General features: G+C 40.7%; 4 protein-coding genes across 8 annotated transcripts in view; 1 reads left to right on the forward strand and 3 right to left on the reverse strand.

Annotated features, from left to right (window-relative positions):
• Positions 1-3,835, reverse strand: part of ADCYAP1 (adenylate cyclase activating polypeptide 1) — a 5,531-nt gene extending 1,696 nt beyond the window's left edge. The window contains exons 1-3 of one of the 4 annotated variants that reach the window (XM_065053273.1): positions 3,672-3,835; positions 2,258-2,365; positions 162-296 (exon numbers count right to left, since the gene is read on the reverse strand). In XM_065053273.1, coding sequence (XP_064909345.1) covers positions 162-296; positions 2,258-2,358 — 236 coding nt within the window. In that variant the 5' untranslated portion in view covers positions 2,359-2,365; positions 3,672-3,835. Of the gene's footprint in view, positions 1-161; positions 297-694; positions 1,740-2,257; positions 2,366-2,653; positions 3,466-3,671 lie in introns of those variants that run through there. The other 3 variants (XM_065053271.1, XM_065053272.1, XM_065053270.1) reach the window with 3 other exon arrangements.
• A 44,670-nt stretch (positions 3,836-48,505) lies between these two features.
• YES1 (YES proto-oncogene 1, Src family tyrosine kinase) lies at positions 48,506-99,572 on the forward strand. 2 transcript variants are annotated; one of them, XM_065053275.1, is made up of 13 exons: positions 48,591-48,777; positions 59,630-59,763; positions 82,816-83,088; positions 87,164-87,263; positions 88,627-88,725; positions 91,629-91,732; positions 91,906-92,055; positions 92,270-92,425; positions 92,692-92,871; positions 95,186-95,262; positions 95,606-95,759; positions 96,328-96,459; positions 97,239-99,572. In XM_065053275.1, exons 3-13 carry the CDS (start codon positions 82,824-82,826, stop codon positions 97,445-97,447), a joined length of 1,626 nt encoding a protein of 541 aa, XP_064909347.1. In that variant the 5' UTR covers positions 48,591-48,777; positions 59,630-59,763; positions 82,816-82,823; the 3' UTR covers positions 97,448-99,572. The 2 variants fall into 2 exon arrangements, with proteins under 2 accessions (XP_064909346.1, XP_064909347.1); XM_065053274.1 differs by lacking the exon at positions 59,630-59,763 and having other exon boundaries at positions 48,506-48,777.
• Positions 99,573-120,199: 20,627 nt separating this feature from the next.
• Positions 120,200-129,198, reverse strand: TYMS (thymidylate synthetase). Its single transcript, XM_065053276.1, has 7 exons — positions 128,881-129,198; positions 127,715-127,788; positions 126,316-126,490; positions 124,413-124,514; positions 123,066-123,241; positions 121,609-121,680; positions 120,200-120,737 (listed from the first exon to the last, which is right to left on the reverse strand). The coding sequence occupies exons 1-7, from the start codon at positions 129,050-129,052 to the stop codon at positions 120,600-120,602; spliced, it is 909 nt and encodes a 302-aa protein (XP_064909348.1). The 5' UTR covers positions 129,053-129,198; the 3' UTR covers positions 120,200-120,599.
• Positions 129,199-131,503: 2,305 nt separating this feature from the next.
• Positions 131,504-144,179, reverse strand: part of CLUL1 (clusterin like 1) — a 15,044-nt gene continuing 2,368 nt past the window's right edge. The window contains exons 3-9 of the mRNA XM_005512961.3: positions 143,863-144,011; positions 141,168-141,335; positions 138,860-139,304; positions 137,440-137,577; positions 135,164-135,378; positions 133,886-134,056; positions 131,504-132,049 (exon numbers count right to left, since the gene is read on the reverse strand). Of these exons, the coding sequence (XP_005513018.1) occupies positions 133,889-134,056; positions 135,164-135,378; positions 137,440-137,577; positions 138,860-139,304; positions 141,168-141,335; positions 143,863-144,011 (1,283 nt within the window). The 3' untranslated portion in view covers positions 131,504-132,049; positions 133,886-133,888. The remainder of the gene's footprint in view (positions 132,050-133,885; positions 134,057-135,163; positions 135,379-137,439; positions 137,578-138,859; positions 139,305-141,167; positions 141,336-143,862; positions 144,012-144,179) is intronic.

Raw genomic sequence — 144,179 nt, forward strand, 5'->3', positions numbered from 1 at the left:
TGTTTGGGTTCAGAACTTATGTATATATATGTACACTCTTTTTTTTTTTTTTTTGGTTGGTTTGTTTGGTACTATTATAATTTTTCTCCTAATCTGCTCCGCCAGACCCGTTTTGCTCCCGGCTCAGTATTCACGCGTGACACCCCGCGAGTTGCAGTCACCTCTTTTCCGGCGGGTAATACAAGGTGTACATCTCGCCGATCATGGAGGACGGATTCGCTATGCCGAGGGGTTCGTGGTCATAGGCGAAGTCCTGCAGAGTATTCCCGTCCTCGTCGTAGACTTCATCCTCTAGCCTGGCAACGACAGCAGCAAGGGGAAAGAGTCAGCCGGGCTCCGCGGAGCGCTCCGATCTTCGACGCCGGCTCCTGGCTGCCTTGGTGCTCACCCCCCTGCACAGCCGGCCCGGGTGCCCAGGAGCCCCGTCCCTCTGCCCCCATTCCCTCCCTGCGCCTGCCTGTTCCCCATCCCCGCCCTCCGCCTTCTCTGCGGGGCAGGACCACGGGGGAGGAAACACAACCGCCGTCAGACGTGCTCTAAGAAAAGCCCCAAACATCCCCGCCACCCCCGTCACCCCCGCCCCGGCCCGAGAAACAGCCTCTCTCTGCCACGGCCATGGCTGGCGCTTCGCGAGCGGAGCGCACGCAGGCACAGGCGTGCCGGCTGCCGCGCACACACACACACAGCCACACACACGCGTCTGTGTGCCAGGGGCTGGGCGGGAGCCAAGCAGCCTCCCCGGAGGAGATGGGGCGGGGAACGGCAGTCCCCGCCGCCGGGGCCGGGGACCGCGCCCCGCTCCTCCCCACAGAGCCCACGGGGCCGGAGGGGGCTTCTCCTGTTGTTATTTTTCGTTGAATGGTGCCTCTGCCCTTTGAGATCTCGCCAGTTTTGTCCTCCCCCCTCCCCCCCCCCCGCTCCCCCTCCCGCTCTCTGCCTCCCTCTCTGCAGTGTGATGTAGGTCATTGTACGTTACAGGCAGCTATTTTTGTCTGTGAGCTTTAGCGGAGGTATTAATAATAGATGCCGCTAAAGTGTTTCACTCCTGCTAATTCAGGCTCTCGAACGAAGAGAGCCGGGTTCCTGCCGGCTAATGGCCCAGCAGGCCACCGAGACCGCTGCCCCGCAGGCCCTCTGCCCGGGGAGGGGAAAGGGACTACTCTCAGCCAGCCCCGACGGACTCCCAGTTCGTGCAAGGACATCTTTGAGCTCCAAAAAGGACACCCTCCTCGGACAGCCTTGCGCGCCCCGCATTGCCCCTGGCTCACAGCTGAGCCGTAAGGTAGTGTCCCCCGTAGGGCACCCCGGAATAGAGATAAGTGCCGGTGAGGCAGGGCAACAACACCTAGCCCGAAACTCTCCCCAGGTAAAGCAACATCGGTCCCCCAAGCAGGCTACAAGCAGGATGGGACGAGGCTGCCAGAGGCTGTCCCGGCCCGGGTACCCTGCACCCCCAGCCACAGCACAGGATGGCAAACTCTCTTGTGCCGACGACTCTGGGAGTCCCACACTCCTGTCGCGAACACAGCGGGGTCCAAACGTCCCTGGGTCCCCAGTGGAAAGGGCCGGTACAGGCATCAGCCTGAGCTGGAGCCTAGCGAGACAACTCCTAACACCCACAGACAACCAAAAAGCCTGGTGCCAGCCGCTTTCCACCTTGAGAAGAGGGGTCGTATACAGACAGGTAAACAGAGGAATCCCCGTCAACTCCAGTGCTGCCACACGAACCATGACAGCTCCCGCAAGCTTGCAAACAACGACGCACCTGTGTCCCTCACCGCTGCCCCCGCTCCGGGCAGGCGATGCTCACCGTTCACCCTGGGCGAGCTGCGGGCAATCGAAAGCAGCCAAGGCTCGTGTAGGGTAGGTGGCAGGCGGAGGGGAGCTGCTGGGCCCCGCCGAGATGCGGCCGAGACTTCGGGCCGCTCCGCCGAGGTGCAGCAGATCAGGTCCCACTCTCCCCAGGGACAAGAAGCCGCAAGTTAACCGAGCAAGGACACCGGGCAGTGGCCCTGGGGGAAGCCAGTGCTGCAGCCGGGAGGGGACTCCCCTCCCTCTCTGACCCTCCCGGCGGCTCCTCTCCTGGGGCGGACAGGGTAGGCACACAGCCTAAGTGGAATGGGGTTTATTTGGTGACTCCCCATCCCTGTCCCCTTCTATTTTCCTCCCTGGTGAGATTTCCCTGCCCCCAGCAGATCCGGGCCAGCGGGGGCCTGAAGGGGTCCCGAAGGAGCCCTCGGGCGAGGGACGAACCTACCTGAGCGCCGGGTACTGAAGTCCGGCCGCAGGTGAGCAGTAGACGCTGCAGTGCATTATTATGCCATAGACCAGGAGTGCTAGGATCGCTTTGCTACACATTGCCACTCTGTGCGGAGGGGAAAGGAAAACCGCTGTCAAAAAAAAAAAAAAAAAAAAAAGAAAAAAAAAAAAAAAAAAAACACCGCACGTCCCACCAAGCCCCCGGTCGAGCCTGCGGGGGAGGAAGGCAGCGCGGTCTCTGGGGTAAGAGCTCTGAACAGCCGGGTGCCGGCGTGGAGAGGCGCGGAGCGGTGCCCGGCGCAGAGCGCTGCCGCCGCTACCCGCCCCGTCGGTGCCCGCCCGCCCTCCCCGGGAGCGCTGCAGGAAGGCCCGGAGAGCCGCCTCGTGTCCTTACCATTAAACTCTAAACACCTGGCACTAAGAGCGTTTGGCTGCGAAACTAAAAGGGCAGGTCTTAACAATAAAAAATATAAAAAAAAAAAAAAAAATCAAAAAATACCCCAAATGGGGTCAAAAATAGAGCTGTCTCCCAAGTTAAGGTCGAAAGGAGTTAAAACCCTCGTGGCATCGCCTCTCCGATGGGTGAAGTACCCGCGGGATGAAGAAGACGCAAAAGCAGCAGTTAGTTGTTTGCCGGTTTTAGGGGAATCCACTCCAAAAAGAAAAACAGAGAGAGAAGGAAAAAAAAAAATATATATATATATAAATGAAAAAAGTTTGTAGGTAGCAGCACAGATCTGGAGTGGAGCCTGTGCAAGAAAAGGGAGAAAGAAGGATGCAGCGAGATGTCGCCGGAGAAGGGAGCGCAGGGGAAGGGGGAAGAAAGCAAGCGAGCCCGGGAGGGAGCGGAGGCGGGGAGCCGCGGGCTGGCTGCGTGCGATGTTGTCTTCCCCAGATCTCTCCCCTCACTGAGCGCCTTCAGCCTTCTCCTCTTCTCTTCCTGCTCGGTGGCTCCAAACTTGACCAGCCTTCTGCAGCCTTCCGTCTGATACGCAATTAGCAACAAAATCTTTGCAAACACCCCGCTTCAGCAAGAGCCCTCTTCGTAAACATTTGCCTGCTTGTTACCTTTGAGGACGGGCAATATTGTTTGTTGCCCCCGTGGTGGTGTCCGGATTTTTATTCATGAATCAAATGCCTTTTTTTTTTTTTTTCCCCCAGTCACGTAATAATCGGGTATCAGAAAAGACGTCACCACCCCAATTCCTCAAGGAACACAGTTCTGTGTCGTCCTCAAAGATGAGCTTACGAGGAGTCATAAAGCTTCTCATAAACACCAACTCACACTTCCCCCCCCCACAAAAAAAAAAAAAAAAAAAGGAAAAAAATCAACAACCAAACAGCAGCACACAGAAAACCCCCACAACCCATCCCACAAACCTAAAAGGACGCTCATCACGGTCAAGTTTTACCTGCCGTGGGAAAGGACCAGGAGGTGGAGTAGGGCGGTTTGGGATGGGGGTCCGCGGACCTGGCAGACTTCCCCGTAGCTTTGTTCCGCGTCTCTCCGCGGGGCCAGCCCACCCACGCCGGATCCCGGGGCCACCGCTGGGCTCGAGCCCCCGCGGAGCTGCCCGGCGCTGAGCGCACAGGCGGAGCAGCAGCAGCGCGGAGCCCCCTGTTTAGGGATAGAGCCTTCTGCTTTTTTCCCTGGGTCCCTGTGTTTGGTGTTATTTTTTTTCTTTTTTTATTTTTTTTCTTTTTTTTTTTTTTCTTTTTTTTTTTTTTTTTCTTTAAGGATTGTTAACATTGTTTTCATTACGCGAGGCTCCCCCCGGCGAAACTCGCAGCTCCGTAACCGCTCCGCGTGCGCTGCAGCCGCGGGGCGCGGGGGACGGGCCCCACGGCCTCCTCGCGGGGAGGGTCCCATGCGCGGCCGCCGCGACTCGGGTGCGGCGGGGGTGGCTTCCTCTCCATTCCTTGGCCCGACCCTCTCCCCTTCTCCGCCTTGTGCAGAGACAGATGTGCCACTCTTAGCGCTGGCCAGAGCGGGGGGGGAGAGGATCGCCATGAGAGAAAGAAAATAAAAAAAGAAAAAAAAAGAAAAAAAAAAGTTGATTTGCCTGAGGGACTGAGAGGGAAATCCCTTCTCTGGGGAGTTCCCCGCCACCGGGATTGTTTTGCCCCAAGGGATGCGAGCGCCGGAAGCGGACCACCGGCCGTCTGCCGGCCGCTGCGATTGCGCTCGTCTCCGCGCTTTCCTCCCTCAGCTGCCGAAAACCAGCCCTTCATTTCCGAGAATTACCCAAAGAAATACAGGTTACAGGAGCCATTACTGCACATTTTAATTATTGGGATCATAAGCAGAGAGTTCAGGAAGCAGCAATAATTTAGTTCTCCTGTTTCCTATCTGAATGGGTTTGGTGTAACACGCTTAGATGAGTTATTTGAGCCCAAATCGATTTCTCAAAAACAACAACAAAAAACACGCCATACAATTACACTCCTATTATGGTAATTTAAGGCTTCAATATTTTCCGGAGATAAAGGAAATTTAACGTGAATGAATTACTCCCGTAGAAATGGTCACGGACGGTGATGCCGGGGCGGGCAGGAGTTGGGGACAGGACTCGGGACTCAGCAGGACCTTATGGGCTTTCCCGCCGGCGGAGGCTGGCGCAGCGCCCGCCGCTCCCCCGCTCCGCGACCGCGGAGCGCGGGGAGCGGCGGGCGCTGCGCCAGCGCGGATCGTCCGTGAGCGGAGGGCGCCACCGCGCGGTCAGCAGTGCGCCTGCGGCCGCCGCCGCGGAGCCGCCATCGGGCGGGGGAAGCGGAGGTGCCCCATTCCCCGGCTGGGGAAGGTTCGGGAGAACCCCCGCGGGGTCCCCGGCGGACTCCCGGCTGTGAAAGCGGCTGGCGGGGAACGGCTGCCCGCTGCCTTCCCTCGCTGCCAGCAGTGGGCTTTGGGGGCTGTGGCGTTTTGGGGTGTAAATACGGTGTGGTTTTGTTGGTTTGTTGTTGCTTTTCTTTTTTTTTCTAGAAACAAGCGTGTCAGGGATTATGTAGGTAATTTCGGTTTGTGGGCTTGAACGACATACTCAGCCTGAAGAACAGGAAAGAAATGTACCCTCTTGCCAAATAGACCAGAATCACGGGCAACATATTCTAAAGCTGTGTCTGTTTTCACTTTAGAAAAGCTATTTCAGCTACTTGTTATTTACACCGCCTTATTTCCTCCCCTTCCTCCCCACTCCCCGAGATCCTCACAGAAAGTACCAGGATGCCTGAAATATTGGGCATCAGCAGCACAGAGATACAGATTCCCGTAAAATAAACCTGGAGCTCCAGACCCTGCATAGCGACCTGGTGCCACCCCGGTGATACTGCACACGCAGGAGGGATGTCAGGATCGTTTGCAAAAAAATACAACTTCTAAGATCTCTTTTAGGGTGAGTAACTCACACATGATTCACGCCAATAAAAGTCTCATAGCATTTCAGTCTACTTCACGGGTGTGCGTGTGCAACGGGAATATGCATATGACATGGCTGCGGTTTAGGTTGAATAAGTAAAAGTTTAAATCTGGTCTCTGTGTACAAGTAAATTTCTAGGTAATTCTGTCATTTCAAGCCTGAGAGGGATTTAAGGTTTATAATACTTGCCTCTAAGGCAAACTCCTAAGGAAGCATATGAAGAAAAGTAGGTTTTTTTCACTGGCAGGATTTCCTTCATCTTTCTCCTGCCAGCTTAAATTAGACTTTTTAATTTACCTAACTATGCTATTTTAAATATCTATTTTATTAACTAAAGCATTATAACTTTATAGATATTTCTAGGGGAGCTTACATCCTCTGAGCCTTATTAAGCCTGACTGGGACTGACTGTTCTAAAATCTACTGCCATAGGTTTATTTCAAAGGAATATATTTTATCATGTGCTATGATGGGTATCTCTTCTAATCCTCAGAATGCTCCCCCTCCTTTTAATTTTTTTCTTTTTTTTTTCCATATTTATGCATATTTTCTAAAAATGCCACAAGTAATCTACCAAACAGTCAGGATCTGTATTGGTCCATAGAGCTGGATGATATCTCATGCACACTTGTTGCATGTCCAGCCACTATATCCATGTTTCCTCAGTATGTGCCACCTTAGCTGCATATTTTATAAGCAACCTGAAAGGCTGACAGACCTAGAATATGTAGTTTTATTGTGCAAGGGCGCACCTTTTTCTGCCAATATAGAAAAGGATGAATTCTTCTTTCTCAAAAGCAAACAATGCTGCCAACCTGCTGTTTCTTACACATGCACATACTACGGATATATCATCTACCTTGTTATTTTCTCTCCTCAGACCCCCTTTGTTAGTGGAATGGCATGGGGAAGCCATTGCAGACCAGTCTGCTCATGAGTACACGTCTGCATCAGCTTTATGAACATAACACCAGCCTTCATCTTTTCTCGGCTTTCCAGCCTCCTCCTCCCTGAGAGCTAGCTCCTAGGAGGGATGGACTTGTCAGAAAGGAGATAAGCTCATCCATGAAGTCACACAGGTGTAGCTGTGGTCATCTGATAATGGCTAATTAGGGGTTGCCTTGCAGAAGAACAGAAGTTATTAAAACTCAAGCAGGGGAAGCCAGGGCTTGGTGAACATCTCATCAATTCCAGCTGAGATATGGCACCCACGGCAGAGACGGGAAAGCCCTGCTTTCCTCATAGAGGCTAGGTTGCAATCAATTCAGGGACACAGAGAGCTGAAGTGTTTCATTCACAGGCCTGGTTTTCTTTTATTAAACCATTCCCTCTTGTGCTTTCTTTACGTAAAAGCTGCAAAATGTTTAGGCACACTGTGGAAAGCAGACACGTCTGAGTGCTGTCTCATGTGTGTTGAGACCGATGGAGCAAAGCTGTAATCCAGACAGCTTGCTCACCCAGGGACGTTCTGGGCAGGAGGTACAAACTATAGAAAAAATAGAGAGTAACACCCAGGGACAATCCTGGGACTTCAATTCCCTCAAGACATGAGAGAGGCAAACCTTGCCTGGTGGCCAGGACCCTTGCCAGCCTCTCCACAGGTGACCACCAAGCACTAGCAAACTCTCTGTGAGGAACTTCCAGGTAATTCCTTGCTGCCTTTTATCACCTTAATTATATTTCCAAGAAAACAGTTTAAAAAAATTATTAAGTATACGCACTCTGAGGAAACAGGCTGGATTTTTTTTCCTTTTCTGAAGTGAGGAGGCAGGACAATATTTCCCAGAGCAGCAGCATTGGGAGCACCAGCAGGGCAGTCATCCTGTTCCTGCCCCTGCTTACTGCTTACAATGAGAGACAAGACCAGTGGCTTGTCAGCATCTTGCGGGATTGCCCACACAGAAGCTTAGTGTTCGATCTGACTTGGTCGGTGTCCTCCTCCCCCTTTTCAGTAAACGAAGCCAGATGACTACAACACAAAGGCAAAGGCAGAGTCATTCCCATTCAAACACAAAGGCAAGAAAAGCACTTTCTAGATGAATGAAAGACCAAACAGTGGACTCAGTTCCACAAGAAGGTACCGCCACACTGTGAATGTGACAGATAATTTCCTTGGATGATCAATAGATACATTTATAATTTCCCATCTTTCACCCAAGTAAATTCATACTCTACAAGAGAAGAAACATTTTTTTCTTTATGCTTTCTGACAATTGTTCTTTAGTCAATAATTTATATATGAAAAGTAGAAAAATAAATTATGAAAGGCCAAACAACAACAACCAAAAAAATCACCTTTTGAAGATTTAATATTCCAAAGGCCTACTATGCACTAAAGCAAGCAACCTACAAAATGCCACTAAATATTGCATTTTGCTAGTCTGCCACACAGAATAAAAGCCTTCCGTGCTGGCAGCAGGTATAGGTCTATTCCCACTCTCATTTTCCTTTGGTCCAGTGTTCAAGGGAGGGTAAATCCTTAAGCAGATTGAATACACAAAGTTTCACAGAATGCTGCCAAGCTACAATAATCTATACTGGACAAATAATGGCCACAGTATCTTTGTGTTCCACATTGCTCTAGATGTAGCTGTAACCCAGTGTGAATGGCAAGTTTTGAACCCAAATGTGACAGAATTTTGGGTACAGCTTTAGAAACAGCGGGACTGCCATGTGCCTGTGTCCAGAACGTAAAATCCATCTGTAGTTCTGAGGTATTGCTAATGGCGTAGCTAAAGTTATTCATAGTTTAGATTTACCAGAAATAGTTGGAACAAATTAATAATGAATTAGAACATTTCTTATCATTGCAGGAGAGAGAGGGAATAAATAGAATCATCCATATTTTCTTATTACAAAACAGTGTGCAGCCTATTACCAAACACTAATTTGGTGTTGCTTGTGCTGGAAAACTGTTGAAGGGTCCCTGGCTCTTGACAGTGCAGCTTAATACAGTCTGACGGAAGAAAGGCTGCGCAGAAGCAGGTCAGGGCGGGCAGGTGAGGACCATCCCAACAGGGGTGAATCCCAGCCTGCCAGAGCCGGGCACTGCTCAATAATTCCAATTAACCATGATAAAAACAACAGACATGGGTCACGCAGAGCCCGGTAAATATCAATCAGAACAGCATATTGTGATGCGAGAATAATGAAGGCTGTCTCACTAAGGAAAGGAGAAAAGACGTTTGGTTAGGCGTGGAAGCCTGTCCTCGGTGGCTTGTGCACCCTGCAGTGCCTTTCCTGCTTTGTGGGGCTGCAGACCATGCTGGCCACAGCCAAAATTACCTTGAGTGTGGAGCTCTTCTTGTGGCTTAGTGTATTTTGTGTGTAGTGAGCAATGGGGAGAGTTCCTGCATCCATTTGCAGCTCAGGGGGGGGCCTGCTCGACCAGCTGCATAGCTCTAGAAAGACACAGGGTGTGGGGTGAGACCAGGGAGCTGGGTGTGCTGGCCTCTGTGCTGGGAGTTGACCGGACAGCAGACACGCAGACCATGAGCCAGACACTGGTACTGGGAGCCAGCACATGCTTTTTTGGCTGTTGTTGTAACTGGGCTTGCGGAAAGCATGGGGACATTTGCACAGTGGCTGTCCCCAGTGAGGCCGTGGGTTGGATTTCTCCATCAGCAGCCAACAGCGACAGCCGCTTCTCTGGCTGTGTAAGACCAGGGGATATTTTAGCACCCGATTGCCTTTCACTGCTGGCTTCTGGGCTTCCCATGCTCTGAAACATACTGTAATCAAAGAGCATGAAATAAATACCAAACTGCAGACATGACCCACTGAAGGATGTCTAAGGGCCAAAGCCATAATTACAAGGCAGCATCACTGCTTTTAGACATTTTTTAATCCATTTGACTTCAACAAAGTACTTGAGTCTACTCAGCCTAAATGGAAATGGGTGATTCTTAGTTTTTATGTATAAAGATAGCACAAAGAATTTCCTGTGTGTAGCCTTATGGCCTGCTCCATCAATGTCTTCTAATAAAATGTATTTCTGTAACACCTGAGGTAATTAATCACTTAAACAGAATTGGATTACAATCTCCATTACTTGAAAATCTTTGAAGTCAGGCTTGCTGTCTTTCTAAAAGATCCAAAGCTATTGAGCCATCCTTTGCCCTGCTTTATGCCAAGGTCAGACTGGATGTTCGTCACAGCCTCTTGTAATGTCAGAAATTGGTCTCTGACATTTGTAATGCCACAGGAAAGACTTTCACTGACTTCAGACAGAACTGCACTAGATTTATTGACCTTCCTCGTTAAGAATGAAGATTGTCTGCAGAAACTCCGATGTGATTTTGTAATCTCAGGTACATATCTGTTGAGCTTATTATGTAAATACTGCTGCTTTTGGTCCTTTTTGAATTTCATAGGAGTTTACAGAGCTCAACACAACCAGAAGTTGCCAGGACATTGCAAGACCAAACCTTCTCTTTTGACCACCATATTTGTCTTGAATCTCCAGAGGTAAATGGATTTGTCAACATTAAAATCACAATAATAAAATATGATACTCTGTAGCTATGTTTAAAATTCTGAAACTTCAATATCTTTTTCTCCGTAGTGAAATTCCCATTCCTGGGGCTTTCTTGCTACCAAGTGCAAGTATATTATTGATTTCACATATGAGTCTTCAGGAAAAAAAAAGTAGTTAACTGCATATAATTTAGTGATTCCCTGACGTATTTTACTCTACAGCAAAACCAGTTTTCTTCTACGTCTCAGCAACACTCGAGATTGTTCTAAAATGTATATATTGTTTTTGTTTTAACTATCTGAAATGAATATTTTACCATTGGATAAAGAACTTTAGTTAGCTTCTCTGATTTAAAATCTGACGGTGACAAGAATTTGCCCTGAAACACAGTAGATAAGAAGTATAAGCAAGAAATTACAGAAATAACTATCTTATTATCTAATGGTAAAAATTACAGGTTGTTTGTCTTTTGGGTTTTGATTTGACTGGGCAGGGGGAGGATGGTTTTTGTTGGTTTGGTTTGTTTTTTTAATAAGGATTCCACAGAGAGATATCTGTACATGTTTCACTTACCTCCCTGTGGGGGAAAACATGTTTTAATCATATTTAAAATAAAGCCATTGTCAAGAACATTATTTATTCAAATCTCTCTTCTATGGAAGGTAAATAACTCTGTTTTGAATGTACCTCCTGACCTTATCTCCTCAAATCAGTTCTACCAGTTCAGTCTGAGCCAGAGATCGCTTTTGATGTACTGTTCATTTCCACATATTCTCTGTTTCTTTACTCCCATTTCTAGTGCAGAATATTTTTATGTAATTACCTCAGAGTCTGAACTATAAGGTAAATATTAGAATATGGGTATAAAGTTCTATTTATGGAAGGGGCAAATATTTGTTCAGTAGTGAGTAAGTTATGCTAAACCCCCATATCATAACTGTAGGGAAAAAATCATGTTTTTTTCTAGATGAAGCACAAACTGCATGTAGACTTCTGATGCTATGCTCATACTTATTGTATGTTCTTCATATTTATAAAATATCCTTACAATTATGAATTATGTAATAACTTTCATCCAAAATCATTACTACTAATCTCACAATGCTCTTATAAGGCATATATTTATTAATATATTACTTTTTTTTTTACCCAGTATAGTATGAAATACAGCAAATTAGTGACTTCCACAGGAGCACACAGCTAAAAACCAGAATAGCAATAAAAGAAATACCTGACCCAACCAATGTCAAAGGCAAAGATTCTAATTACTCTAGTGGAGTCAGATGATCGCATTTGGTAATTCTGATTCCAAATTTTTGCCAGTGGTGGAGGTTTACTACTCAGGAGTAACACCTCCTATGCCTCTGAACACTCAATGTCATTAATGTGTGAAGCAGATGTCTGCTGATGAATTCTGACATGGATTCAGGGGAGCCTAGTATTTAGTCTCTATGACGAGTGATTTTAGTTGAAGAAATTCTGGACATCTGGACAAGGCAATCTGGACATCCATAAATCCATGGGTCCGGATGGGATGCACCCGCGGGTGCTGAGGGAGCTGGCTGAGGTCATTGTTGGACCACTCTCCATCATCTTTGCCAAGTCTTGGGAAACGGGAGAGGTGCCTAAGGACTGGAGGAAAGCAAATGTCACTCTGGTCTTCAAAAAGGGCAAGAAGGAGGACCAGGGTAACTACAGACTGGTCAGCCTCACCTCCATCCCTGGGAAAGTGATGGAACAGCTTATTCTTGTTGCCATCCCAAAGCATATAAAGGATAAGAGGGTCATTAGGGGCAGTCAACATGGCTTCACCAAGGGGAAGTTGTGCTTGACCAGCCTCATTGCCTTTTATGAGGACATAACGAGGTGGATAGATGATGGCGGAGTGGTGGATGTGGTCTAACCTGACTTCTGCAAGGCATTTGACACAGTCTCCCACAGCATTCTTACAGCTAAACTGAGGGCTTGTGGTCTGGATGAGTGACCTATTAGAGAGCAGCATAGGGGAAAGGGACCTGGGGGTCCTGGTGAACACCAGGATGACCATGAGCCAGCACTGTGCCCTTGTGGCCAGGAAGGTCAATGGCATCCTGGGTGTATTAGAAAGGGGGTGGTTAGTAGGTCAAGAGAGGTTCTTCTTCCTCTCTACTCTGGAATATTGTGTCCAGTTCTGGGCCCCTCAGTTCAGGAAGGACAGGGAACTACTGGAGGGAGTCCAGCGCAGGGCAACAAAGATGATTAAGGGAGTGGAACATCTCCCTTATGAGGAAAGGCTGAGGGAGCTGGAGTTCTTTAGCCTGGAGAAGCAGAGACTGAGGGGTGACCTTATTAATGTTAACAAATATATAAAGGGTGACTGTCACGAGGATGGAGCCAGGCTCTTCTCAGTGACTACCAACAGTAGGACAAGAGGTAAAGGGTTCAAACTGGAACACAAGAGGTTCCACTTAAATTCGAGAAGAAACTTGTTCTCAGTAAGGGTATCAGAGCACTGGAACAGGCTGCCCAGGGAGGTTGTAGAGTCTCTTACTCTGGAGACATCCAAAACCCGCCTGGAAACATTCCTGTGTAACCTCATCTAGGTGTTCCTGCTCTGGCAGGGGAATTGGACTAGATGATCTTTTGAGGTCCCTTCCAATCACTAACATTCTGTGATTTCCTGAATTCCCATGCCACCTCCCATAATAGTAGTCATTGGGTGATGGTCTCCACCAGTGCATGTAGTAATCAGCATCACTTAAATGATGAAATGCAAAAAAAAAAAAAAAAAAAGGAAAATGTACAGGGAATGAAATGAAACACTAGTGAATTCCTGTAGTTGTTGTTAGTTAGTTTGAGGATGATTAATAACCTTGAACGAAAGTAAAAATAATTAAAACCACATTACTCATCCTCGGAGAACAAGGTAATCAAAGGAGAATTTGCAACTGAGCAAAAGCTGTCCTTCAAAGCAAATCTTTCCCTCTCTTCTAGTTTTGATTAGTGAACAATACTGCTAGTCATTCCACTCGACATAGTTGATGTCCTTCCTTGATTTTCCTGGGGGAAGAAGAGGCAGTAGGGAGAGCTGAATCACAAGTTTTCCTCATATTTTTTTCTTAATGAACAATAGTGTGCACTGCTGTCCCAGAACACAGCACCAGGTAATGTCAGCACAGTAACTGGAGTGTGTTAGAAAGATGACAAAAGTTCTCAAGCGTTGATCCACAGACTAAAAGCATAAACTTACATTAGTATGTGAAGAGAAGTGTAATGTCCAATGATTCCTCCTGTTTTCAAAGTCTGCATTTGTTTTAAATAGCTAAACCTTTAGTAAATACTTTCTCAGGATCATCCTTACCCATTTCCATAGATGCCACAGGATAGGAGACAAACCACCCCAGAATGCAAGATGAATGGCTATCAAATTTAGGAACTGCGCTGCAAAACATCAAATCCTTGTGGTGTTCTGTGCTGTGCTGCATGAGTCCTAAGCCTAAATGAGACTGCAATGAAAGGAAAGCTCATCTTGAAGAAGAAAATAACTTCTCTGCACCAGTTAGGTGATATAAAACTGAAAGGTCAGAGAGATATTAAACTCAAATTTTTTGAACTAGTAAGAAACGGAGAAAAGGTGAGGGGGTTTGGCATTTCCCTTTTCAGATGTTTTTGTGGAAGGAGCAAAGTGGAGTGAAGTTGGGTATGGCTCTTTAATTCCACAGGGATCTGTGGGCAAAGCACTTACAGTTGCTTTAACTCACAGCTACTGCCTTTTGCTGAGCACTGCAAACCTGCAACTCCCTGGCAACTATTACATGTCAGTAACTTCTTTATAAGGCCTGGAGTTGTGTTTAGAAATGCAACAAGTTCTATATATGTAAATACAATGAATGGAAGAATTGAATGATTGCCTTATTCGGGACTGGGCTGTTAATGGCACCTGCACAGTACTGGCAGTAGAAAACATTTTGCGTTAGCTGACACCTTCAGATTGTCTTCTAAGTGAAATGGTAAGGCAAGGGTGAAAGGAAAACTTTTTGGGGCTAAGAGCTTTGCACTACACTCTTAAGGGTACCAGTAGAAGCCGTATCTCCAATGGCAATTCTTAAATGTCATTTGTACAATGCATCTGAAAGTATCTTATAAGGAAAACCATGGCTGTGAATGAAGCGGTATTGCACAGAGAACAGTAAAGCTCATATAAATGTATTTCAAAGAAGCTCTGCCATGCACTCTTTAGTAACCCAGCCCCAGATTCCCTCCCTTTCTATCACAACCTCATCACTCAGTTTTTGCTTTGGCAAAAGCTACAGCAGTACAAGATGCACATAGAAAGTGCACAGCAATACAAGGCACATGGAAAATAAGGAGGTGATTTGTGACAGCCAGTATGGCTTAACTAAGGGTAAATAGTGCCTGATAAATTTGGTGGCATTCTATGACAGGGTCACAGCATTGGTGGATAAGGAAAAGCAATTGACATCATCTACCTGGACTTGTGCAAAGCACTTGACACTGTCCTGCATGACATCTTTGTCTTTAAATTGGAGATACATGGACTGGAAGATGGACCACTTGGTAGATTATCAGTTGGCTGACTGGTTGCAGCTCAGAGAGTTGCAGTCAAAAACTCAATGTCCAAGTGATGAGTGGCATTCCTCCAGGATCAATATTAGGACCAACACTGTTTAACATCTTTGTCGGTGACAGGGACAGTGGTACTGAGTGTACCCTCAGCAAGTTTGCTGACGACACCAAGCTGTGTGGTGCAGTCAACACGCTGGAGGGAAGAGATGCCATCCAGAGGGACTTTGCCAGGCTTGAGAGGTGGGTCCATGCAAACCTCATGAAGTTCAACAAGGCCAAGCGCAAGGTCCTGCATGTGGGTTGGGGCAATGCCAAGCACAAATACAGGCTGGGCAGGGAAAGAATGGAGAGCAGCCCTGAGGAGAAGGACTTGGAAGTGTTGTTGGCTGATGAGAAGCAAAACATGACCCAGCAATGAGCGCTTATAGCCCAGAAAGTCAACCATATCCTGGGCTGCATCAAAAGAAGCAAGACCAGCAGAGAAGCTGTGGATGCCCCATTTCTGGATGTGTACAAGGCCAGGTTGGATGGGGCTTTGAGCAACCTGGTCTAGTGGAAGATGCCCCTGGCCGTGGCAGGGGGGTTGGAACTAGATGATGTTTAAGGTCCCTAAACAAAGAAATGTTTAAGCCAAACATTTCTATGATTCTATGCATCCATCCTGTCCAATTCCATCCTGTCCTGTCCACTCAGTCATAACCTGCTCAATGCTACAGGTGCATCATATGAAACAGAGGTATCATGAATATACCAAGGAGGGCTTTATCTGTGAGAGAAAAACCCCATTTTACTCCCACCATAGTGTCACTGAGGTGTCAGTGCAGAAGACTGTTGCAGCCTCCTTTGTCAGCAATTTTCTCATTTTACTGTCTCTTAGATCTGTTACAGCTTAGGTTGAGAGCAGCACTATGAGAAGAACTGAACTGGAATATTTGCTGCTCACTTGGGCTCTCACGCCCTTGCTGCCTAAGACCTGTTGCAGCTACGTGAGCACTGTGGGCACAGGGTACGCTTGCACTGGCAGTCCCTGGGGCTCTGGCTAACTTAGACAAGGGCTTGACATTTTGCTGTATTTGTGAGACACCTTCAGATGCCACTGATCCTGTAAGACAGAAAGTTGTGGTCATCCCAGAAGGCATCTGAGCGACAATAGGAAGGGAGGATTTGTGCATGAGTAGTCATATGTCCAGTCTTTATTTAACCAGACAGAAATAGCAGCCACAAGGACATAGCAGGCCTGGCTTTTGTGCACAACCATCCCTAGAGTCCCCATAACCAGTTCTGCAGACTGGGGGAGATGAGCACTCACTGGGAATATGGGGTGAAATGCTACTTTATGGCAGACATTTCTCAGAGGAAGCACAAAGCCGCCGTGCCACCTTGTGGCTACTACAGGGGGATGCCACCCCTCCTTCTGCTCCACAGGCATGCTCTTAGAATAAAAACTCTTTGCCCTCTGGAAGCCATGGGGACATCAATTTATCACTTTCAGATGGGTGTGAGCCCTCACTCCGAGTATCTCCTTCAGGTACATTAAAGGGCCTGAGTCATCCTGAGGAGCACTTGGAAGAAGCAAATGAGTCTCCAAGGTGAGCGGGGGCAGGCACGACTGCCGATCCTGCTGGCTCTGCCCACAAGATGCACAGAAAATCGCCTCCCGCTTTGGGTACGCGATGTTCTAAGTGAGCTCCATGGCTGGTCATGGTGAGAAAAACATTCTCTTGTTCTCCCCTGATGCATTATGAAAACCCACTAAAAGGAGCTTTTTGCACCACAAAATCTTTTAAAAGGATTCTGTCAACACAAAAGCAAACATTGACAGCAGTTGCCTTTAAAAATATTTGAGTCTTCAAACTCTGAAAGACACTTCTTACTTTTTTTATTTTATTCTTTTTAATTTCCAGACTTGATCTACTCTCAGGCTTCAGAGAAATGTTTTCTGTAACTGCATGAGTAAGAAAATGTATTGTGAGATTAATTTCCATAACAATTTTTAAAACAATTTGTAAACATATTCTTCACAAAATGGCTATTCAAATACATGGATCTTTGCCTCAGTAATAGTATAAAATTGCTGTAGGGAAAATTTACCAGAGATACTGAGAGGAGTACAAGTCCCATTAGCGTGTAGTGCCTGTGGCCCAGGTCACATCACCAGGTGGTCAATAAAATCTGCTGTATTTTCTTCCTCTTCTCCTTTACCTTTCATCCACCATGTATTGACACCCTGGCACTGGATAACAGAATGCACAAAGAGGTTTTTTCTAACACAAATTTTCCTCTGTTTTTGGAGAGATTATGAGGCAAATTGCCACACAGAGCACAACGTGCCCATCTCATGTACTTCAAGTATAGTACTACCATTGCTGTCTCTGGGAAAACATATGGATGGGCCACCTCTTTCACCCCTTTCATCTCTCAGTAATTAGAGAAGTCATTTTTCTTTAAAAGGGGTTGGCACTCAGAGTTCTGTTTCCTGAAACTTCTCCCTTGGCTCTCATTCTGATCCTTTCATTACCATAACACTTGTATAAATACTTTCTATAGAGAAATTTCAGCATAGTAATTTGCAAGTCAAAACAGCCAATTAGTTTACAAATTACAAGTCTTCCATATTTTGGAGATTACTTACAACTCTGGCCACTGCAGCATGCAGTTAAGAAAGAAAAAAACAGAAGATCTTAGTGCCGGTACTGCACTAGTCAGTTTTTGTATCGAGGGAAACTGGTATTATAGTAGGAAGAGCAAACTGTTTTGGAGTAGCATCAACGACCGGCTTATTTTGTGTTTAAAAATATTTTTACTTGTTCATTCAATAGGAAGCATCAAAGACATTCATAGTTAAAAAGTAATCACCCCGCACCCAAATATCCTGCTCCCAGAAATAATCATGAAGGTGACAAAAACATGGGTCAGCTGTTGCTTTGCAAAGAATTTTTAATCTCCAACAAGAGAGCAATCTACAGCTTGCACCAATACCTTGGCAATCACAGAGTAGCAAACCTGATTGGACAGCTAGTAAAAAAGGAATTTCAGATGTTCAGAACCAATTCAGTCTGTGAAGATTTTGGCGCTCCGGTCGGCAGCTGACCCTGACACCCGCAATAACAGTTACTTTGCAATGTTAGGCAGTAATGGATCCCAAAAGAGTTTTAATGTTTTGACTTTATGTCATGAACTTAGAGGCAATCACTGGAGAATATCCTATCTTAGGACACAGTTCTAAAAATGGAAATGTAGAATACAAAATTCAGTTCGGGTATTGCTTTTGCTTTTGGTTGGTTTGGTTTTTTTCATGTGTGTGGCTTGTTTGTTTTGTTGTTTGTTGTTCTGGGTTTGTTTTTTTTTTTTCAGGTATAAAATAATGTCTCCAAAGAATAAGCAAAACCACCTCATTTTGGTGCAATACGAACCCTGAAGAACTGTACAAGGACTGCAACATCCTAACCATTGAGGAATATAAAGGATCCATATGGAACATTCTGTTTCTGAAGAACATTATCTCTGGATCATGTGGAAGCATCTAAAATAAGGACATGACTAAGCTGGCCTCTATAATTACAAGAAAAAGAAACAAAATGGAAAATCCTCACCTTCCAGGCCTCACTCTGCACAGTGACCTGAAAAATAAAATCTATTGGCAGCAGCAATCAAGCTTTCCTGTATTATCTTCCTGGGGGGTTGATTACACAGTCCTAAATGTGGGTGACTGCTTGAGGTCCAAAACTCTTTACACTGTAGTTATTCCTCAGAAATCCAAATGCAAGTAGAAAAGTGGAAATATACAGTGGTAGCCAGTATAGAGTATGGCATGTGGTAACAACAGTTCAGAATTGCCAAACAGGAAGGGTAACAAAACAAGGCTACCATCACACCAGCTGTGAAGTTTATGATTTTCAAGGCACCTTTTACAAAAGAAGTAGGAAGGTAGTCCAGAAATTAGAAACGAACTGCAGTATCACTTCTGTTTCTCCCAAATGGGCAATTTTTGTAGTTATTTCCAATGCAAAGAAAAAAAAAATCAATAACAAATAAACATACAAAAAGAGGACATATTCTCAAAGTACCATTCTCTTATAATCTATTTTTAAGAAGTTCTAGTTTTATCTTGCACACATGATTTGATCAAAGCATGCTTGTAAAGTAAACTTCTGAAACCAGAAAAAGCCTTTAAACATTCGAATAGGTGATGGGTTTGTTTCATTCACATTTCTAACACTACTCTAAAACAAAGAAAGAACAGGAAATGTTCTTCCAATATTAGCTTATTACACTGACAGAGAGTTTCTCAATGTTCCCTCACATTTTTTATTCTTATTATGATCAAATCACAATGTACCGGCTAGTCCAGGCAGTGCATTATGCCAGGCACTGTATGCACCTGTTTGAAGCGGCTCTCATCCAAAGGCTTCACAGTCTGAACAGAGAGGACAGGCATGAATGAGAAACTGTTGGCACAACAGAGATTCCTTTCCTTGTGATTATACAGGGAAATTGGTCTCAAAGTGGGAGAGCAGCTCCACATGTCTGGGTCTGCTGTTCTGCCTCTTTTACCAGGCTACTTTGCAGTACACAACTGATTTTTTTTCCTCTCTCTTCTGTTTTTTTATGGTTTGGGGTTTAATAAGGCTTGGTCTCACTGGCAAATTCCAGATAGAGACCACGGGGAATGTTTTCTCTTAAATGCATGTCCAACATCTCTGGCCAAATTTGTGCCTGCTAGCTAACCCACACTATTACTGTGGTGTTAACTACTTCACTTGTGGTGTTCACACTTAAAACAGAGGTCAAATTGTATGGACATTTTTTTCCCTTTCACTTTGATAAACAAGCATTCCTGCTGCTTGCACTCCTGCAGGGAATTCACATTCAGCACTATCATTTCCAATTCCTCAGCCTATCGAATACTGTTGACGTTTTATTTCATAGCAGACAGAAAAGCATGAAGTGACTTTTTTACCTATGAGCTTGTAAATCCTCTCAGTGGCCATAAGGATGAAACAATATCAAGTTACATAATAAAAGAACAGTAAAATTCACATGAAAATTGTGTATTTCCTTATTTTTATAACTGCAGTGGAGGTCAGCTGGTATTAAAGGTGACATGTACTTATCCATATTTCACTTTATATGCTAATTACACACACTTTATTATAGGGTCTGGAAAAAAATACCTTTCTGTAACAATATGTTGAAGCTTCATCTTAATCACATAACTTTAGTTGGAAACTGTTCTCAGGGACTATTATTTAATATTTATATAGTGCTTTAAAGATGAAAGAACTGCATACTTACACATTTTATTGCATTCATGGCATCATTATAATCTTAAACCTGAAGTGTTTCTTCTGTTGAACTAGGATCTGAATTGAGAAATTTTTTAGCAGTAGATATTTTTCTTCACTTCTACTGAAAGCTTCAGCCCTGAGGTGATGAAATCACCCTGAATACCACATACAGAGAATGCCATTCAGTAAGCACTGATTTTCTAGTTGGAAAGACCAAGAAAGTAATTTGTGGCCTTTTACATCTTTAATGCAGGACAGAGTTTAGTCATGTTGGACAGAGATAGATTAGAGGTGTCTGGGTTAGTAACCCGAGGGCAATTCATTAATTAGAGAGAACATGCAGCTGGGTATGAGTAAAATTAGGAAGAAAACACATTTGTAGATGCACGAATGACAGCATCAACAATTCCTTCTCAACAGTCATGTTTATGCTGTCATAAAATCTCGATATTATTCCACAAATTGGTAATTTATTTTTGGAGATTCTAGAGGTGCCTGTGCAAGTACAGGTGGATGAACTCCACACAACTGAAATCCTATTCCAAATTGCTTTTATCCAGCTCCTCGTGATTCATTTTGGAACTGCAGTGTATGGTGTTCTGGCGAAGACAAAGTGTGGTAATTGACATATGAAACTAGGTTTGGAAGCTGAATGGCCTTTTTCATGGGTAGCTGTACCCAGAGCACAGGTGGTAGGTGATAAACAAAATAAAAGATCAAACTCAGCAGTGAGAAAGATTATGAAACCAGATAGCTTTAATGAATCTGTAAATATCTGGTGCTCTCAGTTCACAAATTTCTGATGAATAAGAATGCTTACAGAAAACCTATTTAACCAATACCATCAAAACAATGAATGTCATTATACCAGTTGCTATTTCCCTGTACTCTTGAGAAAATGATTGTTTAGAGACTACAGATTGGGGGAGTTTGAAATCAGCTGTCCTTAAACATGATGGAAGAAGAGGAAGTGTTGACAGTGCAGTACATTCTCATTTAAAAGAAGATTTTTCTCTATACACTGTGCTTCAAAGATCAGACATATCATTTCCATTTGCACTTAATTTCATTACTGACAGAAGATACTGAGAGAGGGGATGAGAAAACAGCTAAGTAAGCAGAATTGCAAAGTTCCGTGCTTAATATGACAATTGAGTTTATCAATATTTTCCTCCACATGCTTTACAAATGAAGAGGTTCCGGTTCTCATAATCCGAACACTTTGAGTCTGCTTTTAAGTTCTAAAATATTAGAAATAAAAAAATTAATATGCTGAATTTTCTACGCATATTTCATGCATTGAAAGTTTAGGCAAGGTGCATGAATTAAAAATAACGCAGCTAAGTACTTAGACACCAGATGCAGCAAGTGAAGTAGTTTTCTTTGTAGGCAAAGAAAGGAATGTGCCTTGTGCTACGGGGTTATTCTTCCATAAAGCGATCAGGAGTATCTCTGGTTGAGATATTTCTTCACTCCCCCAACAGCTCAATTTCCAATTCCCATTCCTCCCCAGCCAAAAACATTTGCAATGAAGATGGACAATGAAAGTTAGAAAGGTAACTAGTGAGATTGATGGTAACACTGAGAAGGAGCCACACCTGAAAAGAGAGGTGTTTTAAAGATCAAGAGTGTTGCGACTGTTGGAGTTTACACATTTGCTATGGCTAAGGAAAGGTTAACGTTATCAGTTTCTGTGTCAGGCATCAGTCAGATGTAATACAGGCTTAGACTGTCAGAGCTTCAGGTGATCCTTGTGTATGGGAACAGAGGACTTATTTTGACCATGTTTAACATTGTAAGTTATCTTTCATTCAGGACTATACATTGTATTTTAGGAACCGGAAGTCAAAGAAAAGCATATATGAATAGACTCTCAGAAATACCCATTGCCTACTTGGGCATCAGAAGAGGTACCCAGATTTCCATGGACTTGGAACTGGGTGCCAGGCTTATCTGAAAATCTGTACCAAAGTACTGCAAAGGTGAGGTTTTAAGGTCTTCAAAATCACTACGTTTTTGCACCTGGGTGCCAGATCCCTTTGATAATCTGTCTCTTAGTAAGTACTTGAAAACTGATGTGTTCAATTACATGCAAAAAAAACCAGTATATCAGAAAAGATAAATCATAACATATTATTAGAGAAATAATTTGACATGGGCATGTGCTGAAAGCCTCCACAGCTCTCTTAGGCATCTGAACTGTCAGCAGTTAGCATTCTTCTTTTTTTTTTCTGCTTTATCTTAATTGCACAATGAAAGCCTACAGTAGTATCAGTTAATATTGGAATGGAAGCAACAGATAAAAAAAGATGTAAAGAATCATAAACCAGAAATTTCTAAAAGGAAATCAGACACTATTAACAAATGAATTCTGTATGTGTCAGACAAGAAAGGGCACAAGAGAATTACTTATGTAAGTTGTGCACATACTTACGGGAAAACAGATGCTTACAAACTTTGAGATAGAAAACAAAGTATAAAATCCTACAGCTACTGTAGTTACTTTGGTAGAGTTTGGATGGACCTCAGGTTAGCAATTTTGAACGTGTCAGAGTGACAAATAAAATCCTTGGCAGAACGTAAAACTGTGATAGCTTAAAAGAGGAATTCCTTGAGGAAATCTGAGAGGCAGAACAGATGTTCCATTTTTTCAGATAAAATATGTTCAGCAAACCTGTTTATCCACTGTTTTTTAGTTAAAGAACCATCCATCCTCCATTTTCACAAGGTGAAGGAGACATTTGTTTACTGCTGAAAGGGAGTTAGCAGTTACTCCTTCTTTTCCAATAAATATTTTATTGTATAACTACAAAGAGCAACCAATGAAACCTCCAAACACAAGCTAATAGGTTCAAAGCTTAATGGTTCTTTACAAAGTGAAGGACACATGACAGTTCTTTCCCACATTTGCCTAAAATTATTAAGCACCACCATTCCAGGAAAAAAAATTATCTTATTCTGGTAAATTACTTTTGTGAAATCAGGAAAAGATAGACTTTGCAGGCATGTAATAGTCTCTAAAGGCAAGATATTTATTTTGAAGTAAATGTAAACAACAAGCTCAGAGTTTAGACAATTCCCAGTTCAATTCAACTAACAAAGCCAGAGATAAGAGCAAAAAATAGCAATTGTCAGCTGACAGTGTACTGTATCTCACCTTCATTTGCAACTTTGGAAATTTTAGAATCAAGTTTTGAGAGAAGCTCTGCTTTTACCCAGGGGTCTGTATTCCTGTAGTCATGAGTGACTTTCTTTAGCCCCCAATTTATAAGAGAATGAAGGACTGTGAATCATACCCACACCAGTGCACATAAGAAACCACAGCTCTGCTCTTGGCAGTTCTGATCCATGTTTTTTAGCTTTTTTCATTTCATGACATTTTCAGTCTCATTTAGTCAAATCTTGAACCAAGTAAGTTAAGAGTTGACCAGCTTCGCTTCGGTGAAAGAAACAAATAAGCACCTGGGTTTAGTCTGAAGATGTTCAGGAACATAAAACTTGTTGTCTCTTTGTCGTGGCTTGTCCCAAAGATCCTGGCAAAATCTTGAAAGAAATCTGACACAATCTGAAAATCACCCAGGCAACAGAGAGAGATGTGATGGGATTAATTCCTCACTACCTGAAGAACTCCTCATTTCACCCTAGTTTCAACAGTTTTGCATGCAGAGATATGGGGCGAGATAACATCTGAGTAGTGCACTGGCAATGTTGATACAAAGACAAGGGTCGTGCCTTCAGGTGTGCTTGGGGCATATGCTGCAAACTGCTGTCCAGCATTTTGCATGCTCCTGAAATGTGACCCACCTCAGATAAAATATGGCTATAAAGGTATTTACCAAGATTTTTCAGCTTTCCATATCTTGTGACCTGTAGAAAGAGCTTTTGAACAAGGGGCCCCTGGTAAAAAGTCTCCCTCCATCTTTCTTATATATGAAAGGCTGCAATACAGTCTCCCCAGAGCCTTTTCTTCTCCAGGCTGAAGAATCCCAACTCTCTCAGCCTGTCCTCACAGCAGAGGTGTCCCAGCCCTCTGATCATTTTCATGGCCTCCTCTGGCCCCTCTCCAACAGGTCCATGTCTTTCTTGTGCTGAGGGCTCCAGAGCTGGATGCAGAACTCCAGGTGGGGTCTCACCAGAGCAGAGCAGAGGGGCAGAATCTCCTCCCTCGACCTGCTGGTTATGGTGCTTTTGATGCTGCCCAGAATAGGGGTGGCTTTCTGGGCTGCAAGCGCACATTGTCAGCTCATGTATAATCTTTCATCTGTCAGTACCCCCAAATTCTTTTCTGCAGTGCTGCTCTCTTCTTCATTCAAGGCATTCAGGAATAATTTGACAAACATGTTTGCTAGTGGCCTAGATATACTTGATGCCTTTCACCAAAGAATTAGATTAAATCAGATTAGATTAGATTAGGTTAGATTAGATGATTTATTGAGGTCCTTAACACATTAGATTTCTAGGATTTCTATTTCTACTACTGCTAAGGTATAAACAAAACCATATTTTGCTTTTCCCACTCCTAAAAGAAGGATTGTCTTGGATACCTTTGTATTAAAAAAAAATTGTGAAAAGCAGAAAATTTTGCTGATGCTTAACTGCAAAAAAAATAAAAACAAAATAAAATACAGTCAGAAGTTGACGTACTCTTCCATTAAAGGGAAACAAAACAAAACAAAAACAAAATAAACTAAACCAAACAAACAAAAAAAAAAACAAAACAAACAAAGGGAAGAAGAAATCATCTCTTCTCACAGTGTTAATCCCACCGGCACTGTAATCGCTGAAAAATATCTTCTTCCAGTTTTCTATGCAAATAATCTTTATCCACTTTTAGATAATGACATTTGGGTAGAGATGAATAGATTTCCTATGGGAATGCTTTTATGTCTCATGTGGTATGCAGTTCCTGAAAACAGCAATTGATCTGTGGGGGTCAAGTCTGCTTAAACCATGTTTAATATTACCAGAAATTAGTCCCTCAATAGTCTCTTTTTCAGGCAAATCAATAATCAGCTGGGTTATTTTCTGTACACACATAATACATGTAATAATACTGTTACTTTGCAGAGTTTGTATTTAGCATTTTTCTCATTTTCACATTTACGGTTTCGTTAATGTTAATGGAGATTATCTCATAAAATTAATTTTCACCAAGATTAGTACAATCTTTGTGGTCCCAGGCCTTCAGTTTTAGCAGTATTTATACCACACTAGCAATTGGTCTCTTGTGAGAAAATTGCTGTGCAGAATTTCACCGTGCTCATCTGATAGCTATTGAATATGTATTTGAAAGGAGCTATCATCATCTGCATTTGTAATTAAAGTGTTTGAGGAATCATCAACAGAAAATGGCAGCTGTCAAAAATCTGGGCTCTCTCTTCCTCTAAGACAAAGTGCTGGTGATAGGAATTTGTTGCAGAAACACTAATAGCAAACACTAATAGCAGTCTGCTGAAATATAAGTTAGACATTCTGCTCTGATTTTCTAGGACCACTCTGGTATTTGCTTGTACAGACATTGAAGGAGTCATACAAGACCTTATAGGTGCTAAAACTTTCTGCGTTTTTTTATGAAAACTGTCTGCTTAGAACACGTGTATGAAAGTGCATCCAGCCCCACATTTGAGGTGTCTGTGATGCAGGACGTTTGGATTGAAGTTCCTGGGACTATAGGACCTAAGAGCTATAGTGAGCAGAGCTGAGGATGTAAGAGGATAAATAAAAACTGCTGCATTGTCTCAGAGCAGTGGTCTGTCAAACCTGCTTGCCTACCCCCAACATCAGCTTCTAGCAGATGCTTGGGAAGGAATATAAGAACAGGGCATGTTGATATATATATAGATACAATCTCCTCATGCACTTACAGATTCTGGCTGGCTGTGACTTAAGGAACTATAGAGCTGTTAAGTGTATCCTCATTCTGATGTTCTGTCCTTGTTTCACTTTTCACTATGTATGTGTCTAATTGCATTTCGAACTGTTTTATACCTTTGACTTCTATCAGATATGTGAAACGAGTTTCACAACTTAATATAGGAGTTGTGCCTAATCAAGTGTCTATTCTGGATTGGAGTTTAAGATTTCCGCCTTCTCCCTCCCCCCCATCATCTTATTTCAAAGGCATTTTTAGTGTGACTAGAATCTCAAAGTTCAACACTTATTATCAACCAGAATTTCTGCCCATTTCATCCCTTTGCTGTGATGCCATGGTATACAGGGCAATACAAAATTGCCCTCTGTGGATGACAACTAAATTGTTCATCTGCATATCATTAGCATTATTGACTCGTCCCTCAAATATCACCAGAGTCTATGGTGCAGCCTGGAGACTGAGTACTGCAAAAGCTGTTGCCGAGCTCCCTGCAGGGGCCTGAAGACAGGCATGCCCAGAACTGATTGTCAAGCAGGTTTAACTTAAATTACAGTTTTGCTACTGAGGCGGATGGGAAATAACACAGCAGATAGTGCCCAAGCTCTCCACGCTGATCTTGGCTACAATCCCCTTATCAGGCAAGGCAAGAGATAAGCTAATTTTTTTATCAGGCTTGTCATTCTCAGTTAACACTGCATCAGCAATGCCTGTTTATAAGCAAAATCCAGTCAATATTGTTGCTTTTAGTATTCACACGTGAATATTTACAAAATATTAATTTTCACATTAATTACTGTTATGCAACTTAAATACTATACAATATTTACCTTTGACATTTATCTTACATCTATATAACTGTGTAGCATAGAAACCAAGTGACTTGATGTAGATAAGTAGAGACTATAGCAGTGTAGAAAATTTAACTAAAATATCCCCAATCTAAGAACACATCTGTATTTTGTATTTTTTGAACTAAAGTAGCAACATAGCTGCAAACTTATTTTCTTGCCTAGAATGAAGCTGAGCTTGCACTGAGGTGATCAACTGCAATACGAATACCTAAATTGCATTGGTTGGACCCATTTTACACAGAGGACTGTGTAGCTCCAGTCCCTTTGCTGATCTGACGACCAAAGTACAAAATGCCACCTTGACAAGCAGGCACAGCTTTTTCATTTGACAGGTAACATTTTCTAGTGGAGCCAAAAGTAAACACTTTTTATATTATTTGTTTTGAGGAGTTTTTTAATGTAAACATCATTTTTTTGTCTATCCTTAGAGCTTGATGGAGAAGACTGTGAAAGGGACAATTCACTGTTAAGGGGACTATTCCAGTTCACAAAGAAAATTGCATACTGAAAAATCATACCAGTTCTACACAAACAGAGCCAGGAAAAAGGAAAAAAAGTAGTTTGGATTACCAGTGCTTGCCATTTTTATTTTCCTCCTCTGTTCCCCGTGAGGAAAGACTGAAGGAATTAAGTATTATCTCCCTGGGGAAGAGAAGGCTCAGGGGGACCTCATCACAGTATTCCAAGACTTAAAGGGCAGCTACAAAGAATACAGAGGCTCCGTCTTCACAAGGAGCCACATGGTAAAAACAAGGGGCAATGGGTACAAGTTGCACTGGAAGAGGTTTCATCTTGATATAAGAAATATATATTTTTTTTACAGTGAGAAAAATCAGTCACTGTAATAACCTCCCCGAGGACATGGTAGAGTCCTCATAACTGGGCATGTTCAAGATGTGAACAGACAGGGTGCTAGGTAATCTCATCAAGGCTCCCTTTCCCACTTAAGTTTGGGCCAGATGACCTTTCAAAGTCCCTTCCAACCTGGGCTGTTCTATGCTTCTGTAATTCTATTATTTAAATTAGAGCAGGCTTACCCTGCACTTACAGGCACAGCAAGCTCCAAGGACATTAGAAAGACCAGCCCATATTTGTGCCATTTCCCAGTCTTGCTCCAAGAGGAGATCTTGTTGGGGCTCCCACATGTGTACTTTGCATTCTGTTGCAGAAGGGCTGTTCTTGTGTAAGGTGCATGTGCCAGATGTTTACTGTTCCAGATGTTTACTGCTGGGCCACGTATTACTTCTTTTGGTCTTCAAGGAAGGGGACAAAATTTAGCTCTGAAAGACAAATGAGAGCTGGTTAATCGAGCTTGTTGGGAAAACAATGTTGGAATAGAGAATTCACTTTCATTATCATTGACACATTTGCAAAATTTTCTCTGTAATTTCATTCAACAAAGGGGAAAGAAAAGGGAGAGAAGTTGTCAAAATTTGTTACTTGTGGAAACATTCTGAGGTGGTTTTTGTTTGTTTGTTTTGTTTTGTTTTCTTTTTTTAAAAAAATACTGTTTATTTAATTTTATATTTTACTATAAAATACAAAAAGGCCACATGTCAAAATGAAATACACAGGTTGACCTAACACTAATCCTTTATGAAATACTCTTCTGCATAGAATTCGTGAAGCTACTGGTGCTGTAGCTAATGAGGACGAGTGGCCAGTCCTTTGACAAATTGAATTTCCATTTTCTGCAAGGCTCTTTCAATAAACTGTGACTTCATGCAGTCTGGAAGGTCATGATTTCTTTCATTACACTCCTGCAAGAGTCAGATTTGCTCACCATGGCTAATAGCAGCTTGAGACAAGCTACATGGTCTCACTGCCCTTGCCTGGCCTGAGACAGCTTCTAATTGAATCTGTGTCTGTAGTCAGCTTCTGCTACCCATCTTCTAGGATTTACCTTTTGCCGCTGCTATCGTTCCCAACTCACCTAGCATAGGCACTCACTATTTCTCTGTTCTCCCACAAGGTTTTTAATAGCACAGCATGGTATGGTGGTAAGTTTACAAGCGCACCCATCCTTTCAGTGCTGTTACCACGTCTCCCATTGCCACATCTCAATCCACTTTTTTTTTCTCATTCATCTGCTCTATCTTGTCTCATACTCTCTTTGAGACAAGTACTATCACTTTCCATCTGTATCTGAATGTCACCTACCACAGTGAAAGGCCAGGCCAGCTGAGAAATGCTGTTACATAACTGTGAAATAATTGTAATTATCACCAGAGACACATAGCTATTCGTAATCATAGAACAGTGAGAATGGCCTTGTCTTTCTGCTTCCCTGTGGTGTTCTTATTTTCCTTCTTCTTGCTTTTCTCTAAGTTTTTTAGGTTTGTTTGTTTGTTTGTTTTTCCCAGATACCTTTAAACAACAGGGCCCCTCAGTGAAACTCTCCCCTCTGTATCCATCCACTCCAAGTGCTGGGTAGCACCCTAATTGCACAGATAGTCACAAGTGAGATTTAGGAGACTGGCTGAATGCTGTCCATCTTCATAGTGTCGTGAAAAAAATACTGTGCTGAAATTAAATAAGAATGCACTGTCATTTGTTGTTCTTCACCTCCTTTCCTACGCTCTGCATCATCCTGGGTCAGTGCTTCGTGCCAGAGAGACATGGCTGCAAGCAAACACACTGTTAGCAGGGCCATCACCTCATCTAAGCAACATCTGACTCCAAGCAACCTGCAGCAGGTGTCATAGGTCCTTGCTAGACAGAAAGCTGACAACGTCCCATAAGCTGCATCCTAGCCTCAAAGCTCCCTCCTGCCCCAGCTCATCTAGTCTTCCCTAAATCAAAAAGTCCCTTCAGACAGATGGATAACTTTCCCCTCCTTTATTCCCTGGCAGTGAAAAGAAAACCAAAAGCTTGGGAGGCAGTGGAAGGAAATCTGATTTCTCAGCCTTTCGCAGAAGGATGACACTCTGCACGCTCTGTGATTTTGCTTTTTGACCACAAGATGTCTCCTGCAAACCACAGAAATAGTAAAAGGCCATCAGACAGATTGGGGAGGTGGACACCTGCACAGTACCCAGGCCTAGCACTTAGGCTCAGTTTGTTTTACTTGAACTTGCCTAGTATCGAAATCGACTCAGATTCATCTCACTCGTTTCAGCAATTCCAACAAGAGGTCTGGAGCATGTGAATAATTTCTTAATTTTATTTTAACCCTCATACTAGTTAGTTACAGAAGTTTACAAATGTTATTAAAATTTCAGTCCCTGTGAAGTAGTGGTAAAAAAAGACCTTATCACAACAAGCAACCTCCAGGAAACCACCTGAGAGGAGCTTCCCAATGAATGTCCCATCTCCCACCTGAGAGAATAGTCTCCCAATGAGCCACAGTCAGCTTTGAAAAAAGAGGGAAAACCTGCTTAATCTTACCCTTGGAGGGACAGACTAACTAAAACAATCTGTAAATGTTCACAGAGAGAATTTATAAATCCCCTGTGTGCAATAAGAGACCAAAAGACTGACAGACACAAGGCGCTGAGAAATGACTGTGAAACACGAAGATGTGCACAGAAACAAAAACTTACTTGAACTGCAACATTTACAGCACACAAGCTTCAAAAACAAGAATGAATTGGTTTGTGCAAACATAGCAAGTATTTAGCTTTTCTTTTAGCTGTTTTAAGCTTGTCCAATACTGGTTGATGTTTTAGTCCACATTGGAGTGGCCATGTATGTAGCCTGCATTCGTCCTTTCCTTTCATGTCCGATGAGGTTCTCAGCATGTAGCCAATGTTTTAGTTAATGCATTTCTTCATCCGTACTTTAATGCCACATTGAAGAGCAGACTTGCCCTTGGACTGCTCTATTTCTAGTGCAGGTTCTCCTTTTAGGAATGTAATTGGCCGTAACTTGTAATGTAACTGGATTGTTCACTTTGAAGTTAAGAGCTCATCAGGATGCTTGAGAATATTTGTTTATAAAACTTTACATTAAAAAAAAAATGGGGGAAACCCCCCATGTTTAGAAATTCAGCATATTTTAGTTAAAAAGTTAATATGTTTTATTTATTGGTAGTTTTTCAGCTTGAGGTTTCAGGGATTTTTCAAAGAAACTGGGAAAACTTTAGAGACCTTCTGAAAAAGCACATACTTTTGTCCTCATCAATTATCCTTTGCTGGAAGAAACTCTTATTGAAATGAGTTCTTAAAATTGAAAGTGTTGGTTATATTAAATGACACACTCTTTTAAGTGTGTCATTCAATTTATATTGATAATTGCAGCTTGTAATACACAAAGGCATGAAAAAAGATTAATATTAATTGCATTATTTAGATTGACAGGAGAACTCCCATGACTTAAGCAAATCACAGAGAGCGAGGCAAGGAGGAAACCCCGCTCTAGGATTTACCAATGCTGTTGCCAGACCAACAGGCTTGCACAGATTTCTGAATCACACTTCCCACCTGAAATCAGTGTCAGAGATGTTGCTGCAGTTCTTCCTCCAGGTCTGTGGGGTAGAAGACTTAAAGAACGTACTGGGCATGGTGACCTGCAGTGTTAACTCCCCAAAGCTGTGCTTAAAAACTAGAGCCACCACAGACAGAGAGGAGGCTGGATTGCTCCCCGCCTTGACAAGATCCATACTCTACAATGAGAGCACCTAGACCAGCAATAGGCTGCTTCTTACTCCAAATCTGAACAAGTCAAAAGGCCCTCTCTCTTTCATGCATCTGTCTGCTACTTCACTCTACAGGACCAGTACATGTGATATATGTAATTGTGTATTTGAAGGCAAAAGAGCCTGTTGCAGTAAGGAGGAGAAGGGTGTAACATCACCTTGGTGCTTTCCAAGTTACACTCTTGTTTATAAAAGGTTATGCTCTCCTTAACTGCGTTTCCTCTCCTGAGCAGCTCCACTGAGGCTGGCATGATTGCTTTATGGCTGTAGGGTTCAACTCTTGTTTAATATAAGGAGTTACCCAAAAAAGGGCAAGTGAAAAAGCCTAGTGGCTTTTTAATAAAGGTTTTATAGGAAATCTAAATTATACCAGAGGCAGTTCTGAGGTATAATACATAAACTGATTTGTGGTCTTCATGTGAAATTGAATATATACCTCTTAAGTGTACTATTAGATATTATAACATTAAAGAATTGCTCTAAGCACTTCTGCAAATTTCTATCCTTGAAATACTGACTTAACAAATTTGAAGGGCCACTAGGATTTTCTATAAATACCAAACCAAATTAGTTGCACTATGCAATATGCATTATGCAATTTATTATTTATTTATTATACTTCTTATCCATCATGAATCATCAGTAAAAGCAAATGTAACTCAGAATACTTAGAAAAATAGGTGAAGGTGTTTTAATTTCAAATTAACTGTGGAAAATGTATAAATAAATTGGTAATTACTATTGCCTGAGTTCTGTGATGGTAACTACAGAACTTAATGATATTTAATTAAGTAGCAGCCACTTTATTTGCTAAAATTGGTAGTTAGGCCTTGAGCTGAAGTACTCTGATTTTCTGAAACCTTCCCACAGTGATGCCTCAATTCCTCAATTTTCTAGAGCACATACAATTAACCACATGTGTATATATATGTGTGTGTGTGAGTTTCCTTATGTGTGTGTCTATGTTTGTATGTGTGTGTATATGAGATCTTGAGAATGCTGGTTAATGTTTGATTTGCATTAACACTTTTATACAGGCTTAAGTGTGTTTTTCCTACTGGTCTTAGTCAGTATACCTGGAATCTGACTAAAACATCAGAACACTTAAGTATTATTCATTGGTGGAGTCACAGACTATGATCACTCAAAACCAATTCTAGCTTTAAACTCATGAGAATTGGCTTTGCCCAATCTAATATCTTCTCTCCTTCCCCAAAAATCCAATATTCAGCCAACGCAAGAAGAAGGAAACACTACCCAAAGTAATCTTAAACCAGCCTAACATCTCTCATCTTAGCATCTACACTTAACAGGTTCAGCAAGAAACTAAACTCTTCTGTACCAACATAGAAAGAAATGAAGCCCTGCTGTACTTAACCTTAAATGTAACTGTAGAACTCGGTGTAAATCATTCCTTTGCTTCAAATCAGCTGCTGCACTTAACCTGAACCGAACTGAGTGCCTTAGCCCTCAGTGTCCTCATCCTTACACTTAAACATCATCTAGAAACTCCTAATTGCCTTTGAATAAGCCATAAATTATTTGCCAGCATGGATTGTGTTTCCCCTGTACATCTTGCAAAACTCAGCAGTAAACTGAACCCTTCGGTTCCTGTTGTCCTGAACCCAAAGCTAATCTCAAATCCTTGCTATAAAATTAATTGTATTCTGTCCCAGAACAGATCAAGCTATCCACTTTTTTTTGCCCTGAACTTAAATTCAGCCTACCCTTGATTCATTCCTTATCAAAGTCCTATAGGTCTTGGAAGATCCTGAATTTTCCTGAATGCTTCACATCCCTGTGAACCAAACCATAACATTAACTCTAACCCAACCACAGGGTTTACATATATCCCAGCAATCCCCTCCAACAACAGCCCAAACATTGAGCTATGTTCCCCTATCAGGGTCAGTTCGTTGCTTAACTCTGTGTGCCTCTTAGATTCAGCAATCATCTGACTTTTCAGCCCTCTTAAACCCTGGGTTAGGGACAAACTGCAGCCTTAGCTTTAATCAGAGCTCAGAGTTTAATATGCAGCTGTGGCTACCATCTCCATCCTCTCCTCCCTTTCTGGATCAGCCCTTTCCCTCTGAACCTCTAGCTGCACCTACAGCCTTTACTGCACCTACAGCCTTATTGTCCTGTTACCCCAAAATGCCACCTACTAGCAGCAGTCCCTATTTCAATGTTCCTGTAGAAATACACAGTAAACACAGATTTTTCACGCTTTCTTTTTCAAAACCCAAATCTTTACCCCAATTCTAACACTAGGCTCAGAACTGACCCTTCTGTGTTCACCTCCACCACCCCAGTCACCACCCCATTTCTGTGACAGCAAGGGATGACAAAATTCATCAAGATCCTGCAGCATCCATGAGGAAAAGGGCTGGGGTTAATGTAGGAAACGATAACATTTAGATGTAAAGAGTTGGTGATTTGGGGCCTATGATGCAGTCAGGATTATGGTTAGAGCTAAAATGCGCCATCAATGCCCAGACCAATGAGTCACATTCATTCATGTGCCTGGAAGGTCCATGGTGCTAGGTAAGGGATTCTGTTGGGAGGGATGAGTGATGTATGCAAGATTTGGGAAGGCTGCTGCATCTAGCAGAGGATGGTTAATAGTTTGTGTTTTCAGAAGAAATTACCTCAGAAGGAGTTTTGCTGGTTGTTGAGTTTTGCAGAGCCTAATGCCAGAAGCACTCAATTATCTTAAGCAAAGCACAAATGGAGATCCATGGTTAATGTTTAAGCTAGAATGAATGGTAGGATATTTGGTAGGATTTAGGTGATCCGTAAATGAAATTTTGTTTCTTTGTGGATTTTCCAAGGCCAGAAGGCTTGTGAAGAAGAGTGGGGTGGGCACAGTGTGTTTGTTTAAGATGAGTTGTGGTGTTCCCCAGGGGTCAGTGTTGGGTCCAGTCCTGTTTAACATCTTTATTAACGATTTAGATGAGGGGATTGAGGCCATCATCAGCAAATTTGCTGATGACACCAAGTTGGGAGGGAGTGTCGACCTGCTGGAAGGCAGGAGGGCTCTGCAGAGGGATCTGGATAGACTGGAAAAATGGGCTGATTCCAATGGGATAAAGTTCAATAAGGCCAAGTGCCGGGTGCTGCACTTGGGTCACAACAACCCCCTGCAGCGCTACAGGCTGGGCGCAGAGTGGCTGGAGAGCAGTCAGACAGAAAGGGACCTGGGGGTACTAATTGACAGGAAGCTCAACATGAGCCAACAGTGTGCCCAGGTGGCCAAGAAGGCCAACGGTATCCTGTCCTGTATCAAAAATAGCGTGGTCAGCAGGACAAGGGAAGTGATCCTTCCCCTGTACTCTGCATTGGTGAGGCCACACCTGGAGTATTGTGTTCAGTTCTGGGCCCCTCAGTTCAGGAAAGACATTGAAGCGCTGGAGCGGGTCCAGAGAAGAGCAACACGACTGGTGAAGGGACTTGAACATAAGACCTATGGGGAGAGGCTGAGGGAGCTGGGGTTGTTTAGTCTAGAGAAGAGGAGGCTTAGAGGTGACCTCATCACTCTCTATGACTACCTGAAGGGAAGTTATAGCCAGGTGGGGATTGGTCTCTTCTCCCAGGCAATTAGCAATAGGACAAGGGGGCATGGGCTTAAACTCTGCCAGGGGAAATTTAGGCTGGATATTAGAAAGAAATTCTTTACAGAGAGAGTGGTCAGGCATTGGAATGGCCTGCCCAGGGAGGTGGTGGACTCGCCGTCCCTGGAGGTTTTTAAACTGAGATTGGACATGGCACTTAGTGCCATGATCTAGTAAACAGACTAGAGTTGGACCAAGGGTTGGACTCAATGATCTCTGAGGTCTTTTCCAACCCAGTCGATTCTGTGATTCTGTGAGTTGGGAGAAATAGAGGCCACTGCTTTGTTGCCATTCTAGGACTGGGTTCATGGGTTCTAAGTGGAAAGGACAGAAAATTTTTGCTTCCTGCATTTCTCAAGAACAGTACATCCTAAAGATAACCTTTGATTAAAGCTAGGGTTGGAAATGGCATTAAATTTGGAGCATGGCATGAGTAGCTGAGGGCAAGGTTGTGGGGTTGTATCTGATAGAGATGCTTAGGATTATAAACTGGGAGATCAATTTTAGGAGTTGAAATGGCTTTCATTATTTATTAGCCATATGGGAACTGTTTTAGGTAGTTGAACCTGCTTGTAGATCCTTGGCTTTCAGCAATGTTTTTTTTTTAATGAGACTGGACATGCTCTTTTCCCCAGGGGAGACTGGCAAATCAGCTGAAATCATGCAGAGACATGAGGCATGGCTACAGTGATGTATCCTGGGCATGAGAGCTTGAAAGAAACTGGGATTACAAAAGACTAGGTAATGTGCCAGGACTTCAGCAGGGAGGTAACCTCTGTGGCAGGCGCACAGGGAAGCAGGCAGGCTGGTTTTAGTGCAAGGCACTGCAGTGTGGGATCACAGCCGAAGAGCTCACAGTGACATAACTAACTTGAAAGAGGGATGCAGCTGCATAAACTTTACATCCATATTCACTCTAGAGAAGGAGCAAGCTCCCATGATTGAAGCATGATGAAAGGAGCCTTTCTGTGTTTGGCAGCATGAAGCAATGCACATTGAGGTCCAAGAAGCAGCTTTCCCGTCTACGAGGGTGCTTTTAACTCTTTTTGCCCATCCACCTGTGCGTACTTGCATGCCCTGCGGAAAGACATAACAAAACTATAATGTCAACAGTCATGAGAGTACATGACCTATTTCACAGAATCACAGAATGTTAGGGATCAGAATGGACCTCAAAAGATCATCTAGTCCAATCTCCCCGCTGGAGCAGGAACCTGGATGAGGTTACACAGGAATGTGTCCAGGTGGGTTTTGAATGTCTCCAGAGGAGACTCCACAACCTCCCTGAGCAGCCTGTTCCAGTTCTCTGCCACCCTCACTGAGAAGAAGTTTCTTCTTATATTTAAGTGGAACAGTTTGTACCCATTGCCCCTTGTCCTATCATTGGCTGTCACCAAGAAAAGCCTAGCTCCATTGTCACTCACCCTCTACATATTTATAAACATTAATGAGGTCACCCCTCAGTCTCCTCCAAACTAAAGAGACCCAACTGCCTCAGCCTTTCCTCATAAGGGAGATGGTCCACTCCATCATCTTTGTTGCCCTGTGCTGGACTCTCTCCAGCAGTTCCCTGTCCTTCTTGAACTGAGGGGCCCAGAACTGGACACAATATTCCAGATGTGGTCTCACCAGGGCAGAGTAGAGGGGAAGGAGAACCTCTCTCAACCTACTAACCACCCCCCTTTTAATACACCCCAGGATGCCACTGGCCTTCCTGGCCACAAGGACACAGTGCTGGCTCATGGTTGGTTATCCTTGCTCTCCACCAGGACCCCCAGGTCCCTTTCCCCTACGCTGCTCTCTAATAGGTCACTCCCCAACTTCTACTGGAACCTGGGGTTGTTCCTGCCCAGATGCAAGACTATACACTTGCCTTTCTTTCCCTTTGTGACAGCCCACGGAGCCCAAAGCCAGCCGGGCCATGTGAGCCACCCCCTCCAGTGACCAGCAACCGTGACTGCTGCTTCTGGGTCAGCCAGCGCAGTGCCAGGCTCACCGCTGTTCTGCCAGAAGTACACAAACTACAGCATGCAGAACGAGCACAAATATCCAACAGAGATATTAAAATGAAGCTCATATCCTCATCTGGGGTAAAGCGCCAGCGTTCTGACTGCAGAACATACACCATCTGAGAACAGCAGAGGGCCATTCAATGCACAGAGCAAAAGCACAACAGAGAAGCAAGTAGAAACGAATTTTAAACATCGTGATGATTGCTGTGGAATTTCAGAAAGCATAGAAGCACTTTCACAGGTAAAGCAATGTTAGTATCTGACCAGGAGTCCTTAAATACAACTTTCAGACCAGCATCTTGAATTCTCTTACCCCACTCAGAGGTGTCAATAGGTTGTATTTCACCCCTCAGTGAAGTGTTCTGCCCATGCAAGAACATGTTCAGACATAAAAATGCAAATCAATTCACCTCATTAAATTCTACATAAAACAGTGGATCAAATGCTATGTAACAGTTTGGTTGGTTGGTTGGCTGTCTGCTTTTTTTTAATTAACCATTTGCAAAGAGCAAGACAAATTCTTACAGCTTTCTAATTGACATTAGGGCAAGCTCCGGGTTAATTCTTTGCTCTGAGAAAAAATAGCACTGTTATGGCCCATAACAAACAGCTGCTGCTTACAGGGGAGTTTAATGCATCTGAATATGTTGTGTATTAAAATGATACAAAATTTTTCACTCTCGTTCCTTTAAAATTTACTTGTGGAAAGTGATATTTTCACAAACACATTGTTATTTTTTGATATTTTTATCCTTTTATCAGTGAGTGTCTCTGCTTATGGAGGATATGATGAATTTTTATTTCTAAAAAAAATCTGTGTTTCCCCTATCTTTGGCAGAAACTCCTTTTTTCTTTTTTTTTTCTTTTTTCTTTTCCTCGCTGACAGGAGAAAAAAATAGTTTAAGGCTTTTTTGAGGGGAAATTAATTTCCTGTATAACTTTTTTTTTTTCCTTCTAAGTAAGGGACATATTGTATAAGCCTCTCCCTGTGAGCCCCCATACTGCAGAGTGGGAGTTGGACATGCCAATATACTTGCTTCACCAGTTGAAGGATTTGTTGCTTCCCCTGCCACTACTCAGAGACCAGGGTACAAATGCATTCATGAATCTAAATGCACTTATTTTAAATGAAGTGTTCACAGGAACTGCAGAAAAAAACCCTGACATGTCAAGGGTTCAAAGTTAAGCCTTCAATGTGCAGCCTATCCTACTCCCTCACAAGCATAATTGCCTTCAAGAACATGCATGCTAATTTCCATTAGTGCATACAGGGAGACAGGTATCTCTGTTCATGGATTTGCACATATAGACAATGAACACAAACCATTTTTCAAATCCATGCTGGATACCACTATTGAATTATTGTACTTAGACTGAAATGGTGTAAATGTACCATTTCTCTGCATATAGACATACCAACTCTTTTTTTGCAGGAATATATTATGATAGGGATGCCCACAAAAGGCAGGAAGGTTTCCTGGGGTGCCTTTGAAAGCGTTCCCCACAGAAGTTAGTCTTCAAAGGCTGTCCAAGTTCAGACGCTCCTAAGTTGCAGCTTATTTTTTTGAAGTTCTCCAGGAACCTTTGTTGCTGTGTGGCCTCAGGACACTTCTGCTGTTTGTTTTTACTTGACTTGTTCAGAAAAAATACACAAGGATGTATCAGGAAACAAAAATAACCTCTTTACTAGCTTCCACAAGAGGGTGCAGTTGCATTTTGCTAAACCTGGAGCCAACCACAACTAATAAACGAATTGCAGCAACAGCTGCCTAGCTGCCTACAGAAATGACTAACAAAACAACTACAGAAATAAAACCCTCCTCAAGAGCAGTGAAAGACGAGAAAAATCACATTGAAACATGCTGAATGTATTAATAAATAGCACTGTTTATCAGGTGATGTTGACTAAACCTAATATACTTAAAATACCTTTCAAGCCTCAGTGGGATCCATTTGTAATTCGTTTTCTTTGAGCTGGTAAAGAACCACAAGCGCTCCAACAGGAAGCCCTGAGCTATGAAAACCACAATTCTATTTTAATTTGACTTCCCAGACATTCCCAGAAACATCATGCAGCAGGTAGAGCATATTCTGATTTACCAACACATGCATATGCAACGACCCTGGGCCCTTCAATAGCTGACTGTGCCTTCACAGGGTAGTGGTGAAGCTCAGAGTTGAGAGTGGCTATTTTGCATGTCCGACTAGAAAGGGTTGTTTATGTAACTATAGTTTTTATTATAAAAGCACCTCACAGACCTCACAAATGGGGATTTGTATCCCATTTTGAAAACTGTACACACAAAGAAAGAAAAACTGGTACATGACTTCAAGAACCAGGTGAAAGACTGTATAATTTGGTTGGTCAAATGATCCGTATGCCAACAGGCATGATGCCAACAGTTGTCTTCAAACACCTGGCAGGCTCCTCACTTGGTTTCTTCCTCCATTCTTGCTTGTGGGTCCTTTAAGCCACCCAAAGCTGTGCATTCCCCATCTCTCAGTGTCCTCTGATCAATATGGGACACTTCGGTCTGGCACAACTGACTGGGCTCAAGTGTGAGTGAAATCTGAGAGGTGGCAATAGATATTCAGAGCACTTGACACTGGCTGGTCTGTTGGTTGCTTTTGCTCTTCAACTCAATGAATTACCCTTTTATTATACTCAGAAAAGCATGTGATTAACTTGGGTAATAAGAGATAACAGGCTCTGTCTTCTAGCCACTATTGTCAAGATGAAGCTTGCCCTGATACAGAAGAAGCCAGGACAAGGTTTGTCACATTTAAAGCAGAAGTTGCCCTGTAAAACAGACATTGAAATGGCTATCAGTTCCAGAAAGTCACCAACTCATGGTGACTTTTACAAGGCTACAAAATGGCCTGCCAGCTTATCCTAACTACCCAAATCCTAAAAATTCAGTAGGAGTGCCACATCCCCTGTCTTTCCCCAAAATACTTCACTGTCATTGTTAAAAAAAGAGGTTTGTGCCCACTTTTTATAACTGAACTTTGCAGAATTTTTCTAAATATAAAACAATGATGAATTTTGCTGTGTTTCTAAAGCTAAAAGTATGTTTCTAAACATATAAGCTTTTGCTTGGTAGAGAGAGATTAAAAAAAAAAAAAAAAAAGCAGTGTTCAACTTTTAAAAAATGCCCAGTCCTAGAAAAACAGTTGTGAAATCTCAGATATTATTTTTTCCATTCAAAGACCCACGCCTTCCACCAGAGCTCTTTCAGATTTTTTAAACAGGTTTTGAGTGCCTCTGTGAAACATCATATTTTAAGTGTGTTGAAACATACTAAGTCATAACTCACGGATTTCATCACCTTTTGTTTGGTGTCTATGAGATATACTTACCTTCACATAAAATTCTTATTGCTAAGTTGGAGCAGTCGTAAGATTCTCTAGGGAGGACATTTTCAAATGTGCTCAGTTTTGGCTTGACTTATTCCCTCTATTGCTGCTCCAGAATTTTATGTTTATGGTTTTTAACAGAGAAGTCATTTCTGTAATATTGACTTTTTTCCACAGGAAAAAGTTGGTTATGCCAAAACAATGTAATGTCCCTTTGGGAAAATAAAAAACAATCCAAAATGTTTTGAACTGTCCAAGCAAATCTAAATGTTTTGCTTCAGGAAGGCTTGTCTTTACTCATCATGAGTTTGTCATGGTTTAGGTCCCTCATTTCCCTCCAACGTCCGTGAATGGATTACATTTTCCATCAAGAACAATAGAGTTCCTTCTGGCTGTGTTATGATGATGCATCAAAGATGTCCCAAGCCCACATTTCAAAACCAAAATATTTTGGAACTTTCCACATTTTATTTTTCCTCCCAATTAGAAAACAAAAGCAAAAATATGTGACAATGTAGAAGATTCTGACTTTCAATAGGCTTTATTTCAAAGGAATGACGAGTAAGATAAGCAAATTTTTGTGCTTTGGAAAATCTGAAAAGTGAAAGCAAAAATAAGCAGAAGGAAGCAGCATGTGAGCCACACTAACGTAATCTTCAATGTCATGTATTTTTCTTAAGTATTTTTCTTCTTTTCTTCAGCTACACTTGTCTGCATATTTATTAATGTCGCCCCATTATTATGAGGAGAATTATAAATGTATCTTTTTATCCTATCATTTACAATTTATTCCATGAGCAGTGAAATACCAGCTATGTGATGTTATTGGGCTTCCACAAACTGTTTAATGAAATGTAGGAAACATAAGATAATAGTGAAATTCGATGTTAGTTAAAAAAAAAAAGGTTTTGATATTCTGTTCAAAGTTTTGCAGTTCTCTGAAACAACAGGCTCAATTACTTGCATATTCAAAGAAAGGAGAAAAAAAAATAATATCTGCCAGCTCGCTTTCTTAGAATAAGCCTGAATTTGGAGAAATGTATGTGGTAAAAGCTCTTCTAAAAATAAATAAATTAATTAAAAATAAATCATATACTTCTAACAGCTTCCAGTTCTGAATTCACGCAATGTATTAGTACTTAGTTTTTCCCTGAACCTTTACAGCACCCTGTTTTCCCTTGTTGAAGAATATGAACAAATAGGTTCTGAGCACCCATGATGTATCATCACTGGCTTCAGTGTTCATACCAGCGGGCTCAGGCCGGGTTCTCTTCTGCTCCTTTTCCTCTACTGAGGGCCAGATGCTCGAGAAGCACAGTGATCAAACAGCAGGACAAACCAGGAGCCCACAGAAAAAAAGACAGCAACATGAAAGCAGAGACTTCCTCGTTCGTTCACTTCTGTATGGTTTTTGCTTTTTAAGCAAGGGGCACAGAAGGAAAGGGCCGATACTGTTTCCCCACAAGGGAAATGGCTGTTGTATGGTGGGAGGTCCATTCCACCTCTGCGTTCCTTGCGTTCCTACCTAACTGCAAAGAATTGCTGGCTTTGAAGCCTTGCAAGAGAGCATCTCCAGCCTCCTTGGCAATTAGGACTTGTGGGAGGATTTACAGATAGAGTTTTTGGAGAACTTGCTTTAGATCTACTAAGCCCCTAAATGTGAAGCGAGATTGTGCAGAGGCTTACTTACCACCAGGTCAGATGTAGATTTATTACTAATACATACTGCAAAAGGTGTATCCCAGGCATCTGCATGGGAGACTTGCTAACTTTCAAAGGACTGCACCTAGTTTGGAGGTAGGGATGCTTCTCTACAACTCAGCTGGCAAAGTTGCTTCCTTCTAACATGAAAAAGCAACAGATTTTCACATTGCAAATGTCACAGCAGTGATGCAGGCAATTGCCAAGGACAGTCTCAGCCTAAGAAGTTGAAGGTGGGTGGTTAGAGGCAACTGAAAACTCTTACTAACAGTACTGCTGATCACTAACCACAGGAAAGGCTACTGGCCCTTCTTTCAATAAACCCAGTCCTCTTCCATCTCTTCATGTGCTTTTCAGATTTTAAAAATCAGGTTTTCCACAGGTGCCTCTTCTTGAGTAGTTGTTACCTTGGCTGCCTTGTTCATGACTTTCTCATTTGACCCAGCACAGATTCTCAGGAAAGAATGGAAGAGACTGCGGCTGCTTCAGGGGAGAAAAGCAGATAGCAGTAAGGAAACAAAAGGACATTTATGTGGCATGGGGTGGGAATTGAGAAAGAGCAAAGTAACAGTTAAAAATCAGGAAAATCTAGTTTTTCCTACTCCCCATCACCACTGATCCCTCATCTATCAATACAGTCACATTTGCATTTCCTAATTCCCGAAATTTCAGAAAATTCAGACTGTTGTGGCTACAGCTGAGGGGGGATAAGAAGTCACTGATCTCCTTTTTATGTTGTGACCTCTTTCCTTGTATCAGAGAGCACAACTGTATATGTCACTTCCTAGCAAAGTTGCATCAACATTATGTCATTTTTTAGAAAACTACCAGATTTAAACTAACTAAAATCATGTTGGTAGAACTGCAAAGCTATAGGAAAAAACCCCTCCATTTGAAGAAATGGTGATGAGAAAATGGAAGATGGAGGAGAAATAACAGGGCATGCCGAGGAAAATAAAAAATATTTATCTGACAGCTATCCAGTTTTCTGAGATCTCTAAACGGTACACAACAGCCATGTCCATCTCTAACAGTGAACAGTCCCATCCTGATAGAAGCTCTGCTCTAAGGATTTGTCTGGCATCCCAGACTGAGGGGATGATTTTGTTCCTGGTAATAAACTTCATCACATTCATCTCCAAATTAAGAAGGAAGACTTTCTGGTGCCCAAGGTTGCGACAGACTATTATTGTCAAAACATTAGGGCAATAATAACAACCTGGAATGGAAAATTCAGAAGATCTGTTAAGGATTAATGCATAATAAAGGGCACTGACGCAGGCTGGAAGAATTTGTCCATCTTTCGTCAGGGTGGGAGCTCAGAGCAAGGACCACACAGAGTCTAGAGCCAGGCCAAGCATAAGAACTACTTACCTATGAGGATGAGGAGGATAAGATAGGAGAATACAGCAGGGACAAGAATGATGGGGTGGATGGAGGAGAGGCTGATTAGGAAAGGCTGGTCCCACAGAGCCACATTAAGACTATATATGTAGTTGCTATGTCTCCTTGAAAATAAAGTTGTTGAATGCTGTTTTACTTTGCTTCACTTTATGAAGTCAGGTATAAAAGTGCTGCAACAGCATGTGTGTTCAACAGCTAAAATTCACAGTGCTCTGGAAATGAAGAGAATTTGGTACAGAATCCCTAGCAGTGCTCCCTAAATGCTGTATTAACTTGGATTTTTCAGCTAACAACATTATTAAATGTTTCTCCTACAGTAATATCTTAGGCAGTCAGCATAACAAAGTAAGTATAACCAATACCTATACAAGCAAGTCTCCCAAAGTCAGCAGAGACTGCTCCTTTATACTGGCTATCAATTGAGGTCAGAAGGCTATGAACGATTCTAGCAGTGATGTCAAAAACAAAGTCAGTTGAGGTCAGCTTTACCTCACGTATTTCTTTTTCTCCTGGGGACTGTTTGTCCCTTTCCCTTCTGACTGAGAATACATGACCTGCTTTGTGAGGAAGAGATCATGTGTTCCAAATCTCTCAGAATAGCACAGTGGCCAAAGTAAATGCATTACATTTTTCCAGACATGTATGATATCAGTGGCTTCACTTTTTTCACGTATGAAATTTACATGAAAAATAACAACAAAACAATAATGCTTATTTGCAGCTTCCAAATTAAATCATGCAAGAACCAAAGATACAGGATGTGAAGCTGTTGCCAGAGAAGGGTTGATTGTTAAGTGTTCATCATACATAGCACTGCCCTTGAAACAGAAGCAGTAGTTATTTTAAGTAACCATAAGCAATACTCATGTGCAATTCGAAGGAGATCGGATATAAAGAGATAAAGATTAGAGTACAGCAATACAGCTTTCATTATACAATGTAATCCAGTGTGTCTGATATAACTGGATGTGACACAAATGTAAATAGCAACAGGTTTGGAAGTGCGGGGTTTTCCAAGATGAAGTCTATCATACTTTCAAAAGCAACTTTAATTTCAAAAACAATGTTTCAACCCACGTTTTTCAAAAAGAACCCTCCACACATTTGCTAAAAGTATCATACATGTTAAGTAATTAGTCATGTTACACAAGATCAAACAGAAATACTATTTAAGAAAGAACAGAATATTTAATCTTGCAAATAAATGTGCCCAACAAACAAACAGATCCCAGTCACTTGAAGATGCAGAAGCATTTTACGGCAAAACGGGACATTTGTGACAAAAACGTTTTGAAGTTTAACATAACACTTACATAGAATGCTTGCTTCAGAACAATGACAGATCCATCATGCAGTGACTTAGCACTCCATTTCCTTACTGAACATATTCATAAGTAATTTGCATTATATCCAAGGAAGATGTTTCACTTTTAGAAATCAATGATTTTATTAATAGCTTCACTTGAAGAAATTAATGTGACCAAAAAAAAGCCAAACAAACCTACTCATTCAACTAACACTTAGAATATTCAGATTCAAAGGAAATATCTATGCTTTGCTAAACTCCCTATTCTTAAAAATACTTATGCAAGTGCCTGAAAGGAAGCATGTGACTAATGCTAACTGATTCCAAGACGACTGCTTTTTGTAATATGACCACACAGTAGAATGAGCAATGAGAACCTGGCCCATGAATTTTGGGAGACGCTGCTATAAAACGCCTTTATTTTCCACACTTTTAAGAGAGCGAAAGCTAGGATGAGGCCTTGACTACCATAGTTATTTCCCAAAACGTAGGAATGAATTTATGTCCAGTAACACTTTTTCTTTCTTTCAGAAGTTGTTTGCTGGAGACAGCGAACTACTACGATATTTTTCTCTTTATTCTGATTTATGGGAAAGCAATCCCACCAAGTGTTTTCAAGAATGTCTCAATGTTCCTCCTTCTTCCTTTCTGCTCTTACACTTGTTTTCTCCTTATATCCCTAAAAATGCTTCATTTCGTTAATATGTACACGATCCTATCAACCATTTAGTAAGCTGAAACAACAACAACAAAAAAAGATTGTAAATAATATTACCTTCTTTAGAAATTAATTCAAGTATACGATAATGTTAAAAGATAGCCTACATTTAGAAAGGCATTCTACCCACACTAATCGCACAAATCTTTAAGATTATGTTAATGACAACTATAAACACAACACAGTTGAGGACTTAGTGAACGCTTCAGCTTGTTTGAAGGGATATTCGGGAAACTGCATCCCTCAAATGGCAGTGACGAACCCCTACCCCAGCAGTACATCACATCATACTCCAGCCACGCTAAAGCCTATGAGGGCAGCTCCTCCTTCCCCTTCTCGGACCAAGTAAACACATGTGAATTTAAACCAAAAGAATAAGAGGGATGGGAAATTCTTAAAAGCAGGTAGTGGCCTGAGCTGATTCAGCAGAGACTGGTGCCAGTTCCAGCTGATGCCTCCTGAGCGGTGTTGGTTCCACCTGGGCAGCTCACAGCACCCTCAGCACCGCAACAGACCTCAGAGCCCACCCAGTAACAGCAGAGCACCAGTGTAAAGGAGTTTTACTGAGGCAAAAAACAGCGACAAGTTGCAGGCTGGCTCACAGGCAGAAGGTGGCACTGACACACCAAGTCCCCTCCAGTGCAGGATTAAATGGACCAAACCACCAGCAGCTTGAAGGTTTCAAGTCACCTGTTCAACTTTTCCTTACAAAAATGAGGAACACTCAAGAGTGTCAGTAACAAGTGCAAGACAATTTAAGCAGCAGACAATTTTTCCACTGCAATGAAAGTATGTCTGGCCTCCAAGACTCCAGACTCAAACCCTAATCTATTCTTTCACGCCTATATGGTGGGGGTCTGAGCTTGTTCTCAGTTATGAGACTGGTCATCTCGCCTTCTTCCCAACTGCTCCGCTATTTTAATCACACTGCGCTTGAAATGAAGCGTGCCGGTCTCTCCACTATGAACCGCAGTTGGCTACTGGTGCAGCCCCAGTATTACCCGTGGCAGCTGACAGCACACATACACACACAACAGCAAGCAGAGGCCACTGTCAAGGGCTCAGTCTTTCAGAAAGCCACCAATTCATTCCTTATCTTGGTGCAAAGGAGGGAAACCAAGGGGAGAGGCGAGATGGACTGAGAATCCCAGCAAACCTTTCACTGCCACACAGGCACAGCCAGGTGCTGGGAGAACTGACAGCTTTGTAATCCCATCCATCAACACCAGGCCTCAAACCAGCAGTCAAATTACAGTGACAGCTGGCAAGAGCCAATACGCCTTTAACTATAAAGCTTTAGCCCAATGCTGAAAAATGTCTTAAGAAAAATTAGTAACTTCAAAACATAATGAAGATGATGACATACTTAAGGCTCATTCTGTTTTTCAGATATGCAAGTTTTACCATTGGCCTGTAAGATTAACCATGAAGCAACGCTTGCCTGTGTACAAAAAAACCCCACGACTGACACTGGAGATCAAACCTTGCTCTCATTCAAGAGTCCCATAAGCCCAGCCAGTGCTGTGAAGCCGTGGCAGACTCAGAGCTCCAACCAGTCTGCAAACACTCCTCCTTAGTTAAGTAATTCATCGCCCAGTTCAATTTGTAAAACTTACTGTTGATTTCTAAATTAAAAATCAATTCTGTATAATGTGATTTAGGAACCTGACAGAACAGGAGCATGATAAACTCTACCACTCTAACAGGATTACATGAGTATGATTTATGGGAAGGAGTCTAAAAATGTAAAACACTTTTGCTTTTTTGTTATTTTATTAACTGCTTAGTGTATTTATGGTCCTGCAAAAGCAAATACATTTTTTATTTTTTATCCTAAATTTAAAAATGTCTGGAAGATAAATTGCACCTCCTATTTCATTTTAAGATTAAAAATATATTCTGTTAGAATATCATTAGTGATCAATGCAACTACTGTTTTATATTCAGGCTTTGAAACAAATAATGAGGCGACATAAATGCTATTCCAGTGCCAAATTTGACTACTAGAGAGCTGAAAACAATAAAATATAATGCTGAATGAGACCTGCCGATTTGCCCATGTAAATTTTGATAACTTTGATTCTTCAGTGCCTCTTTTCTTTCTTTTCTTTGCCTTCTTCCTGCAGTCTGAAATTCTGAAGGCTGGATGCACTTCAATGACCTTTCTCCATGAAGCCCACCTTGACACAAATCATTTTTTTTTCTGTTTGAAATGCCACACTAAGTCTTCTGGCATTTCCATGAGTGGGAAACTCGTAACATAAAATACCACGGAGTTAGTGGTGCGTTATTTACAGGCTTGTTCTTTGTTTGCTCAGTGTTTGGGAGACAGATTTATTCTGTGGTGCAACACTGGGCTCTCCCAAGCTGCAAGCACTGCTCCACGCCCGGGGCTGCGGCGCCTCAGTCCCCTGCAGCACCCACACTTCAAAAGGACCGTTTTGCATCTGTTTGACCCAAAGTAATTAAATTTCCCAAGCCTAAGCCGTGGCCCACCTGGAGATACCTGGTTGAGGAGTTTTAATGTTATTTTTGTCCGCCTTTCCCACACCACGCCGAAGGGCCCTGCTGCCGAAATCTTTCAGGTTCAGCTTTTATGTGGAGAGCGGCTTTACCGAGGTTACCTGCCCGACGAGGCGGGCGGCTGGGGAAGCGGCTGGGGAAGCAGCTCGGGCGGCACCTGGCGCCTCCCCCATCGGCCACCCCTCCGTATTTACCCAGACAAGGGTCCCGCGACTCAACCCCGGCTCCACCCCGGGGAGACAGGGTGACCGGTGGCTGCCCTCGGCCGAGCCGCAGCCCACGCCTCACCCCGGGACAGCGCAGGGCAGCGCACCGTGGGGCCGACGACTCCGCTCTCCTCCACCATGTTGGCTCGGTGCGCAGCGGCGCGGATGAGGGGGCGGCTGCCGCCAGCCCGGCTCCACGGAGGCCGCCTGGCTCCTCCCCGTGGACTCCGACTCGGGCGCGGGGTCCTGCCCCGGCCGGGAGGCGCGGCGAGCCTGGCCGCGGCGCATGGGCCGGCCGCGGGGGCGGGAGGAAGCGCGCCGCGGAGGAGGGGCCGCGGTGCCCGCCGGAGAGCCCGGCCGTAGGGGCGGGGAATCTCCTCCTCCTCCCGCAGCGAGGCTCCGGCTCCCCGCACGCACCGGAGCGCCCGGCTCCCTCCTCCTGCTCCTCGTCCCTCCTCCCTTCCACTCCTCCCCCCCTTCCCTCCGCGGGTCGCCGCGGCTCCGGGAGGAGCGGGGGGGGCCCTGCTTCCTTCCCTCCCCCCCTCCTTCTCCCACCCTCCACGCCGAGAAGAAGCAGGTGAGGACCCGGCCTCGTCCCCGCTCCCGAGCCCCGCAGGAGAGGCGGCCGCGATGGCGGCGGCGCCCGCCGAGGCGCTAGGCCCCGGCCGTCCGCCCCCGGCCTCTCCCCGCTGGGCAGCTCCGCCGCTGCGCCCCGGGGAATGGGGAACGTCCCTCACCCCGGCCCCTTCCTCTACAGAAAGTTTCTCAGCAACTTTCTTCTGGGCCCGAGCCCCCGCCCGCGGGGCCGAGGGGTCGGGCGGTGGCGGGCGGGAGCCGCGGCGTTGCGCGCCGCCCGGGGTTGGGCTGGCTGCGGGTACGGGTGGAGGGGAAATAAGTTTGTGAGGGGAGGCCGCTCGCCTCGCCGCCGGGCTCCGTCCGCGGACCCTTCCCGCCCGGCAGCCGCGGTCCCGGGGCGCTGCGGGGCGGTAGCTCGTTCCCCGGTGGTGGCGTTTACCGCCCGGGCTGGTGCTCGGCTCCCGGGCTCAGGCACCGCTCGGCGGAGCCGGAGGATGTAAAAGGACAAAATTCAGGAAATCGACTTGCGAGTCGCCCGTAGCTTGGCCTGCGCGGAATTTTTTATTTTAATTTTTTTTTTCTTGATGTTCTGGTTTGTGTCCCTGCATCGAGTCGACATGCGAGTGCTTTAAATTTCTGAGTCATTAATTTAAATGTTCAGTCATCACACTTCATCAAGCCTCCTCGTCTTCCTTACAATTAAAAAGAAACGTATTGGTTCCACGCAGGGCCGCGTTCCTGCGGAGGCTGCGCCTAACTTTCTGCGCTGTGTGGACCTGCAGGTTCGCTGTGTGTAAAGTTGCTCGCACATCCCTCAGGCCAGGGGCCAGCGTGTCTTCTCCATTATACAGTATTACAAATATACGGGTTTATCGCACTAATTTCAGAATGATGTGTTCCAGATGACTGGTGTGGGTACGGGCCACTTTGCATTGGGAAAAGTAGGTTATAAGTATTTCTGAACCTCTTGGTTGTTAAGGTGTAGTCAGGCATACCTGCTGGATCTAACTCTAAGCAGAGGCTGGTCGTTAAAACATAGGTGTTTGGATTTGCTTAAACTGGCAGAATGATCCAAAACCTGTTTCAAGTGTGTCTTTCTCTTAATAACTCGTGGACAGCTGAATGAAATTTCAGGCAAATTTTGCAAGCAAAACTGAGTGAGGGAAGCAAGATACGAAAGTTTACCTCAGGGTCTTTTTCTTTCATTTTTGGAAAGTAAGCCCTTGAAGAGAGATTTGTCATAAAATTGCCTTGTTGGTTACACTTGCAGTATCTCTGTGAGTATGTAATACAGTTTTGCCATAACTATGTGTTTCTTCCCGCTTCACAGATGTAAGAACTGTTATTTTCCAAATACCAAAGCCTTGCACTTCCACTTGTGTTTCTGATGCATATCTGTAAATTTAGCTATAGGAGGTTCCTGCTGAACATGGGCATAGAGCTGAGACTGTGCGTGTGTTTTGCACAGCCGGAGTGGTGGGGGTAAGTTTGGGACAAGGCAGCATCTATGATGGGAACAGAAAGAGCAGTGCTGGCACTGTGCTGAATTTCAAAGAAAAATATCCAGCAACACGAGGTGTGTGAAAGGGTGATGATAGTTGGTAGCAGCAATTGCCAGTAATTATTGCACAGGTTTCATTAGCTTTATTTCCTGAGGAGGTGCAGCTCAAATGCAACTGCAGTATATGTGTGCTGGCTGTCCCTGTAGTAACTCTTCTGGCTTTTAGCTGATTTCAAACAAATTTGGCAGCAGAGGTCTCCCAGGTGACCAGTTTCTACAAAATTTGTGAAAGTAAGGGAGCCACATAAAAGAGAGCCCTTAACCTGCACACCAGAGAGTTTACATGAACACTTATCCCAAGCTGGAAATTGATGCGAGAAATGGGGCCTCCCTGGTTTTGCTGCTCACAGAGCTACTGGTCAGGTTTTCAGTAACTTTTTAGTATCTGGACCCAAGTACCACTCTTTTGAAATCTGAACAGCTTCATTTGGATTGAGAGCAGTGAGCCCAAGGTAGCTTTAATCTGTATTTTGTATTATAAATATAGATTTCCAGGGGAATATTTATTGCCTAACAACAGTTTTTTGGCTATGAAACAAACAAATGAAATTGAAAGTGTATTTAAATTGCTACATTATTTGCCATCACTAGAAAAATACTTAATTTGGTGTGATGCATACTGTGTAACAGAATTATTGACAAACTGCAGTTCACAATTTAGGTTTTTTATCAATATTTATGTAGCAGAGCAGAGAGCTACATTTCTGCACCAAAGGAATATTCTTTTTTTTTGAGCTTTGCATACTTCCTACAGCTCCTGAAGAATGAAATCGGCCCTCTGTTTGCTCCAATAAATGGTGACCGTCATGTGACAGTGATGTGAAAGTCTGCGGTGTGGCACATGTCACTTTATGTGGTCAAAGTTTACTTTATGAACAAGGTAGCTTCATGGTTTTAATTTCTATATGTGCTGTCTGCGGACAAAAGCTGTATGTTTTCAATAGATAATTCCTTGTGTTCAAACCATTAGTGAAAAGAAATACGTTCTTTCATCCGTATTCCCTACTTGGATCCAATTGTTTTGCCTTGTACTTTGCTCGCAGTTTGAGTAAGCTACCTTGGTGTTCATTTAAAAATTGGTGTCAGTATTAACACAAAGGCTACTTCAGGAATGCGTCTTTGTTCTGCCGTGTCGCATCAAGCAGCCTTTTTCAGATGGGTCACCTTCCATGCATACACACACAGCCTGTGCTTTCTCTGAAGCCCTCATGAAAGGTTTCAGGCTTATAGTCCTGGGAGTTCCCTGCTAGTTGATGGAACAGATTGATTAGTGAGGGAGAAATGTAGTTTCTCAAACTACTGTAGCAGAATTATTTAGTTTTTGTCCTGGAGGAACCACTGCCGAATACAAGTACATAGCTCATTTTTGGTATTTATTTCATTTTTGTTCTCCTTGAGAGTGCCAGTAAGATGCTGGTTCATAGTGATGGATTTTATGATGTGGCAGCCACCTATTTTCTTTTTTTTAACACAAACTGTTTTATGGTTGCCATATAGTAACTTCTTTTAATCACTACAGTTCCTGGCTGTATTCAAACCAATGACTTAGAGCTGTAGGGTTCCAAATGGTATTATCAATTGCCAGGTTTTGAAGGCAAACCTGGACAAATTCCCATGCGTATGCTGAATTTAGTAGGGAAAAAAGTCATATTGGAAAGATACTGTCAACTAAGTGTAGGGCGAGTTTAATTTTAGGTTTTAAGAGGTCATTCTTACTGCCATTTCTGCCTATTGGGGGATTTATCCTTAATGGTGGCAATGTGTCAAAGCAGAAACTGGCACCAAAGGAAGTTACTGGAACAAGGAGGGATGCACCCTTAGGTAAAGTTAACATGCGTGGCTGATTGCAGGAATAGAGATCAAGATAATAGTAGCGTTAACGTTAGAAATTGAGTAAGTAAACATTATTACTTATGCATGAGTTATGTTCCCTTTAGATTTAAACACGTTCTTCAAAGACGTAAGGCAGAACTGGAAATAGGATGGGAAATAACTCTTTCTGTTGTCACTTTGGGTAGGCACCAGGTTTCATGCCGTGTCCCAAAAGTCAGTGAATCAAAGTCGTGCTCAACTCAAATGAGCCCTGGAGCTGAGGGTCTCCTCGGGGGCGCTGCTAGCCCTGGCTTGTAGCCACACAGCCCAGCAGGACACTACTGCAGGGATTGTCCCTAAAAGGATCCAAGGCCCCATTGACTGTTGTGGCCAAGACTGGGGTTTTGTTTCGATTTTTCTTGATTGTAGTGTTGGGTAATGTTACAGGGTATGGTTGGAGAGTGCTGGGGAAGTAATGACCACTAAAACCTCAGACTGGCATTGTCTGTCTTTCAGCTTCTTCAGATGTTGCACAGGGAATTAGGTAACTTTTTTTGCTAACCTGGCTGTATTTTAGCTTTGTGGTTTGGGAAGGCAAATGCTATTATAATTGAATGATCTGAGACTCTAACTATCTATATAGACTACATCTGTATCTTAGATGTTTATGTAAATTTTTAATTCTGATGGTGCTACTAAACTTCAGATCATTTGTCTTTCAAAGTGGTACTTCAGGGGGATGAAAAACTTCTATGGCTTAAGATAGATGTTCCTGTGGCTTTCTTCATACCAGAAGCCTCGAGAAGTCTGGGAAAAATAAATGATTCTTTGGAAGTGTTGAGCCATCCTTTCAGATTTTTAGGATCAGCTAGACAAGGTTTACAAAATTGAAAAACTTAGTTTACTTCCATTGACAGTGAAGTTGAGTAAACACACCCAGGTAAGTGAATCTTTGCAGATCAGGGCCTTTGACTTTGTCTCGGGGGAACTTTCAAGAGCACTTTGTGGCATTGATGAGACATTTAAAGTCAGTTTTCATATTGTAAGACTTTGCTTCAGTGGGGTTAATTTCCTTTGTTTGCACATGCCCAGAGCACCTTCTAATCTTGAAAAACCGAGACAGTAATAGCATAAATGCAGTCAGGTCTTGGGTACACTCACCAGGACTGATGGCCCTGTAGCAAAAGAAGGGTCAGAGTGGAGGATGGTTTTCACGTTCAGACCTGTTCAAAATGTTTGCCCGTAGTTGCAGCAGATTTTTTGGTGGTGCACATAAAGTTCAGCTTCAGGAAGAAAAAATACAGTATCTGGGCAAAAGGTTTTGAAATTTTCAACCACATTTAATGCCCTGATGACTGTAAGAAAAAGGCAGGGCTTGTGTGAGGTATTTAAAGCGTAATTAAAGGGTACCATGAATCTCTTGCGTATTGCAGTTGTATGGTATTATAACTGTTCTGGCAGTCAGCCAGGAAAAGAAGACTTAAGACAAATTAATAGTGAACAATCCAATTTTAATAAGTTATCATGTATGGTTAGATAACAAAATTAATATTTATGCTTTAAGTGTAACAGAGGAAAAACAGGTCTGAGTTGTTAGTTGTATCTTCTTGCTTTTCAATAACATTTTATTGGAAACTTAAACAGTGACTGACACTTGTAACCAGAGGAGAAGCCAAAAGAACCCCTCCAAAGTTGCTCTTCCTTTCCACGTTCTTCCTGTTTCTGGTTGGTTTTTAGCAGCTTAACTTGTTCAACACAAACAGTCTGTTTTGTCAGCAACAGTACCCCAAAGTCCAGAAGCTAAAAGGCTGTGTCAAGGATTGCCCGACCAAAGGCATTCTTGGTTCTTAGGCTCCCTTCCTGAGCATCCAGTGCCGCCCGGCGTCTCAGACTGTGGGGACCAGTGGTGAACCTCTGATCTGACTTGGAGATATTTGGTCCAGGTGGACTTCTGGTCTGATTCATAAGGGCTGACCTTTCAGTAGGCGTAACTTAATGAACATACGCCTCAAAGAGGACAAGCGCTGTTAAGGCTTTGGTCAAAGCATGCACCACTGTAAAATTAATATAGAGTTAATGTATAGAAAATACTATGGTTTTCAATATATACATTTATCTGAAACTAGCATTCATTTGTCAAACTGTGGGAAAGAGAGCCTTAACAAAGAGCTGCAGCTGAGTAGGTAAATTTGAATATAAATACAAAAGTTCTGTATTACATTGTAAAGTGCTTAAAAGAAATCAATCAGTTTAGTAGTAAATCTTCCAAGTTTTTTGTTTTTTTTTTTTCTCAGTTCTCTTTATCTCTTTTCTTTGCCTTGATTCTGATGCTGTTTTTCTGAATGTCTGCAGTTTGAGATAAAAGCCATACCTTACTGATTTCCAAACCAAGGTCTTCAGAAGTATATTAACAGGTAAAATTTGTAGTGTTTCAGTTAAAAGTTTTACAATGTTAGTCTGTGAGAAACAGAGAATTAAATGTGACATGTAAGTCTGAAATTTGTGTAAAATAGTCATCTCCAGACATCTTAAAAATTAAAAATCTACACCAAACCTAATAGCAAACTTCACATTTAAAAAATCTGTAAAGATGTGGCGTTTATATTCATGTGAGGACTAAGCAGGGGTGAGATGAAATGGGAAGAAGGCTTAGGGTGATAAAAGCTAGTGTTTTGTGTCTCCTTTCCCATAAATTCTTAAGCTGAAAACAGAATGTAGCAGTGGAATATTTTAGTACTTCTGCTGTTTTTGTTGATACGTAGTATTTAGTATTTGTGACTAGCTGTGATTCCAGTAGGTCAGTTGAAGTATTCCACGTTTCCTTAGACATGCAAACTTATATTGGTGCTGTGATGAAGCTATAAACATGTAATAGTGCATCTTAGGCACTTGTGGATAATTTCTCTTAACAGAAGATCTTGCAATACTGCAGTGACAAGTGAACCTGAAAATATGGATTTTTTTCTTAATGCAAATTTATGCAAGGCTTAGATAAGATACATAGGGCAAAAACCGTTCTCTGCTTTTTGTGATGACTAGTCCAGGTGAGTTGTGTATCATTCTTGTGAGAAAGCTGTCCTGTACTGCAGGGAGATGGAAGACTTGTTGTTTTCTTGTTTGTTTTTTTTAATCCTGAATCTTAGCCGTGCTTCTCTTTGCATGTGTTCATTGAGTAAAGCCTACTGAGACAACAGCTGTCATGAATCAGATCAGAAGTCCATCTAGGCAAATATTTCTTTTTTTATTCTTCCTCCACACACACACACACACACACTCAATTCAGGAAAGATTCTTAATGTCTCAAGAGGTTTTAGAATATCTTGAAATGTAAGTTTGCTTCTTGCTTTCTGAGGTGTGCGATATTTGGGGTTTTTGCCAAAGTAAATTGGTTTTGTTTTTTGGGTTTCCCCCCGCCATAAGTTCTAAGTAAAAGGTGCATTAGTAAAATGACAGAGTCCTGAAAACAAAGAGAGGGAGGAGTTTGTTTAACTGATACCCATGTTAAATATTTGTTTAAAGGCTTATTAAAGGTTATAACAGTATTGGCTAGACCAGCTCATCTGTACCTAACTTAAAAACGTGCATTGGATAGAGAAGATTAGTATACTAGTCCCATTGTGGACAGCCGTGTTTAATTCTGTTTTTGTAGTAAAGTTAAGCTCTCTATTCGGGAACACTTTAGAGCATAGAGCAAAATACTGTTCCTTCTGAAAACAATTACACATGAAGGAAAGAGAAGGGAAATCCAGGAAAATTTCTGTTACTACTAGTCAGTTGGGGGAATTTTCTTGAGTAAAATTCCTTTTTTTCAGCAGTCACACTTTTTTAAGCCTGAAAAGTAAGTATTGTGTTAATATTCTGTAGAGGGTGAAGTTATTTTTTTTGCGTGTGTGTTTTGGTTTGGTTTTGGTTTTTTTTTTTAGTTGTACAAAATTCTCAGCTGACTTGTATATGGCTGTAGAGGCTAAGATGCAGTAGTAATACAGATACTTTTTTTTTTTTTTACTTTCAAGTACAGTTCTGTACTATATTTTAAGTACAGTTATACACTTAAAATAAAACACAATTCATAAATCATAGTAGTCAAGGTTATTTAAAGTGATAAGCTTTCAAAATAGCTGGCTGAATAATTATATATATTATGTAATTTGCTAAAGATATCAATCTGTTTCATTTTAGGAAATATTTCTTAGCTTAAATGCTGTAGAAACCTGTAGAACTGATTGATTCAGGCTATTGTGATGTATGTAAAATGAGGCTAAGTGACAGTTTTTAGATGAAAAATTATTTCCCTGGAAACATTTGATTTGTTCATACAAAATAGGTGTATTTAAATATTCTGGAATTAATTTCCATTGATTATTAAATCCATGGCTCTCTCTTCCTCCCCATCACCCTTCTTAGCTTAGGTCTGACATACCTTCAGAATAGTATCTAAATTTGGGTCATACCTGGTAAAACCATAGCCAAGTTAATACAAAGTGACTGACATTAACAACCAAGACACCTTGATTTTATATGGTTATTTTGAATGATTATTTTAACATAGTTTTAAACTTGTTCTTCTTCATTCTTTTCTCAAAGAAAGAGGTTGTTTTACTGGTCAGTAAAATACATTTGGTTTAACTATATATTGGTTTTGCAGGTCTGTTGTATTTTACTTTTACTCTCACACAAATATTTATAAGTAAACATTGTTTACTGCATTATATGTAGTATAGTATAGCCAGGCAACCAGGTAATTTAGGTGATGGAATAAAATCGTAATCAGGCTGACAGAGTAACCTGCCAAAACTTTTGAGCCAGTGGATTGATCACAGTGTAAGACATTATTGAGGAATCCTTAACAGTGTTGTCAGAGAATTGAAAAATTCGTAAGTGTTTTTGCTGCATGAAAACCATGCCATGAAACTGCTGCTTCTCTTAAAGTATTTCCTGGGCTTGAGGGATTGTTACTTTTTCCCTCTCAGTTCCTCTGAAACTGAAAAGATGAGGCAGATGCATTAGATAGTGCAGTTTTACAGTCAGAATATTTGAATGGGATTATATTACCTTTTTAAAAACATTTCCATGTAGAACAACTTTTCACATGGTTTAAACTGAAATGGAAATAGACTTTTTAAATTTTTTTAAATCAAATCAATTGTATACTTTTTTTTTGCTAATTAGGAAGTGGAAAATCTGAACCTATTTTTATTCACAAATATTTTAGCGCTGCTGTTCTGTGATCTGATCCTTTTTCACACTGAAGTCAAGTGCAAAATTCCACTTGACTTCAGGGAGAGCGGAATTAGTTTTACACAAAAGGACCAAATTGTCTTCTGGGATAAGCAGAGGCAACTCTATTGAAGTAGACTTCATTAGAGTATAAAATGAAGACAAAGAAGTATTGCCTGCCTTTACAAGCAATGAAATTGGAGCTGTTCACTCGAATAGCTAGCTTAATTTAGCAGTTGAATCAAAGACTCTTTCCTTTTTCTAATTAGATTGTACAGTTATACTAATTCACTGCATTGAACAGTGAATAAGACATCACATACTTTTGACTACAAATATTCTACATAAGCTAGAGTCTGTTTCTGAACTCTTTTGCCCATGTGGCATAAAATTGTCACAAGAAAATTCAAACACTTTATAAACTGTTAGCAAATGTTTGAGCAGTTTATCCTTAAGTTGCTGAAAGGGATCCATGTATCGTTTAACAGGCTTTATATGACAAGTTGTTTAGGATTTGGGGGTCTTGTTTGTAGTCTTGCTGAGGTGGGAAGAAGGTAATTCATTTACACCACAAGTTGGATTGGATGTCATCCCAAGTATTTGTTGGTGGTATGTGGAATAATCCCAGTGACTTCCACAGTGGACAGTGGCATCTTTTTTAGTGCTTTACAGAATGGTATCTGTATTGTGTACACAAACAATTAAAAATAGTATTTGAAAAATGAACTCAAATATAGTGATAACTTATGTAGTGGTTTGCTGTGCTACTTGTAAAATGTACCCTTTATCACTACCAAGCTTTTGTTTCGGTGCTTCCAATACCTGTTGGGGTAACGAATTAATTCAGCAGTCTCTGTGATTATTTTGACCTGAGCACTGTGTGGCTTTCTTGTACTTTACCTTTTAAGTTTTACTGAGGGGAGGGGAGCTGGAACATTGTAATCTCCTTAGAACAATTTGAGAATGAATCCTTAAATGCTGCTCTGCGTTTCTTTATTACATGTGAAATAAAATCCCCTCCCTGGCAAGGATGCAGGTCCACAGAGCTCTTAGCTGTTTGGTGTACATGTATCTGAAAAAAAGAAATCCATAAATAGCTACTGCTGCAATATTTAGCTGGTGTTAAGGGGTTAAGTAGTAAACTGAAATTATCTGAAACACTTGAGGTGCTAAATGTACAAAACAAGACACAAGAATTTTTTAAGATTGCTCATAGTTAGGAAGTTTATTGAACCACCAGCATCTTCCCAGAAACATCCTGTACTTTTGTTGTCTTCAGCTAGCTTCATCTATTCACGGTCTCAACTGCCTTTTGGATTTTAGAAACTCTTGCTGCAACTTCTTTGTGACTAAGGCACATTGTCGGTTGGTCCCGTCCTCCCCATGCCAGCCAACTGTCCCCTTAATGCAGCAATTCACTTGGATGAATAGTGCTCATACTTTAAGGAGACAATTGCCTACCACAGAGAGTGCCAAGTTGATTTAACTTTGCACAAGTGTGAAAGAGTTTTTAAATGGATGCTGTCAATTAGTGTTGGCCCAGGGCTTCGGCTGCCTGAAAATTCTTATAATTTGATTGTATGTCCAAATTTGTTTAAAGTATTTTAGTCAACCACTTGGCTGCAGAGAGCGTTAATACCCTAGAAACTGTTGTGGGACGATCGTCCTTGGTCTGTCAGAACTACAGCAGACGTGTCCTGGCCAAATGTGAAACACGGCTTTTAAAATGGACTCTTTTTTTTGGCAGTACATCACTAAACTGGTGAAAGAATGAGGGATTCATGTTGTAATCTACTCTTCCAGTTCAGTTTAATGCCACAGAGTGTGTTTGAAGCACTTAGGTATATAACACAGTGTAAAACCACAACTGTAACCTGCCATTACTGTAAGACTTACAGAGTGGAGCTACCATTTAGCCAAACCAGCTGCTGGATTATCCACTCCCTGGAAATGTTTAGAACTAGACAGAGTTTAGGAAAACTGCATTTCTGCTTTGCTGACCAAAATTTTTTTATGTGCTCTTAGTTTTAGTGGAGGTTGAAAGGGTGTTTGCCCTGTAGGTGCACCATCACTTGAATGTAGAGGGTTTGGTGCTGTGCATTCTTTCTTCCCCAATAATTGTAAGCACGGGGTGTTTCTTAGCGTTGTTTTGGGTCTGATGTGTCTTCACTGCACTCCTGGAGAGAAGAGAGAAGGTGAAAAAAGTTAAGGAAAACACATGTGGAGAAGATGCTCTCTGAAATTCTTAATGTGTCTGTTTCAGGGAGGCCAGGAAATTTGAGAAAAGGAGCCTCTTCTGTCTGTCAAGAGCCTGACAAAATATGGGAATTATACTAGATGTGTGGAAAGGATGCTATTAACAAAATTCTAGTTTAAAGGAGAGAAAAATTCTTACAGGTATGATGGTTGGACGGTATGCCTGGTAAACTTGTATTTTCCAAAGAGCAGTGAGTGTATTTGGGGGTGGGGAGGAGGGTGTTTTCCTTGCCTCTCTGAGATCATTAGGCAATTACAGCTGCAACAACATTGCTACTAGTTCAGACACATTTGTGGAGAAAAAAGAATCATTGTTATTTCAGTGCCTGGCTCGAATAAGTAGTTTGTTAAGCAGTGCCCTGAGATTGTTAGTTGTTTTAAGGACATCCCAATTAGTAGATATGCAACTATTAATGAGTTAGTGTATTTTATACATCAGAAAAAAAATTGATGGAAAAAGACAAAGAGCAAGAGCTAGAATAACTCCCAAGTATGAAGGACTAGAAGTTGTTTGGGACATAGCTGTTCATCAGCATAGCCTGGATTTTTGAAGGAGAAATCATGCTTAACCACCTTCTGTGATGAGATGACTGGCTGAGTGGATGAGAGCAGAGCAGTGAATATTGTTTATCTCGACCTTAGTAGGGCTTTCAGCACAGCCTCCATGGCGTCCTCATAGACAAACTGATGAAGTACGTGCCAGGTCGGTGAACAGTGAGAGCACCTGGTAAATGGCTGAAATGCTGGGCTGCAAGGGTTGTCATCAGTGGCACAAAGTCCAGCTGGAGGCCTGTTGCTAATATTGTACACCAGGGCTGTAAACCAAGGCCGGTTCTGTTCAACACCTTTCTTACTGACCTGGGTTGGCACACAGAGATGCACCCTCAGCATGTTTGCAGAGGATACAAAACTGTGAGGAGTGGCTGATAGACCAGAGGGTTATGCTGCCATCCAGAAGTACCTCAACAGACCGGAGGAGTTGTTTGATGGAAACCTGATGAAGCTCAGTAAAAGGAAATGCCAAGTCCTGCTCCTGGGGGAAGGAACATACTATATGGTATATGGTATATTACAACCAACTGGAAAGCAGCTTCAAAGAAAAGAACCTGAGGGTCCTGGTGGAAAAGATGTACATGAGGCAGCAATGTGTGACAAAGAAGGCCAGAGATGTCCTGGATGCATTAGGAAAAGAGTTACCAGCAGGTCAAGGAGATTATCCTTTTCCCCTACTCAGCACTAGTGAGACCACACCTGGAGTGCTGTGTCTGCTTCTGGGCTCTTGGTACAAGAGAGACATGGACATACTGGAGAGAGTCCAACAGAAGGTCACTAAGATAACTCAGGGTCTGGAGTATCTCTCCTATGAGGAAGGGCTGAGAGTGCTGGGACTGCTCAGCCTAGGGATGAGAAGGCTCAGGGGGATTTTATGTGTATAAATACCTGATGGGGTGGAATAAAGAGGACAGAGCCAGGCTCCATTCAGTAGTGCCCACTGACAGGACGAGAGGCAGTGGACACAAATTGTAATACAGGAAATTCCATTCAAATATAAGAAAAAACTGTGAGGTTTTTTTATTGTAAGGGTGATGGGCATGCTGGAACAGGTGGTCCAAAAATGTTATGGAGTCTCCATCCTTGGCGATAACTCAAACCCAACTGGACACAGCCCTGAGCAACTTGCTGTTATTGACATGGCTTTGAGCAGGGGCGCTGGAGTAGGCATCCTCCAGAAGTCCCTTCCAACTTCAGCTGTTCTGAGATTTTCATGAAAGGATTTAAGCGGGCCATGACAATAAGTGTGGTAGTTGAAATGAAACAAAACACAGGTATTGAAAGGCAGAATATTTTTGTTTATTTGTTTTTGAATCTGGTTTTGTTTGTTTCTGCCAGCTTTCTTATGGCAGTTTGGGAAGAGGGGAGATAACTCTGCAACTGTGTTGTTCTCTTGGGTATCTTAGCCTTGTGTTATTAAGATGAAGTCTGTATGTGGCTTTGTCTGCTGTGTCTTCTCCCCGCTTACATGGTAATGGTGGTGAGGACATGGTTAACTGCTTCCTGGAAGAATGAGAAGTACCAGAGGCTTTTAAATCAAGGAAATGTTTTAATCTCGTATTTGGAAAGGTGTTTTTTCAACATCTGCCGTAGAGTATTTTTTTGTTCTTCTTAATGTTTTAAAAACTTAGGATGTGAATGGTATGTTCGTGCCAACAGTCTCTTTACCAATTATGATAAGGTATGCTTTTTGTGTTTCTCTCTACATTTGTCTGAACATACTGAATTGATGAATCCACGCTGTTGTTCTGTTAGTGTTGGAACCACAAACTTCTGTTAGACTAATACAAAATACAGAGGTGAAAAAGGAGCTGAAACAGTTGCATATGGGTTTAAACACACTAATATATTTGACACCTTACTAATAGAAATATGGTCACAATGAAACGTAGCATTTAAGTTTGCATGGCAGAAAGGCACCTGACCAGTTTACTAAGATGTGACTCACTTTTGACTCTTTGTCTTTGGACTTGTGAGTAAAAAGATGAAAGTCAGTGCTATGCTGAAAAAAAAAAAAAAAAAAAAAAAGAGTGAACTTAGACTTGAAATTTAAAGGGCACTTAGAAACCTTGTGAAACAAAACTGCACCTTCACACAACTGGTGGGTATAAAAATACTTGTGCATATTGAAAATTGGCTTAGTTTAGTTCTTGTCTCATGTTGCCTGCTTGTTGGTTCTAATTTCCGCAGTTCCAGTCTTCTAGCAAGATGTTAGAAGTTAAACTTTCCTTGAATGCTGTCTCATTTGCAAATGAATAGCTGTGTTTTCACAAGCTCATTTGTGTTTTCTGGTAATTAGGACAGCTATTAAATAGTTGAATGGCTACTACTGTACAGGAGCATATATTTAGAGAGCTGTCATTTACAGACTGGAAAGATAGGAGAGTTCTTTTTGTATAGCTAAAAGTTTGTAGTATTACTGTTAGGGTAAATCTTTATAATGTACTGATCTTCTTAAAGATACTGTGTAAAACTTCTAAGGAAAAAACCAAAACCCAAGTCTCTTTAGAGAAGCTTGCTTTTGCACTTAAAAGTAGTACTGCTTTCCAAATGGCAAGCAAGCAAGTATCATTGTACCATAGACAGTAAGCAACAAATACAACATCTAGCTAAGATATTAATTAATTTGTGTATGATCTACAGTGTCTTAATCTGTATGTGACTTTTTTTTTTTTTTAAAAAAAAAAAAAGGCTTCAGGAGAGATCTGGGGAACTACAGATCAGTAAGCCTGACATCTGTACCAAGTAAATCAGTCAAAATAATAAGGAAGATAACATAGATAAACATGATGTACTGAGGAAGAGTTAAGAGCCTACTGTCATGTTTTGCAAATTCACTGAAGGTTTTTTGAAGGCAAGCACATGAATAAGTAAGATCTGACAGAAATAGTTTACTTCCATGTCCAATGGGCATTTGACAAAGGCCCCCACCAAAGAATTTTGAAGAAACTAAGCAGCCATAAGATAGGGGAAAAGGACTTTATGGGGTTAAATTAATGACAAATACAAAAAAGGGAGAGTTGGAGTAAATAGAGTAGAGAGTGGTCCTGGCTAACAATTCTCCAGGGTTAGGTTAATGGAAAGTGTTCAACTTAATAAAGGATACAAAAGAAAAGTGAGCTCACAGACTTTACTGATGGGTAGCAGATGCAAAGGGAGACCCTAGCTCTGCACAAACACTTGACATTGCTCAGCAACTGGACGGCAAAATAGCAGATGAAATTTCCCATAAATTGCTTCATGTGGTGTATTTGGAGGTGGGGAGGAGGAAGCTTGCCTTTTAATCTAAAAAAATGAGCTCAAAGCTGACGATTGCCACTTGAAATTGTTTGGAAAAAAGGGAGAATAATGAGAATAATGATTATACTGTAAAAAAAAAAAAAAAAAAAAAAAAAAGTAGTTCTGCCCTGCTCACCGATATCCCTGTCATCATATCAAAAAGAGGTTTTAAGGAAGAGTAAATCCAAATTATGAAACAACTTCTGTAAGAGGAGCAGCATGAATTCACTGTGGTAGAAAAGGTGACCAAAAAGTGGTGTGACAGAATCCTGTAATGTGTTCAGCAGCCAACGGGACATAAATAGAGATTGTTTATTCACTGTCTTTTTTTAGTGCACAGACACTAGGAGGTATATAATGAAACTAACAGCTGATGAATTGAAAACAGAAAAGAGGTGGTTCTCAACAGAACGTGTAATTAAGCTATAGAATTTCTTGCCTCAGGAATTTAAGGAGACTAAACATTACATCAGTGCAGAGGGAAACTGCCGTTTCGTGGAAGAAGAATCCTCAAAGGCAAATACCTGTTCTTGTTCAGGAAATCCTGCTTCTGCAAACTGTTGGGGGTTCAGGGAGTATTCTGGGGAAGTATTGCTGTATATTTATTGTGTTCTTACATGCCTCACTTGTTATCTATTATTGGCTTCTGTTAGTGAGAAGGAATTTGAATGGACATGGACCTTTGGGTCTTGCTCAGTACAGCCATTCCTTTGTTGTAAAGCCTGCCCTTTATTTATTTATTTTCCCCTCTGTTACTTATTTTTCAGAATTCTTTCTATCAGTAGCCCTCAAACTTTTGCCCAAAATGGGGTTCTGGCCTGTTTAGGACCACTGGTTACATGTTCTTTTCTTTGTGTGATCTCGTGCGTGCTACCAAAGTACAAAATCTCCATGAAGGAAGGATTGTGTTCAGAGCAGGGGGTAGGAGTGCAGGTACAGGTCAGTCAATGGCTTAATTTCATGTTACTTCATCCTCTTACTGCTGCATAATACTTTTTTTTGGTCATGTAATGGATGCACTTCCAGCCACATTTCTGTTGTTTGCCCCTCGCTCAATAGAGGCCATTTAGGGAAAGAGATGTTTTAAGAAAGAGGCAGTTTTGAGTGGGTATTGATCAAACAAATGTCCGGTTTGGGCTGTCTGTAGGCTGGTTATTTCTGCTGTCCCTTCAGACTCCTTTGTGGTGATTTTTGTATTGCACTTCCCTCACCCAAACATGCTAAGTACCTGTATCTGTTTGTTGTATGTGTACAGCTTATTGATAAAAGTATACTTATTTGTGTCTGTAATGACTTGAAATAATCAAGGGACTTCTGTTCTTGTAAACGGAGAAGTAATATTAAGCAGACGTTGTTCTGAAGAGAAATACTGCATTTGTAAAGAATCACACTATTTGAAATAAGAGGCTGTTATTTTATATAGCTGCCCTGTTCCTTTTCACAATGTGACAGCTATGAAAAGCACAGCAAATTTTTACTGTTTGGATTATTTTGATTTAGTAGTATACTGTGTCACTGATTTTTTTTTTTTTTTTTTTTTTTTTTTTTTTTTTAATCCTACACCCCTGCTTTCTGTAGAAACATTCTTAAAGTTTAGACTGAGATTAGGCAATTAGTAGACGTAGTAATGCATAACTGAAAATACGCAGGGTATTTACAAAAGATGGGCCCAATTTGAAATTTGGTCCATGTTTTTTAAAAACCCTGTATATTTTCAGTTATGCATCATTTTATGAAGATAAGGGCTTCTGGATAGCTTTGTGTATGTGACTGTATTATTTTAAAATAGTTCTTTCATACTCAATAGGCGTTAAGATTTGTAGAAAAATGTCATATGTATGAGGGGTTTATTTGAAAGATGTGTCTGTTTTTCCATGAGCAGATATCTACCTCTTGTCCAAGGGGAAAATAGTGACTGCTAATGTTTACATAAGACATAAGCTAATTCCAGATGCTAATTTAGGGCAGTGCTGCTTCTCACTTTCTTGAAAAAAAAACTTTTCTAGACTCATTTTTTGATTCAGTGATAGAAGACAACCATTAGGCTTGCTAGGCAGTGTAGACATGAGCACTAGCTACCAGGAGGCAGGTTGGTGAACAGCAGCTTTGGCTGCCTCTATATGAGCTAGTTCTGTAAGCTCCCTTTATAGTCAGTGGAGAGAAATAAGCACTTTCACTGCATGATTCATCTCACCCCCAGATGGATGTCTAAATTTGGAAGATGAATTCCACCTGAAGTCCATTACTGAATACAAATGTCATTAGTTGAAACTAGGGGATTATTTTAAAGGGCACTAGCTTGACTAGCATGGCAACTGAGTAGAAGTCTTTTGTTTTCTTCCATGAATTAGGTTTCAGAGATTTAAAATCAGCACTTTGTAGCCTGTTTTGCATTTTGTGTTGTTTGAAGGTGCTCTGCTTTTATGGCAGATTTGGAACTTAACAAGTAAGGTATATTCACAGAGCCTAATTTCTAAGCATCTAGCTCTTTGAGGCTATCTGACTAGTCTTAACTAGTCTTGATTCGTCTTAACTAATCAACTGGTTTCATTTTTAGGGTAGGGGATGATGACAGAGACTAGCATAATGAGAAGAGCAGGGCATATAAAACAACGTCTTTTCTGTACTAAACTTTGTTAAATGCTAGGGATGAAAAAAAAAAATAGATGTCATTAAAATCATTGCTCCTTTAAAGGAGCCTGTGTCTTTCCGCTGGCTGTACAAGAAGCCTGTATAAGGTGATCCAGCCTTCAGATTTTCAGGACTAAAAGGTAGGCCATGCAGATAACTTCCTTAATTTTTGTTCTGTTTGTCTGGCGCAGACACTTGGAATGGCTGGTATCCTTTTAAAGTACTTTTCATGCTGTGCCATGCTTGCTCGCTCTGCCATGCTTGAAAACTCTTAATTTCCCCCCTTCCCCTTCTTTTTTCCTGTTTATAGGTCTTGATTCCTGTCAGTGGCAATCTCCTGTTCTTTTCTCTTTCTTTCCTTTTGGGAACTCTGCTTTTTGTGTCATAATTTGTGGGAACTTTACCCTCTTGGTCATGCTGGTCAAGTCCTGCCATCCAACTCTATACCCGAATCAAAAGTAAGAAATTATTACAATCTCTTAGCTATCGTACCACTTCTATTTTTCTATCGTATTAATTATACTTACGTTCAGTTGTATATCAAAGGCTGATGGAGCTCTGTCAGGTTTGTTAGGTGTTTTGATTTGTTTTTACATTAAAGTGGGCATTCTTTTATTTCATACATCAGCCTCAACATTCTAGAAAAGTAGTTGGGGATCAGAAAATAACTCACAACAACATTTCAAGTTGTGTATGTGTGTCATAGAAACCTATATCCTTCAAACATTTTCTTCCACCAGATACAAACATGGGAGGAAGAGGAGTTTCTCACTAGGAGCTTAGGGGAAATCGTTGGTTGGAAATTTGGAACTGAAGGGTTATTGGGGTTCCTAACTGGGAGAACTGGATGCTGTACAGATATTGTGCTGGACTCCTTCCTTGTACTGACAAGGATTAAAACAGTTCTAAGCTCTCTATCAAAAATAGCAAAAGTCAGAAGTGACAACTGTGACACACTACGGGAAGATATGAGGACAGATGAAGCTCATCGCCAGCCCTTAAGACCAGCAGAGCATTTGTCAGATGGAAGTTGCCAGGTACTCCTAGAAAAAAATACCTTCCCTGCAAGAAGTGACATAAAAAAACCCCAGTTGTCTCTACCAGTTCAGAATGGCTGGATAATTCTCCCCCTCCCTGGCAGTTTAATGCTGGGTGTTGTAGGAGCAGGAAAGACAAGTCTGTCAGTTTGTGTGATACGGAGCAATCACTGAGCTCTCCTCTTGGGATCCAGTAGGACATTGCTTGGCGACTATGTCCCTTCTTCATGTTGAGTTACAACCAGTGTTTGGTAGAAATACGAAGTGCTACTTACTCCTTCCATTATAGACTTTTCCAAGGAAGTTACTCTCTTCTGGGTTTTCCTTCCTTTCTTCTTACTGTATATTTGGGGTTTAGTGCTATATTGTGCAGATCTGTCCTGTCTTTAGACCAATCACCAGTGAACTATGCTACTCTTCTGGTGGCTGATGGTACAGATTTTTACTTTTTCTAGTTCTACTTGACCTCAGGGTTAATACTCTTAGTATTATTTTTTATGAATAGCAGTGGATTCTGGCAGCAAGCAGTCCACAAATTGCTGCAAACAGTAAAACCTGTTTTTCAGCAGGTTCATATGTTTGGTCTAGAAGACAGTGTTTTAAAATACGCAAAATTGATTCTTAAAGCTAACCTGTGGGATGATAGTATTGCATTGCTTCCTGCTCAAAAGATGACATTTAGAAGCATTAAGTTTATAAAACTGGTAAGGACTTAAAGAATTTTTGAGGTTTGGAAGATTTGAGGCTTAGCAAAGAAATCCCATTTCTGCTGGATGGGACATGCCTCTTAACTTTCTCTCACATACAGCTTCCTATTTAAGCTTATGAGAAATGCGAGTTTTTACGTATTTGTAAATCATTAGTTTAGATCAGTGTAAGAAGAACCAGAACACTGAAATGAATAAGAAAACTATGTAAAAGGACTTAAAATACCTCTCTCCCACTCTCCAAGAGTGAAACGGAACAAGGCTTTCTTCCCTTTCTCTTGTTTTATAGGAACATAATAAAATAGAATTATTTAAAATGCATGTATTTTTTTAGGTACATATTTTAGCTCTTTTAAGCATGCTCCTTATTTTTGAAGGTGGCAAGTTCTGTCATTGCAATATTTCTGTCTCAGGCAGCATGAATTATTTTCATATAGTGTTAATTTGTTGTTTCCTTCGTTGTTACTCATAACTTAAATCCTTCAGGCCTGTGACCAAAATTTAAGTAACTCATGGAAGTGAAGTTTCTGAGGACTAAGTTGTTTTGACATGCGTGCTTCTGCTGTATCCCTGATGTCTTCCCCCCACCCTTCAGTGTTTCTACTTTTAATATTTAATTAAAATGGAAATTGTCCTTCCTTCTGGCAATACTTTTGGAGTCAAAAGAGTATTACTAAAAGCTCTGCTTACTGGTTAGGAACAAGAAAATTTGCTACTAAAGAGTAGTTATTTAGCCTGAAGAGAATCTTTGAATATACATTGTGTACTCCTGAAAACATGGTACCAGAGTGACTGAGAACACAAAATGGCCAAGATGTTTTACTTACTTGTTTAGAAGAGCATTATCTGAACCCATCAATAAAAACTGAGGGATGTTTTTGGGCTGTAGTGCGTTTACCTACGTGAAATATGTCAAAACTATTTTCTTTTGTTACTTTCTTTGTTCTTCAGTTACTGATATTCTGGGGTTTTTTTTAAAGAGAACTCTTGGCACTCCATTTGTTGCTCTACCATATCTTCACTCTCCTCTTCATATCCTTCTCTCATCTGTTTCTGTTTCATTTTGTATCCTGCACAGCAGCTAACTCAGCGTTATCAGTTGTGTTCACTTCACGTGTCTTTGGAGAGCAGTGACTGATAATGTGTTCTGTGTGCTGCCGGCCTGTTCACGCTTGGATTGTGTTGCCTGCATGGTAGAGTAATCTGAGATGGAAAATGCTAAATTAGAGGGAAGGCACATTGCCTAATATGGAAAACCTTAAAAAAAAAAATGAACAGAAAACTGATGTCATCTTTAATGTATCCTTAGAAGATATCTGAAGACGTCAGCATTTTTTTTGAGCTGTATTTTGATGAACCTTCCCATCACAGGAGATGCTGAGATGGTTCCCCTTTGCTTCACTCCATCAAATAAGAATGCCCTCAGGAAAAGTTTGTCTTTTCTGTGACATCTTTTTCAGAAATGCTTTTATGAACTATGTTTAAAGCCCTTTCAACAGTTTTAAGTGGTAGAGGAAAAATCAGCAGCAGATGAGTCTAAGGGAAAACGAAAGAGAAATGGGAAGTGAACACTATGTGGTTTTCCATTACATGCCATCACTGCACATGTCACTAATTGCTAGTCAGGGGCTGCAAAGAGTTGAGTATTGTGATTCCTTGGGCAAATAAAACAATAGGAGTGTGAGGGAAAGTAACACCTTGTTTTTGAAAGCAGAAAATTAAGATTTTTTTTTTTTTTGCTTGTTTTGTTTATCAGCAGGCTCACAAAATCACTAGCAGAATGTCCACATTCAGAACAGAACTTTTCTGTTGATGACAGAGGATACATGTACTTTCCGGGAGTCAGCCCTGATTTAGGACAAGTGACTGCCACCTACAAATAAGCCAGTTCTTCCTCCAAAGATGAGAAGAAAGTGGGTACTTTCCTTCTGCAGTGTGCTTGCTGAGGTGCAGCAGAAACGTCTTTCTCCTGCAGAAGCAGATGAGCGTGGAAGGTAGAGCTGCCACATGGTTGAGCTCCATGCACATTGCAAAACATAGTCCCAGGTGCTCGTGGAGCAGATGTTGAACAGGATGATGGAGTGTTGGACATAAGCGTGGGAAGCCCTGGGTAGGGACACGGTGAGACTCCACTCTACTGTGTCCTGTTGTCTCAGTTTTCAGATGTGTGATAGATATATATATATATATATAATTTTTTTTTTCCAAATTTATCTCATAGCTCCATGATTGGAGTAATCCAGATTACTTGAGAGTCTGTGTCAGTTTAATACAACTAAATATAATATCATACTTCTAGCATGAAGTATGTGAGCTGTGGTTTCAGGATACAGGAATTTCTGTGCTAGAGCAGTACTCAAAAAAAAAAAAAAAAAAAACAAACCCAAACCTGAGAATCATAAGGGACAGAGACTGCTGCCAAAAGAAATACTAAATTCTCAGATTGGGCCCATGTGAACCTTATGAAGTTAAACAAGGTCAACTGCAAGGTCCTGCAACTGGATTGGGGCAATCCCCAATATCAGTACAGACTGGAGGATGAATGTATGAGGAGCATACATTCTTGTGAGACTCCATCTGGAGTGTTGCATCCAGTTCTGGAGCCCCCAGCACAAGACAGACATAGATCTGTTAGAGTGGGTCCAGAGGAGGCCACAGAAATGATCAGAGGGCTGGAACAGCTCTGCTGTGAGGACAGACTGAGAGAGTTGGGGTTCAGCCTGGAGAAGAGAAGGCTCTGGAGAGACTGTATTGCAGCCTTTCATATATAAGAAAGATGGAGGGAGACTTTTTACCAGGGCTTGTAGCAACGGGACAAGAGGTAACAGTTTTAAACTGAAAGAGGGTAGATTTAGGATGGATATAAGGAAGAAATTTTTTACAATGAGGGTGGTGAGACCCTGGGACAAGCTGCCTGGAGAAGTTGTGGGTACCCCATCCCTGAAAGTGTTCAAGATCAGCTTGGATGGGGCTTTGAGCAACCTGGTCTAGTGAAAGATGTCCCTGCCCATTGCAGGGGGGGTGGACTAAATTATCTCTGAAGATTCCTTCCAACTTAAACCATTTTGTGATGCTACGAAAGAAGACATATTCCTTATCTGAACTACTATGTCTGTTCCCGGTCATCCCTGAAACAACTGAGCAAACTTGTAGAAAATGAGGTGACTGGAAAGTCACTAGACTGAAGTCTACTGGGACTCCATCATTCTTGCCAAGGAGAGTGTTAAAAAGAGCCGTGATCTACATGGTTAGATCGGGAAACATAAACAGGGTGGCATAATAAGATTGCAGGCTGGAGGTTGGCATTAAATTCAGATGGGACATGAGGCATGTACTTTCAGTGGTTATGGTGTTTAAAATTTAGGGCTTGTCCAATGTGGGTCAACTTTCCATAACACATCACTTTGAAACTGAATGAATTTAATCATGTGTGTACATTCAAAAACACTCAAGAAAAAAAAAGATAAATTAATTTAGGGCAGGCTTTTAACCTCTATTGTGTACAATGCCTGACAAGCTAATTAACGTAATTTCTCCTAGTCTTCTTGTGGATGAATACCATTATATGTGTCAGTATAGACAGCAATATAACAGCAGTAATGATAGCTATTAGGGTAATAATTCTTGTTTAGTTAAAATGTCATCCAGCTCTTCCCTTTTAATAAGGGTATTATTTAGCAGGTGTCATCTTTTTTTTTATTATTTTGAATTTCTTTACAATTTAATTGCACTTTTCACTTATGTTTTTTTATGTACAAAGAAAAACACAGGCTATTGAATCATGAAGAACAGTGTACATGTGTAGTTGTAATTGTTCATAAATACTTTTTGTTTTAGTCAAAAGGTTGATATTTTCCAGCTGGCTTCTTGAAATTCCTGCTGCTCAGCAGAGAGCTAATTGCTGATGGAGATCTGGGTATATGGCCCTTGAATAAATGAATGGCAACATTTTGTCAGTAATTGGATTTAAATACTTTAATTACTGATTTTTGTTAACGTGCTAATCATGTCAATTATATTTGGATAAAGTAGCTTGAGAATAAAAGGGAATTTATTTTCAACCTAGGGTGGCATTTGGCAAACAGTAGCTGGGAAAATTCATCTCTACAAAGCAGGTGTGTGCAGATGTAAAAGAAGTGTGTCAAACACGCACCAAATAATTAAGTCTAAGTTTCATGGGATTCCTTAGCAATGTTCTTGTACTATAAATTGGATGGATATAGCAGTCATTTATTACAGGGTCTTTTTTTGGTTCATCTTTTAAGTTGCTGTGACTATTCCTTTCCTTCATATTCCTAAGTTGACTAAATGAAGTTGCAGCTGGATTCTTTTTAATATATAATTCCTCTGTTATCATAAAAAGTAGTTGCCGCTTCAGCTGTATGCCCAGCTGAGAAGAAGAAAAATACTGTAGATTCATAAGAATTTCAGTATCTCTGAATTTCTGTGAGCATGCAAATCTCGTAGTCCATTTTTTCATCTGTAGTTCATAGTTGAACTTCGAAAGCAATTACTTTGTAAATTTCCATAGATTCTTTTTTTATTTCAGAACAAAAATGCTGTAAATTGTTCTTCTACCATGTAAGGTTTACTTCATTTTTTTCCTGTAACATGCATGTGCCTTGGGAAGGTGGATTTCATGCTCCCTGCTGTGAGATCCAGAGACCATAGTTTTAGTTTACTGTAGTAAACAATATTTAAAAGTTGCTTTTTAAATAACTTTTGTGGGCATCTCTTTTGGAAATAATAAATGGAATGGCTGGAAACTGAATGTATTAAAATATTTTATGATATCAGGCATGCTTTTTGTTGTTTTCCAAATAGGATTCAATGAAAACAAAATCTTTCCATTTGTAAATTGGTTCCTAAATCCTGTCTGAAATGGGCGAGATGGCTTTGACAAAGCATGACATACATCTTACTGTAATCTGCAACAATCTTTTGGCCAGACTTCTTGAATATATCAGACTTCTAGTTTTTAAGATAGTTGTAATTATTCACAAATTAATAAAAATAGCTATTACACTGGGAAAAAAATCCTTTTCTGCTTGCATTTATTTATTGACTGTGTACTTAAACGTTCAAGACAATGGAGCAGCAGTAATGCTGTCTAGACAATATATTGGTTGTTTTGTCTGTGGTATCATCTGTTGTCAGAGAAAATGTCTCTGTGTGGTAAAGGTTTTGCAATTGTATAGCTAGACATTGTAACTCTAAATTTTAATAACATTTTCGTGTATATGTATGATGTATTTCAGCACATAAAATTGCTTTTGCATTTCTGTTATTTTAGTTAATCTCTCCCTTGTGATCCTGCCTGCTGGAATAAAGAAAACTAATCCGTCGGTGTTGTGTACCCATTTTGCATCATCTGCCTTAGGTTTGTCGGCAGGTTTTTTGTTGGATGTACAAAAAGCACAAATTCTTTTTTACTCTTCTGGATGTGAACAATATACTGACTTCACTGGAAATTCAGAGCAGATTCTGAAAACGAACTTTCCTAAAACAGAAGTTCCGTTTAGCAATTGGTATTTTTTTTACATGAACTTTAAACATTTAAATTTGACAAATATTTTCTCTGCTGTGCTGTGGAAGTTAGAAGCATCTCCCTCTGGCTGTCAGTCAGGTACCCCCAGCTTGGTTCTATACCTACTGCAGGTGGGTTTGGAGGGTTGGCTGTTTTTTTGTTCATGGTGTTTTTTTGTAAGGGTGGTGGTGGTGTTGTTTTTTCCACCCAGCAACTGGAAGACAGTGGGGCTGGTGACAGAAGCGTGCTCTTCAGATGCTTGAACAGCTTTGGCAAGGAAGCCTTAGTCAGGTGTATCAGACCAAATGTCAGGGCGCTACGGTCACACTTGGAAGATCTGAGTCCAGGCCTTGGCTGTGACACAAACCTCCTGTGGGTTTTTGGAAGCCTTGTCTAGAGCAGAAAGTTATGATGTTTAAATCTATTGTTATAATAGTAACTATTATTATTTTCTTGGATATGATGATTCTGAGTTAAACCAAACAGCATAAAACAATACAAGTAAAGACATTCCTGAATACAAATCCTGTGGAGATGTTGCATCAACATAACTACATTAATTTAAATTCATAAGGTAGGTCATACCTGCAGGAATTTTCTCACATAGCTGAGTCCTTAGTCTCCATCTGAGTGTGGACTTTGAGCTGCAGGCTGGTGCAGGTTGGAGCAGTCTGTGCTCATCCTGCTGCTCTCACCTTTCTAGGCATCTCTAGCTGGTTACTCATTCTATAAAGAGACAACCTTATTTGTTGTCAGAGGCCATGCCCAGGCCCATGGTGAAGGAATTGCTCCTGGTTAGAGTCAAAGTCCACTACTGAAGACAGTGTACTGAACTGGATCTTCTTTGATTAGAAAAGGCTTTAAAATGATAGTAGGCTTGCTTTCTTCCACCTATAGTTTGTATTTTCTCACCACTCACTGGTCTGATTGGAAAATCCACCTTTTCTTGCTATGTTTGCATACAACATCTGGTCAAAGGAAACCTGTGCTATCTTAGATAGTGTAGGTGAAACTCCGATCATAAATAAACACAGTTTTATGAGTGTGTATTTTGCAGAGCCAGCCACACATCATCCATGTAATTTTCTCCAACATACTCCTGCAGCCTTTGCCCTTTTTTAAAATTGAAAGGCTACCTCTATAGATTCAGCTGTTCAAATACACAGTGAGTAGGAGGAGATACTACATGGTTAGTCCTGATAAAAGGAGGATGTGACTGGGAGGGAAAACTGAAGAGTGGCTTGTATCTCTTCCTGACTTTGCCTCACTGATAATCCTTAATTCCACTTTATTTATCAGAACTCGTTCTTGCAGTGCTTAATTTTTCCTTCAGCTTTGTAACCTGACTTCCAGTGGTTGTCCTGTGACGGGGCCTGATGTAGATTGGGATGAGGGTTGTACCACCTGTTGAGGCAGCTCCATTTTCAACCTATTAGTTCCAACAAAGCTAATAGGTGTTTCTTCAGGAGAGAAGCCTTTGTCTTGAGATCTCAGAGGAAGCACTCTTCCATTGAACCTCTTCGTCCATTCAAAAAAAAAGTCTAGAAATTATAGAAAGACATGCAAGGTTGAGGGACCTTTCTCTCTTTTTTTTCTGCAGTTCCTCCATATCCTGATTTTCCAGGTAGTGTTTTGGGATCTGGTATTCTTTCAGAGCACTGATGTTCTAGCGAACTTGTCAGCCAGGTAACTAATTAGCTCCTGCAGTAGAAGGATCAGTCTCAATTGTTAATTTAATGCAATTTTTAGATCTGATTTCTTTAAAAAGCATGAGCTAGAACAGAAATATGTAATATTGGCAACAGCTTTTAACTCTGAAATACAGACTGTCCAATTAGATAAGGAATTTTATGCTAATTGAAGTTTTTTTCTCTTTGTGCAGCATCCTCTGTTTGCTACAGTGGATTAACTAGTTATAGCTTTATTAGCAAACAAACCGGTTTTTATTCTGTCCCTATGAAATCAAATGCATTACCACAGAAGATCCAGACTTTTTCCTTGAATATGTTTGCATGGTCATGTTGAAAGCAGGATTTTGTCTGTAGAAACACGAGGATCAAACATTTCAGATTGTATTAGTCGGTGTTGAAGAGGATGTTTCTTTACTTTTAAATACATTTTTGGTGCATGGGCAACTTCAGGTCTAATAGTGCTGGTTTATGGTTATTTTGCTGGGTAGAACTGCACAAAGATGTGTGGTAAACATTGAAAATCAAGTAACCTAAATCCTTTCTTCAGTATCTTTGTTCATCTTCCTTTATGTTCACTTTTTGCTCCTTGTTAGATGGTAAATTACAAGGTTATGTCAGTTGCACTTTAAATGTGTAATGATGCATACTCTAAGGTCTCATTGCATTAATGTTATTACTAATTATACAACTGAATCTAGTAGAACATCATTCTTCATAATGCCACGGGTTATTCATGGTAAACTAAGCAAACTTTTGAATTTATGACAGCTTATAAAAGAGAAATTATATCACATGATAGAAACTGCGTAATTTTTTAAAACTGCATATACTCGGCAAAGAACACAGGGCAAATCCTTTGTTTATTTTCCTTTACAAACATGGCAGGTTGCTTTGTAGATGAGAAAGCCCACTCTTATTTTCATACCATGACCTGTTAAAGATGGACTGAATCAGGTGGATGTTATAGTATTGGCCAAAGGAGTTGGCCTCTTCTCTGCTTGCCTTTGTTCCTTTCAGTCTATGTCACTTATAATGAATGAGTTTTCAATACCACAAACTGAAACCACCTGTTTGGTGGATGCTCTGCCTTGATGGCTTGTGTACGAAAAGCCAGTGCAGGTTGTGTGTCTCCAGTGACACATGGAACCTGCTCAGTGCTAGTTTGAGCGAACAGTCAGCTGTCAGCTAATGGGTCCATTAGTGACCTTTCTGCAGAGTATCCTGTCTTTGCCATTGCATGAATTTTTAATAACTTTGAATCATTACTTTAGTTGAAAGTTAAGAGGACCTTTTTGTAAGATATTTGTTTCACGTTTGAGAAGTGAAGACGCTTCTTGACAGAAACTTGGGGTTTTTTTGCTAACACTGAGAAGTGAAGGTAGAGTGGCAGTGGAAATCTTCAATGTTTTGTCTTTTTATTAGCAATTTGTGAACCTCAAATGAAATTCTTACGTAGAATGGGAGGTGGTTTATTTAGTTTGTTTTGGGTTTAGGCAGGAGGATATTTGCAGTCTTGCTTTATCCTGGAAAGAGATTTGGCTTGCTTGTTCTTCTAACTTGACTCTTTCTTCATAGTGAAAAATGACTTATGTGCTCTTTTTGGTTGTATGAACAATTTCAGTAATCAAAAGGAACGGAAAAAAGAAATCTTGTAACTTGCCCTTCCCCTTAGTGATTTTCTTTTTGCCTTACCTCTTGCATTTAGTTCTTGTACAGTTTTAGTACCTGGTTTAGTCTAGAGGTCAAAAAGAAAACAACACCCTAGATCAGGGGTGTCAAACCCATTTTCACCGCAGGCCATGTCAGCCTCACAGTTGCTGTCAAAGGGCCGAATGTATAAATGGACTGTATAAATGTGGAGGAGTTAGAGCATCTTTCAATTTGTGGTGCATCAGAACAGCCCTGTGTGGCTGTTTTTCATGGTTTGACATCATGATCAAGTCTCCAGAAGGCACTTAGGGATGTGCTAGATCATAACAGAACTGCAAGATTAGAAGAATACCACCAGCTCTCCCCAAGAAGAAACTCCTCATTTTACTTGTGTTTGGGAGGTTTGTTTGTTGGGGTTTTTATTTGTTTGTTTTGGTTTTGTGGGGGTTGGTTGGTTGGTTCTTGGGGAGTGGGGTTTTTTTGTTTGTTTTTCTGGTGTAAGTTTTGTTATCAGATTCATTACAGCAAGTGCAGAAAAATATGAGGCTCTCCCAGCTCTTGGTGTTCAGGGTTTCAGAGGCTAACATGTCACCCTCAAAATCTTGATGCTGATGTGTAGAGTATTGGGAGAAAAATTAATATAGAGTTTAGAGACATTTGTAGACTACTTTTCTCTGGGGCAGCTAGCTGGAACAGCTTGTCAGTTTAATTCCCTGATCTAAAATCACCTCTTTCAAAGAAAGCTCTAGCATCTTCCTTGGTGCCAGTAGGAGACCTTTCTTGAAGGACTCCTGAGAACCTTGTGTCCCACAGAACCAATGAGTAGATAACTGCTGTAACCATCAACTGGAAAGAGCAAAGACTCACTGGACGAACAAGTTGTTCCCCTTTGATATCCACCTCTCCGGGGTGGGCGGGCAAGGCTGCAGACACCCTGGGGGAACCATTTGTCAGTATCCATGGATATGGTGGCTCTTGAGGAAAAACTCATTTTTCTTAGGCTAGTGGGTCATCCTTTTGAAAGGAAAGGAGAAAAAAAAGACTTTGCTGGCCACACTTGTCAGTTGTTGTTTGACAAAGCTTTCCTCATGATCCAGCACTCTGCTACAAAATGGAGTTGGGAAGATAAGAGGGCAGCGATGACTTTCTTGGAGCAATCTTGTTTCACAGAGGGGTTATTAAGGGTCCTCTCTCATTGTCTGAGCTGTTTGTAGAGTATTGAACCACAAAGAACTGTTGCCCTTTGTATGACTTCTCCAAAAAGCCCAAGTCAAATTAGGCATCACTAAAATCTCATATGATGACGGCTTCCTGGAGTACTCTAATTCTTCTATTGATTTCTGTGGGCATCCTGCTAACCTTCAGTTCTCCTTCCAGTGATCATTTTAGCTTCTGTTTCTTCTTGAAAACATTCTAACATAGGATTGTTTTAATCTAGAAAGCAGAACAAGATATATGTGCTTTTAGTCCATGCCTTTCTGGACATGGTTGTCTGATGGACCTCCAGCAAGCTGACTCCCAACCCACCTATCAAGCACGTGAGCACTTTAGTCAGAACCAACAGGAGAGTATTCGTTTCAAAGAAAGAACAAGCTGCTTAAGTTACTCGAGTAGTTTGCTTCAGGCACCTAAAATAATGATTCAACTAATAGAAATGGATCTGTGGTTTGTGAATAACCTGCCTTGGGCCAGCATTCGTTGAATAGGTGGACTTCTGTAGAGCAAACTGGAACTTCTCATCTGTATCTATTTCTAAAAAGAGTTCAGTGCTTTAGAAGGAGAGATACGAATTTTATGACAGAAATATATTCCTTCATAATTTTTTGCTGGTCAGACAAATTGTGATAAAAATAGTTGTAAAGTTATTTCAGTCACATACATTTTTGATAACAAATGCATTACCAAAATAATCAAATCCAACACTGCATACCAGTTGCTTAAGGATTTTTTTTCTTTACCCAGTAACTTATTACAAGACTAAAACATAGAAAGTCATTGGGTTTTTACGCCCTAAGGGCAGGCAATCGTTTTTCCCTTCCCTGCCACTCAGTGTTGGCTTATGTCATCTTCTCTCCCCTCATTCCTCTAATTCCTCCTCATAAATGCATACACAGTATTTTATAGTAATTTCCACCTATGTTTTGACCTCTGAAAGCTAATGAGTTTGCTTCCTTAGTTTTAATTTGTAGGTATGCAGTTATAAAAGTAGAGCTTTTAAAAATTTTGTCTGTATATTTAGGAATGTCTTTCTCTTTGAAGTACTGATTGAATCTACGTTGCTAATCTCTTTAACCCCTGAAAGAAGATTATGTTAACAGCGAAGTGGCTGGGGAGGGGAGAAGCAAGGGAGAGGCCGACCCTGTTTCTCTCAAAGGAATTCAGGCCTTCAATAAGGGCTTTTCTTTGCAGCTCTTGAGTATACGAACAGTAACTTGCTGCTAACCACAGCTTAAGTAGGTGAGCACGTACGGGTAATAGCAGTTAAAATTGCAATACAGGGTGGTGTTGACACCAGCCATTTGGTCAAATCAGCAATACTGTGGACAGAATCCAGCAGTTTTACCTGAATTGGTAAATTGTTTTCTAATTTTTTTTTAATCTTGAAGTCTTATCAGTCTGTTACAAGTTAAGCAAATTCCAGAAGGGAGGAAAAAAAATTTGTGATGAGCACTTAATCATACAAATGTCCATACATTTCCCTTTTAATCTACATTATTAACGTAAGTAGTGTGTTGAATGATCTTAAAGGTCTCTTCCAACCAAAATGATTCCGTGACTTTTAAGTTGTGTGTCATGCTTAACTTTCAAAAAAAGACATGGAATCAGTGCTACTAGCAAACACATTTTGACAAAGAGGATTGGATTTGTATTCTGTGCAAGCAGACAACTTTGATTGCAGTTTTTTAAAGAGAATCAAAGAAATAGCCTAAAAGTAAGGCAAGAATTCACACTATGCAGCCTCATGGTCAAAAAAAAAAAAATGGTTCAAATTACAGTGTCTAATGCAGAGGGTGTGACTGGATGTTTGACTTGTATCATGAATTAATAACTGGCTTTTCTACTGTGGATTGTAAGGCTTCTTTTGTAAGGTATATAAGACACATTGTGTTCTTCATGCATATATTTGTGTCTTGCTCTGTTAACATTTCTTCACAATTAATAGGCTGGCAATAATTATCAGAAGTAAAAAAAAAAATACGGATAAAGTATGCTTCTGTGGTGATTCATTATTCTGTATAAAACTCAGACAAGATTTGTAAAAACACAGGTTTTTTTACTTTGCTGCTTGGTTTTGCACCAGTAATTGCATTTTATTACAGCATTAGGGGCTGAATTGACAGGATGAATATTATTAATCTTATGAGCAGTACATTTTGTATGCTGTTTCACCAGTTACAGACCACCTTCTTTCCAGGAATTCTATTTTACAGTTCTTGAGAAGATTACAGTATCTTTAATATTGTAGTGCATAGTTACACTGAGGGAATTAGTTTCTCTCAGTGTGACTACAGTAAAGCAGTATTTATTTAGTAAGATTTACTTTGTTGCATATTTCTGTGTGTAATAGTTAACAAGGTAAGAGAGAATTGAAAAGGAAAAAATATAGTTACATGTACAATGGGAAACACTTTGCCTAAGTGTTAGTTAGACTCCATGAAACTGTTGTAGCTATCAAAAGAGGTATTTGTAATGCTTTCAGACTGCTATTGGTTTGGGGTTTTTTTAACCGATTCATTAGAGAATGTGAAGCAGTTGATTTTTGTATTTTTGTGGAGGTTTCTACTATTGAAGTTAAATTTTTAACTTTATTTTTTTTCTCAAGCATATAGGAATTGTCATGTCAGAGTATTGCTGCATCTATTAGGGTGGTGCAAAAGTAATTGCGGTTTTGGACCGTGAATTTTAAATCATTATAACTATGCTCAAACACATCTTTATTAATCAACATAAGAACCATTACAATCAACACGTTTTTTGCCAATGAGAAATAAGTTTGTGTATTCCTGTAGCTTGAAAATCTGTGCTTCAGGATTCAATGAACTCTTGGAAAGCATTTTCTGCATCCTGCTGGTTGTGGAAGCGTTTTCCCTGCAAAAAGTTGTCAAGGTCCTTGAAGAAGAAGCGACAGTTGATTGACAAGACGAGAGGTCACGTGTATGTGGCAGATGAGGCAAAACTTCGTAGTCCAATTCGTTCAACTTCTGAAGCATTGGTTGTGCGATGTGCGGTTGGGCGTTGTAATGGAGAAGAATCAGGCCCTTTCTGTTGACTAACACCGGCTGCAGGCGTTGCAGTTTTTGGTGCATCTCATCAATCTGCAGAGCAGACTACTAAAATGTAATGGTTTTACCCGGATTCAGAAAGCTGTAATGGATCAGACGGGCAGCAGACCACCAAACAGTGACCGTGACCTTTTTTCAGTGCAAGTTTGGCTTTGGAAAGTGCTTTGGAGCTTCTTCTCAGTCCAACCACTGAGCTGGTTGTCGCCATTTGTTGTATAAAATCCACTTTTCATCGCACGTCACAATCCGATTGAGAAATGGTTCGCTGTTGTTGATATAGAGTAAGAGAAGTTGACACTTCAAAATGTTGATTTTTTTTATTTTTAGCCAGCTGATGAGGCACCCACTTAGTGAGCTTTTTCACCTTTCCAATTTGCTTCAAATGCTGAATGACCGTAGAATGGTCAACACTGAGTTCTTGGGCAACTTCTCATGTCACTATAAGAGGATCAGCTTTGAAGATTCCTCTCCATTTGTCATTGTCAGCTTCTGATGGCCACCACCACGCTCCTCAACTCCAAGGCTCTTGTCTCCTTTGCAAAACTTCTTGACTCACCACTGCACTGTATATTCATCAGCAGTTCCTGGGCCAAATGTGCTGTTGATGTTGTGAGTTGTCTCCACTGCTTTACAATCCATTTTGAACTCTAATAAGAAAATAATTCAAATTTGCTTTTTGTCTAACATAATTTCCATGATCTAAAATAAATATAAAATAAACAGCAAGTAATAAGTCAGTAGCAAAAAAGCATAAAGTGAGAAAAGTGCATTAAAATGATGTGTAACATAATCACGTTTATTTAAGAATGTGTTCCAATATCAAACGGCAAATTTCAACAATTGAAAAACCACTATTACTTTTGCACCAACCTAATAAGAAGATACTTCTGTTTTCTTCCTGATTTGTTTTCCCAGCTGGGTAAGCCAGAAAATGCCTGCTCTCAGCTGTCATCGCCTGATAAATGGCAGGTGGTGACTTCTTAAGACACAGTCATTTTAACCATTGGCGACAGGTCTCCTTTCCAATTGCCTCCATCAGCAGGTAATACGTATCCCTGCAGTAAACAGCTCTGATGCAGTCTGCTGGTGGCAATCTTGGGCTGTCAGGGCTATAAATGGTCACTTGTTGGGTGCAGTTCACTTTCTAAACTACTACGGATGGTATAACTATTCTTCTAGATATTTTTTTCTAATTCTGGTTAGGCTCTAGAGCATAACCCTATCCTGTGGCCATGAATATACCAGGTTTGTTTGTGAGTTGTATTTTGGGGACTGCCAATGGGTGAAAACTTCTCTTTAAAGACATAAGTCGTAATACTGCCAGCAGGTCAGCACCTATTGCACAGATGCTTAAAAAAAGAAAGCAGGAACACCTTACTCGCTTTCTTCATATAATTGCTTTGGATTTGCTGCTTCTAATTGCCTTGGGATTTGTCACCTCTGTTTCCCGTTCCACCGTGCTGTATAAGTCTTGAGTGTCTTTTCTTCATCTGTTACCTGACTCCCTTTTTTTTATTATTTTTTTTTTCTGTTTTACCATTTACAGTGCACCAAGGAACTGGGGTGAAGAATAATCTAAATGCGCTTTTAATATGTGTTGTTGTAAAGGAAAATAATTATGTCCTCACTAGTCTAGGAACTACTTAAAATTTTATTCCAGAACATTTTTCATCAGAGTTTATAAACTGCACATAGGAGCAATTCCTGGGGGTTGTTTTAGGTTTTTTTAAACTGGTAATAGATGAGTATTTTCAGTAGTTTTTTGGGAATCTTCTGTGTTAACTATCTAAAGACACAACATAGACATGAACTTATTTTTTCCTCTCATTTTCACAGAAGCAACTATGGGGTGCATTAAAAGCAAAGAAGATAAAGGTCCAGCCATGAAATACAGAACTGATAATACTCCAGAACCCGTTATTTCCCACGTCAGCCATTATGGATCAGACTCCAGCCAAGCAACACAGTCGCCGTCAATAAAGGGATCAGCAGTTAATTTTAATAGTCATTCCATGACTCCTTTTGGAGGGCCCTCAGGAATGACACCCTTTGGAGGAGCATCATCTTCATTTTCAGCTGTGCCAAGTCCATATCCTAGTACATTAACAGGTGAGTGTTACATAAAACGATGCTGCTATTGTGATTGTTGTTGTTGTTATTATTACTATTACTGCCTGAAAGTCGTATTTTAAAAAATATTATGACTCCTCACCACACGGAAATAAGTTGCAAATTTAAAATAAATTGCTTTTTAGGGCTTACTGATTTTCAATATCTTTGCTGCTCGGGTAATAATTCAGCCCATATTCGCTAGTGACTGGGCCTTAAGGGATGGGTGTTTGGTGTTTTTGTTTGTTTGGGGTGGGTTTTTTTAGGATCATAGCACAGAGGAATTTAAGGCTCATTAAAGGCAGTAACAGAAATAGTTGACAAAATAGTGTTAGCAGTTCTAAGGTGTTGAAGGGATCCACGTGAGATAATGGCTTTAAACTTTTGGAGGGAGATGCAAAGTGAAAACCACTTCAAGTTCAGGAAATTCGTATTTTAAACTGATTTTCAGACTTTCTTGATTAGCTGTAAGTTACTTACATTAATGCAACTTTGAATCTGTTCATTTACTAAGCTGAATAAGATATGCAGTATATTCTGTGTACTATATGAACAATATGTGTGAAACAGAAGAGCACAATTCTCATTGCTGGAGGTCATATTCAAACCTAAGTTGAAATATAAAAATAGAATTTACAAAGTGCAGAGACTGTCTTGTCTGAGATATAAAGTCTCTGAAGATACATGCATTTAAGGCAATAAGCACATTCGATGTTATAAAGTCACCTTTGTATCAAAATCTTAAAACTTCATCACAAAAAACATTGATTTTTGTGGCTAATTTCGGTATTTTTTCTGCATATTTTTGAGAGGAAGCCATAATTTATTCTTTTTCCAAGAGAGAAAAGAAAGAGTAATTTATTTAGAAGCTTTTCGCAGACACTTTACAAAACAAGATAAATAATTCCTTATTAGTCCATTTCTAGTGTTCCCACAAACCTCTAATTTTAGCACAATTGCAGTGCTTAAATGTTTTCTTTGTTACAGTGGCATTTAAAGTCTTTTAAACACAAGAAATTGGAGATCCATGAAAACCCACTGTGGCCTTGACATTAAGCAATTCAGGAAACCAAATATGAGTTGTCAGGTAATGACCACCTCGTATTCCCTTTTTGGGAATTAATTAAAAACCAAATAGCTAAAACGAGCATCTGTCCTGTCTCAAAGTTGTTGAGTCTGCTCTGAATCCATCTTTTGGATTAACATATGCAAAAATTAAATAAGAGAAGCATTTCTTTTTATTCATGAGCTCCACTAGGTAAACTTTATCACACTTAAGGAGATATTTGAAAAGAAGCTCTGTGTATTTCTTCCGACTAGATCTGGTTCTTCGTTCACATGCCTGCAGGCATTCCTGGGTACTATCAAAGATGAAGCCCCCTCACCCCAGGTACCACAAATCCTTTGCTGCACAGACCAGAAAGGATGTTCTCTTGCTCATCCCTGGTCCTGCTGGTAGTTAAGCATGTTATGTCTTGGACCAGAGTCAACAGGAGAGATTTCTCATGAAAAGGTAGTCTTGATTCTCATGAGTGCAGATTCAGTTATCAGCAGGCAGGTTGATTTGGGTGAACACCCTCATCATTTTGCAATCAGGTAAAATGGTAGTGCATATGAAATTATTCTTCCTTGTTTTGTAAAACCAGCCCACAAACAAACACACTTTTTTTAAAAAAAATTGCACTAGTAACTGTTTTGTACATTTGGTACCAATTTTCAGGTCAATCAACATTGGGTGTTTTTGTGAATCGATAAGATGACAAACCTCATCTGGCTGTAAGCTTCCTGTATTTGTGACTAATAAAACAGTGGATCATGTTCTGTGGCCCTTTGTTTTGCAAGAGAGGAGAATAGATGGGCTTGTCAAACAGGACATAACTGTCAGCAGTACTTACCCAGCCCATCAGCGTTGTCTGACGAAAGGGTGATGTGTTTGTCATCGTGGCCTGCAGTGAGGCTGAGAAGAGCTGAGCCACCTTTTATTCCTCTGGAGCAGAACAAGAGAAGAAATCTGAGTTAGTCACGCTACTCCTGTATTACACATTCTAAGTCATCAGATACTATGAATTTATAGAACATTACTGAAAATCAAAATGGAAAAATGGACCACTATTCTTGTCTCCCATGAAGCTGTGGAAGCACTAGTGCTCTGTAGTCCTCATGCTGAACGAAGAAGTAAAAATCTTCTCTCTAAAACCAGTCCTAGATTAGAGTGTAGGACTACAGACCTAATGAAAGGATAACCTTTAAGGGAAATACTATGACCACAAGTAGCTTAAACAGCTTAAACTAGATCACCTTGCAGTGATTCACAAAGAAAACAGCTGCAAAAGATTCAAAAATCATTGGAGCATTATCTATTTGTTGAAAACATTCTGTGCTGATGCTGTTGTTCTGAAATATTTTGTTGTTCTTTGTTATGAAATAAATAACACTTGTGAGTGAGAATACAGAGGTTTTATGGTAACTGAAGTGTTGAAATCAAAACTTTCCACGATTTATGTTAGCTTTTCCAATTCTTTCTTTAAAAATAATTAAGACTATACAAATATTGATAATAACTGATAATTTTCTTATTGCACCGTTTACATTTGGATCCTTTACTTTGACAAGGGCTACAGTGTCTAGATGAAATAATCACTCTCTTGTTCCCTTATTGTTATCTTTCTATATGTTGTACAGTTTGCTTCTAATTTCTCAGAGTCGTCTAGTTTCTTTATATGCAGTTAAAAATTTTTGTAGTACTGTGACTTTTGAGTATTGATTTTCTTCATTCGCTGAAGAACTCTCTGGGGATGGTTTAGTTCTTTATCATTTGGTTTCTATCTTTGTGAATATGGTATGTGTCCCCAGAATTTTCTTGTTCCATGTAGCAGTTTTTGTCTTCAAAATAATGCAGTAATGTAGTGATGCAGGCAAAAATTGCTAGAGCTGTGTTGATTTTTAGCTTAATTTCAGAACTGTCAACTTTTAGGGAATATTATAATTCATCCTCCGTTCATAAATCACACTTGAAAAAAAAAAAACAAACCTCAATTACTGTGACCTCCTGTGGGGATTTTTTTGTTCTGTTTTTCCTTGAAGAACTGTAAATCCATTTCCAGCTGAGTCCTGCTGAGAAAGTGTAATCACAGGAAGATTCTAAATCAAATTAAAGTATTTAGGTGATTAGGAGCTCTTACACCAGAAAGTGTACATTGTAAAAAAAATATTAGAAGTAGACAATACCTGTTACATTATGTATTCTTCCTGATCACTGCCATGTTAATTATAGTGTCTAAAATGAGATGCAAGAACAATGTTCCCCGTACCAGAAGTGGGATGGGGAAGCAAAATCCTTGGGATCCATGGAGTGCAGCTGCTTGTCTTGCAACATATCTCAGTCCTTGTTCTCTAGACTAATGTTCTGATGGATCGTCCTCAGCAAGGGTCTGCTTCGCTGGTGGGGAGGCTGGGTGGGATTAAAAAAAATATATCTATATCTATATATATCTCTATATATCTCTATATATATAGAGAGAGAGATATATTAGTCCTAAAGTTTTTTGTCTCCAACAGAGTACTTTTTATTTCTGGTTCAATTTCTTAATTCTTGATGCGTAACCCCAGGAAGCTGGGAACACATCAGTTAGTTATAGTGAAGTTCAATAGGACACTAATTCTGTAAAAATTGTGGCTGATGGTTCACTGTTTGTGGTGTTGTAGGATCATCTAGAATTGTATTTCTTTGCAAGAAGTAGCTTAATAAGGAGGCTGGCTTCTTTACGGCTGATGTAGTGTGCAGATTTCTGTAGCTAAGTGCTCTAAAGTACTTCCAGTGATGTATTTAGCTGCCTTTTGTGGTGTGGAAGCATATTTTTAGGGTGTCTGTTTATAGGCTTTCCTCTGTGTCCTGGTTTCTTATGAAATGAGATGATTATTGATCGAGTTTCCAAAATGAGATGCAACTCAGAGTGTTTAGTTGCTTCCAAATCAAAATTGAGGAGTTGTTTTGCAGGCAAGTCCTTAAATCAAGTGTTACAGTGTTACTGCTATATCCTATGTTGTTTGGTTTTTTCTTTTTCTTTTTCCTAAGGTGGTGTTACTGTATTTGTGGCCTTATATGATTATGAAGCTAGAACTACAGATGACCTTTCATTTAAGAAAGGCGAACGGTTCCAGATAATAAATAACACGTAAGTGTTCTCGTTCGGTGTCTTCACTTGGTGGTTGTTAGGAATAAATAGACGCTCACCTCTTCTTGAAATCTGTGTATCCTATTTCAGTGAAGAGTAGATTGATTGATTATTATTTTTTTTTCAGTTTTTTTCTTTCCTTGAATACAGGGTAGGACAAGGGGTAATGGGTTTAAGCTGGAACATAAGAGGTTCCACTTAAACTTGAGAAGAAACTTCTTCTCAGTGAGGGTGACAGAGCACTGGAACAGGCTGCCCAGGGGGTTATGAAGTCTCCTACTCTGGAGACATTCAAAACCAGCCTGGATGCCTTCCTGTGTAACCTCATCTAGGTGTTCCTGCTCCAGCCGGTGGACTGGACTAGATGATCTTTTGAGGTCCCTTCCGATCCCTAGCATTCTATGATTCTGTGTTCAACAAGCATAGGGTTAAAATATTGATACTGGTAAGACAATAACCTTCAGGCTGAGGTCAGGGTTTGGTTGCAGATGTGGAACTGCAGTGATTTGGGCAGCCCCAAGCCTTCTCCTCCTCAGCTGGTTGGGTGGCATCCTCCCACTCCCTGCGACAAAAAGGCACAGGTACCTGCTTTGGGGCAGCAGAGGTGGAGACACAGCCTGTGCAACCCCGTCTCAGGCTCTGCACCTTGCAAGCCTTCTCTTGAGAGGTTTCCATCTCTGACGGAGAGGAGGGAGCAGCTGGCAGCACCACAAATGCCAGAGTGAGTGTCCTGCCTGTGGGCAGGGACTTCTGGCCATGGACATGCATCTAGCTGGACTCCACAATAAATCCACACTCAGCTTTAGGTGTAGTTTGAAGTTACAGCCTGATTTCTAGAAGTCTAGTGAAAAGGAATTAATTTGTTCACCTTGAAGATTTGTTTGCATGCAGCTTTTAGCTGAGGTAATGGTTCTAATTTGTACATATAGCAGTTTTCCTTTATCTAGTTCTTTAATTGTATTATTAGCTGTCTTTCTGCTTCCTTTTTCACTCACTGTCAGCACACAGGCAGAATGATCTGGGAGAGGCAGATGAAGACTAGAGAACTGGGAAGTTTATTTACACATTTCTGCCATAAAATATTTTGTTGCAGGCTTGCATTTTGCATATGTAGATAAATACCTTTTACATTAAAAAAAAAAAAAAAAAAAATCTTTAAAATACAAAATTCCACTGAGAGGTACTCATGTTGCTTACAATGAGAAGACAAATATATTTAGGTGCAGCGCAAACTATCTTAGGTGCCTTCATAATTAAAATAATGTTACCGGAATTTAACCTGCCTTTCATATGTGAGGATGATATCACTGCTAGAGAATGATGTATTATGCATATGTAAGAGATAACCGATGATGTATTGCAGGGAAGGAGACTGGTGGGAAGCGAGATCCATTGCTACGGGAAAAACGGGCTACATCCCAAGCAATTATGTAGCTCCTGCAGACTCCATTCAAGCAGAAGAGTAAGACATTGTATCCTGTCAATCTGTTCTTATTATCCATTCTACATTTTGTGCCCTGTGGTGATGCTATTCTTTTAAGTCAGTACATGTAACATTTAAGGGTAAAGTAGGATAATTCTACTAATTAAAGGATAGCAATGCTACTTGAATGATGTCAAAGGTATAATTATTAGTAGTAAGTGTGAGGTGGACACCCAGGCAGATTTTTTTTTTATGCCTGCTTGCTATAGGAAGGGCTAAAGGAAAAAGGATGGGAGAATGCAATATTGAAGATAAGAATTGGGGGAACATGCACCGTGTTTCACATAAAGCAAAAATGGATGGTTTTTAGTTAAAGAGTTCACACACCATCAGCTCTAAGTTTTTTTCCTTATTTTTGCTTGCCAAACCGTAGTTCAAGATCAGCTATGTAACTGTAGACAGTTACTGCTAATCTATTAATCTATAACAACTTTTTGGTGGCAGACTTGTTAGGCATGCTAAGAACTTCTACGAATTGCAAAAATTGCATTGCATTGGGTACCAGTACTTCCTACATTTATTTGGAAACAATGATCCCAAAACACTTAGAGAATCACATAAAGATACTGTGGGAACTGTGAGTTTCAGGTTATATTGTTCTAAGGGATTAATTGTATATATTGTACGAGGAATACGAAGCTCCTCAGGTCTTGCTCCGATATACAGGCATGGTACTGCCAATAAGCAATTCCCTGATACATGATCTGCACTCTTCTATGTTTGCTACTGCACTTCTGGGAAAAGTGCCCGACTTCCAAGATGTTTCCTGAATCTCAAGCTGAGACTAGCATGTTGCTGCTGCTCTCACCTGCCTCACTGCTATTAAGAAGTGATGGCATCAAAGATGCACTGTTACTTTATGCCCTTGAGTTTCAACAGCTTTTAAAATTACTGACTTCCGTTTTTTTTTAAAAAAAGTTGAGCCTTTTGTTTTTTTAAGCTATGCAATCAAAGCATGTCCTCATTACAGCTGCAGTGGTGGTAAAATGGAAACAACAGTGCTTTGCAAACCAAGAGTTCAGTGTTTCTGCAAAGAAAGCATTGCCCCTGAAGACTGACAAAACGAGGTGTTGGGATTTGCCATAGGTTTATGTGGTGACTGGAGGTGAGAGTGAGGGATGATGCATGAGGAAGCTTTTTTTAAACTGATTGTTTTAAAGAACTAGTGCTAATATTATTAAATATCACCACAGCATTTGGAGTAGAGTTCATTTGTTAGCCCGGGGCTTTGATAGTGTTCGTAGATTTTGTGTTGTGATTCCAGTTGGAGTTACAAGTGCTAAAGCAATGCACAGCCCCAGATTGCTGGGATTTTCTTAAAGTGCTCTTTTCTAAGCCTGAAGACATTTTTATCAAAACCTGCTTGTGACAGGATCCATATTATCTGTGTGGCTTTTGAATTATATCACAATATAAATGTTTAAAGCTCATTAAAAAAGCCCCAAGTAAACCCTACTATTATTTGATGGGTAATGAAATAAAATAACACTTTACGATGTAGTTTGTAAATTGTCACAGTAGTCCAAGGAGGAGGCATTTTCCTGTCAAGCAATTACTAGGGTTCAAGTTTGCTTTGATAACATCACAGGTTACATCCAAATTGTCTCAAGTGCATGTGCACTCATATCCACTTCTAACTTTGCACATCTACTTAAGTAGTCAGACTGCAAACACAATAAAAAGTAAAAATAAGTTTCAAATTCCCAAGTGATTGTACAGGCCATTCTGTTCACAGGCCAACAAAATGATCCATCCCTACCTATAGTTTTCCCCCACAAACCATTTCACTCACAAAACTATTGCTTTGCTGCGGTTTCCAATACTATTTTTCTTCTACCAGCATTTAACAAAGGCAGATTTGCTTGATGCTATGACAGTCCTGAATTAAAATGCTAGTTAGACATAAGTGTTATTCCAAAGTCTGGGGGTTCACAGGAAGATGGACCCAAATTATCACTGGCTCAGGACAAAACTGTGCTGGCTGTTCATCAGGATGAGCACTCTTGGGGGGCATACAAGAATAAATTCTTTTTGTGAACGAACTTAAGGAAAGAGAAAATGCAAGCATTTTAAAACGCCTGTGTATTTTCAGTTATCAGAATGATGCAACAAAGAGCGTTCCTCAAAGACAAATAATACCTACCACAGGTTTGTTTGTAATTGTTCAGTAGAAAAAGGTGCTTCCTTTACTGAGGTACAGGATGGGAGGCAATAGAAGTTGAAACAGGGTAGGTTCCAGCTGGATAAAAGAAATGTTTTCATCCTGAGGACAGCCAGGAAGGGACAGAGGTTGCCCAGATTGTCTGTGCTGGGTCCATCCTTCAGGGTCTTCAAGACTGGAGTGGACAATGCCCTGCATGACCAGGTCTGATCTCACAGCTGACACTGCTTCTGCAGCAGGAGGCTGGACTAGAGACTTCCCAAGGGCCCCTTCCAACCTGATCTGGTGATATTTATACACACCCACTTTGTATTAAATATTGGGTTTTCTTACTATAGAGACAAAACTACTTAGAGAAGGTAGTTTTGCCTGCTGCAGTGCTTCAGGTGTGCCACCAAAGTGTGTCATCTGTTTCAGCTTGACCTGTGAGATTCTAAGTCAGAAGGAAGGTGTTACTTTTGATGATGAGCACTGTTGATGTCCATTATTCATCAGAAAAACACAGTATTTGAAGATAGAGGCCTCTTAACATGTATTTTGCAAACAATAGAAACAGGTCATCTTAATCTTTCAGTTACATGGATGTCATTACTTTGTTGATCTGTAACTGCTTTGGGATATTAGTCATCTACTCAGTGCTTGAGATTGTGGAATCTTGTATTTATATGAATACCAGGGCATAAGAAGCTTTTACTTACACGTTTCCTTCAACATCTTCTAGGTGGTATTTTGGTAAGATGGGCAGGAAGGATGCAGAAAGGCTACTTTTAAATCCTGGGAACCAGCGTGGTATTTTTCTAGTAAGAGAGAGTGAAACCACTAAAGGTATGTATATTTTTGTATATGTCTTCTCTCTCCCATCCCCCACCCCCTCACTGCCAAGCTGGACATAATGGCCATTTCTATGTCTGTCACGTTATAGGTATACATATGCATATACATATGTTAAATGTGTTTTTAAAATTTTGGTGAAGAACCAAGTATTATTTGTTTCCTAGGTGCTTATTCCCTTTCCATACGTGACTGGGATGAGGTCAGAGGTGATAATGTGAAACACTACAAAATCAGAAAACTTGACAATGGTGGATACTATATCACAACCAGAGCACAATTTGAATCTCTACAGAAGCTGGTGAAACACTACAGAGGTAAACCCAAGTTCTAGTGTCCCAGTGCTACCTTCTGCCTGTCATGAGGAAGAAAAACTGTATGTAGCTTATTCTTAAAATTCACAATTATAAAATTTCTTTTGTATTTCAACAAACACTACATGAACTAGTTCTTTTCATCAACATTAGGATGTTATTTTTATTATAGTTTTAAGCTTAGTTGTTAAACAAGTATATTTTTTCCGTTTTCCAGAACATGCCGATGGGCTGTGTCATAAGCTAACAACTGTGTGCCCCACTGTGAAACCACAAACACAGGGACTAGCAAAAGATGCCTGGGAAATTCCTAGAGAGTCTTTGAGGCTGGAAGTTAAGTTGGGACAAGGATGTTTTGGTGAAGTATGGATGGGTAAGAGCTTAATGTGACACCTTTCAGTTGTTTGTATGAATGTTTAAGTAAATCAGTATCAAAATCTGAAAAGATAATGTGATAAAGAACTTGATTGTAACTGATGACTCTTTCTCTTAGTCACATAAAGGTAAAAATAATATTCAGGATAGTTCTAATTTATAATTATACCATTAACTAACAAAGCAGTAGCAAAACGCAAGTAGTTTCAGCAGAAAATTTCTTCGGTATTATAAGGGAGAATAAAATCAACTTTGTTTCTCTAGGAACATGGAATGGAACCACAAAAGTGGCGATCAAGACACTAAAACCTGGTACAATGATGCCAGAAGCTTTCCTGCAGGAGGCTCAGATCATGAAGAAATTACGACATGACAAGCTTGTTCCCCTATATGCTGTTGTTTCTGAAGAACCAATCTATATTGTCACTGAATTCATGACAAAAGGTGTGTGACAAAATAGAATAGTTTCAAGATAGTGCATTTTAAGATTATTTAAGATCCAAGCAAAAAAAAATTAAATGCTTAATTAATGTTAGGTTTACGCTGACTGGAGTATAACTGGTAATTTTGATTAAATTAAAATGAGCAATGCTTGACCTACTTGAGCAGTTCTGATTTAGATTGTGGGTGGAAGCATGATTTTTTTGCACATCTGTGTCACGCTTGCTAATCTTCCAAGTACAAGATTGGGGTTTTTGCTCCTCATTTTGTAGTGTGCACTGCCTGTTACATTTTTCAATTGGATGACATAGCTGGGAATATTATGATGACAATACACCTCACTGTAAACAGATCATGCTCACAAGGACAGAATCAATTGGGTTTGGGGTTTTTCTAGTTTTTCTTTTCCAGCAGTGTAATAGTAAATTTTTAAAAGGTTGAGGGTTTTTTTTTTTCCAGAATCCCTCCTTTATCTCCTTGGTTTCAGTCTTCCATCCTTCTTCCCTTGCTTTATATCACTTCCCCCTCCCTCTGCTGCTGAAACAGAGATTTAAAGATTTAGGCTGAATGTAGAAATAAACATCATAAGCATATTAGTGTTAAGAAGCAGCAGATTGTCAATTGTTCCAGTTTTACAAAATGCAGACTTCTGTTCACCTTACACAGAGAAATTTTGCTACCCTGGTAAGAAATATAAACAATGTTAAAGTCTGAGGGAGTGGTGATTTATGTTCAATACTCTGCCACAAATATGCAGGGGATTTTTTTTCCTGTTTGGATGGACCTTTTAAGTGTTGTATAAGGTTGAACAGGTAGATAGGAAAAGAAAATCTAAAGTTTATTTTGTGTTATTGTTGTTCCTAAATAACACTAGGCAGTTTCTGTCCAAGCTGAAAGCTGCCATGCAAAATCAGTTTTCATTGTTCAGAAAACAGGTTTTGGCAAGGCAATTAAGGCAAAAAAAATGCTTTATAACATTCTAAGAAAAAGGAAAGATTAAAACCAGAACTGGGATGTTACCTTTCAAAAGCAGAAGTAAAGAATTGGAAAAGTAGTTGCATGTTTGTCTGAATTATGGATTCAGAATGCCATTGGAAGCCACTGTTTTCATTTGAAAAACAACTCACATTTTACCAAAAAACATAGAACCTCTTTGATGATTCATACTTGAAAGTTAATAGAACAAGGGTCTTTTTTCTTTTATTTTTTTTTTCCCCTCCTTTTACAAGGAACTCTTTTTGGGTAAGAATTGCACAGTACCCAAAATTTTTTTCGAATATGGACACATGGGTAGAGGTCACTGTGAAGTCTTTGCTCTTCTTCAGTCCTGTGAGCTCATGATCCAAGATGGGAAAAGGCCCGTGCAGACACACAGTACAAGCAGCAGCAGTAGTGTGGGTCTGGCCTGTCACACTCTAACTTTCAATGCAAAAATACAGCAAGTGACTAAAACCACATCAGAGGTATCTAATCCACGGCTACAGCCATGAATCCACTGCAAGGTCTGCAGTTCAGTGTTTTTTTCTTTTCTCCACCATTGCCACACTGGTAATTTTGTCATTGTACTTTTGACTGTGATGAGACTGATTAATTATCAATCTTCACTGGTTTCTTAAGGAAGATATTATGTTCCTGTACACTTATGGCATAAAAACACCGGTAGGGAAAGATGTTATGTCATAGGCAAAGTGTTACTACCCATTTAAAGATTACTGTTTTAAAAGGAGTGCAGGTCCTTGGAGCCGATTTCAGATACTACTCATGTCATAATGTTCTGGACACAATTGTATTATATAAATGAGGAAAGAGAATATATCGTAATGGAAGATGCTTTTGGTTTCCCCTGTAAGGAAGAAAAAGCAACAAAATAAAAGCAACAAATTCAGAATCATTTCTGAACTGCATAACTGGAGCTGGCAGAAAAATTTAAGTAATGGACAGGAGGGTCTTTGTTCTTTAATTTTAAATCTCACTGTGGAAAAAAGTCCAACTAGGAAGAGCCAGGAATATTGGGAAAAATCCTTATGTGTTGCCATATAATCATCAAGCAGCAGTCTGTTTTATTAGTGTTCAGTTATCTGAATTTTTGAAGTGGATTCCAAAATACTTGTGTAAAACTGGTGCTAGTTATCAGGGCAGAGTCAACTACAGCCATAGTAATAGAGTCATGTGTTCTGTTAAATGATGAGTTTTCAAATACAGATTTTGGGAGATGAATGTGTAAATCATAATGTCTAGGAAGAAAAATCTCATTTGTGTTTTCAGGTCAAATTAATGTTTTTGTTTTGTTTTTTCCCAAATCTGTCATCTTTTACAGGCAGCTTGCTAGACTTCCTTAAAGAAGGAGAAGGGAAATACTTAAAGCTCCCACAGCTGGTCGACATGGCTGCTCAGGTACATTGTATAAACCAAGAAAATTGCATTTTGTGCTTAGAGAAGAGGTATAAAACTGTATTGGGTGTCAACTAAACATAAATATTGAACACTCTGGCTACTGTATGCAATTCTGTCTTAGATATTCTTTTGTAGGTTTGTAATTTGTCAAAAAGAAACAGTTCTCGGTTAGCAGATACTGTTTAGCCAGAGACACTCTGGGTGCTGACACAAGCTCTTGCTGTGCTATATTTCCTTTGCTTACACAATGAGAATGAAGCTAAAATAGAGGGGTACAGCTTAATGCTTGGGAGAAATGTTTGTAGGAATGAAAAATAATCTCTAATAAAACTTTATTTTTAAGATTGCTGATGGCATGGCTTACATTGAAAGAATGAACTACATCCACAGGGATCTCCGGGCAGCTAACATTCTTGTAGGAGACAATCTTGTGTGTAAAATAGCAGATTTTGGGTTGGCAAGGTTAATAGAGGACAATGAGTACACTGCAAGACAAGGTAAGACCTGTTTATTTACTGAATGAATAAGACCAGTTACCTTCAAATTACTTAGAACTATTCAGTTTAGCAGAATATGTCTGTGTATTCTGATTGCACAATTAAAGATTATGCATGTGTGCTTTCACAGCTATGTTTAGGTGTCCCCCTTGCCTAAGTGCAATTCTAGTAAACTTTTTAACGTTCAAAATTGTCTGTCAGTTTGTTTATGTTTTCGAAAAATGTTTTTAGTTTTGGTGTTCGGTTTGGTTTGGGTTTTTTTCCTGGATAAAACTTGCTACAGATTGAAGGGAGCTGAGATTCCAGAGGTTGCTCTTCAGATTCTGAAGATCATCCCACTTTTTGAAACATTTAATTAAGAATCCCAGATGTCTGCATCCAAAAATTGTAAGCCAGTAGTTGCTGCCTCAGTTCGAAACTGGTTTCCAGTTTGAAATATTAAAATACTAAACCATCTCGGATTTTGTCAACAAAGCAAAATATAAAAATTTGAGTGCACTATTCTTTTTAAAGTATTTTAACATGCAAGCAAGGGAAAATTGAATATCTGTCTTTCCAATGTTTGTAGGAGCTAAATTTCCAATTAAATGGACCGCTCCAGAAGCAGCATTGTATGGTCGGTTTACAATCAAGTCTGATGTATGGTCATTTGGAATTTTACTGACAGAGCTGGTAACAAAGGGGAGAGTGCCATATCCGGGTAAGAGGAATATTTAATGGATTTTTCTTTATTTTGTGCTTCTGAAGTTACCTTTTGTACTTGTTGCCTTCATTCAGAGCCCACAGTTTGAGGCAAAAACTTAATCACACTTCACTGGGTCCTGTGTTCACAAAGCTACTTTGCTTTAGTTACAGATTAACTATTATATATTTTAAAGTGTTTTAAGGTAATAGCATTTGTAAATGTGACTGATAGTTCCTTTCAGATTAGTAGGTGTCCTTATGTTTTGCTATCTGTCCCTGAAATTTCTGCTTTTGACATTGTCCCAGTATACAGCGACCATCAGCAGAGTGAACCTGCTGGACCAGTTTTTGAAACTAAACATACGTAACATATTTTGACAGATACTTCACAGCGACTAGAATTTGTGAAGCTGTTCTGTTAGGTATATAATGCCTTTTTCTTGGCCTGATTTCAAATTAAGTGGTCCTTGAATGGAACCTGAGGCAGGCAGCAGGTATTTGTGCTTGAGTCTCCGTTTCGAAAGGACAGGCCCAAGGCACTGGGAAACTACCCAAATGAGAAAGCATACAAATGGAAGAAGGACCAGGTGTTGAGGAATTACCAGTTGTAATGAAATAATTTTCAGAAAATGTATTTAATGCAAAATGTAAAACCATTCATTCATTATAAAGCACATTCATTAAAGGTTCTGTTATGGCATATTCATGTGCATTGCAGCTGGAAAGACATTTTTAAAACTTTGGGAAACTGTTCTTTGCGTAGTGTCACTAAGAGCTAAAATGCTTTCCTTTTAGGGATGGTGAATCGGGAAGTTCTGGAACAAGTGGAACGTGGATACAGGATGCCTTGCCCACAGGGCTGCCCGGAGTCTCTCCATGAGTTAATGAAACTGTGCTGGAAGAAGGACCCTGATGAGAGACCAACATTCGAATATATACAGTCTTTCTTGGAGGACTACTTTACTGCTACAGAACCACAGTACCAGCCTGGAGACAATTTATAAGCCAGCAGTCTGTATAACATGCACAAATCTGCCAAATGTAAAAGACTTGCAAAGAATTCCTGATGTCTATAAGGAATCAAAGGAAAGAAAATCTTCGCTACTTTGCATGCTCTTAATGGCAAACTGGAATTTCATAATGCAGTTGCACAAAACCACTTTTAAAGTGTTATACTCTAATTTACCAATGACATGTTTTTATTTTTTTTGCTCTTTCCCAGCTTATTTTCAGGGTCCAAAGGAAGCTTACTGAAAATATGGGGTAGAAAAATGAGAGTTGGTGTGAACAATAGCAGGAAAAACAAGTTTTCAAATCCTTTATTTTCCCAATATTTGAAAATCACTCTACTGCAGAGGGATTTGTCTGGAATTAAAGTGATCTTGGGGTAGTACATTTTTAGAGCAGAAGAACTTTGTGGGACCAAGCAATTCTATTCCACTTTTGTAAGACTCCCTGTGTTCAAAATCATGTGTGTGTGCCCCCTCACCCCTCCAGAAAAAAAGATGGTACAACTCTATTTGATATACAGTCTTGATCTTTAAGCTTCCTCTTGCATGGACTTAATTAGGGTAGGCAGGTTAAAAGAGGAATTGGAACAGCAAATGACAAACTTGATCTAAATGTTAGACCTCAATAGTGAAATTAGAGAGAATAATGCACTGTGTTAATACTTGTATTAATATAACTGGAAAGTAGCATGAGAGATTTTTCTTTTTTTCTTTCTACATAGCTAATTAAGAATAATGAAGGTAACTAGAAAATGAGGTAATGTTTTATAAAATTGTATTGATAAAGTATGATGATATTTGAACTTGAAGCTATGTAATACAATCAGGGGAGGAAAGCCTTTAATCTTTTAAGCTCCAATCCAACAGCAAGCTTTTCTATGGGAAGACTATACCTGAACAAAGCTCACCAGGAAAGCAAGACTGAAGCTGGTAAATGGCCACTTCTTAGTCCTTTTTCAGAGACAGGTTTGGTACTGTTGTATGTGGCTTCTGTGTGCTAACAAAGGTGGGTGCCACAAATGCTGTCACTAGTTCAGGGATTTGATTGCACTTTTGCTTTTCTTGACTATTAAGACACACTTACACACAATTGCTCTTCCCATTTTTGCCCTTCCTACAGAATTATTTAACTAAAAATAGACGAAAGAAAATGTGGAAGTTTAAAACCTAAAGGGATAAAGTATATTTAATATTGTCCGAATATAGTGACGTTGAAATTTGCTGGCATTCTGCCCAGCTGACACTACATCTAGATTATTTTCTTTGGCTACTGACATATCAAGCAATAACATGTCATTTACTCAACAATTTGCATGAGGTTCTTGAATTTCTGATCAAGCTTATGGACTTCGATTTTGAAACACTAAACTCTTACTTAGCTACCAGGTTGGAATTCATATTGTCATTATAAAGCTATCCAACGAATGAATTTCAGGAAAGCTGGTAATATAGTTCTGGTACTAAACATTCTTCATGGGTTTAGTTTACACTACATTGAATCCAACTACCAAACAGATCTTTGTAAGAACAATGCCATTATTTTTCATTTTGTCTCATCATCACTCATCACCTATACATCTGTGGTTATCAAATTTTATAAGGGCTTTATGTAAGAAAAACAAAACAACCAAAAAAAAAAAAGGAAAAACACCCCACCCACACAAATAATCGAAAAACCCGCAAATACAATGGAATTTTAATTTTTCTAAATATTTTAAAATGAATAACACAATCATATGAGTTTATGTATTAATACAGTTATAACAATAAATGCCAAGAATGACACTGGCATTGTTTGGATTTTTAATTACTGAATGGAACAGTTCATTGTAATAACACTTGTATAGTAAAGGAATAAAACACTAACTTAATGAACGTGTTCTTTGTAAATGGTTGTGTATTATAAGACTTCTCCAAAGGAGTTTGTATGTTTATGAAAATGTTTGTTTCACCTGAAGACCTTGACGCGATTCTTACCCTAACAGAGTTTAAAATTCACATTCACACTTTTTATATAAATAGTAATAAGTTTAATTATGTAACTAAGTATTTTTATAAAGTATGGCATTATTGAATTGTTTTGCAGAATTGGTTCAAAATAAATTTCTCCTTGATTGCATCTGCTTATTTGAGAAGGGGGAAGGTGGGAGGGGGGCAAAAGCAGAGTAGCCTTCATATTGAGGGGAATAAAACCTTCTTAAGTTTTGGGTGTATTTTTATCCTCTGTAAACTATTTTAATGTACTTTTGTACAAGATGCTGAGTTCATGGAACATTATTTCTGTGAAAAGGGAGGCATTTTCTAGAGCAGTTCAGAAATCCTTGGCAGGAATGGGCTAGCACAGTTCTGTCTGGACCTAAAATTAACCCATGTGACGGTCAGACAGACGGACTTGGGATTTTGGTGAGACCAAGTACAATGTAGACTCTCAGCTGGTGGCCACCACCATGCTGTTGGGCAAACACATCTCTGTCTTGCTTTGTCTGGTATTAGCAACCACTGTTGACTTCTGTGCAGTTTTTCAGGGCATTTTGGACATTTGTTCTCTTGTGTTAGCTAGTGTTTTATTGCAACTTTATGTTTTACCATAACATTGGATGTTACCTGTCTCCATGACCAGTACAACTCAAATGGCAGATCCTGACACGTATAGACAGTGCCACTGTAGATTGAGATGGTGCTGTTTGAGTTTCAATAATAACTAATACAACACTAAAACAAATCTTCTTCCAGAACCTGAAAACTCTACTGTATTTTTGGTATTTCCTGCAATGTAATTGTTTTATGATTTTTAATGGCAACAATAATGTAATTTCTGATAATCTGCACTGTCCCCATTGTCCATCAGAGCATTGTGATACATATTCTGCATGCTAGGCCTGCAGATTGTTTCTGTCATGTGTTGTTTTAAGCTGTAGTATTTTAAGAATATTTTCATACTATTTTTGAGTAAACTTCCAAACATAAAAATGTGTACAATCCTACTATTTAGATAAAATACATCCTTATTTTAGCATAAAAGCATTATGAAAAGAACCTTATGTGTTCTTATTCTTGCAACCACTGAATTGTTGTTCCACTACACTTGTGAGTAACTCTTACCAGTGAAAAGTAACCTTGGAAAGGTTTGGTTTTGGTTTGTTCTTTGGTTGATTGGCTGGGTTTTGTTTGGTTGGGTTTGTCTCCTAGAGTTTGCTGATGGGTAGAAAGAAGCTGGAATGCTGTCTTACCCATAGTCACCTACAATACTGCTTATTCTAAAACATTATCCACACCTGGAATGAGTGTAAATTAATATAAACAACTAAATGACTCCCCCACTTCTGTTATTTATTTTGATCTGTTCAATCAACTTGTCAAAGTTTTCTAAGAAGCTGCTGTAGATGTGTGTATTTGTGCCAGCTTTCCCCCAACACACATGAGAGCTACACAGTCATGTAGGGTTTAAACCACAGGAGCACTCAGGGTAAGCAGTACATTGCAAACAGGAGATTGAAATTTTCACACCTTGCTAAGGAATTTAAGACTAAATTTGAATAACTCATTTGGGTACTGTAAGCAGGTACAGGTGGATGACTGCTGAAGTCCCAAATTGTGATTCATCCAATAGCTGTTGTCTTGTCCAGCTGGTATTTGGACTCTTATTTGTGTGTGTGCCTTCCCAGCAGCACATCTTGGACCTCCCTCAGCCTGACCCTGGTGCCATTGACCTTCAGGAGCTGCAGGAATCTGGTAGGCAGTGCAGGGCTGAGAACCCCTGGGGGTCCACATCTCTGGCAGAGACATTGTTAAGATAGGATGGGAAGAGATAGATACAACCACCTCATTCCCGTGTACCGTCTGTGATATAATGGCCTAGAGCGGAAAGCTTGGGCTCTGATCTAGGACCCTGGATTGCTGCTGTCTCTTGCACAGGTGGTTGTTAGGTGTGAGATGTGGTTAGGAGGTTGCTAGAGGGGAGCAGAACCCACTGCAGGACTTCACCCCCAGCTGCAGACTTAAACACTTGCTCGAGGACCAGGTTCTTTTTCCCTCTGCACTTTTCCCCACTGACACGTACAGGGAGAGCGGTCACTGGAGAAACATCGGCAGCTTCTCTGCTTCTCTGTTAGCAGATGGGAGGGAAGGGAGTGAGACAGAAGAATGGAGGTGAGCAGCTGAGGTGTGAAGTTCTGTGTTCCTTCACAGAGCAGAGGGAAGCAGGTAGAGGGATGTGGCATAGCAGGTGTCATCTGTTCTCCTCACTGACCTAGTTTGAAAAGGAGGTAGCAACGCCGGGGAACTGAGGAGCATCTGTTCCCTTGTGGGCAGTGGAAATGGAGCAAGGCTAATGCCAAGTGCTGCTTCTGTTCCCTGTGGTGGTTCTGGTCAGCTCATGCTGACTGGTTCCTAGCAGACCCCCTTCATATTAGCTGGGGAGTCACAGTATAAAAAGAGAGCTTCGTTCTTCTGTCATTTGTAAGAGTGAGCCTTGATCGGCTCTCAGGAGGGAAAAAAAAAATTAAAAAAGGGGGGGGGGGGGGAAGTATAGCCTAACCAGAGAGATACTGGTCCTTGGATTCCGTATTGACAGGGATGCTTGTTTCTGGACTTCAGCCCCTGAGTGATGCCATTTCAGATGCTCTGGCAAGTAGTTTAGCATTTCTTTCCTAGTGGATGTGGGATTTTGTGTTAGTTTTTTCTCCTTCCCATGGGGGTGCAGCATGCCTAGGAACTTTACAGAGTTCAGGCATTGCTCCGGGACCAGTGTTCTTCACTAGTCCTGCTCTTTGAGCCTATTTCCCTTGTCAGTTCTTCATGCGCAATATGTGCTTCTTGTAGGTAGCACATTGGTTATTTATTTTTAACATTATTTTTTAATTTAAAGGCTATTTTTTGTCAAATTGTAATAACTATTGTTCTTGGGGGATCAAAGCATTCACAGCACTGTGAACTTTTACAGATCATTGTCCATCACCTCTTAGTATTTAATTTACTTTGAGTAGAAACACTTGTTAGCCATCGTGTTGCTTTCGATTTGTTCTTCTTAAAAGAGAGAGGACAGTTACCCAGTTAAACTCAGCAGGGTCTGAGGAACAGACTGGAAATTTAAAAGGGAAACCTGAATACAAGCACTCTTGATGAATCAGTCATGTACCAACACTGAAGTTGACTGCTGTGGAAGCATTCCTTTCTCCATCAAACAGCTACTCCCAGTAAGAGCACTTCACCCCTCTCCTTTGTGCCCTGCTGCTAGGTTATTGAGTCTCTACCTGAGGCTACTGAGTACATACTGCAAAATGAATAGATCGATACCTCTCACATTTTGCCCTGACAATCCATCCCATGTGTGCTAACAACTCACTTTTGTCCTGGACCTCAACAGGTGCAAGCTGCTGCATTCACCATTCATTCAGTACCCCCACATTTATTCACATTTCGGGCAGCCTTCTAGGGTCTCCATGGCTGATGATCCTTCTCTCTGCTTCGGCATTTGGAAGTGCTAGTATTACTTAGTTAGGGATTACCTTAGGGATCCCTTAGTAAAGGATTACTTATTAAGTTTGCCGATTACACAAAACTGGGAGGAGCTGTTGACACTCTCAGGGCAGAGAGGCCCTACAGAGGGTCTGGACAAATTGGAGAACTGGGCAATCACCAACAACATGAAGTTCAACAAGTGCAAGTGCCAGATTTTGCACCTGGGACATGTCAACCCTGACTGTACGTACAGACCAGGGGATGAGATGCTGGAAAGCAGGTCTGCAGAGAGGGATCTGGGGGTTCTGGTTGACAGCAAGTTGAACGTGAGCCAACAGTGTGCCCTGGCAGCCAAGAGAGCCACCCATGTCCTGGGTTGCATCAAGCACAGCATTGACAGCTGGGTGAGGGAGGTGATTGTCCCGCTCTTCTCTGCACTGGTGCAGCCTCACCTGGAGCACTGGGTGCAGTTCTGGGCAACACAGGATAAAAAGTATATAAAGCTACTGGACAGTGTCCAGAAGAGGGCTACAAACTTGGTGAAGGGTTTGGAGGGGAAGATGTATGAAAAGCAGCTGAAGTCACTTCGTTTGTTGAGCCTGGAGAAGAGGAGACTGAGGGGAGACCTCATCATGGTCTACAACTTCCTCACAAGGGGAGAAGGAGGGGCAGGTGCCAAACTCTTCTCTTTAGTGACAAGTGACAGAACCCGAGGGAATGGCAGGAAGATGTGCCAGGGGTGGTTTAGGTTGGACATTAGGAAAACATTCTTCACCCAGGGGGTGGTGGAGCACTGGAACAGGCTCCCCAGGGAGGTGTCACAGCCCCAAGCCTGACAGTGTTCAAGAAGAGACTGGACAATGCCCTCAGACACATGGTGTGAACTGTGGGGTTGTCATATGCAGGGACAGGAGTTGGACTCAATGATTCTTGTGGGTCCCTTCCAACTCAGGACATTCTATGATTCTATGATTGTATTTGATGGGTAAAGAAGCATTTCTGCCCTTTGAAAACCAAAAAAAAAGGATAAATCTCAGTTCAGCATGCCTCCCATGATAAAAATGCCGCAAATACGGAGAATATCTAGTTGTTTGATTGCTTCATCGTGAAAACAGTGAGGGTGGCTCCCTGTTTCTCCAGCTCTTGTGGAATATGCCACTCATGGTGATGCTCAAGGTCTGTTGTTGAACAGTGAATGACTGTGCTAGATTGCAACCCCTGTTCAGTCCCGGCAAGGAGGCCAAGTCTGTGGTTCTGCCCTTCTGAAGAGTTCCCAAGAAAAGGCAAGAGTATTGGCTCACATTTCTAAGAGTGAAAGGTGACCCCCGGATGACTTACATGCTTTGGCCTCTACCCATCTTCCTCTTGGTTCTAGTCTAGGTGCTCACGCTTCACCACAACTGACTGGCTTCTACTTCTCCATCGTGTGTCTGGGCAGTAATAGCATGAACACACATGAGAATTCACTGAATTAAAGCTTAGAAGCCTTTAGCAACCTTACATACCATGTTAGGGTTTTTTTCTTCTTTTTTTTTTTCTTTTTTTTTCTTTTTTAATTGAGCAAATTGAGCAGCCTTATTAGAGCAAGATTGGATCCATATCACTTTCATTTTGTTCTATAATACCCTCTTCACTTCTGGAATTACTTTCTCTTTCAAATTGGCTTATGAGTAGCGTAAATGTATATTTTTCCTTTGAGCTAAAAGACTGAAAGTGCAATAGAAATAGTTTCCATGTTTACATTTTAATTTAGTGTTATTTTTTAAGGTGACTGCATCAAAATCTGTGCATTTTATCTTCTTGATGCGTTTATCAAAGGACTATCATTTGCAAGGGGAGATTTTTCTTTTTTTCATATGAAACTGAAGTTCAATCAATAGCTTCAATGGGTTTCAGGTTATAATACATAGATTACTAATAGGCTAAATATAATCCCTGGTGCCACTGTCATTAGAACGGCAGCAGCCTTTTCAGACTGCTAAGAGTTTTGAAGAGCATGTATATGTATACTTAGCAATAGATATGCCCCTTGAGTTCAGCTGATCATTAATGTGAATAAGAAAGAATGACCCTCCTGGATGACAAATGACTTCAGGAAGTTAGTGTGATACACATTCACTTTGGCAGGTCAGCCTGCCCTGTGCAAATGCTCTAAATTTGCCAACAAAATAACACAAGCCTCATTTGTTCTTCATCTAAAAACAGTGTTATGCCGGGCAATAGGCAGAAATTCACTGATACGAAGCATCTCTCTTTGGAGTTTCCAAGACATCTGCCATCTTACCCCACAATCTAATTATTACCTAATATATAGCATTTCTCACTCTCAAACACTTCACAAATGAGATCAGTTTCACTGTCTCCAGATGGCAAATTAAGCAAGGGGAGAAGAGGTATTTTGACTCATCCGGGATTAAGCTGGACTGTGATTGAGCAGCCAGAACCTAGTGTTCAGTCTACTCTGATTTTTTTTTCAGATGGGCAAATTTTAGCATTGCTTACCAACCTCATCTCCTGGTCTTGAGCTTGGAAACGTGATTTCCTAAGAAAATCCTGCAGTAATTTCCCATTATGCCCCACAATGGACGTCTGAGCTAGTCCAGTAAGAAAAAAACCAAACATGGGTAAAGCCTGTGGGCCCCACGCAGCAGTTTGACTGCCACCAAAGCTGTTGTATCAATCATTATGTTCAGAGACCGTGGAGCTTGAGTTGGGAAACCCTTCCAGCCCCTGGCACGCTCAGCCTGGGTCTGTCCCAGGTGGCCCCACGGTGCAGCCAGCCAGCACGCAGACAGCTCGTGCCTGGGTACGTACTTGACCTCAGCCACCGAGGTCTGGCCCCAACCACCCAGAGCATGGCAGTGACCAGCAGCAGCATCTGCTTCTCCAGCTTGCTGGGCTGCCACATCACGGACACCATGGTACACATGGCCAGGTGGGCAGGAGGCTTTCATTAGGCAAAGCAGTTTGTTACAACAGGACACAACTGTGATGGTGTTCTGCAAGCAGTGCCTGGGGAGTACATGTCTAAGTTCCTCTGCAGTTGTCGTTGCTCCCTTCTCATACCAGATGTAGCTTCCATAATTAACTGGTTTGCAGCAGAGCTTTGGAAGGGCCTTCTAGTGCCCTTCCAGTCAATCAGTGCCCTAGACAACAAAACGAGCAATTCCTTCTTTGTCACTCATCTGATTTTTCACTGACACTGCTGAATGTGTCAAAAAACTCTAAGCAATCAGCTGAACACCCACAAAACCTGTGACTTGATGATATCACGCCTTTTCCTCCTTCAGTCTACCTTTGCAATTGTTTCTTATAGAAACATCTACTTTTCTGTAAAATCACTTAGCAATTTGGCAAGCATACACTCAGTTATTTTAGGCTTCTTCAAGGATTCACCATTTTCTTTAGTCAGACTAAGACTGGAGTCTGTATCACCTGGCCTGTTATAAGATGCTGAACACTCTTATGTCTTCACAAGGGAAATGTGCTTGGTACAACCTGCCTAGATACCTAAATGACCTCAGCCATTGTAGCACATGATTCATCACATTCAAGGAAAGTGGGATGGGATGTTCTTCCCACACTGCAGGTAGGAATGTCAGAGGAACTGAAACACAGACAAGTAAAGTGTCTTGCCCGAAATCACACAAAAAGGTTTTTACAAAGCTGAGGTTCAGAAAATGGTTTCTCAGATCTCAAGCAAGTCTCCTGAAGAGAGGAGACCTCATAGAATTGGACTCATAGTCTCATATTTCTTGAGTCTCTTTATTTCATGTTACTAAAGAAAATGATGGTTGGCCCAAAGCTTCATACTGTGTCTGTCCTTTCCTTGACACTCTGCAGTTTGCTAGACATGATTTGCGTGTTCCTTACCCTAATAAAAACCCTTGCTGGGAACACAAGTTGATGTTGAATTATGGTATGTGGGACTGGAAAAAAAACAGAGTTCAGCCTCAGCCCTGAGTCTTGAGGACTTGAAACAGCCAGACCACAACTGCCGTTACCTCCCTGCCAGAAACAGGATGCCTTGTGAGGAAACGGCTACTTGAACGTGACTGCAAGTGCCAGAACAGCTCTGGGAGATGCAGTAGTTGCTTGAAAGGGACAGTTTGTAAAGGGTTTCTCATTTATAGAAACAGTTTTCCTCAGAGGAGATGTGATGTGATGGCCTCTGTGTCTTTGACAGTGTTCTGGGCTGTTGGTTTAGGGCTGCCGTTTTCTTCCTCTGTGGAGTAGGGAGGTGATACAGGAGCAACTCTTCATCTTGAAAGACTGTTGTAACATGAATTTTATTGAGGAAGGCATCAGCATCTGGAAACAGGCAAGTATAAGATGAAACATGGCCATGCAGCTAAATATACATTGGCCACCCAGATCTGGGTGCAAGGTGAATGGTTTCATGCTTATACTTCAAATTCACAGACTGTCAGAAAAGGTTACTTCTCAAAGAAGCAGCTGAGGAAAGGGATCACAGTCATCCTGTTGCAGGCATTTGGCTGTAATGAGGCAGTAAATTCTGCTATGCTTTGCAGTCATACGTGCTATCAAGGCTTCCTTTATTCACATGGTCAATAGAGACATGGGAGACATTGTCAACAACTTTGGAGGCTTCTATGGAGTGCTGGGTACGGCACATTGGGGGGCTGTTGTGAAAAGGATCATAACAAACATACAAATTGTGCATTTTCACAAGCTATTCCCATTTTTATTCTTGAAAATTGAGAACATATCTGTTGCTAAGACAAGCCAATGTGAAAGTGACCACTCAGAGGTTTCCAGGTAGGTATTCGATCCAAGTCGTGCATTTCAGCATCTTCTTCTTTTTAAAGTTTTAACCAATATATATTCCTCCTTTTTTTTTTTTTTTTTTTTCTCTATCAGTGACTTATCACTCGCTGTGTTATCAACAGTGCTGTCTTTTCATCTCTGGTGAACAAAATATCATTTAACAGAAACTGAGACATCAGTCACTGTAGATGACACTGGGGAATCAATTTGTTTTCTGAACAGACTGGACCAGAGAAGGGTGCTGTGCACTTGGCCAGAGATGCTGTTCTGAGTGCTCTGTGGGCCAAGCGAGAGGGAAAGGTAAAACTCATGGGATCTCAGCATAAGAACCCTCATTAATTCAGATAGATTCCCTGTTCCTGGTTGCCCTCATTTGTACATCTGGTATTGATTTTACAGCAATTTATACATACATTTTCTTTAAAATATCAAATAAAGCACAGGCATCACTGAGTTCTTGAAGTCTCTGCATATGCTTCATTTTTGCAGGGTGGAAAACTGTAGCAACAGCACAGTGCTTAGTGTTGGAAATGGTCAGAACATTTCCGAGTCATTTTGTGGGAGCTCCAGCACTTCTGAAATAAAATAGTCTTTTGCCTGCTTATCCAATGTTTCACTGTATGCCCTTCTCTTTATTTCATCTTTTTTGCTTGGAGAGGTTAACCTGAGATTTTAATCTTTTAGCCACTTCCTACTGAATATGCTGTTGATCTGGGAGCCAAATCTTATACACTTCACATGTTACTGTATATTAAAAATAACCTATTTAGGCAGTGATGTGAGCAGCCATAAAGGTGGCCTGGTTAGAAGGAGAAATTACTGAAAAATAGATACTACCTTCTTAAAAATACTGACAGAGAAAGGACTGACAGCCTGGAATTGTAATCCTGGGGACTAGCCCTATGAACTGTAAAAAAAATATCCTTGAAAAGTGCAGCCAGGCTACCTAGAAACCGGAGACAACCACAGATACCACCGATCAGCTCAAAACAGGGGACCATAACAGCAATTTGTCATCTGAAATGGTGAAAACCAGTCTGAAAAAGTAAAATTTCTTGGAAGAGAAAACAGCATCATCTATTGGTTGTTACAGGTGAAAAATAGAAACTAACAGCATCTATTGACTGTTAAATGTCCTACTCCCTCTTATGTATCCGTGATATAAAAAGGACTTAATTTTTTAAGAAACCCAGAGCCTGACTTTCTGAGAACTTCCTGGCTGAATCCTACATGAACTTTCTATGAGCTCTTGGGCTGCCCCCATGGATATCTGGCTGAAACGAGGTTCATTTTGGAACTGGGACTCTGCCTGTTGTCTTATTCACTCCGTCTTCCCCTCTTTTGAGGATCATTAGGTCTCCTGCTGAGATTAGTTTGTTCCCCCTTTTGGGATAGTTTGGCTCCTTCTGAAATCTAATTTTCTTCATATCGATACTGTATATATTCATATAAGTAATCTATCACAAATGTATATACTGTTATATTGTTGATAAGTTTACTTCATTAAAGACAAACTGTAGTAGTCTGTAATAGTATATAGTAATCTAGTACTATAGTAATAATAAGATATAAGTACTTGGTTGATGCTCTTACTAGTTGCACTACAATATTGATTGATGCTATGATTGACTGATGCCATCCCTTTAATTGATACTCATTATTGATTGATTAATTATTGATTGCTGATGGTAATTTGTAGTAGCTTGATATCTATTCTTTCATACATGCTCTTTTAATCATAGATATGTTTGCTAGTGGTGATTTTTATAGTATTTGTGGTAATCTGTAATAAAACAGAAAAATGTAGAGGATAAAGCCTACATGTCCTTGTGTATTACAGAATTCTACCAAACAACAGTCACAATTTCTACACACCTGTAGGCAAGGTAACCATTTAGGCCTTGGCAGGCAGAAATTGGCCTTTGCTTATTTTATAATGGTGATTTCCAGCAAGGGAAGGGGCTAGAGGGAAGGTCACCATGTCATATAGCTGGTATGACATATAGCAGATTTAATAATCACCGCACCAATATTGTTTCCATAATGAAACCAAGTAGGATGCTCAATTGTTAATGATTCTCAGTGGAAAGTATCAAATGTTCATGTTTGGGGTTGAGAAACACATTGCTTTGGTGTCAATAATTAATTTTGTGTGCCCAATATAAACATACTTGCACTTTGTGACACTTCCTCATGAAGAAAAAAGCATTTGTGTGTTATCTGTTTTATGTCATCCATGTGGTTCCACTTATTTAATGTGGTTTGTTTTCTAGCTTCTGTGGAAGCAACTAGTCAACATGGTAAGGAAATCTTGCTGTATTTCCAACCTGGGCACTCTTGGGTTTAATTGTATTAAGAGAGTATGGGGTTTAGGTAGTGTCCAAATTAAAAAGGTCTTAAAACTCATTTCAGAGAGAAGCTGTTTCCCTGGTGGTGGGTGTTACTTTCTGCTTGGAGGTGTCCTTCCATCCCAACACACCCTCTTCACATGTCTGCCATTATGCAGAGATGCAAACTAGCCCCTCTTCCAGGGAAATTGTACAGCTTGTCTTGTCTGGCTCTACTGTCATAGCTGGAAGTGGGAACTGATGTCTACTGCTACTAGGAAGCTGGGTACTTAGATAGTGCTTTAACGGGTAGGTCTTTGTTTATGATTTAGCAGAGCAGCTGCTTATCTTCAAGTTTGGACAATTGGGAGGTTGATTTAATTTCTTTTTTATTGCTGGGGACTTTTTTTACCAAAAATAACTCCTTACTGGAAACTAAACTTACTACTGAAAACTAAAATCTAAGTGTGAACTGCATATTGTCTGCTAGCAAATCCTTGGGCCTCGGTTGTTGACTTATTGACTGAAGTGACCAATCATTTGGGAGGAGTTATGTTCAGTTTTGATATCTGCAAGATCCTGGTCTAAAATGGGTTTGGGTTTGGGGTTTTGTTTGTTTGTTTTTTGCTTTTGGCTTTGTGTTGTTTGTTTGTTTTCCCTGAAGGCAGGAGGTGTGACAACAGGGGTGCTTCCCTGTCTTAGTTTGACAGCTGAAGAGAGTGACCTGGCTTTCTTGAGTAATTTTTTACTCCTGCGTGGATAGAGTTTAAAAGGAAGCTGAAAAAGGCGTATTATCAACTACTCACAGCCATGAAATTAGGCACACATTCACACGTTTGGCAGTGCAACACAGGCTGATGAGGTAGTTTGGGGAGGGAAGGTTTAGAATATCTGCTGTCTCAACTCCCTGCTTGCTTCAGAGAAATAGGGGAAAGACTGACAACAGTTCCTCAAGTGACTTGCATTTGTTAGTCTTTTTTTCATTATACTGTTTTACTATGCTATGCTTTTTTATTTTATATGTCATCTTTGAATAAGGCTGCCAAACAATTGCTATTCTGCATGGATTTCACATATGTTACTGATGTGCTAACAGATGAAGAAGCTTATGGTGCGTCATCTTTCTTTTAAAGCTGGACTTCGGTACCCTCCATCTTCCTAATTCTTGAGTTATCTTGTCACTTTTGGTGGGAGTAGTTCCCTCTGGAATACACTGCCAGTCTGTGAGACTAAGACCAGTTGGAATGGCAACTGTAATGATGAAATCTGGAGGATAAGGAGAAGTTGTTGTTCAGTCTAGTTACTCAAAAATTAGCTGCTTGGGAAAAAGAAATAGGAAGGGGACTGCGTGAGGAGAAGCCTGTTGTTTGCTAACATCTCACCTTTTCCAGGAGTGCAAAATCAGCTGTTCCATTTGTGCTACATTTGTGACTTTTTCCCATATAAATCTTTATGCTGGATTAGCCAGGAGATTGTGCTGTTCTCTGCTTCTTCCAAGGATTTACCTGGTTTGCAGTTCTCTTGCAATGAAATAGCTAGAGAGAAGAGGGAAGGGCTTATTCAGCAAAATTGAACTAATTGGTTAAAAATGTCGCATCCAAGGGAAAAAAAAGAAGTCAAAACAAACACCTCCACTCCTTCAGTTTCCCCAAAGAACATTCCTTGATGCACTATTTAACAAAATAAAACACAGCCTGATTTGAAACCATCCTCATCTGCTTCAGAACTCCAAATGTTGGAGCATGGATATCCAGCTTATCCAAGATCCTGTGCCCAACTGGGCTGTTTGAACCAGCAGTTAAAACAGGTTTGAATGATCAGTCTTATAGCAGTTAGATTTTAAATAGTATGTGAAGTGGGGAAATGCTAATAGATGATGATTGATTCTCACTGCATACTCCTAAACACTTAGAAGTTTTGCTGGCTGCAGTAAAAATGTAACATTGCATTGCTTACACTTTGGGAGGTGAAAAGCAGTTGGGCCTGCTTTTAATGCCATCTAAATACTTTTTTAAGTAATCTAAATACCATTTAAGTAATTTTCCCAGCAAGGCAGAGAGTTACAGTACTTCTATGGTCAAGGATATGCCCAAGGAATATGAGTATTGAGAACAAGGTATTAAGGTAGAAATTGAAGTCTCTTTATGTTGGTATATTGTGTAGAACGGTGCATTTGCATGGGTGCAAGGTGCTTACACACACAGGAATACTCAAGAGAATGATACGAATCAACCAAAGATCTGATCACTAAGAGAGTTAATGAAAACACACAAAATCTGATACTTGGATAGCTATGTTCAGAAGCACAGTGCCTTTAACCCTCATTAATTTCATAGATGAAAAATGGGGATGACTCCTTCACAGACAACATGAACATCCGAAGTTTTATAATTGCTGGTTTCTTCTAGAACTTCTGTTGCCTTAGCTTTGAGGGATATGCTGAAACTGCCAGCAGCAGAGGGCCCTAAGCTTCCTTCATAAAGCAGCATTCTTATTGCCAGAGAGAGCTGCTGTGCTTGGCTTTCTGTGAAATATTGTGGAAACTTTGGATGGTTTATTTGTGTCGGCTCTAGTTAATTCAGCAGGGGTTTATCTTCTGGGAAATACATGCCTTTGTATATATAAATACAGGATGCTTCAAGAAGTTGGACCCAATTTCAATGTTTTCTGCTGTGTTTTATGCTTTGAACAGAGGGACTAGACCTAGTCTAACTTTTCCAGGTCTGTGATGTAGGCAGCAATGACTTTGTTTCTGTATCTGTCTCAGGTATTTCCCCCTTCTACTACTGCATAATGCTGCATTGCAGAACAGTAATGGTATGGCAAAGCTGAGGGCTGACTACAAATGAAGATAAGCGTATTTCCATTGATTTATGAAAAAAACATTGCTCTTTTATTTTCAGAATAGGGTGAAGCTTACTCACAAGGGAAGGGAAGTAATAAGTTCTTTCTGTAAGACAGTGATGCTGAAATTGTAAATTCTGGTTTATGAATTCCAGTTTACTGCCACATTAATCATTCAGAAGTGATCTATATCTTGTTCCAAATATGCAACTAGGTTCAAAGTAAGAGTTGGTGCAGGTCTGCAGGATGATGTTTGCAGATGCAGATTTATATGAGAAAATATTTGCCCAGACAAAATAATGGTTAACTTCACTTTTTGCTACTATACCATGTTGTGTTTTTTTCTGTTTAAAATCATTAGATAAAACATCTTTCATTAGAAACATTTCTTCACAAATATTTTTTCTTCCTTCTTCAAATTTTGAATTGTGATGGCAACAAATGTTGATATATATCAACAAAGAGCAGCATTGGACATGATCGGAGTAGGTGTATTACTAATAATTTTATCCTGTATTTCTGTGCCAGAACTTCCATTCAAGCCTGTTGGGGAACCCCACTTCCAGGACTGTCTTCTAGAAGATTTAAAGTGCCTTTTATATCCAAGGAGGCTTCCAGAGGAAAGCCCGTTAATATTTTTTCACCAATGTTTGGCCAAAAATAAACTGGAAAAGAAGTTTTTCAAATGAAAATATTTGGATGAAAAGGAATAATTAGATTGAAGTCACACATTTTAATTTGGAAATGTTACTTTGTTGGTTGCTATGGGCTGGATTCTTTGCGCAATGTGTCCTGACATGCCACATGCCAACCTGCTCCAGGTGCTGCAGGGCAGCACGGGGCTTTCACAAGATGCCACATCACATCAAATGCTGAACCAGGAACTCTGAATATAGGATGGAAAGGACCTGAAGAGCCTGCATAGGAACTGTGGTGCCATTTTCAGATGTTTCACCTCTTTTAGGGAGAAAAATTCTCCCTTGTGTGGGAGAGAACTGCTTGAGACACTCATCTTATTTAAACTACTGCATGTTTTTTGTCAAGAAGCTTTCCTGCTGAATATTTCCGGCAGACATGTCCTTGTTTCAGGGTACTGTGCTCAAGTAAATGTTGCCAAGCTATACTCATTCCCACAGAAGATTCTGCTCTACTTCCTACAGTTCCTGATCTGCTTGGTTCAAACCTAGTCTGGATATCGCTGTAGTCATTGCAACTCAGTCTAAGTGTAGCCAAAGGTACAATATACTCAGAATGGCAATTCCAGCTTTTAATTTCCTTTCTATTTCCTGAATTTCTACCAGTTCATATCAGTTTTGCAGCTCTTTTTATGAGAGTTTGACAGAAAAAAAAAAAAATAGTCAATAGAATCCTTCAGTGTATTTGGTTCTTATTTTCCTTATCCCCAGATGCTGGATGCAAAGCAACTATGGGAAATAAAGGGAGAAAGAGAGTTGGTCACTAAACCTGCTGAGTTTAAACCCTCGTGGATTAAGGAGCCAACTTTTCCAGATGACGTTATGTATGTCCAGATGGGACATACAATAATTTCAAAGGTTGGAGAGGTTTGTTTGTTTGTTTGTTTTTTATTTCAATAATAATACAGTGAATCCAGTCAGTACTGTAGTGTGATGTTGACATTGTCCTTCATATATTCAGAGTTCAGGTTGAACTAGTTATTCAGAATATTATTAAATGTATTTGCTACAGGACCTTGACACACATTCTGCACCTGTATTCCCTTAAGTTTAAATAAATAGCTTTTCTTTAAAAAATTAGGCAAAAGGACTGTAGTGCCTGCATGAGGAAGGCAGTAAACCTTTAGTATGAAATATGAATGGACTTTTTTTTTTAAATTGGAAGTTGGAAGTTCAGTTCAGAACTTATGCTCCCAACATGCTATACTTAGCAGCACTGTTAAAACCCGTGATGTTTAGTATGTGCATTTCTTTACTGCTCCACACAGCCTGATATGTAATTCTTTACATTGCCTGTGGAGCAGAGAGACAAGAAAAAAAAATCAATAAAAGGTTTTATAACGTGTGTTACATATTCTATAAATTAAGTAGAAAAGAGTAAGCTGAAGTAACTCTTATTCTGTCCTTCATGCTATTAAGTAACTCTGTTGGGAAATAAAAAACAGAAGCAAGTCTTCAATGTTTGTTTGCAGGCCTTAGCACCACTAGGAATTGATGTAGCAACCAGAGAACATGTAAGAATATGTATCCATGTTTTGGGCTTTTCCCTAATTATTACCTGTTTAAGGCAACTATGGCATAACCTTTGGAGCTGGTGTCAACACTCTTTTGTTTTTCTCACTGAAGTTAAATACCAGAGCTGAAAATTACTTGGTATCTATTTCAGCTGTTCCCTTCCAAGGTTACTTCCCCTCACTTTATCTCCCTGATTCGTTCTTCCCACACACAATTTTTGTGAACAACCTGGAAATATTTGGGTTTATTATTATTAGAGTAACTGCTAAATTTCATATTCTCAGATCAGTGAGAAAAATGAAAGAATGTATTCATGATCGTGCTTGCCCATATGAAAGGTAGAGAAGCAAAGCACAAAGACTAAGTCCATGCTGTTCCATGGAGAACACTGTGGATCCATGAGACAACTTGGATAACACCTATGCAGAGCAGTGTAGGCTGGACAACACAGTCTGTAGAGTGCTGCAGGGCTGCTGAAGCTGCTATGCCCTCTAGCCCAAGGATAATTATCACAGTTCCCATTTTGTTCTGTGGATTTGTTGCTTAAGTGAGCATTTGGCTCAGCACAGGAGCACACGTAGGCTTGAACTTGCTGTGCCTATATAGAGTGCTTCTAGAGTGGAGAGGTTCCTGGCTCCTCTTATTGTATCAACTCTATTTGTGCTGCACTAACTCAACTGTAAGCATCAAAATCGCAGAAGATTGTGCTGTTAACAGGCTGTAGTTCCTCCTCTCGGTGGCACCAGGGACACTGTCAGGGGTGCAGGGAGGGCTGGTGAGCCAGGAGCCAACAGCACAGATGGCAGGGCAAGTATGGGGGTGACAGCCAGGGTCAGCTGAGAAGATTGCCAGATGAGGCCATGGTGAGGAGACAGCTCTGAGGGCAGAGTCTGGACTAGTGACAGAGACCGGGGTCAGACACTGCCCAGTCACTGCCAGCCTGTCCACAGTGACGAAGTCAAGCTGGGTCATCAGCCTGTGGTTCAGGGTCAGTGAGGTCCATGACTTGGCACAGCTGCAGTGTGACAGGAGATGGTCACACTGCAGGCAGTGACTGGGGGCCACGGCCTGAGGTGAGATGGGTCCTGAGGACAGGAATGAGGCAGGGGAGGCTTCTGGTGAGGCTGGACATGGCCAGCAAAGCCACCCCTGCCCTCAGCACCCTGATGGCAGGTTCTCCCCAGAAGGATTTGTCCTCCCACCCCTCGGCTCAGATGGGACTTGCTGAAGAGTGATTTAATTGCTGTGGGGTGTAGAGTGCATTTCGGGGGATACGGAGCCAGGGCAGGGACAAGGAAATGGGAAAGGGACACAGTGGGGCTGATTGGAGCCAGGTGCGGGGCTCAGGCAGACCCTGAGTAGCCCCAGAGGCTTGGCAGGCTTACTGGGGAGGGGAGATGGGAAATCTCAGATGGCCCCTGGAGAGCCCCGAAGCCCTCCGAGTGAGGGGTTCACTCAGGAGCTTGGGTCTAGGCAGGGACCCCCTCCAGTCAGGAACAGGGTTGGCTGGGGGCAGTGGGGCTGCCTCAAACCCAGGCACTGAGCACCTCCATGGGGACAAGGATGAGGATGGGCTGAGGCCAGGAGGGGGTTCAGGATCAGGCCAGGTGGGCGGAACCAACGTCAGACACAGCCCAGCATGTGTCCAGGCAGAGCCACGGTCATGAGGCCAGGCAGGGATGTTGGTCCACAGCCAGACACGTCCACAGCTGTACCGCAGCTGGAAACAGGCACACCTGCAATGCCGCCCAGGCAGAAACTGGGGCCCATGGGCAGAGGGTGTGGGCCCCAGGTGAGACTGGTCAAGGTGAGGCTTGTCAGTGCACTCAGTGAATTTGGCTGGTATATATGCAGCTATTTTATAAGGTTGAAACCTTCTCCCCGCCCCCGAGAAACTTGTTGCTAGCATTAGTATTAAGCCCCTGACATCAGCTACATTTAAATGCTTTTTACATTAAATACTTTTACTGAATCCAAAGACCAGTGAGGTGCCAGTAGACAACCTGGTACCTTTTATTAATAGAATACCAGTCTTCAACCTAAAGTAACTTGTTTTTCATTGCACCTTTCTTTTTGCCAAGTCTTGACACCAAATCTACAGAGCCAAACAACATGAATTAACAAATTCTCAGTTCTCTGCAGCAACTGCAGTCAACAGGGTGCATTGGTGTAGTTTCTCTGCTGCCAGTTTCTCATGCCAAGCCCGGCTGTCAACATATTTCATTGTGTTTCTCACTCAGCTGTTGCCTACCAGTAGATAGGACACTTAATTTGCAGAGGAGGGTGTTTCATAAGAAACATCTGTTAGGATGGCTTTGAAGTACCCACTAGTATAGCCTTGCTTTACAAAGTAAAGGCCAGTCCTGAACACTGAATTTACTTGGTGGTTTGTATAACCTTTTTCTTCTTTTCCCCATAGCATCTGAGAACCACATAGGCATTTAATGTATTTACTCACAGAATTCCCCTGTGAATATGGAGAGCACTATATCCATACTAAAAAACATGGGAAATTAACATGATGCCTGTACTGACAGGAAATCTGCAGCACAGTTAGGAATTGAATCCTGATGGTTACCCAATCATATCTTGTCTATAGGGCCATGTCTCATCTGGGTGGATTGGTCTCTAGGAGAAGTAATGATTTCCTACAGCAGAACCACTGCTATATTCACTTCAGCTGTCCCAAAATGGGAATAGCTGTTCATTCACATAAGCACACACATCCCAAAGCTCTGCACTCCTGAGCACGATGAAGTGGGGCTAAGACAGTCCTGTCCCCAGTGCAACCCACATCCCTGCCTGTGGACATGGTCAGATGACCAGAGGGGATTGAGTTGGCTCCAAAAGAACCCTAAATCCTAAAAAGATTTTGAGGCAGTCTACGAAGCAATTATCTGGCAGAGCTGCCCGATCAGTTCGTGCAAGCATTACATAATGGTTTCACTACAAACTCAGCTGCCTTTGAGTAGGTTAAGCCCTTGTCCTTATCCTAGAATAGAAGAGCCATTTTCACTTTGCATTTTCACTTCACTTTCACTTATATCAGACAATATCCAGTTAAGGGGCAATAATTTCCAGACTCATTGCAATAAGACAGTGCCCCTTGGCACCCAGTGATTTTTTTTTTCAGCATACCTCAGTTCATCAGGTCAGGTATAGTGGTTTTAGTATTACAAGTATAAGCTGATTATTTTTAATATTGGCAAGGTCATTGAACTTCATCCAAATTCTCATGTGATATTTCAATTGACTAATTAAAATAATTTTGATTTATTGGGACACACAGAGGGGCACTGTACAAATGTTTTTGTATGAGTTGCCAGCACCTCTTGTAATACATTAATTTGGAAGACTTTAGGTCTTAACTTTTTACTTTTTTTTTCCCTTACACCGCCACAACAGAGTGATATTTAAACAGCTTCTACAAGCTAAGGCCTTGAGTTGTCTCCAGATTGACAGCTGCAGAATGGAAAGTGTGAATGAAAACTTGTCTGTGCTGCTGATGGCCAAAAAGTTCTAGAGCAAGGCTCTGCAAAATGCAACAGCATAGAGAAAATCTTTCTCTCCTCACCTTCCAAGCCAGTCTGATTAGTGTCTTCAGCTGTCATGCTTGTGATTTCCGAGCATAAGCTTGCATGCACTGCGGTAATTTTGTTTTGCATCATGCTGTAGGGCTACACCAAATGGCTTTGGATGTCTTGCTATTGGGCACTGTCTTTCTCTAGTATGGACTTGATCTGTTAATTAGTCCAGCACTTGATAATATTTTATTATATCCCAGTACCTGAAAGGCTTGGAAACAGGTTAGTTATACAAAATACTCCACTAGCAATTGATTAAGGTGATTATTCTTTTTTTTTCTTCTTATAAAACATGTTGCTACATGGTGGTGCCAGCATGTATTTGTCTTGTTACCCTACAAGTCCACCTTCCTGTGGGCTACAAAGGGAAGTTAGAAGTTGGATCAAAATAAACTTCAAGCAGGTAGAAATGAACAAATTTGTGGTTTTAATTAAGGTACTTGAAGCCTGAGCTGTTTCATCTTCAGACACTTCACATATCCCAGTCACTATGGTGGCAAACTCACCAAGTCAGACTAATTAACAGACTATTGATTTTGATGGCTGATCAGGCGTTTGTCTCAAAATTCAGAGTTCCTTCTCTTCTGACCCCTCATCTATCATGACTACATAAGTAATATTCTTGCTAATATTGCAGCAAGGCAAATTTTGCAATGTATCATAACATGTCAGAAACAATGTGGGTTGCAAAAGCTTGTCTAAGAAGGCAGAACATAGAGGCAGTCGGTATTTGAGCAAAGTGGTAAAAAATTTCTTTCCTAACTCCAAGTTCATTGAATTGCCCCAGCAAAGTGGGGAAATGATAAAAGGATTCATCCAGAGGAGGAATGACAGGAGAGAGGAAACTCTGCAAGGCCGAACTGTGAGGCAGAATGAGTGTAGCAGTCAGCAGGGCAAATGGCAAGAACTCCGAACTGGTAAGGAACTGACTTCTGATGTCACCTGTACAGCTCTTTAAGTCACCAGCTGGGAAGTGCGAGGGACAGGGAGGTGCTGGACAGCTTATTCATCAGAAATCAGCCCAGGAATTTCCCCATCTCTCTGTAGGCCTATGGGTTCCTCTCACATCTTTCCAAAAGGATCTAACAACGTCCCGTATTTTGTTAAAATCCTGCTCCGAATACAGCCTGCAGGCATACTAGTCATCTTTGCAGCAGTCAACAGGCTTCATATCCTGCAAATTCCTTGAGTAGCTCCTGTTTAGGCGTATATATTCAAATTCTTTGAATATTCATATTTTTTCCTTGAAATCATAGAAGTCTCATATCTATCAATTCTACGATTCGTGTAGGGAATTTTAAAAATGCCAATAGAGAGATGCGCAGCATTTCAGACAAGGCTCCACCAAGATCTTTTGTCTTCTTGCTGATTCATCTATGAAGACCATGGGAAGTTTGAATTTGTTTTTCCTTGCTAGATCTCACCCTCCAAGATCCTAAATGAAAACAGAATTCACCTTTGCTTTCCCACTCTGATTTACTATTACCTTTAAATAAACATACTAAAATTAGATACACATCATACCTTGCAAAATATTTTTTTAAAAAAGCTTTATTAAACATATACTCTTTAGAACATATTTAAAGACTTCTACAACCTTGAAGGAATCCTCTGTCATACATAGAAGTTCTTATTTTCAGTACTAAATAGAGCATGTAAGCAAGTACAACTCCCACATGGTAACTGAATGGTAACAGAAGCGGCCACTGGTAGCTGAAACATGTAAAAAACTACCTCACTAACAACTTAAAACTGTGTTAGCATCTGCATAATACAGCAGGAATAAATAATCACCTGTTCTGTATGACTACAGTCCAGTATTGAATGCAGTACCCATTTCTTTCAAAATATATAAAAAATGTGTAACTTTAAGTACATAGAACGCTAAGTAGCTTAGGTACATTTCCACATTAACAAGAGACGGTTTATAGCATTAAACAGCCATCTCCATTTTAATAGGTGGATGAGGATTATAATCTTCAATCTGAAAGTCTTCTGCCTTAAAGTCACTGATGTCTTCAACCTTACGAAGAATTCTGAGTTTGGGGAAAGGTCTTGGCTCCCTCTGAAGCTGAAATAGAAGCAAGTTTATTGTATAAAGCCAATACTTAAGACAGAGACTTTGTGTTATAAATTTTTATTAATCTAAATTCAGATTACATTATGTTGATTTTCCCTCCTCCCCAAGAACAGTTACATTCAAAAAAAAAGAAAATCGTAATAGCATTAGTGTAGGGAGCAGCAGCATAATTTTTAAGTGAGTTCCCTGATCATCCAAATGCACTGCAAGCATTTTCACTTTGCAGAGCAATTCTCATGATTACAAATTAGACTCCTTACAGAGGAAACTAAATGGGAAATTCTGACCCAGATGTGCATCAAATGTGCTGCAGTTTCTCACAGGAACATTTGGGTCTGAACCAATAACTAGTTCTCTGGATGGCTTTGAACCATACGAATGGTGAGGACATTCAGTCCGAGCTAAGTATAATGAAATAAAATTCTGATTTGCTCCTACTGCAACAAATTACTTCCTGAAGAAAACAGAGCCTTATTCAGCCAAATAGTAATACCAATTAACTCCGTGAATGGATAAGTTATCCTTTTCCGGTATACTACAAAGACATTTTGTGTTTATCTTTATTAGCTGGGACAGTTTTCTAAGGTTTTGGAACTATGAAATCAAAAGTAAGGGTACAGATTCTGTATCTGTAACTTGGTTCTAGAACGGTACCCTGATGTACATTTCAGTCATGTTTGTATTGTGTTTCTGTTTGTGACCTCAGTTGAACAGAGCCTTAGGTACTACAATTATTCGGGTAGAAATGAGAAGTCACACAAATTAATATTTGCAAAATGTTATTTATAAGACCAAGATAACTTTGTATTGGATAAGCATCATGGAAGACAAAAGGATACAAGAATACAGAACAAGTACTTACTTGAACTTTTAGAGGTTCCACATGATTCAGGTATACGTGAGCATCTCCTAATGTGTGTATGAACTCTCCAGGCTGAAAAGAGGATACATGTGGTTTTCAAATAGTCACATTTCAAGAAAACAAGTTACAATGTTCAGAGTATTGATTCTTAGCATCTTTCATATAGTGTGGAATTGCAGCTTCTGTACTAGATTGGATTACCAAGACATCCTTACAAGCCTCAAATGACACTACCTTCCCAGACTAACGAATAATTAATGAAAACCATAGTTTACCAAAAAATGTATCTTTAAAATTTTGCTAGGATAATAGCTCTGGTAAATGAATGCTGCACTACTAATCTGCTCACCAAATGGGACAGTGACATCCAGCTTTTCCACTCCATTTCTAGTAAGCAGGACTCAGCCAAGTTGGTTTCAAACTAGTTGCCTTAGCTGCTACTAAACAACGTGGTTTGTGGCAGCAGAGGTGTCAGTCACAGGCTAAACCCAAAAGCACTTATCAAGCATCCAGATGGGTTTTGCAACCTTGCAAGTTCTGTGACTTAGCCACCCCTGAGCAATCTAATTTAACTTAGGTTAAGTTTTATCAGCTATTTTACTGGTCTCTGACCGACACAGATCAGCCCTCGGATATATCATAATAAAAACCACCAAAGTTCTGAAAGGAAGTGGCTGAGAAGCAACAGTTGCTTCATGGACATAATGTTAAACTTCCCTTTTTTCAAGTACTTTGGCCTAATTTCTTAAGTACATCTGCAACTGCTATGAAGTTTGATGCTTCTGTACTTCTCAAGTTCCTCTTCATGTTCCTGGTAGCAGGAGGATCAGGTCCAAATGGCCTTGGTAGTATAATTTTTTACATACTCTAAAGAAAGAGGGTTTCACTTGTACAAGGTTGTGATGCATTTAAATTACTCTGCCAAATTACAAAATGCAGCTCTAGAGTCAGGGCCGTAGCTATTTGAGCACATACCACCAGTCTACATAATCAGCAAATTAAAAAAATGCCCAACTGAAATTACAGCTGGAAGTTAGGTGGGCAGAATATCCAAACTGGAACCTTGACAGCAGCTGCTGAGCTACTGTTTGCTTCCAATAAAAAACACATGCTACAAAATGTAATCACTTGTATGCTACTATCCCATAAGGAGAAGTCCTCAGTTCACATTTCTAAGCAGACTACTGGAACAGGTCTGTTTTGACATGTTCAGTTGCAAAGACCTGGAGCATCTTATGTCTGTTTGACCTGAATCTAAGAATTCTTACATTGCTGATCCTGACTGCTGGTACAGACCAGAAACAATTCACATTAAATTCATGAGGCCCTCACACATATTTCAGCAAGACTTTGAACAGTATATCCATCCCACTTTTTTTTGGACATGACATGAAGAGTCTCATCTTTGAGTCGCTCACTTCTCAGATAAGATTAAGTAAAATGATGAAATAGCCTACCTTTAGCCCTGTGACATGGGCAATCATGTATGTGAGCAGTGAATAGCTGGCAATATTGAAAGGCACTCCGAGTCCCATATCTCCTGACCTCTGATAGAGCTGGCAAGACAACTCACCATTCACAACATAGAACTGGCAAAGGGCATGGCATGGAGGCAAAGCCATCAGAGAAATATCTAGAATTGCAGTACAGGAAGTAGGTGGGAAAAAAAATCGTAATAGTGTTAGTGTATTATAAATGTAGAAGATGCAAAACCTGAATAAGCATTTAATGAGACACAGTAGAGAGCAAAAATTCAACTGCACTATCATCCTGCTGCCTTTTTCTCATTTAAAAGCACCTGCTGCCTGAGCAATCAAGTCTGGGTCACAACAAGCTGTCTCCTGGGCTGTATGGCCAGAGAAGTCATGAACAGATACTCCACGGAACAGATTTATGCCATAATGCTGCACAGCAGTTTAGTTTTACCTCAGTGAGAGAGTTGATCTCCCTAAAGGAAGATATTAAGAGTAAAATTAAGCATTACCCTGAAGCAGCTTGCAACTGCTTCATCTTACTCACTTTCCATTGCAATGCACCTTTACTGCTTGTTGAGATATTTAAAGATCAAGAAAAAACTAATAATCAGAAAACAATGATCTTTTGAGTGCTTATCTACACTTACAAGTGCAGATAGTGCATTTACAGCTTGGTAAGGAAAACATTAATGAGGTACTTCCTGGTGTCTGAGAAAGTTTAACCTGTGGCATTCCCTTTCAGAGACACAAGTGAAAAAAGCTGGGCGATTTTTTTTGTGAACAGATCTACTGCTGCTCAAGTGAAACACTCTCTGGCACTAGCTCTTATTCAGAAGTAGCCCTACAGAGTGAATGGATATCTAGACAACTTATGTTTAAGGAGATTATTACAACACAAATAATATTTTTGTCCTCTAGTTTTAAGATTCTGGTAAGTTTACAATCTATTATATGGCTAAAAAACAGACACACTGCATCAGTATACTCCTTCTTGGTTTTGTTTTTTTAATGTTTTTAAAATAAGAATCGCTGTCTTTGAACAGGGACCATATGTCAAAGATACTGGCAGCCAGGTACAGCCCTCACTTTAACCTGAAGAGCAAAACTTAGAAGTAATACTTCAAAATTATTGAGGTCTGAACATGAGAATTAAGTAGAAAGAAACCAATGCTTAGAACCCCCCGTTCATTTTTACTGTATTCCTGGTAATTTATAAAGAGTAAGCAAGGGCACCAAATGGAACTGACTGTTGACATAGGATTGGAACATAATTTAGTATACATCAAGATAATGTGCAACTGCATTCACTTAAAGTCTGCTGTTCAATACCTTTGGGATTCCAAGCACACATAATGATTCTTCTGTCATCTGGATTTGTTTTGATTGTTTCAATCACTTTTTGCAACTGATCAACTCCTTGGTTAGAGTAATCTGAAAAAAGATACCAAATAAGATCTAAGCCAGATAGATTCAAGTCATGAGTTTTTTTTTTAAAGCCAGCCCCACATCCCACTGAAAAGTTATAGCCAAATGACAGCCTCCGAAGATTTTACTGGAGCTTTGAAAGTTATTAAATTTATCAGCTGACGTCCTCCAAAGGTAGGCTATTCTTGGTCTTCCTTAGGGTGTTCTGAGGCTTGTGAAATTCTCATTATGGTATTTTTGTATGGCCCCCCATCCCTCTTCTGTGCTTTGAGTACCTTTCGCACCCACTGAAATAGACCATTCCTACTTAGAAGACTTTATTCCAAGCCTCAAAAACTAGACTTTTTATAAAGATCAAAAAAGAAGTCTGAATAAGCACTACATCCCAGGAAACAAAAGCTGCAATACAAAAAAAAGTTAGCCAGGCATGTTATTTTATCCTTCATGATGGCTTGTTACCTGAACAGGACAAAAGCGGTACTGCTACAAGATATTGCCACCTAGTCATTCGCGGTATTTAAACTGATTTCCCCATTGCACTTCTGGATTAAGATGTCTTTCCAGATGTTAAACTTGCATGGTACAGGGCTCCTTCTTAAAAAAAAAATTACACCCAGACCAGTAAATGGGGTGCCAGAACTCTTTGCATGCTCAAAAGGAGAAAGTTTTTGACAGATCTAGCATTCACAAGGTCATGTATGAAAAACTAAATTTCCATAGCATGTAGTGCCAGAAGAGAACTTAAATCACATCTATTTAGCATAGGATATTACACTTCACTCAACGATGCTCGCAGGCTGTTTTTTAGGCTCAGTACCAGTTATATAAGAAACTTGCTGGAATTAACTGAACATTAGAATGGGTTCTAGAATAGAAGAGTTACTCATTGTTCTGAATCATGCCTGTGAATCAGCATGGCTGGTAACTAATTTTTTCTAATAACTCTTATTGCAAAGCAACAGCAAATCATGATTACAGGGGGACCCAAGCTTTCAAAAAAAGGTAGTAATATATAATTAGCATCTCAGGGAATTCTTCTGCCAGCAATACTGTGCCAGAAACCTTTTCAAATGGTTATGTTAGTTCCTGAAGCTAATTACCTATCCATTAGTAATACATTTTAAGGAAATCTATTAGTAATGAAACCTATGGGAATTTATCTTGTTCATTTTTTCCAAGCTATGTTATGCCTCATACCTTTTAAACATTTTAGTAAGTTTTTAGATATGACAGTTCACAATTTGCATCATTTGTGTTATCATAAAACTGTATTCTGTCAGCGGTCAGCATGCCAATACTAAGTCTAATACCTGTAACTAGTGTGAACTTTGAGGCTGTATTGACAAAAAAAAAAAAAAAAGAGGAAAAAACATCATTAACCATGTTGTTATTTTGAGTTAAAAATCACACCAACCAGACAGGGGCAACTTTTTCCGACTCACGGCAGCCCTTTAAATGTTTTGTACGTCCCTTCCTTCAGTGACTTAGAAGAGAGCCATCAAGACACTTCAGGGCAAGTTTAATGAACCAGTTCCACTGAAAATAGCATCAACAGGTACTGCATCACATCGCAACTTGTTACAGCTATTCTGTCAACAGCATCATCAGCTATGGATACATCCTACTTTGTTCCAGCTGCAGAATGGAAAAAAATCTTTCCCACAGCCTCCAGCGAATGCAGTGCACAAGCATCAGTTCTTGTCAGCACAACTGTATCATGGAAATTAGGACACTGCATTGGTGTTCTGGAAGTGAGTTATCATAGTTATCTCACTAAGCAATCAAGACCGTATTTGTATGTGATTACCTGTGTGCATATCTTTGTATTCTGCTCCAAAGTGCCTCCACTGGAAACCATAAACTGGTCCCAAATCCCCCTCCTCTCTGCTGCTGAAACCCTGCTTATCCAGGAACTCACGTGATCCATTAGCATCCCAAATCTTCACCCCTTTTGCAGAGAGCTCTTTGGCATTTGTAGAACCCTACACAACACAGACGGTAAGAAGTCTATATCCTAATCTCAACACAGACGACATGATATGAAACAGCTGTATTAAGTTTTACTAGTCTACAGTATTTCTCCACTTACAAAGCGTGAACAGTCTGATTAATGTACTGAATGACATTTTTGCGCATGGACAGAATAAAACTTATAGACAACTTACCAGGATGAAATTTGAAGTGCCATGCTGTTGTTATTTAATTTGGGATTCTGCTAACTTTGTGAATGCACAAACAGTACAGTCTCAAGGTCAGTTGTGGTCTACCATTTCATACACACATTTGCAGAGAACAAGATCTTACTTTACAGACAGATAAAAGTAGACAAAAAATGTACAGCCTAGGCATTGTCTTTGTCAAGACACCTATAATGAGCTTAAGGTCTTAAAAATCCTTTTGTTAAAATAACAAAAATTACAAATATGACAAAATGACCCAGAGAAATCTCACTGAGTTCTGCAACATGTCTAAATCAGCCCACTCAAAAATCCAACATAGAAAGTGTTCTGTTTCGGGGAGTGTTGGCCTTTTATATTTGAAAAAAAGATACTTTTAAAAATGAATGTGTATTTGAGTTCTGCTATCTAGCAAATGGTTAAGTAGACTTTCCCATACCTACACAATGTCACAACATAAAAAGGAACACTTACATTGTAACGTATTATCTACAGTTGAATTTTAATTCTCTAACTACAGCTATTAGCTCTATTAGATCTCAGGTTTTTGCTACTAAAAAGCCTAGTGTTTACATCAGTCTGTCTTCATCTGTGGTTTTGCACTGCTTGTTTCTGTTCAAATCAAGCTATCACAACACCAAAAAGCAGATCATTAAATTGCCTACAATCTACTTCATATTATTATTTCTTATTCAAACACTAATAAAGAGAAACTCTACTAGGCTTTATAACTGTGGGATATAGTCAACAGCAAAAGCCCTCACTATTTCAGACTATTTCCCTTAAAAATAAACTGAAGAAACCGCCTTCTGATTGGTAACAATGCAACAGTCTCCAATGAAATGCACAGAATGTCTTGAACATACTGGTATTCCATGTGTAGTCAACACACTAGCTGACTGCACTTCTGTCATACGAGAAGAAGCATCTGCAGTTACCCCAAATTCCTTAAGACACTCCATACTAGTTAGTTCTATTAATAACCCCACTCTCAGGCACACCACCCATGGAGACATTCAAATACTGAACCTTGATGAACCAGAGCAGCTCCTCCAGCACTCCTTTCCAGAATACCCTCTTGGTCGTTAGCAGTGGAAACTGATCTGAAAAAGAGTTTCAGAGTGTCAGAGGCGACCAGTGATTCCTCAGGGTGATCCAACTTAGGTTTTTCTCCACCATCTGACATTCAGAGGTTTGCATATGAAGTACGAAGTTAGAATCACAAAATCATTTTGATTGGAAGAGACTCTCAGGATCATCAAGTCCAACCATAACCTAACCCTAGCACTGAACCATGTCCCTAAGAACCTTGCCCAAACGCCTTTTTGAACACCTCCGGGGATGGTGACTCCACCACTTCCCTGGGCAGCCTGTTCCAGTATTTCACAACCCCTTCTGTGAAGAATTTTTTCCTAATATCCAATCTGAACCTTCCCTGGTGCAACTTGAAGCCATTTGCTCTTGTCCTGTCACTTGTTATTTGGGAGAAGAGACCAACACCCTCCATGCTCCAACCTCCTTTCAGGTACTTGTAGACAGCGATAAGGTCTCCCCTCAGCCTCCTTTTCTCCAGGCTGAGCAGCCCCAGTTCCCTTGTTGGTAGAGGATGTGCAATTCTCATATTCGGATCGAGGAAGACAGGAACCTGACTTTTATTTTCCTGGACAGAGGGGGAAGATGCATTATCCATGGGGACCTGGACAAACTCCACTGTAAGGACTCTGTGGTGCAGCTTATGGATGTACACAACAAAAAGTGGAGGCTTAAGATAAAATTGTTGGCAAATCTACCTCACAAACCATCCTTCCTACTATGCTTGAAAAGTAGGAAGGACCAGGACAGGCTGTCTCAAAATCTTACCCGGTTTTTCACCCGGTGACAGCCACGGGGCCGGGCCAGGCCTGGCTGCTGGCCGAGGGAGAGGAGAAGTCCGGGTTGCCGCGGGCTGGAGGGCAGGGAGAGGGACCAGACGGGACGGCCCCAAACGCCTCCACAGACCCCGCAGCGGGCCCGAGCCGCGGCCCTGAGCGGGGGAGGCCTCGCTCTCGGCGGGCGGCGGCGGGGCAGCCCCGGGGAAGGAGATGGCGTCCCCCCACCCGGAGCAGGGCGGCGACGGATGGAGCCGCGGCGGGCAAGGGTAGGGAGCCGCGGCGGGCAAGGGTAGGGGGCCGGGGCGGGGGCCCGGCGGTGCCGACCTCTCAGGCTGTACCGCGCATGCATGCCGAAGACGGAGATGGTGCCGGTGCCGGTGCGATCCTCCTTCCGGTGGCCGTGCTGAAGGATGTGCCGGACCTGCCGCAGGTACTGCGGCTCACCGGGCTCCGACTCGGCGGCCGCCGCGCTCGGCAGCTCCCCCTCGGCAGGCATGGTGGGCGAGAGGCGCCTGGGGAGACTCCGTGCGGGTCGGTGTGGGCTGCGGCTGCACGGCTGTTCCCGCTTCCAACGACCGCCGCTTCTCCGAGCCCGCCAAACCTTGGCCTTCCCGCCAAGCGGCGCCGAAAGGCGGGCAGAGCGGGGAACCACCCCTTCTCTTGCCCTTCCCGTTCCCTCCACCCCGCCCGGCCGCGTCCCCTCCCTCACCCACGGCCCCGCAGCGCCGCTGGCACTTGGCTGCCTCGCGGGGAGGGCAACTGGCCCGCGGGCCCGGCTCAGCCTCGGGGAGCTGTGCGGGGGCTGTTAGAGCCATACGACAGGGACAAGGCACTACCTATCGTGTGACGCCGAGGTGCTGAGGCCACCCGAAGAAGCCAGCAGGGATAAGAAGGTCCCAGGGACGCGGTGGGGCAGGTGGCCTGTGCCTGTTTCTTTGCTGCCCACGCAAACGTGCTCGGCTGACGCTGGGAACACAGAATCACAGAATGTCAGGGATTGGAAGGGACCTCAAAAGATCATCCAGTCCAATCCACCTGCCGGAGCAGGAACAGCTAGATGAGGTTACACAGGAAGGTGTCCAGGCGGGTTTTGAATGTCTCCAGAGTAAGAGGCTCCACAACCCCCCCGGGCAGCCTGTTCCAGTGTTCTGTCACCCTCACTGTGAAGAAGTTTCTTCCAATATTTAAGTGGAACCTCCTGTGTTCCAGTTTGTATACATTGCCCCTTGTCTTACCATGGGATGTCACCAAGAAGAGCCTGGCTCCATCCTCATGACACTCACCCTTTACATATTTATAAACATTAATGAGGTCACCCCTCAGTCTCCTCCAGGCTAAAGAGCCCCAGCTCCCTCAGCCTTTCCTCATGAGGGAGATGCTCCACTCATCCAATCATCTTTGTTGCCCTGCGCTGGACTCTCTCCAGCAGCTCCCTGTCCTTCTTGAACTGAGGGGCCCACAGACTCCACAGACAGGGTGGCACCAGTCCTGTTTCCATCTACCCCGTTGGTTAAACTGGAAAAAACTACTTTTTTCAGAACAGATTGCACTGACCTGTCCTTTGAAAGACAAGATGGTTTTATGCTGTACCTTGTCATGTGCTTCCTGCTGTGTATTTTATTTACGCGGTTGCATTTTTGTTAAGAGTAATACTTGGTGATTGCTTCTACTGAGTTTCACAGAATCATAGAGTAGTTTGAGTTGGAAGGGACCTTCATAGGGCATCTAGTGCAAACCCCCTGCAATGAGCAGGGACATCTTCAACTAGATCAGGTTGCTCAGAGCCCCATTCAGCCTGGCCTGGAATGTTTCCAGGGATGGGGCATCTACCACCTCTCTGGGCAACCTGTGCCAGTGTTTCACCACCCTCATTGTAAAAAATTTCTCCCTCATGTCTAGCCTGAATCTCCCCTCTTTGAGTATAAAACCATTACCCCTTCTCCTGTCACAACAGACTCTGCTAAAAAGTCTGTCCTCATCTTTCTTATAGTCCCTTTTTAAGTACTGAAAGGCTGGAATAAGATCTCTTTGGAGCCTTCTCTTTTCCAAGCTGAACAAACCCAACTCTCTCAGCCTGTTCTCACAGCAGAGCTGTTCCAGCCCTCTGATCATTTTCATGGCCTCCTCTGGCTCCTCTCCAATAGCTCCATGTCTTTCCTGTGCTGAGGGCTCCAGAGCTGGACACAGGACTCCAGGTGGGGTCTCACCAGAGCAGAGCAGAGGGGCAGAATCACCTCCCTCGGCCTGCTGGCCACACTGCTTTTGATGCTGCCCAAGATACGGTTTGCCTTCTGGGCTGCAAGCATGCTCCCAACATGGTGTCCCCTGGAAATTTTCTAGATGCACTCTCTACATTCGTCAAAACAAACTGACTTTTCTCTAAATATTTATTTGTTAATGTATCTTAGAAGTCAAGTGTTTTGTAAGAGTCACTTATCTCTCAGATAAAGTCTAAGTTTCTGACTACAAAATGCTGCCTCTCCTTACAGAAGGCAGGAATACTTATCTTTCCCACTAATTAAAACAGTGAAATGGCCTTTTACCTGTGCAGTTTTGTATACTTAGTTTGCGTGTATAGAAGTAAAGGTATGGTATAAATAGGGTATAGTTATTTTTCTATACTCTAAGATAGATGTTTTTGTACACTTTGAAATGAATACAATTTATTTAGCAGATAGAGTTGGAAATGGTGAATATTGCTGTGTGCAAAAAAATGCTTAAAAATGCCGGAGACAGCAAATGAAACTGAATCACCTAGAGCTCTGCTTCTAACTGAGAGATACATCAGTTCTTAAACATTATTATAATTTGCAAATACCACTGAAAGCTAATGTGTATAATTTAGGAAAAAACAAACATCTTTTCTGATAAAGGATTCCCTGTTAATTATGACTCCAGAGGCAAACTACAAGTAAGAAATGCCTAAGGCAGAAGACTTACTCATTACTGCATATTCAGAAAAGACATTTAATGTACATGATAAACATCAAAAGCAACTGGAAGAAGAAATGGAACATTTTCATTGGAAAATAATATGCTACATACATATGGAAATCTGCTTGATTCAGACTTAGCTGAATGTGCAACATCTGTAGGGACCAATCTTGAAAAGGCTTAAGAATGTACTTGAATTTAAGTATGCAAATGGGAATTATTTGTATACTTACAGCTGATTATTTCCTTAAATCTTTGCATAACGAGGGCCATAGCTGTTTGCTGGAGATTACCTCATTTACAACATAAATAACATATTATTTAAATAAATGAATATTAAAATGGATTTGGTTTTGAGTTAAAAGATTTCTACAGTGTTTGGTTGCTAGGTCATATGTCACAGTATTTACTAAGCAACTGTTTACTAAGCAAGTATTCACTATATGCAACTATTTTAACCATAGTAATTTAACAGTTAGCTGTATGGTGAGTTTAGGGGTGTTTCACCTAAGGAGTATATTTTGGATTTCAGGAAGAAAGTTTTCACACATCTTCTTTCCTAGGATAAAAAAAAAAAAAAAAAAAGATTAAACATTTTGGGTTTGGACTGAGAAAAAATATGTTAGAAAAATAAATATATGGCGAATGTATTGATGCCCTGCCAACGAAACATACATGACATTAAAAAGACAGAAACAGGTTTATTTTTCTCTTTTCCCCTTCTTACAGATATTTCCCTTTTCTTGTAGAGTTTTAGCTCTTCGCTTTTGTCACACTGTCATATACCCTCAATCTGTTGTGCAAACAACATAAAACGGGATTGTGATTTGGAAATTAATGCCACGTTCCTCAGGTATGAAATGGCTGCACAAGGTACATTTCCCAGGAAAATGAGACCAAGATTCAGGCTAAAAATTGTAATCAGACTAAGGAAATTAATATTGTTATCATTTGGCTTTGAAGATTAGTCTTGTATGATCTGAAAGACTATGTTTTGTGTCAATAACTGCATATAAATTACAGAGAATTTTGAAGAAAAACAGTGTTGATTATTTTATATGTTCATAAATATTAAAAATGTTTGTATTTTAAATATTTATACACATAATTTCACCAATATTACCTAAGCAAAGTTCCTGTTGAGCCTTATATTAATATATTCTGAGTAAATTCTACAGTCCACCTCAGCCTCTCTGATGAAAGTAATTTCTTTCATGTGTTTAAAAATTGAGTCTGACCTCCAAAGAATAACCAGAATCAGGCATTGGAACAGGCTTCCCAGGGAAGTGGCTGAGTCGCCATCCCTGGAGGTGTTTAAAAGGTATTTAGATAAGGTTCTTAGGGACCTGGTTTAGTGCTAGAGTTAGGTTATGGTTGGACTTGATGATCCGAAATGATCCTATGATTCTGTGATTCAAATATAAAACGCTGACATTTTCTTCATCTTCTTTGTTAATGTTGAATCCTTTTTACGTACCTTCTGAGACTTCTGCATGCATTCAGGTCATACTTTACTTGCTGAGGATATCGGACACCCATGACCTAAAGAGAAGCCATGTCCAAATCTACTGTGCCCTCAAAGACTGGGAGGACACTGCAGTGATTCATCTGCAGGTCTCACACCTCTTGTGGCTCTGGCCACCTGGGGAGCCAACTATGGGAGTCGGAAGCCACCTGAAACCAGCCTGATGGGGTTAGAGAATATGAAGCGTTGTTTTCCCCCTGCCTCTTGGCCTGTTTCTTCTCTTCCCATCTGGACATTTCTTAAGCCTAAGGACAGGCCTCTGTGAGCCCTTCTACAAAAATGGTTACAAGTCCCTGAGAAGGATCCTTTTGTGCACATCAAACTGCAGGCTCTGTTGACACTTCATGTGAGCAGAGAGCCGCTAATGGGAAAATGTTATGGTAAGACAGTTCTTTCAAGTCCTGCTGCTGATTCTACCTTTGTACTGTTTTATTGTAAAAAGTAATAAGGAGTATCCTCTTAAACACCACCTGAAATAAACAAAATATTGTATAGTGGCAATTCTGGTTCATTCTTGATTAATGAACACAAAGACGTGTTTTTGATGCCACTGTGGTTGTGAGGCAATTCTTTTTTGAAGGAACATTTATCATCACATTACCTCATCCCAGATGTTACTTAAAGATTGAGGGTTTCACAGTTAAATAAGTCTTTTAATATCATCATATCTGTGTTTCACAGGGCAGAACATTGAGCCTTTGTTTTTGTTTTCCATAATGCTTGTGTTTGTCTCTCAATCAATGTGTCATTTCTGAAGAGACAGTCTTGAATATACCATGACAGAATCCTCTTCCAACTAAAGTTTATTGCAATGTAAATACCTCTTATAAAAAATTGCATTCTCTATGAAAGGACAAAGAATGAACTTACTACTTAAAAGTTCTGCTTATATAGTTGCAGTGCTTTCCCAGCTATGTATTCAATGAATTCAGCACTCTTTGGATCTAAGTTGGGAGGAACTTTAATGGTGAAAGTAGGTGAAGTCAGAATATTCACATCTACCATGGTTTCATTTTTACCAGAGGGATCCCCAGGTAACACCTAGAAGAGAACAAATCCGTACTTCAGACACTGCAAACTACTGCATACTTTCAGTTTTGTTTATACCTACTGTGCCTAATGCCTTTAACAAGGAAAAAATAAATAGAAGAATATTTTAAACTTGGCTACTTTCTTTGAATTACTTTCTTCTGAAAAAGTAGTGGATGTCTGAATTTATGCCAAAGTTTATTGTAGGTGGTGGGAAGAGCTGACATGGCACTGCAAGACCATATTAAAGAACTGCATGTTAATATTTATATCTATAAAGAGCTTCTGATCTCCTAATGAAAACTTGTGTGTGAGTCGTCCCACTAATTTTGAGATACAGGTTGTGAGACTGAAGTTATTAATTCCTGTGTGTTTTTCTAAGCTAGATGTAGTTCTGTAGAACTAAGGGCAGACTCAGTTGGGAAAGGGTTCTTAAATATTGCCTGTCCCCTTGCTCCTGATTTTGTGTTTTTTTGGTAGATTGCACAATCATTTTGCATAAATTTTTGTAGTAATAGAGGTACCTTGGATTTCTGAATTGGAAGGGAGAACAGGATTTGTCCCTTGCCCAGGAAAATAGATTGAATTTACCTTGGATATCTTATTGTGTGTGAAATACAGTTCATTATGATGTACTTATTGTAATATTGACAGATGCCATTAAAGATATGGAGCTTCCACTGCAATAACCTGCATAACACTTACCTTCTTTGAGCTCTAGGATACATAGGTACAGACATAGACATATAGCTGTATATTCAGTGATCTAATAAGGGTGTGTTACTGACCGATACAGTGAAATTTATCTGGGAAGGGAATCTGAGGCCAGTCAATGCTGCCAGTGACAATTTACTCTTATCAGTCAGTGACTCAGGTTAGCCTGTCAGCCATCCATCAGACTAAAAGGATTTGGAGGAAAATAGTTTCTAATCTCTGGAGTTCCGTCTCATTGACAGATTATCAAGCCTACATAAAATCAAGATGAATAGGAACTTTGTGTTGTAAAAACCAAACATTACACATGTACAAACATCTGCAATCCCCAAGAGCATAAGTATGAGCAAAGCATAGGTTGAAGACAGCACTGTGCAATAGTTCCCTTCAGTAGATAACCCTTACCTTAACTATATTGAAAATGTTTTCTGGTCCGATGGTCATATTGGATAACTCAGACACCCACCCAAATCTTTCTTTCATTTTGTTCAACAAGTAGGAAGTGTCTTCTGTGTGACGCTGAACCACCTGGAGAATCTGCTCATACTGCTCCCCCGAGAGGTTAACCAGCTTAAAGGCTTCATCAAACTTTATATGCAGTTCGGGAACGTTTGGGCAATCTGTTAGAAAAGACAGCCAGCATGAAGCTTATAGGAGAAGAACATGTCTCATACTTCATCTTTTCTATCTGAAGTATGGAAAACTGTAAAAAAGTCTAACAAGGGGGCACGTTTTGGGTTGGTGTTTAAATAATGCTAAAAAAGCCCACCGGTAGATTTAGTTTAGGCCCAAAATGACTAAATGGATTAGTTATCCTATACGTGATATTACAGTGACCTGCCAAGTACTTTAAGGTTTATATAATACATAGTGGCAGTAGATTTTCTGTTATGCTAAATAAGAACTGGTAGTTTTTGCATACAGCAACTTCTTGATCTCCTTATTATCTTACTATCTTATTGTGTTATCAATCCATCCTGAGTATGTAGGTTATTGCAAGAAAGCCTGTAATGTATGTTAGGATACCTGTTGAGTGTTAAGACCTAATATTTATCTAACAATATCTAGACATTAACATGTGACTAGTATCATCTGCCATGAATTCAGAAACAAAGATTGCTGGTTTTTTCTTTACTAAAATAGGGACTTGAAACCAGAATATTATATTATTCCTATACAAAAATTACCGTTGTGCTGGTTTTGGCTGGGCTAGAGTTAATTTTCTCCACAGTAGCTAGTGTGGGGCTATATTCTGGATTTGTACTGAAATAGTGTTGATAATACAGGAATGTTTTCATTATTGCTCAGCAGTGCTCACACTTTTCTGCTTCTCACCCCAGGCCACCAGTGAGCAGGCTGGGGATGCACAAGAAGTTGGGAGGGGACACAGCTGTGACAACGGACCCCAACTGACCAAAGAGATATTCCACACCATATGATGTCATGCTCAGCGTGTAAAGATGGGGGAAGAAGAAGGGAGGGAGGGATGTTTACAGTGATGGCGTTTGTCTTCCCAAGTCACTGTTACACGTGATGGAGCCCAGCTTTCCTGGGGATGGCTGAACACCCACCTGCCAGTGGGAAGTGGGGAATTAATTCCTTGTGTTGCTTTGCTTGCGTGTGTGGCTTTTGCTTTACTTATTAAACTGTTTTCATTTCAAACAGTGAGTTTTATCACTTTTACTCTTCTGATTCTCTCCCCTCTCCCACTGGGGTGGGGGTGCAGGGAGGGGTGAGCGAGTGGCTGTGTGGTGCTTAGTTGCTGACTGGCATCACACCATGACAATCATGGACAAATTCAATTTATTCTCTGTTAAACTGGACTGTCAAGGGACACCCTTAGGCTGATAGTATGATAGTACAGTAACCTCAGATATAAATTGGTACAAAAAAGATATTTTTAGTGAGATGGAAGTTGTCCAATATTCCTTTCAAAACATGTCATTGAATCATTAATATTTGCCACACTGGAGATACTCTGAAGATGGTTTGGTTTAAGCATGTTCTTTGGCTGTTAATACCTAAATAATTCTGGAAATAGAGATGTATTATGTTGCAGCAGAAGTCCTGAGAGCAGTTCTAGGTGACACAGTCTGATTTTTTTTCAGGTGCCCATGGAGAATGCATGCCAGAGCTTTGCCATCCCTTTACATACTGACAGGCACTCCCCTTTTTGTCCTTCACACCAGCCCAGTTTGCTGACACGGTTCAAGAAAGAATAATTACAGGCTCTTCAGCACTTGCTTTCCTGGTGAGAAGCTGAATGCTACCTGATGTTACCTCTGGTTGTCTGCAGGGGAAGCAAGTCTTCAGCTTCTCGCTTTCTGCTCAGCACTTCTGCACCCAGGCACGGCCGATTACTGCCTGGCCTCTTGCTACTCTTTTGGATAGCAACTCTGACAAAATATATAGGTATTTTTGTCACAGAGTGTAAAACTTCTCTTTGGACCTCCAGCAGCATGTTAACAACTGAGTTATACTGACACTCTGTGGAGACAGTGGGGAAAGGTAACTGAAGTCTGGAACGAGGAATAGTGTTTGTATCCGTAGTTGCAATAAAATCTCAGTGACTGAATGTCAATTCCAAAGGTATGGAAACAGCACAGTAGAAAATGACAGCCTCGAAGTCTACAAACCAGTGATCAATGCATACAGAAAAGAATTGGAAAATAGCTATTTACCATGCAAAATGTTGTCTTGACATTTCTGACATCTCACGTGAAACTGTGGGCATCCAGAGGAGTTCTCCTCAAGCTCCCCGCAGAGAGGCCTCCGGTGCTCTGACACAATTTTTGAGAACATGCCACTTCGCTCAGGATCTAAAATGAAGTCACAGTATTTTTAGACTTAGGGTCTTGATAAGTATAAGTTTGTTACCTGCTCTGTGTGTTATAATATAATTTCTTGCTCTAAATCTAAAATATCTAGCATAAAACCCTTCCTCCTGCTCCGCTCTCTCCTGCTCCCCCCCCCCCCAAAAAAAAAAAAAATTAATTAAACATTGAAAAGTAGAAGTCAGAAGAAGATACAAATTATATTTTCTTTCAATTAATTCATGCCACTGTAGTATATTCCCTTATAAAGGCATAGTAGAATATTCCCCACTAATAGCCAAACAATTGCTAATATTATTACACATTATTTCTACAACATGCAAGTTCTGACAAGCTCTTTTTAACCGTTAAAAGTCAAGGTGTTTTGTAATCATGTACAGCTAGATGAGAGCACAGCACCAGAGCTTATTTCTGGGGTAACATGGGTCATGATACGGGAAAAAATTTAAAATGCTGTTGTAGAATCACTTAACTTTGTATTTCTTGATGACCATATAATGGTTATGGCATGTGCCCATCAAAGTAATGGCATGTGCTTAGTGTCCTTACAGATAGACACCAGGGTGTGTTTGTATTATGCTTATTTTTCTATTTGTACTAGTAAGATAGGAAGGATAGGACTTATTTGTATTCTGAAAGCTGACCGTGTTTCTTTCCCTCCATTGAGATTTATCACCTGAAACCACCATTATGGCCAGAATTTTTCTGATCACTGGAAAACCAAGTGGCTGGTTTGTGTTTGATTGGCACCCTGCATTTCTGCAGAAGCCTGCAACAGGCCTTGCAGCTGTCTGTTTGAGCTTAATGTCATTGGGCAAGGGCAGGGATATGCCTTGACATCTCACAGAATTACCCTAATTTTTTAGAATTGGTGACATGTCAATATAACATGATACTAATCATATCCTTACGAATGCTGAGATCAGACCTGTCAGCCAGCCTGATAAAAACCTGCATCTGTCTTGAATTCAAAAGCTCCTGAAAAACTCCTGAAAATGCTTTGAGGATTGCTATGAAAATCAGGCTGTGTAGGACCTTTAAGTAGCCCTCTGACATTTCTTTGAGATTTCTAGGTGATTTTAACCTTTTAATTTAACCAGTAAACTTATCCTTGACCCATGCCTGTATAACCAAAAAAAGCCTCTAGATCTTTTGTACCAAATCTCACACTAACATACCGCAAACTGGATCATTAACCATAGTTTAGCAATCCCAAGGGGGTTGATGTTATTGACAGCACAGTCGATTTTTATTTTCTAACACTTGCCTTTGGTTTGTTCCGGCACATCTCTTCTATTATTTCTATATTCATCAAATACTTCAGTAATGACCTCACTGACACCTTCAAACACCGTCTTACTGAAATCAAAAACTATCTGTAAAAAGCCAGGTATACCCCAGCCTTTTTGTGAGCCGTTGTTTCTGGTGGTGTCCTCAGGTAAAGCTGCCATGCTGGGAGACTCATTCAAGTCCAGATCAGACATGAAATAAGCCTGAAAAGACTGGTCAAATTCTTTTTGCATCTGCTTGAAAAAAATGAAACTTCTGTCAAATATTGAGCCCATGTCAGATAACAGTTGGCTAAATAAATCTTCCATTTTTACTAGCTGGGTATCCTCTTTCTGAGGCTTTTCGTTAAAGTGGATGTCTTTTCCTTGATCCTCATGAAAAGTAAAAATGAGTGGAGGTATTTTCCTCAAAAAATTTTCAACCTGTGTATAAGAAAGAGATAAGTCAGCTGCCTGATGAGTTATCAGTTTTTCATCTCTCAGGAAAGTAGCTCTAATTTTTTTATTTCAAATACCCGTAGAAACAATACACTCTTAGTAACTGCAATCACGGCATATTGTCCAAAACAATTTAAGACACTAAAGAGTGAAAGTACATCCAGTCTAAATCATTAGCTCCAAAAGAGATCTGGAGTAAAAGTGTTGCCAGTTGGCCTTCAGTCTGTGGAGGCTCAAAGGTAGTATTGGTGTTTAGGTTTCTTCCAACAACTGGACTTTATCTTGGAAACATTTCTGTGGTACTTATGTGCAGCGTAGGGAACAGAAGGCAATTGTTCTCTCTGTGACCTGCCCTCTCTCACCAATGGCCAAGTCCTTATGTCCTTGTGCAAACTGAAACCCATTGCAATCACTGAAGCAGTGGATCCACGTCCATGGTTTGATGATGGAAGAGACCGAGTGCTGGCTTTGCTTTGCCGAGTTCCCAGTCCCTAGCCTCACCAACTGGTTCCCTGCTCTGTGCGTTAATGCTTTGCCTTCATCTGAGCAGATGCAGTGTTTTGTGGAGCCACATTTCGTGGCGTAGAAAACTGGTAAGGTTTAAGAAGCATTCTGCCAAACACACCCACATACACATACATATTTTTTTAAATTCAGATCAGCTTCTCGACCGAATCAATAGCACAGCTCAGAAGAAAGATGCATTGTGAATGGCACTGCAGAGACAGCCAAAGCCAGTACTACCCCTGCTGCTTCTGTGCCATCGGCACAGCTATCATCTTTGTCCCCTTTTTTTAAAAAAGATTCATGTCACAACATGTTTCTCACCTCAAATGCTTAAAAAAAACCCATATAGATCACTGAGGAAGTTACCAAGAGGGTTAGAGATAGTGTCAATGCAGTATATAACTTTTACTGCCATTATTTCAACCTGGCATCCACAGACTTCTCAAAGTCCAAGAGGTGCACTTGAAATATCCAATAGTCAAACTTCAAAAGCCAATAGTCTTAATATCTTCCACATTTATACCTGAGTAATTTTAAGAATATGCACAAATGTTAAACACCTTTTCTCTAAAGCTTGTAACTTCTGACACACACCATGTTTCATTTTTAAGTTATCGTATTTTTCAGTGCCTAGGGATGTGAAAGCTAGGTAATCTGGCTAGAATTTCAGTAGCAGTAATTGGGCAGTTTTGATTGTTAAGCTGTACTTAAAGCATATGCTCAAATAAAAAAAGTTATTACAATTTTGTTAAATCTTGTAATAATAATGTACCAGCCAGGAAAGCATATTTTCTTTATGGTAGAATTAGGGAATCTCCTTTGCTGACAGTCTCCTCTGGTAGACAGTTAAGCATTTTAAAGCTATTTTGTTACTTAAAGAATATATCAAAAAAAGCATGGGAAAGAATGATGTTGCATAAGTAGGTGATTTTTTTTCCCCATGGAATTTTACTGACTATATCTACACTTTTAACTCTCCTATTTTCAAAGGGACCATAAGAATCTATGTGGTATTTTTCACAAACAGTTATTGAACATCTTAATGCAAATTTTACTGTGAGAGAAAACACTCTGTATCTGGAGTGATTCTGCTGGAGTCAGGAGAATAATCAATGTTGATGGAGTCATGCCAGGGTGCAACTCATTTTGGCTCAGCATTCGATGAATAGAACTGCATGTAATCTCTGTCATGTAACTGCACATTTCCACACCCTCCAAATCAAATTAATTTTAGTAACCTGATATAACTGGCAGAGCTGGTATTCAGAAAATAAGATGTGCTGTTTCTAATACTGTTAGGTGAATTCAGGAGCATTTCCCAGATACAAAATCTCTTCCTACCTTTCTTCTAAATGTTGACAAACCACGTTTGCAAGTTGTATAAAATCTCATGCAGTTGCTTTCTAAACAAGATTCACATTCATCCCATGAAGTTTTCAAGGATACTTGACATTGTCTTTCTTCTTCTTCTAATCTTTCCTTTACTTCATCCATAAGTCGCAAGGCTTGCTAAGTAAGAAAAAAGATTCAGCTGAGGGAAATTTTCAGATTAATATATGAAATGCTTATACCAAGGTTGATTGCTCATTTTGGGTATCCATGGTTCATTTTTTTGCTAATTCCTAACCATTAGGGTAGGTTATCTTCTTGGCTGCAGTCACATATGGAGGGAACTGAAAACTGAAAAACTTTTTCCTATAGGGTTTTCTGATGATGTTCTCTCAGAGGGCACCGCCTACAAAACCAGACAGATCTCTGAAGTCTACCTGGATCTTTGAGGTTATGAAAAAAATCACACGTCTTTCTGTGCAAGAGGCATTCAACCTCTCACAGGGTCATGTGCTCAACTCAGATATTTTTTCTCCATATTGTATCTGCAGCATTCATCTGTTCCACAAATAGCCTTTTTGTTGCTTTGCTCTGTTCTTTCATGAGGCTGGGTCCTTGTCATACATAAATTCTTTCTCTTATGCAGAAATACGTAAAACTATAGCATTCGCCCTGGCTGGGATTGTAATAATCAAAAGCCTGCTCTTCTGGAAGTGTGAGGTATTGCTTTTATACTGAAGGGAAATAAGATGCATTTTACAATGCTGCTTCTATTTACTGCATCATTCTTCCTCAGGTAGAGCACAGAGCTGATCAGATCAGAAGCAGCATTTTAGAATAGGCTTGGCAGCGGAAAGACAGGTAGATTTCACATCATGAATTTCTTTCTGCAAGTACAAGAAATGTTAACAGTTTAGACAATGTTCCAGGTTGTTCCTAAGTATGACAGAAACCTTTTTAAGTGGTCACTTCTATTCTTTTCTGGCAGCGTTTTAATAGGGAAGAGGCTCACAGAAAGCTTCTGTCGGAATGTGCTTAATAGAGACAGTAACTGTGGTATTCATAGCCTAATTATTTTCTGATCTTCCTTATATATTTATTCACTATTTTATGACCTCTTGCTGTGGATGTGAGTTCTGTGTAAATGTAATCATCCAGTAAGAACTAACAACACTGTAGAGAATGGGAGTGTACTGGTGTTCCTAAAGATGTTAGAAAGCTGTCAGGTACTTTTTGACTTGCTGATATGAATAGTTTAAACTAACTACCAGATGTCAGGCCAAGAAGGAATTTTCTTTCAAGTTCACCAAAAGGAATACTTAGGATCTTTGTTTTTTTAAAAAAAAAAATACAGTAATCTCTGTTTCTCAGGATGATCTGAGCACATGGCTCTGAGTGCAGGCATTGTGCTAGGACACTGGAAATTCTCCTGATCCACTGTACTTTCTCTATTATAATTTGTGGCTTTGATATTTTTCTGAAGGTCTGGAGTTTGCAAAGCAAGCTGGTAAACATCTTGTGTCCTGAGGTGTATAAAGACATGTGAGGCAGAGATGCTGGACCTCCTGCATGAAACACCTTTAGACAGTTGCTTGCACTTGCCTTGGTCTGAATTGAGTGAAGCAGGAGATTCTGAGGAATGAGCAGTAAGTTCCATACTTTATTCAACACATTGCTGTTGCAGCAGTTCTGACTTCTGGATATTAAAAGACTCTAATTGCCTCTCCAAAGTAACGTTTGAGTCTGCATAAAGCATTTAATGTCTCCTTTTACTGCAGAAAGAACTTCTGTATTTCTACATGATGGTCACCATCAGCTTGACTGTGCCGAGGCTGCTGCTGGTTACCTCCCAATTGCAGAATAAAATGTAAGAACTCAAATCTCAAGGAAGGTGGTGTCAGATGACATGTTTTATCTTACATCTAGAATGGGCTGAGAGAAGGTAACTTGCTAACTTGTGGTAACTCAGCTGTATTTTCTCCAGTGCTCTCTCTTATTTTCATTTTAGAAATAGCTTAGGCATTTAGCCACAAGGAAAAATTAACAAGATGTCACTTGGTTAGAAAGCTGTATTTCTAATGAAAGATGGAAACTTTTCACCTCTAGCTTTTTAAAGAACCACGTAATCTGGAAGAGGCACGAGTGAGGCAGGCGGTGCTCTTCCTTATTCCAGCACAGTCTGAAAGCTTCACGCAGGGGTGAAACCTCAGTCTGCCAGGGCCCTGCCAGCAGGCAAGCTCTCTCTTAACAAATCGGCAAATATAAACTAACGTTTTAAATTCTTATGAAATGTGAACATCCAGGTTACTCATAGCCTAAGAAAGGATGTCTGTTGGGCCAGCTCCAGCTTCCAGGAAACAGGCAGTGAGAACCTGGATAGAGGTTCCATGAGAGTTTTCTTCCACTAGTGAGAGAAAGGAACAGAAGCAAAAATTTCCTATTGGTCCTGGCTTTGCTATGTGACCACATAAAGAGACATATGCTGCTCAGAGTGTACATACAATGTGGTTTACATTCTTCCCAGAAAAGGGGAGACACCAAGGGATCCCTTCTGGGTTACTGATTGGGCTAAGCACAACGGCATGCCATACCACTTCCAGGAGGAAGGCTAAATACATGTACAATCTGTCTCATCTTTGATTTAAAATATCAACAACTTAACAAAAACACAGACAGAAAAAAAGGACAACAGATGCACTTCAATTACCTGTTTTTCTTCACTGCTCTTCTTCAAGGTCTTCATCAGATCTATGTGCTTATCTTCATTTTTTTCCATCATAATTTTCATCTGCTTAATACCAATCAAAGCTTTCTTTACTTCTTCATCTACATACTTCTCTCCAACTTCAGACAATACTAGAAAAAGTCAAATTACACAGTGAGTTAATCAGACTTTAACACTAGTAGAAACTGTCATGCACTGACAACGAAGAAGAATGAAACAGCTGTATCTTTTCTTATGGTTGTACAGCCAAATTCTTGGGCTAGTGAAGACTGAGATAATTTTCATCGGATAAGAATCTG

This window comes from Columba livia, chromosome 2 (genome assembly GCF_036013475.1).
Source record: "Columba livia isolate bColLiv1 breed racing homer chromosome 2, bColLiv1.pat.W.v2, whole genome shotgun sequence".
In the NCBI taxonomy this organism is placed as follows: Eukaryota; Metazoa; Chordata; class Aves; order Columbiformes; family Columbidae; genus Columba; species Columba livia.

Bases quoted from the DNA above. Each gene is read 5' to 3' on its own strand.
- YES1 (XM_065053274.1), top strand. From the start codon at position 82,824: ATGGGGTGCATTAAAAGCAAAGAAGATAAAGGTCCAGCCATGAAATAC. The intron at 88,726-91,628 runs GTAAGACATTGT...AACATCTTCTAG, and splicing joins GACTCCATTCAAGCAGAAGA to GTGGTATTTTGGTAAGATGG. The intron at 95,263-95,605 runs GTACATTGTATA...TTTATTTTTAAG, and splicing joins TGGTCGACATGGCTGCTCAG to ATTGCTGATGGCATGGCTTA.
- TYMS (XM_065053276.1), bottom strand. From the start codon at position 129,052: ATGCCTGCCGAGGGGGAGCTGCCGAGCGCGGCGGCCGCCGAGTCGGAG. The intron at 126,491-127,714 runs GTTCAGTATTTG...TGTGTTGTGTAG, and splicing joins AGCTGCTCTGGTTCATCAAG to GGTTCTACAAATGCCAAAGA. The intron at 121,681-123,065 runs GTAGGCTATTTC...TCCTCTTTTCAG, and splicing joins CCCATGTCACAGGGCTAAAG to CCTGGAGAGTTCATACACAC.